Raw genomic sequence first — 144,179 nt, 5'->3', positions numbered from 1 at the left:
CATGCCCCAGTCACAGTATCATCCATCAGATGTCAAAGAAAAACACCACTGAAACATATAACCACAAAATAAAATAAAATAGCAACTAGCACTTAAAGAGCACTGACACTTAATACCTGTAACTGCATTCCAAACAATACACTCTAAGCAGCCAGACATTCACAGGACACTTGATCATAAAGAGCAGAGAAGCAGTGTCAAAAAAGATGAAGCCTTCCAGCTTCTTTGTAAGCAAGCCTGATGAAGGATGCCTGTCTGATAGCTATGTGAAGGATTTAAGCCACAAATCTGTTCCAGCAATGCACAGTCTGGAAGCTCCACTCTTCCCTAGATGGTAGGAAGCAGAAACTACAGTTGCTGAAAGGACTATGCACACTTGAAACTAATAGATATGTATGTATATATATATATATAGACATGCATATATACACACACACACATATACATAATACGCATATATATGTATATATATATATATACATATCTATCTATACCTCCCTATAGCTATCTATATCTATCTCTAGATCATATATCTTTATCTGCACATGTAAAAATCACCATTATCACGTGGAGCTACTCTCAGCTCTGCTCACAAAAAGGGAAACATAGAGCTACCTGGCCCTCTCTTTATACATAAACTTTGCCACTGGAGAACTACAGCATTAGGAAGAATCACCAAAGTGTCCTCCTGGAGAAAAGTATCTATAAGGAGACATCACCAAGAAGCAGCTACAATCCTAAGAAGCATATTTCTTTTTTTATTTTATAGGAGAAATATATTCTTAGCAGTCACAGTAGTACTTTCTCAAAGACAGGTTATATAAAGTAATAAAACACACACACAAGCACGCAAAAATAAAATATAAATGACTCACTGCACTTATGCAAACTAAGTTGCATAAGGCTGTTTTTCTCAACTCTTAAAAAACCCTGAAACAGCACATACACAACACTACAAAATGAGTTGAAATGCTCAGTTATGAAAGCAAAAATTGTTGAATAAAAGCAGAACTCCCTCAGCTTCTCAGGGTCCTTCACACCCACATCTGGTATAGTGTTTACTAAAGGATAAAAATAGAAAGTTGAAACTTAACAGACCCTGACATTTATCACAGTATTTAAGAATCAAAACACAAAACATCAAAGAAGTGGCATTCACTTCTCAGGCAAAAGAAACCTAAAGAGGGAAAGATCAACAGCTGCATTTTGAAAGGGATCCAGTTAACTCTCATTGAAATACTACCCTCTAGGTACTTAGCAAGGACAAACTAGAAAGAAAATAATCAACTGTACTTCTTCATTTCAACAGGCAGGTAATCTTAACACAACCTGAAAAGAATTCAATCTTTTTAAAAAAATGTTGCAGAACTTCCTCTAAACCATTACATTCAACCCATTGTTAGCAGATGACATCACAAGACTTGATTTCTTCAGACATGTACAAAATGCATTCTCGCAAAAGAGCAGGTTATTTTCCTATCTGCTAGAACCAGCAGACGACAGCATGAATGGCAGAGGTGGGACATGATTACATGGGTCACTGTTCAGGAGTTCAAAAACCATTATCTGTCCCATGCACAAGTGTTGGGGGTTGGTTCTTTCCCTTTTCCCTCTGTGGAATTTTCCCCATTGTCATACTAAGATACCTGCTCATTAGGCCCTGGTGGCAGGGGGTAGGGGAGGGAAGAGGGAAACCCGTCGATATCCAAACATCCAGAAGAGCAGAAGGAAGGCTCTGGCTCACCCCATTTCCCCCGCGGAGTTCGGACAAGAAGGACGATCGCCGCCTCAGTCCCATCCCTGCCATCCCAGCACCGGGAGCCATCCTCACTGCTGTGGGACCCTGCCCTGCTCCCTTCTCGCTGTAACCTGCCACCATCCAGCACTCTGCTGAGCACTGGGACCCACACCGTGAGCAGAGGGCTCTCTCTCCATCTCTCTCTCCCCCTGGGACAGCGCTGCCATCACCCCCAGCCCTCCTGCGGCTCTGCGGGACCTGCCCGCCCCCAGCACCGGGAACTGCAGCTCAGGGAAAAGGTGCCTGCAGCCAGAAAGGGACTGGGACTGAGTTACTGTTCTGTTTGTGGGTAATTTCATAGCTGTTGTTGTTCTTGTTTGTCTTGTTAGATATACTAGTAAAGAACTGTTATTCCTACCCCCATATCTTTGCCTGAGAGCTCCCTTAATTTCAAAATCATAATAATCTGTAAGAAAGAAAAATCACATTTTTCAGTTCAAAGAGAGGCTTCTGCTTTCCTTAACAAACACCTGTCTTTCAAACTAAAACAGGTTCCTATGAGCACCTGAATGTCATAGAATCACAGAATGGTTTGGGTTGGAAAGGCCCTTAAAGAACATTCCAACCTCTCTGACATGAGCAGGGATGCCTCTTATTAGACCAGGTTGCTAAGAGTCTTGTCCAACCTGGTTGTGGGCACTTCCAGGAATGGGGCATCCACAGCTTCTCTGGACAACCTTCTAGAGTCTCACCACCCTCACAATAAGGAATTTCTTCCTAGTATCTAATCGATACCCTTCATCTTCCAGTTAGAAGCCACTCCCCCTTGTCCTGTTACTACAGTTACTGAAGAAGGATCCCTCTTTGGCTTCACTGTAAGCCCCCTTCAGATACTGGAATGTTGCTATGAGGTGTCCATGCAGCCTTCTCCTCTTCAAGGTGAATAGCCCAAACTTCCTAAGCCTGTCTTCACAGGAAAGGTGCAATTATCATCTTTGTGGCTTCCCCTAGACTTCCTCCAGTGGTTCCATGTCCTTCTTATCTTGGTGGCACCAGAACTGCATATAGTGTTCCAGGTGAGGTTTCACAGAGTAGATAGGAAGAATCACCTCCCTTGACCTGCTGGTCACACCTCTTGATACAGTCCAGGATGTAGCTGGTTTCATCAATCAACACCCTCAAGTCCTTTTCCTCCAGGCTTCTCTCAATCACTTCATTCAACCTGTAGGTGTGTCTGGGACTGCCACAACCCAGGCACAGGACCTTGCACTTTGCTTTGTTAAACCTCATGAGGTTCAGCCAGGCCCAGCTCTGAAGCATATCGAGGTCCCTGTGGATGACATCCCTTCCCTCCTATGTAACCACATCACACAACTTCGTGTCAAACTGGCAAACCTGCTGAGGGAGCACTCAAAGCCAAGTCTGTGTGACTGCTCAGAGGCTGAAGCACTGCTCAGAAAAAGGGCAGATGGCCTTCCTGAGCGTACCAGTATCTGTGCCAACACTGAGCAGGGCTGTAGTGCCAGGACAGGCAGACCAGGAGGACCTGGACATGATGGCAGAGAATGCTGCACTGGTAAAGGACAGCAAAGAAAGGAACAGAGAAGTGAGACTGCAGGATGGCTCAGGAGGAACCTGAAGAGGACAATAAGAAATTTTAAAGGTGAGGCTTCACAGAGGATACTGAGCAGGCACTAAAACAGTACATATTATATGTAGGAGAAAAACTCTCAGCACATCTTGTGTTAGAAGTTGCAGCTCTATCTCAGGACTCCAGCACCTCCATTCCAGCTCTGACTGCAGAAAAAGCCCCTGATGGCATCCTAACTTCAAAAATGAAAGAGCTGCCTGTTTTGTTTTACATGATACATGGGACATAAGTCCTGGTTCTGTGCCTACTGCCTGTTACTTATTCAACATGACAGACACATAGAAAACAGAACAGAGTATATTTAGAGGAAATAAAAGCCTAGACTTTAAGGCCACAAGCCACAGCTCAAGAGTTTTGCAAGATATCTTTAGAAAAGTACCATTTTCTGTGTTGCAATAAATTAGAGAGTTTCTATTTGAAGAAAATATTGATTTTTTTTTGAACTACAGAGTTGGCAATAAAAAAAAAAAATCTTGCTCTCTGTCACAAGAGCAATCAAAGCAACCCTGATTTTCAGAGGGCTCATGGATGACCAGACTTCAGTTTTAAACTACTGCCAGTACATCAGCTTTGAAGTACAGGTTTCCAGCACACTGGTGGAAAAATCTGTATGCACTACTGCCTCAGCCACAGAGACTGACAGCATTCAGGAACCAGTTCTGTCTGCTCTGAAAGACAGCCTAAGGCAGAATCAGCAGTTCCCCTGCCTTCAAGTTAATTTCACTTAACACTAGGAAGGCAAAGCACAACTACATTCAGGGACTCCGCCGTTTCCAAGATGCTTCTGCTGCTAGAGTAAAATGTCTGAAAACTGAAAACTAGCCTAGGTTTTGTTTCAGAAAAGACTCTCAGGTATCACACAGTGTCAGCTGCTGCATGGCTCTGCCTTCCACTTGAAGACACTTTGGGTCACTGCAGGGTCAGGCTGAGCCACAAGCAGCACATCATGCCAGGCAGCAGAAACACCAAGACAGTGTCTTGCTAAAGATCTATCAGTAAAACCGTGATGAACCATATTTTAATAATGAAACCACTGCAAAATATTCCATTCTGGGGAATCAGGTGAAGGCCAGTTTGTACTGCTGACTGCTCTAACATACTTTAAGCAAGTTGTTATGGGTATCAGAAACTTCTAGCACTGAAACACAGAGTTTTGCATGGGTCATTTATGATACACTGTGCCACAGAGACCGGGTCCAAAAATTATGTAATCTCAGCTACAACAAACAAAAGAAATCTTTCTATTAATGGAACTTAATTGCACAATCACAGACAAATCCAGATTGACTGATAAGAACAGTACTGTGGTTGAGAAAGACAAAAGGAGCAGCTGAAAGAATTAAAGTAACACAAATCTAAGACCTATCCTCTAATCTTAACTCTATCCATTTTGTCCTGTCAGAAGTCATATATATTGACTTGCAGATCTCAAAATGCTTTTTGATTCTGGGGAATAAAACAAATCAGAAGAAAATTCCAGTCCTACCAAGGGGGTGGTTAACTTTATTTCCATAGTTTGTCAAGTCACATAAAGTCAAATAATATATAAGTTTTTGCATAATGCAAATTTTTCGGGGTTAGCTTTTTCAGAGAAGGAAACTGTTGCGGGTTGGTTCTTTCCCTTTTCCCTCTGTGGAATTTTCCCCATTGTCATGCTAAGATACCTGTTGACTGGGCCCTGGTGACAAGTGGGAGGGGAGAAAAGAGGAGGGAAACCCCTCAATATCCAAACATCCAGGAGAGCAGAAGGAAGGCTCTGGCTTGGCCCATTTCCCCCGCGGAGTTCGGACGAGAAGGACGATCGCCGCCTCAGCCCCATCCCTGCCATCCCAGCGTCGGGAACCATCCTCACTGCTGTGGGACCCTGCCCTGCTCCCTTCTCGCTGTAACCTGCCACCATCCAGCACTCTGCTGAGCACCAGGACCCACACCGTGAGCAGAGGGCTCTCTCCATCTCTCTCTCCCCCTGGGACAGCTCTGCCATCACCCCCAGCCCTCCTGCAGCTCTGCGGGACCCGCCCGCCCCCAGCACCGGGAACTGCAGCTCAGGGAAAAGGTGCCTGCAGCCAAAAAACACTGGGACTGAGTTACTGTTCTGTTTGTGGGTAATTTCATAGCTGTTGTTGTTCTTGTTTGTCTTGTTAGATATACTAGTAAAGAACTGTTATTCCTACCCCCATATCTTTGCCTGAGAGCTCCCTTAATTTCAAAATCATAATAAGGAAGGATCACATTTTTCAGTCCAAAGGGAAGCTTCTGCTTTCCTTAGCAAACGCCTGTCTTTCAAACCAGGACAGAAACATTTTGAATAAGTAACACAAGTCAGAATACTGTGCATGTAAAATTAATACTATTTCAGCATGTTTGGATTTTCATCAAACTTCTGTCTTTCAATAGTGTCACAGATAACCAAACCAGTTTATTTCCTGTAATGTGTCTTTCAAACAACATCATAGAGGACAAAGACAAAATGCTCTGTCAGACAGGGCAAATTTCAGTTTTACAAGAATCTATTTTACTGAAATCTGCTAAAAATATCCACTTGGGTTTCAAAACTTCATCCTGACCAATGACAAGGAGTTCTGAATTCCACTGGAGATGGAGAAGATTACATGCTGGTATTCCATAGTACTTACACTGATAAATTAACTTTATTTTTAGGAAGTACAGACTCTATTTTCAGAAATACCACCACCACTACACTCAGGTCCTATTTTTAGGGACAGGCAAGAATCTACAAATTCAAACCAGATAGTTATGCCACTGATTCAAGTCTCAGGTAGGGATTTTTTCCCTGTGTTCTTCACCAGTTTTTCCCAACTTCCTGATCTTCCTTTCTTCTGAGCATGAGGATAAACAACAGGAGTACCATTTTATTCATTGTGAGACTACATGAGTGCAATGAAGGAATGATGACTGAGAAAGGAGACTGACAACAACTCAGAAATTTTGTATTCCATATTTACCATGGACAAAAGGATGCCTTCTCTAAAAATGACAGTCCAGCTTCCAGATTATGCATGGGGTTTTGCTGTGGCTGTAATTTGAGTCAAAATGAGCTGACATCACAATTACAAATGCCAAATGATTGGCCCACATCAGATAATAGACACCTTATCCCTAGGAAATATCAGTCTAAGTGAAGCCCGATGGCTGGAACTTAGTAACTCACACACACGAGGTCTCTGCTGCTCCAATCCAGCCAAATCAGGTAAATCAGTTCCTGACTGAAAAGCATCACTGCTGGGCACCCTTCTCAAGCAGACAAGCCCAAAAGGATAATGATGGAAATTAAACTGCTCTTCCAGCCACAGAGGCAGGGCTGTGCCACACTGGCAGAGCTGCTCTTAAAAGCTAGAATGACTCTGGTATTACCAGCCTTGGTGTTGATGGAAGATGTTCGGCTCAGCAATTACACTAGACATGTCACACATTATGTACAAATTCACTTTGTGGTCCTAATGTGACAGTGGAAAAGTCTGATACAGAGGTCTGATACAGAGGCTGTCTTCTTTTCATAAAAAAAAACATTTAAAGTATGCTCCACACATGAGGGTATGATAAGTACACAGGTATATATGGTATTAAATAGGTATTAACTACATTAATTACATATTAATATCTATATGGAATAGAGACATTTTAAACATACATAAATGTAGTAGTTTTTGCACATGTATTTCACAGAATTACACATCATTCCTTTTTGTAATCATCACTTCAGTATAGACTCAGTGTTCACCTGAAGAATGCTTGTGTCTGTTCTTTAGAAAATTTTAGTCCTAAATTTAAGGTATACTTGATTTTTAATGTTAATTAAGCCATTCCAGATATTAAAGCCACTGATGTCTGGTAAAACTATCAAACACTATGTCCCACAGAGTATTTTTACTGTTTAAACAGACCCTTTATCTAAGGGGAAGAGGTATAATTGAGACCCATGTATCCAAGTACCAAGTGCACTGCACAGGATACTCTTCTTCAGAGCACTGTGTGGTATTAAGCAATGCCACACAGCCTAGAGCTGCTTGTGGCATTGGTGACCTGCACAGAGAGGCTGCAAATGAGGAACAATGACAACAGAGAACCCAGCTACAGCTTAATAAAAATTTTCTGTGAAACAGTGTTTTCTTAGCACATAAGCCCAGATGGGTCTATTTTTTGCTGTGCTATCCTCAACCAGTAACAGAAGCCTAGTAACATACAGCTACAAAGTGACACAAGAACTATTTTCACCCTTTTTATAATCTGGGGAGTAAACTTTAGCTGTGAGTTCATCATCATTCCAATATAAAAGGCCTTGGATAACAAAAGAACAGCAACAGTTTGTGCAAATTCTGACTTTACAGCTATTAAATAGACACAGGCATATACACATTGCCCCGCAGACAGCTGGTATATTATGTGAAATTTTTTAATATACACACCTGTTATAGTCTCATTTTCAAGTATGAAAACTCTGATAACATAAACAATTGTACAAAAAGGTGTCATCTATTTGGTCATTGAAACAATTGACAAGTGCAACCTTGTAAGTCAGTTCAAAGAATACTGCAAGGGAAGTCTACTCAGAGGAATGGTAATGAAGTGGGTATGTGCTGGCACATCATATGTGCTATATAAGCAAGACCCCTCTCAGCTCCCGCATCTCTAGCTCCCTTCAAATAGTCACAAATTAGGTCCAGCTGACTACCAGCTGCAGCTCCAATGGTAAATTCTTTATAAAGACTTCACTGTTAGTAGCTCTGGGTAATTTGACCAATCCTGGAGCTTTCTCTTCTCTCCTATCTGCAGAGGCATGCTTGTGTTTAGGGTAAGGAAAGAAAGAAAGATGTGATACAACAGGTTTGAAAGGCAAACAGGTCAGACATGGTACACCATGACTCACTTCTACAAAATGAAAGTATGTCCTGTATGGTCAGACAGATGGAAGCCCCCTGTTTTCTGAGCAGTCAAATTTTGTCTTGCAGGTTGCTCAGATGTGGGGTCACCTGGAAGGAGGTTTGGGAGGAAGGGTATATGAGGACTCACAAAGTAGAAATGGCTGTAGGATATAGATCAGAGGTGTGGGAAACATTTGGATGGTGCTAGCTGCCACAAAATCATGCAGAACTTTTAATTGTGCACTTCTATAGTAATATCTTAGGTGTTTCATAAGAAGCCTGTGTTATGTGGAAACAGGTAAATGAGCACAAGCACAAACTATTTCCCAGTACAGCCCTGCTAAAGCAGCATTTACTACTTTTCTTTGAATCAGAAAGCCTCAAGATGCCATACAGGAATTAAGTCCTGTCATACTGGGATGAAGCATTAGTCTTTTTTGCATAAGCAATGCAACAGCAAGCTCAAAACATTTTGTGTGTTCTGACTGCTAGTGCCACTCATTAAGCTCTAGGCTGAATCTACATATCATAAAGACGCCTTTCTCAACAGACAGCTGGAGGAGAGGATGGCAGCAGAGCACACATTTGCTCCCAAGTTGTCTTATGACACCTGACGAAGAAGGGACTTCCTGACCTGTGAGGGGAATTCCTCTGACTAACAGTGAAGTTTCCATTCCATCAAGCTAACTCCCCCATTCCAGCTCAGCAGGTGAGAATTTAAGGCAGTGGAACCATGAAAAGGAGACTGAGGACAGCGTCCTCTCAGCTGTCATCCAGAGCCTGGTTTGCACTTTGAGAACACACCCTCATGCTGGTGTTCCATGAAAGGGATAGAAGATCCCAAGAATGGCAGAAGATAGAGGGTCTCAAGAAAGACAGAAGGATAGAAGATCTCAAGTATCACTTGAATGGGTTCTTTGTTGGTTTGTTTTTTGTTTGGGTTTATTTTTTTTAGTTTCATTGTATTAATGTAGAATTCTGGAGAGAAGAATAAAAAGCCCTAAAAAGCACTTCAAAAAATTATTTTTCAGACCAGATGCATGTTTCAACTTAAAAATCTTTAGGGTCCATTGCCACAGTGTGCTACATCTCCCACCAGTACACCAGCCATCACTGTCATCTTCTTGCAGAGCTCCTTGCACTTTGTAGATAGTCTTTTGTATCTGGTATTTCACCCCATTAGGATCATAGAATCACAAAATATGCTGAGTTGGAAGGGATCCATCAGGATCATCAAGTCCAACTCCTATCCCTGTGTAGGACACCCCAAGAATAAATAGCAACACGTGCCTGAAAACATTGTCCCAAAACTTTTCAAACTCAGATTCTTGATGCTGTCACCATCTCTCTGGGGAATCAGGATATTGAGAAATAAGCCCTATTCTATAAATTAATTAAGCCTAAATGTGTATAAAATCCAGTATTTTGCAAATCCTGTTTGTTCAAGCAAATTCTGACTCTCAGAGACCACAAAAGAATGATGTATCCATGTTACAATCCTCAGAATTAAAAAATCCAACATGCTCAGCCCTAGTCTATCCATGAAAACACCTGAACCCTGACAGGATTGTGTTGGATTCTGCACTCCAGAATAACTTAAAACTGTCTCAAGCTCATCAGACATGTCATTTATGCCCAAACCCTCATGTTATGTTCTAAAACATAGAAACCAGGTGTTCCTCCTATCAACCCCTCAAGAGGTCGAGTCCAACACGTCAGCATACATCTACACTACTCCTTGGCTTAGGCTGATGTAAAAAAATAACAGCCACCACTTTCTTCACTTTCTTTTTCAGCACAGCTGCAAGTGATATGCATTTTAGGCTGGATATGGGAAAATCATAAGTCACTGCCTCTATTCCTGAAGTGCTATATAGGTCTTTATTTCACAGGAAAACATTCTGAGTGTTGCCTCAACCTAGAGGGCCAAATTTTCAAACTCACTGAAATTGCACTAGTGACCAGCAAATCACTAGTGTGGGTGTGGGACATTCATGAACATGTGGAAAAAAAAGAGCCTACATGGGTAGGAAAACTGAGACACCCACCTGAGGGTGGCGAGTTCTCCATTTTAGTCACTAAATGAAGTATGGAAGCAATCATATGAGCAGGAAAAAGAACTACTCACCAGTCATGGAAAAAATAACCACCAAAATTTTATACACTGAAAAAATTGCCAATGAGGAAAGGCATAGGCAGCAGCCAACTAATTGTAATATTGCCTTACAGCAAGAAACAAATATGGATTTGAACAGAGGAGACAGGCAACTGAATTAATTTGTATCAGAAGCCAGAAATCCACTGGTAGTCTAGAGCAGTCTAGAGATTGGTTTAACACCAGTGTCTGGATTCCATTTGGAGACCCAAATATCTGCTCTTCACCAAAGTCCTCTGACCATATCTATGAAAACCTTTCACACAGCTGCTTTCTCTCCAAAAGAGCTGCTTTCCCCTTGTCTTAAGTGATCAGCATCAGCCCAATAAGCTCTTTATAATCAACTGTGCTGGTACTTCCTGCATAGCCTCTGACATTTCTTGTCTGTTGAAACTGTTGAAACTCCTTTGACCTTGGGGCTGTATCCCATGGACCCTGCTTCAATCCACCCCTATGTTTGTCCATAATAAGGTTCATATACCCCCACAGAACAAATACAAGCACACATACAGAAAATGCTTTAAATAATTAGTAGTTTTCCCTTAAGGGTAAAAATGTTCTGTAATAGTATTTCTCTTTGTTATGAAATAATGTAAACGCTCTTGGTGTGGTAATATTTTGTAATATGTCTGTGTTATGCAATTAAGGCTGTAGGATTCAGATGACTTACATGCACCTGGAGATACCGATAGATAGTGGAGACTTGGAGCTGTTGAAAAGCACTTACATATCCTTGTGCTTACATAGATACACACAGATAAACACACAAAATGACATACCCATCACCAGTCTACATCCTTTGACAAAAAAATACTAGGTACAATAAGGTCCGTGTAGTTTAGTTTCTGCTCATTTCCCATTCTCTTCCAATGAAGACCCCTTTGTAAACCTTAAAACCCAGTATTTGTGCTTCTTTTTTAGGGAGGTAGATCTCCTGCCTTCTTTTCTGCTAAGACTTGCAAATCTTGTTGACTTCAGCTAGGCCAGGGCAACTCAATATCCCCAACTTTGATTTTGATTCTTTTCCTCAGCTTTTAAATCAGCTTGAAGAGAAAAATGTAGAAACTTACCAAATGTTCATATTTGCAAAGCAAATCCTACTGCCAAGAACATAATAGTTTGTTTGTTTAGTGACTTCCCTTCTTCTAAGATCATAATCAGGTTAAGGTGATCTGAATGACAATATTTGCATGAAAAGCAGTTGCTTTTCCTCATTTCTTTAATTCCAGCAGATAGTGGCTGACTGCATACCCAAAAGTTTATCTCAGAATCATCACAGACCATGTGGTTGTGCCTTGCGAAGTTAACCCTCAGTGGAGTTAAGCACCAGTCTGCTTGTTGCCTCAGCACAAGCATCACAGTTAATCACATGCCTGTTGTGGCAGCATCAGGCAGTTTTTCGCACTTTCCATCATCCCACGGATTCTCTCATCTCAGGATTGTGGGACAGCAAATCTGTGTAGGAAAGGTAGGCTTTTAACACTCACCAAAGAGTTGGTGTGAGAAAGGAATTAATTTGTTACTGCATGGAAGGAAAACAGAAACATCGGTGTTTGGAGGATAAAGAAGATAGTAAGAAGGTTCAGGAAGGTAATACTGAGACAATGATAATTGTGGTCAGAAAGTGTCAAGCCTGTGAAAGATTAAAAGGTAGAGAAGGGCCTTCTTAGAACAAAATTTTACTAGTTCACCATTCTAAAAAGAAATTAGACTGCTTCCATGTGGTTTCCATTTTCCCCCCTAACTCACAGTCTTTGTCACCCAGTCCTAGGATTCTGCGGAAGGCCAGATCTAGGTCAGGCCACAATGTGATTCCACAACATAAGCAAACAAACAGATGTGTATGGCATCAATTACTGTAGTTATAAATCTGAAACACAGAGCAACAAACTGACAGCAGAGTATCTCTATGTGTACACCTTACCAGATATGACCATTCCTTGAAATGGTCTGTAATCTATAGCACTTCCATGACCCTAGCAAACTTTGCTGATATCATGCACGTACAATCTACCTGTCCTTGTAGCAAGCAGCATCAGGCTCCTGTGGGTAGAATCTCATTCCAGGGTACACTCAGTGCTGGGCAGTGTGACATGGATGTGAAAGCTGAAGCCATAGGTCAGGGCAGAGCTCAGGGTCTCCAGCACAGCACCTACACAGGAGGTAGGTGTACTCTTCAGTGCAGCTACAACAGAATGTGTATCAGGGGCTCTTCTCCCACCTTTCTTTTACATGACAGCCTGCATGCTCTAGAGCTTCTCTCCAGAAGTACTTCAGTCATTTTGGTTTCCAGCCCAATGGATTCCACATTGCAGTGCCATGCCTGCCAAAACTACTGATAATATACCTACAGAGAGAACTTTCCCAGCTGAACACTGCACGTGAAGTTCAGAGGCCTTGAAGAAAGGTCTGCTATGAAGCATATGCTGAACTCTGACAAGAAGGGACACACTACTTGTTGTAAGCATGTAACTTATGTGGGAGGACCAAACTACGGAGACCCGTCAGTAGTCAAGGGAAAGGAGTTGATGCTGTCAATGGGAATGATGCACAATTACTTCTCTCTGAGCTCCTCCAGATTGGAAGTGAGCATTCACAGCACTTAATTGGTAAGATGAAGTATTGATCTATGGAATTATTGATATTGTCAATCTTCAAAAGATAATAAGAATTCTTAATACTTCACAGGATTTGACTCTAAGGAGCCGTACCTCAGATACAAATGCTGCCAGTCAAAATATTTTGCACTGAGATCACTACAATTAATTACCTACCTTAGAGAGCTGGTTTTGGTTTTCTGCATCCTTCCTTTTAGAATACGTTCATGTGATAGATACCACATTCTTTTACCTGAACCTTTATATTCCATCCTTATGCCAAGAGTTATGCCAAAATCATATAATACTGAAAATACTTCTGGAAATATTGTACTGTCAGTCTCTTGTTATGTCAATCACCTATAGATGCACAGGGAATTCAAAAGTCTTATTCTTTTCCCATTCAGGAACTTCATCAAACCACACTTTTAATACAAGAAATGTATTAAATGATAAGGCAAACATACGAGCCCAATTAAACTCAGATGCATTACCAGTGTTGTTTTTTTTCTCTGCATGAATAACTGTCATTCCCATTTTCATTTTGGTAATTACAGAAAATAGGCTGATTTTTAATGCCTGTTCCAGCAGAGCTGAAGCTGTTGATTTCAGACTGATTCAGACTTTAAAGTCTAATTCATGCAGTTGATCCACAACATTAACTGGAGTCTAGGTTTCAACAGTTTGGTAGAGTGTCTTCAATAACAACAGACAGTATTTTTTTGATATGTAAAGCATTAAATGGACTCTGTTACAAAACCACTTTAAACGGTTTCTTTAAAAAAAAAAAAAACAACACCATCCAACTAAATCAAAATCCACCAGAAAACTACAAAAATTTCTCCCCCCATAGTGCTCAGATACTTTAACCCAAAGAAACTGCTGACAGATTTGTTTTCAGCACAGCAGAGTAAAGAGCTGACGTGGTTTTTTTCGCTGGATATGGTAACTTAGGTCTATTTTTAGAGTTCTTTTCTTTTTTTAAAGTACACCAAAATAGCAATGAGCTTAAAAATCACCATCTGCTTCTAGAAATTAAATAATTATATGAAGAATAGATAATAGGCATAAAAAGCCTACTCCCAACTCTCAGATCTTTCACAGCAAGATTGAAAGTCACATGTTACTTGTAAACATTATTTATTTCATCAAACAATACTGCGGGGTCACAACACCCCTGTAAGCGTTCAATATACCTATTTATCAGTTATCACCAGCATAAACTGTGTGCATTCTAGTCATGAATGACTGACTACAAGCATTATTGCTATTGCTTTTATGACTTAGAATAAAGCTGCTGCTATTTACAGCACAATAAAGACTCTCCCCATTTCTTTCTTTAACTTTGATTTAGTTAAGGTGGGAAAGATTCTTATTTGTAGGGACTTTTTTTAATGCCCATTAGAGCGATTAGCATGTTATCATTATTTGCAAATGTGTGTAAAGAAATCTGAGCTTGTTTGCATCCAGATAGTTTGGATCCTGCTAACAATGAATCACTATGTCAGCTCAAGATGGATCAGGACCTGGACACTTGCTCACTGGCTGAAGCCTGTCAGCAGTTTCCCCATCCTCAGCATTTGTGTCTCTGACACCTCAGATGACTGCTTGACAAAATCTGGCTCCTGTTTCCTATGCTCTACCCATGCATCAGTAGCCTCAGAATATAACATGGTACCACTGCAATCAGTCAGTCGTTATCAGTCAGCCCTCACCCTTGTATCTTTTGAACCTTACACAATGTAAACTGAGCTTGAAAAAGGTGGGAAAGGAGGAACCATTACTTTTCCATGAAAAGTAGTTTGATGAAAGGAAAAAGGCTCACACTAAAGCCCCTATCCAACTTCCTTTCTGAATTAAAACACCGGCAACTTGGTCATCACATTTTCTGTGAGGGCTCCAGACACAAACAGCACATACCCAAGGTTAGATGGCATGTATTGCCTCTACTCAGCAGGGAATATTTGCGAAGTGGGAGCTGGGATTGTAAGAAAGAATGGTCAGAAGGTGGCAAAGGCCAAAAAGGAGGAGAAAACCAGTTTCACTAGTATGTGTGCGGGTGGGATGGTGTTCCCTAGTTCTGTGATTTCAGTAAAGATGACAAATTTTCAATTGCAATAATTTCAGTTTAAAACATTTCCATGTTTTGAACCACAGAAGAGCATTTATCCTTTTAGTACAGTTTTAAAGAAAGGTAGTTTGGTTTGGGTTTTTTTCCCCATGATATGCAATTAAAAAAACAATGTCTTTTTCAGAGCATAAGATAAATCTTCTAAAATAGAAAATGAGATAAGACACTGCAAGATCCTTTAAATGACACACAGGATGAGTAACAAACAAACAAGTTTACAAAATGAAGACATTTTGAAAGCAGTAGTATTTAACAAGTACCATTTCTAAACAGGCTTGTCTTATTGTAGTTATTTAAAAATCAAAGTTCACAACAGCAACAGTTCAAAAAAGATGTCCATTATTCATATTTATACTTGGTGGATTAGAATTTTTGTGAAATGAGTTGTCTAACATTTAAAAGGCCTGCAAGTGATCACTGCAGCAACAGAATTTAGGCTAACATTTTGTTGAAAAGAGAGCAGAAAAATCATGGAGAAACATATGCTTTGTTGGTATATCCTGCTTTGACAGGAATTCTTCTAAATAATGTGCAAGAATCATCTCTTTCTAGTAAACAATTGAGAAATACTTTATTTGTGAGGGAAATTAGTTCTTATTTTTTTCTGAGTCAGTAGTCAGTAACTAAAGAAAGGAACCTTTCCAAGAAAGGGAAGCAAAAAGTAATTAAAGCAAGCAGCAAGTTTGAAAACTTTAGTGTTCCTTGGATATTTTCAAAGTGGACCTTCTTTACTGATGAACAGTTGCAGAAAAAAAAAAAAATAAAGAACAGATTATGAATAGCCAAGATTCCTAGTGATCTCACTGGGAATTACACATTTATTTGGAAAGCATTAAAGGAATAAGATTACAGAAGAAAGACCTGATCCAAATTCCATTATGTAAATGGAAAAATAAAATTTTGTTGTCTTAAAAGGAAATTGAATTGAGCCTTTAGTTCCTAGTTAATGAGATACTAGTAAATGTTGAGAATTGCAGGGGAAGTGATAAAGGAGAGATGCTATTTTGGGTTGGGTTAGGTTTTTTCATATTAAATACTTACTTAGGTTGTGATTTACTCAAGATTTATCATCATAAGACTCTTCCTCCTACTGACTACTATCTAAAGTGCCATTCAGATACAATGGAAATGGGGCATATCACAGATTCTAAATGTTTCATTAGAGTCTATGGGTGAGCAAAGAAAGCTATTTAACCCACATAGGATCCATTGCTTATTCCACACAATTTATTCCTTTCTTCAATAGCACACAGTTATTGCTGGTTCTAACGGCATTACCTGGTTTGAAATGAACACTTCATAGATTCCTCTTTCTTTTACAGTTGGGGCACTTCTGTGATTTGTTTGATTCCACTGAAGTTGCTTTTGTTAGTACATGGAGTCACCTAAATGCATGCCAAGGCTGAAAGATGATCTCACAAACAGGTTCTCCCACCACTACTAAGTAACACTTAGGCCAACAGGACTCGTACTCTGCACACATGTCCTAGAATCCGAACCCAACTCCAAGATAAAGGAATAACCTTTTGTGCTGCAAGGTTCTCAAAACTCTTGGCTTTTGCTGGACCCAGAATAAGTTCAAGGCATTCAGCAACCTGGTCTTCAGAGCAGGACTGTTCTAGCAGCATATCACAGGCATAAGACTTCTTGTTTCTTCTCTGAAGTTATAGGTACACACAAGGGACTACAAATAATGTGAATTTCAAGAGAGAAACAGGCCCATTTTGATCTATTTTTCTTTAAAATTAATAAATTCAGGCCGTGTATAAACTATCCAGTCATATCCTGTAAAAGTTTAAACAGTGAAACCACAAGGGAAAATAAACTAACATCTCTTCCCTTTTTATCTTAAAAGTGTCTGAAATGAATTGGTTGCTAAAGAAACCTGATATAATTGTGACAGAGTGTTTTGAAACCCTTAGTGGAGTTCATCTGAAACCTCAGCATAACAAGTGGCCTCTTATCTGCGTACTATTCCAGGAAGAAATGCATGGCATTTCGTCATCACAGCTGAAAGAGTAGCTGGCTCTGCACGTAGGCTAGGCGAGAATAAGAGCCCTCAGCTATAATGAGGGCACGCTGGTAGCTAATGCTTAGTCAGAGGCCATTTCCTTTTGCCTTTGCTACTGCTTGCAGGAGTTGGAATGCAGGAAAAGGCAAAAGCTAAAGTGAACATACTGAAGGTCAATGTTTACCTTCTGTACTTTTTCTCAATGAAGATTAATTCTGAAGACATGGCACATATGCATTAATGTGGTGACATCCTAAACCACCCCCCCTATTACAAGAACTTTAAGTAGCTTTATTTAATGTGGCAGTTCATGAGCAGAATTACTTAAAGGAGAGAGAATCATAAAAAAGCAGATGTCTCTTTTTTTTTAGTCTGACATTTAAAGGCAAATTAGTAAGTGGGAGTTTAATATAGATATTTCCTTGTGAACACTGATCTTGAATTTCCAAGCAGGCAAACCGACTTTCTCCTTAATAAAGCTGTTGAAACAGATAACTTGTAGGAATTACTTCAAAACCAGAGATGAATCTTCATATGTGAGGGAATATGCTAAGGAACATTTCTTTTTATAGGCTTTTCCTCTTCTGTACATCCTGATGATCATAGAATGACTGATGTACTGTCATTATGCTTTTTAACATAAGAATCCGCGTAATTTGAACATGGAATGATTAATCAATAGAGTATGGAAATGTTAAATATGAATGTGTAGCAATGTTCAGGCTGTAAGTTTGCAAGACACTTCATTCAGGACTACATTTTGCTTTCTTACTCTGCCTGCAGAAACGTTGGCAATTATTGTGAATTTAATGAGCTATCACTATGCTGATTTAAGCATACAACTATATGCACTGTACTACTGAGCACAATGGACTGAGTCATTTTACATACATGCAGTTGCTGGTCTAAATAAGGGCTAGATTTGACTTGTTCTATTTAACTCACTGGCTGAACTGAAAATAGTTGGCACAGATTTTTCTCAGGAAATTCAAACTTACACAAGCAGAGGAAAACATTGCAAATGAGATGCTGCTGTGTTCAAAAATTCATCTTGGGTAAAACTTTAAACCCTAGAAATAAATCTTGTTTTCAATTCTCACAAATAGGCTTTTCTATTCAACTCTGAAGGTTTAAAGCAGTTGTTAATCAAATACTGTACACAGCACTAAGCAGGAAAGTGTTCAGTTATTTCTGAAACATGTTATTTTGAGGCTGTGTTTGAATCTTCCATATTTATGTGATGAGAGTTATGTCACAAAGTTAATCATTCCCAGGATGCTAGCATTTGGGGTAATGAAAAACTTCTTGTGCAAGCAGTCATTAATCAGTGAGTCTAACATTGCATAATGCTTTCTGAAGCATGTGTTATGTGATCAGAGTACAAGGCTGCATAATACAGCAAAGTGTTTATGCCATATGCTGACCTTTTCTAAAGCAGAAATGGAGCCATGTGATGTGCTGCTCCTGCCAGCATTTGCTTATTGCCAATAATTAAGTTTGATGATATGAAGAAACACAAACTTGTATTGCTTTAGAGTTCTAAAAGGAAGAAGCTTTGAAGTTTTTGGCACTGTAAAGCAAAAAGATAGCCAACTTGGCTTGGATACACTACCGTTGTCCATTATAGGCACCGCCCATCAAAACTGGAATCAAGTGCCCTGCTCAAGTGGTTACTGGCATTTGTGTAAAGGAAAACATGTGCATTGTAACAGGACTGCTGTATTAACCAGAAGAGCATAAAGGTCACAGGAGCAAAGCAGCCAAAAGCATGCATGGTACCTCAAATCTCAGAACAGCATTATTACATTTGATGTTCTTGTGCAATAGTGCTAGTAAGCAGCTATTACTTAATCTCCTACCAGTATTACACAAAACTATACTTGCGAAATACTTCAGATAAATATGCTGTAATTATACGAAATATAAAAACATGTATAGGGCAAAATGTTTTTGTAACTCTAAACACACATACCTGTGGGGATGTGGTTAGAGTGAACTATTTTAAAAATTGAATCAATGCTTTAAAAGCTTCTATGAATAACTTTAAAACTATGTGGTGGAAGAAGAGTGGACATATGACATATATTTTATATACTATGCATACACACATACACACACATACTAGAGTGTGATCAAAAGCTCTGTCCTGTATACAGCTAGTTTGTGTCTGTTGGCAGAGTAAGGCTACTGAGCTGGAATAACCAGCTTCATACAACTTTTTTAGCACAGCCAGCTGTACTTACGCCACTGTTGCTCCAACACCACTTCTCCCCTCACTTGCCAGTGTTTCCTTCTCTCTCACTTATGACTGTCTTTCCTACTTTGGAGAGCTAGTACAGACTAGCTCAAGTGGGGTTGCCACTATATTGTATTATCTATCACCTGTTAATAGCATCTCACTTCTATCATGTGAACTATGATATGGTACCAATGTCTGAAAAGTGATTTCTGATATCCCTTGCTTACAGAGAGGAAGTATTTTCAAGCTTAACTAAGAATCCAAAAGAGTAAAGCACACTAGAAACACAATCACAAAACCAAAATGTCTGTATACAGAGACACACATGTCCTAGTCTAAAATTTAGATTCTCAAAATTCCTGCTGAGATTCTGCATCAGGAAGCGATGATATTAGGCAACTACACTTAGAAAATGCTGTATCCAAGGCCTTTTGGGATTAATGAATTAAACCTTCCACATCTAAGAAGTCTGACTTATTAAGGATATTCACGTTTAGCAGACAGGAGTCTGTACAAAGAAGATGCTGGGGACAAGAGGAAAGTGAGCAGGTATCCCATCCTTGTTACAGTATCTGTTATAAAATCAGTGTGATACTTGCTGCAGGTGGGAACTCCAAGACAGGCCTTACCTCTATAAAGTATTAGGTGGAGGTCATTATCTCTACATCCCAATAAATTAACTAGTATAATAAGCAATATAAGTAGAGAAATTTCATCATGCGTAACTTCAAAGAATCCAGTGAACAGGTCACTACTGTAGGAAAGTTTGGCTGAGGTCAATTAAGTGAAAAAAGAGAGCAGAATCTGAGTTGCTTTGTGTTTCATGAGTCCTCAAACTACTGAGAAGTTATATAGATGGAAGTGCCATAGCATATCCTCTTTATTTGTTCAAAAAAGGACTGAAGTCATATACGATATGTAAAATCCAAAATGGAGAAAGGAATTGCATTCCACTCAAAGTGGAAAACACCCATGTCCATGTGTTCATTTATGAACTTGTAACTTAGACAGAATCCTTGTTATGTTGTTTTTATGGCTTCTGCCGCCTTTCATATGTTATACAGACACTCTAGGAATCACATTTGGACATTACAATCTCTACTAGTCTTTTGGGTACAGAAGTCAGGTGCTGTAACTAACCAATAGAGAAACACCTACTTTGGGGAGCTGCTCATGAAGATACTAGAAATGACTGTGTTGAAATTAACTGAGATCTTAGAATGCAGCCTGAACTCACCCTACAAAATCTCTTTCATATACACTCTTCCAAGACACACTGCTTCTTGGAAGCATGCTCCCTTATCTCTCTTTCACCTCTACTCAGATGGAGTGGCCAAAAGATGGTAACTACAGGACAACACGTAACTAGCTGGGGGTACTCACATGCATTTACAAAAATTCCTTCCATTTTGAAGACAGTAGTCCCAGCAGTAAAGACTTATTACACAAAAGATGGAGAGTCAAACCCTTTTAACACAACCCTATAGATGTATTATTAACATTTATATGTCATGAAAAAACAACCTCCACAACTCTATCCTCACAATTATATTTTTTAACTTTGTCCTTCTAAGCACAGAAGAGACACATTCTAAAAAAATTTGTACAACTGGCATCAGAATTTTTAACATACTAAAAAGAATTGAGCCAAAGATGATATCACAAAGTCCCTTATGCTTAAGGGAAAATGTTAAATCAATTAGCAGTTGCCAGAATACAGAAGCAACAATTTGCTGTATAAGTTCCTTATAAAATAACAAACTTTCCATGTTCTTCTGAAAGTTGTTATATTATGCAACAAGAAAACTTCACCATACTCTCAGCAACAAAAGCTTTATTAGCATACGCCTCAGAAATTATAATCAAAGGACAGTACTCACTAGCAAGAACTTTGAAGAGTTTATAAACATACATATACTGACTATGCCTTAGAGGGTTAATGTACTATTTTGAACTCAAGTATTGCAAATAGGAGTTAGCTTTGACACAGAATGTTCACACCCTCTGTAACAAATTCTTTTAACATACTTCATATTTCTTCCCATGTGGATGAGTGTCCTTGGAAGAATTATCTCCTAGATAAAAGCTGAAGATGAAATCTAAGTCTAGACTTATTTAAAGAGGGTAGACACTGATCTTATAATCTGTGACAGTGGCTGATTAATGAGCTGCTCATGATTGCTGCAGGCCTCTCCAAACTGCAGGAGCAAATGATATTACAGGACTGGGAGGAATGTGCTATCTGGATGCCACACCTTTGTTGAAACTTAAGAACTCACTTTGACTCCTGCTACATTTATTCTAGCCTTGAACTACCATATGTACACAACCAGATACACGGTAACACATGCATACCCTCACTACTGGCCTGCTGCTTCTGCAGCAGAATTTCTGTGCTACAGAACACATGGTAAGTAAGCCCACTTGTAGCAGTCATGGTACGTGCTCTGTGGGGTCCTCTGTTCTGCTGGCTGTTGTCTTGCACAAACAAACTCAAAACATCCTGAAGCAGAATAGCAGTATCACATCCTGAGGGATTGATTTGGTCTGACAGTCTGGATAATCTTATTTACATGTACACAGATACATATGCACATACACATACACATGCATGCATATGACATGCCAGTATACACACACATAAATTATAAAGCATAATGAACACATTGTGCAAACACAGCACATTCTGCATAACTACAGAAACTCCTATTCAACTCTGTTCCAAGGTTGAAACAGAGCATGATTTAAATCGATAACAAAGGTATATTACCTAATCTTTAGTGATAAAACAGTAGTTTCTGATTACATATTTCAAACCGCTTTCAGGAAAATTTTTTAAACTCTACTAATTTTGCTTATAAAATACGAATATTCTTAAAATGAAAACAACCTATACCAATTTTTAAAACTGGTCCCTGCATATTCATGTCTGAGACGTACGGGAAAGAAAAGCTAACAGGGAAAAAAAAGGCACAAACAGAAAAAATGTCATTGTAATCCCACAAAATAAACATGAGAAATTTTATTACCTTTAGCTGAAAACAACTCTTCTTTTGGTTTATCTGCTTGCCATTTTTCGTTTTCTCATGTTTGGAGATAGTTCTCTTTCTAAATGTGTGCAGAAAAAGAACATCTTAACCACATCATAATGAACTTTATCACACCCGGAGTACACAAACTGTTTCAGCCTCAGTAGACAATGAAATCCTATAGCTTTTCAGCAGTGTCATTAGGTTCAAGAACAAGGCTAAAATTCCACAAATGAGACATGAAAGCACATCCTGTTCAATCCACACCACTCAAATGAACAATGATTTTATTAAAAATTGTAAATAAAACCCCTCTCTAATCTCAGCAGACATCTTTTCAGAGATTTTCTTGCATGAAAAAAAATGTGTAAGTAAAGACTATGTAGTGCCAAATTAAGATTTTAACCACTCTTTTCATTCTACATCTCTGAGTTCGGTTTAGTATGTGAAGTGCCAGAATACTTTACCAAGCATGATATTCTGTCCTCTCCTGTGGTGATCTCTCCAACAAATGTGATTATGATTAAATGCATTAAAAAGCAACGAGTAAAATATGAGACTGAGTAAAATATGTAGCAGTTGAGAATGATCCTGATGTTTACTCTTCTAAATGCAGCTGGTTAAAAGCAGCTGTAGAAAAGCATTGACATGAACCTCAATGCAGGACTATGACTAATTTCACATAGACTGACAGAATTTCAACAATAACTGGGCACCAATGACTACAAATGTCATGCAAAGGTTCCATATAAAACATCTCCAAAAGTACTTAACTGTATCATTACATAATCTTAGAATAAATAAAACACACATTTTTTCATTACAGATGAGCTACTCAAAAGCCTTGGACTACAGTCATGCAGACAATCATGAAAACTTTATCCAGAAATTTAGTAAAACTATTAAGAATGTGAGTTACTTCAGTGATGTTGAAAATATAAACAGTTTTCTATATTAAAGGCTAAAATTATATGTGTTCTATAAAGTCACACATTAATTTCTGCATGAAACTGAGAATTTCTAGGCAATTCAGTAAGCTGAACTTTAAAAAGCTGAGAAGTTATCAGCTGATAACTAATAATGGATAATGGACCTACCTGTGTTACTCAGTGAAGTGTAGAAGAACTCACTACCATTTGAGCTCAGCAGAAACAGGAGATAAAGCTGCTTATGTCTAGGGACCTTTCAGAAAACCAGTGGAGACCAGGGCTCATTCATCCATGAGGTATTGAGGAGAAAAGCATGGCTTTACCAGGAACTGAAGGTTTTGAGCCTAAGTGCTTGAAGGAGGATTTGCCAGATCACACCTTTCATAAGGAACAGTCAGCCTTTATATGAGCATTTTTGTTACAAATAACCAACCTTCTCATGGAAGTAGAGTTCTAATACTACTATTAATTATGAGTACTACAGCCATCATAACACGTCACGTAATAAATGAGGCAGTAAGTGATTAACACATCTTTTGCTAAAATATTGTTCCTCCAGAACTACTTCAACATCACTCCAAAGCATCTTTAAAAACTGTCCTACTAATACTCACTTTGTGCTAAAATTCAAACTGTTGACTTCAAAGAAGGAACTCAAATTGCTATGATATGACACAACACTATCATCTCCTGAGAAAATGAATGCAGAGACCCCTGTGACAGTAAAAATATTTTGAGATCAAAACTACTAGTTAAAGGTATGAATCCAAACAGTCATATGCCATGGTATTTAAGTTATTAGATGTTTTTAAATAGACATTAGCAGAAGCTACTTAATCAGTGCTTGGTAGAAACAGAGGCAGCTCAATAACCAGACTGTATATCAAAGTTATGAAACAGAAACACATCAGCGTGCGCTTAATATTTTTTTCCTATTAACATAATTATTTTGTAGTCAGTAAAAATGAAAATGACATGTTAGCATTTCAAAAACATGAGAAAATGACCCTCTAGGCTTTATATAACTATCAAAACAAGTACCAGTACTTTATTTGTAAATTATTGTGCAAGAAATGATCAACTCAGCAAGTTTACCAGTCAACAAAGTGTGCGCTCTACCAGTTATAATCAATTTGCATGTAATGATATGTCTAAATATGAATTTAAATGAGTTCTTGTCATTTCATGTTGATGAGCTGCTTTATCATCATAGATATGGACAGTGACCATACCTAATGTTGCAGAAAAAGCAAAGCATGCACAAGTTTCATGAGCCAATGGTAACCCAGAACGAATAAATTTCTTTTTCATACAAAAAGACAGCCTTGGACTGCTAAGCCATATTTATTTTCCAGTTAAATTAACAAAAATACTTTCTACAAGGTTATTTCCAGACATTTGCTGTATATGCTGCATCCACTGCAAATACACAGTATGAATCACAAGTTTTCTTACCTTGAAACCCACTGCATTTTTCTTGCAATGTATGAAAAAAACTCTGAGGCCACCACAAAATAAAGAACCTTTCAATATCACCCCTGTTCTATATAAATATACATTCATAAAACTTGCAAAAGGAATATTCTGGAGATTAAGATAATTCTAGGTTCTATTACAGCACATTGGTCATATCCCTGCCCAACCATCTTTAATACAATCATCAAAAATTTAAAATAACTGGGTCAAGTGAAATAAAGTTCCATTACAGTCCTGATCAGATGATATGTTGGAAAAATGCAAGACAAAGACAGGTTTAACAGACAAGAATGTATAATTAAAGGCTGGCCTCAAAATTGTCTTAATTTAATACAATTAAATTAATATAATGGCAACAACTTTATCAAAAGGACACCATTAAGTGCTAAAGTGAATTTCATTTTGCTTTGGATAGAGAAAGTAAGATAAACAAAGCATAACATTTTCTAAATGATAATCCTTTTCATTTCCCTTACTTCTACTAATAATATACATATTCTGATAGAATATTCAAATATATTTTTTTTACTGATATACAGAATCATTTAAATGCATATTTGGTACAATTTCTTATTTTTGGTGTTCAGTAGTTGCTTTGTTTTGATAAAATGATACAGCAGATTTATGCTTAACATCACAGATACATTTTGTCTATGTAAAGAATTACAGAGCTTTTTCAATTGTGGAATGGTATGTTTCATACATGTGAAATTTTAAAAATGCTGCATGAACCTGTGACTTTGCCAATACATAGATCAACCATCAGAAACTGTAATGAGCATGAGCTGACACACATTTCTATCCTGACTTCGTACAAGTATGGACACATTCAAAATGTTGTAACATCTGTATGATTTGTTGTTACTTTGGTGACTGTGATATTCCAGGTGCAGATGCAAAGTGCACCTTAATGGTCCTCATAGAAGTGCTTTTATCCCCCTGTATTTTAAAGGCATCAGATTCTTTTATTCTCCCTTGTAGCGAGGAGGTCTCTTCTCCTTAAATGCAAGAAGGCCTTCCATTCTATCTTTTGTTGGGATAGTCTGCAATGAGCAGATTAACAATTCATTATTGACACCAAAAACACTACCAAAAAAAAATTTTCATACAAATCTTAGTTCTTGAATGCATCCAAGATGTATCAGAAAAATTACAATAGAACAGAAAAACTAAAACTATCTAGTCAGATACAGGAATGTATTAGACACTTCAAGGACACGACAAAAGATTGACAAACAATTTGGGTTTCTCCAAAAGATGAGTTTAAAAAAGTCTCCAGGGTTTGTGTGAGTTTTTTTGGTTGGTTGGTTGTTTTTTTGTTTTTGTTTTGTTTTGGGTTTGTTTTGGGGGGTAGGGGAAAGCAAGTTTTGGGTTTCTTGGTTGGGTACATTTTGGGTTTTTGGGATGGGGAAGAAGGTAATTAATCTGATTAACCCATCTTAAATAAGCATATAATGCAGATGCTTCTATTTCCATCATAAAATACTCGTCTCAAAGTCCAAGAACATATAATCTCAAACACATCATACCCATGTTTCACTGGCAAAGAGGTTTGTCTCAAATTTTTATTGGTTAGCACATACGCCATTAGTGGCACATGTTAGTGAAGTGTCCTTTGTATTATTTCATGTTAAACCAAAACAAAGCAAAAGCAAGGCTGTCCTTCGACTGGCATGATAGTGTATGACTGGCTAGGTGTATGGCTGGTACTGCTTCACCATCTTCACCCTGAAAGACCCTGAAAGTACTGGTATGGATGTGTTATTGCCCTGACCTACACCTCCTCCCTTAAATTCCTTACCAAATCAGACCAAATAGATGGGAGTTTAAATAAAATGCCAAAAAGTTTGCAGAATAAATCACAGAGCAATTTGTAGTTGAATTTCTGCATGCTTCATAACAGGCATCAACAAAGTTTGTTTTCTGTGGATTTTTAATGTAATCATATTTACATACCTGAGCATAACAAGCTTCTTCAATTGCTAAACCTGTTACTAAGTCGACCTGAAAAATAGAACACAATGGTTTTTAAAAGATTTTTAAAAATTTATTATATACTATTTCCTAACACCTAACATAAACATTGTGGTTTTTATATGCTATGTACTAAAATACTTCTGCGAAGCTCTTCTACACTACTTTGACATAGAAATTCTACACTGACGTGGTAAGAGTGGTTAGTATTTCTGTAACAGACTCCTGATTTGGCAATACAACTAGCATGCAATACACTAAAAAAATATCTGCTCTCTACTAGTATTCATCTGGTTAGGTAAAAACCATTCAGTACCTGCATATTTATAATAATTTAATTTTCTACAGGGGAAAAGATGCATTGCATGATTATTTAAATTTTTTTCTGAAACCATTTATCTTCAAAATGTCATATAAAAACAGGATAGTACACCACAGAATAAACACATATTCAAGTTCAAAAGGATTTAAAACAGAAAAATAGAGGCCCATGTCTGTCTGTTCTGCATCATCATCATCATCATAATCTATTTTTAATATATTTATTTTCTTTCTGAGCTGTCCAGAACATCTGAAAAGGCTGAATTTTGGTCTCACTATTTCTCCATCTGTCTTAAGCAGCAAATCCTGCAAAATTCACTATCTCTCCACTTGATCACTGAATGGACTATGGCTATGCACCACAGGCAGTTTTCAAGTGGAGGTAAGTTATAGGACAAGTTATCAAAGGAAGCCATGAAATGTGTGCCATGGCAGTTTTTTAACAACAGCTTGGACAACCACTTGGCTTGATTGGTTTTGATACAGTAGATCCTGTCTTGGGCCTCAAGACTGAACTAGAGATGGTCATTCTGAGTCCATCTAACCCTATCAACCCTAATTCTATAAAGACCATTATTTTGACCTTTCAATCCACTGTATCTGGTAGTCAGATAACTTGTAGCATTTTGAACCTTGGGTGTTGAAATAAATCTCAAATTCCACCATTACTTGCTGTGGAAACCTAACATAGTCTTTGTGCAATGGCATCTGAGTTTAGTTCTCAGGCCACCATTTACTCATGTTATGCTTTGCTGAACTCACTGATTGCTTTTGTGACTTTTAAGGAAAAAGGACAAATTCATCTTCTTGGATTTAGATACTGCATGTGGTATGATCCTCTTTCCCTTGTACCAGACTGAGCTAAAAAGTGTCCTGGTGCAGAGCCTAACTTTAAATATGAACAGACCTACTGAACTCAGCATTAGGGTACATACACCTAAAGTAAAACACATTTCCAGATAGCATGGCAATGGAGTGGCAATCAGAATTGAACATGAAAGCAGGGTCCAGGTACAATTTTAACACTAACCGCTACTAAGCTGTTAAAAATAAGTAACGTCTCCTTAGCCTTTAACTTCACCAGTTACTAAACTGAGAGCCTGACAGACTTGACACGGCATGACTTTGATCATTTTTCCACCTGAGATTTGAAACACAATTTGTTCATAGTAGTTTATGTATACTTTCTTCTATTAATAATTAGGAGAGTACACTACTCTTGAGGTTACTAAGCCTAGTTACAGAAATCAGCATCTCAGGAGTCTGAGATATAAAAAAATTACATTTTGTTCTTTAGAAAGTTTTTGACCAAAGAGAATGAGAATGAGAAAATAAAAACACCTCTTGAAAAAGAATTTCACCACAGTACAACTGTTGCCAGCCTTCTTCCGGCCTACTGTCATGGAAAGTACAGATCCTTACCTCCATTCCCTGATTGATAGCCAGTTTTGCAACTCTCATTGCTACTGGTCCCTAAAATGAAAGAAAAAGTTTATTTACATCAAAAACTGCAAGATTTGTAACTAAAGAGTCGCACATCAATATTCTTTTATTAGGATAATCTAGACTTTGGAGTTGCATTACATTTATAGTACATAAGTAATATATCCTAGATTTTATCAATATAGTAGACATTTGCTTCTAAAGTGGTAGTTTGAATATTGAGAAAAAGTTAAAGTATACTATTTTTAAAAGAACTTAATTATTGTGCTTGATTTATGCTTCAAAGGTGTTGAGTGTGTCCTTTATCAAGGCTCAGATACATCATTATAGGTCTTTGCAAGGTCAGACCTCTGTCCCTACTATCACACAATGGAGGCATGTGAAAATATGTAATAATGAAATAAAATTAATTGATGCAAGCTTCAAACCTACAGTATGCTATTGCAAAGCCTGCTCTTGTCAAGACAACTCTCTCAAGAGTCTCTGAGATCCCCAGAGAGCAGAGGGATTTCCACATTTGCCTCCAATGTCCTGCAGAACTGCAAGATGTCCTTGGGAATCATCTCAGCCTTGAGCCTATCCATCAGCATCAGCTTCTGGATGTTCAGGCCTGCTGATTTGGGAAAAGCCAAATGCTTTTGAGGCAGTGACTTTCCAGAACCACTGTAGGTTAAATTTTTTACTGTACTTTTAATTTTTGTCTTTCTGTCAAAGTGTTCAAGACACAAATAACTATCATTAAAAGCCAAACCTAAGCTATAACATTTTACATTTCCAGTAAAAGTTTTAGCTGTTATACTCGTGATCCAATAAAGTGGTTCACTAATTATTTTCTTTTTCGTCCTCCTATGAATTTTCTACCTAGGACCTTTTGCCTCTTTTCTGAGGAGTTCAACAACAACAAAGTAATCTATTAAAATAATTGTTATACTGAAAAATAAAACCTGTATAATATTTTTGTTCTTTTTAAAAGTTGAAAGCCAGAACACATGAAGACACAGACCAGATCATGGAAAGATGAGGACTGACAGAGGTTTTTTCTTCATGACGAAATAGTTTCAAAATAACACCATTCAACACAAGAAAGAAAACTTCTTATCACTTGTCACATAACTAGCACAGCTTTTTGATGCATAATTTTGTGACAGTTCTCTTTAATAAAACTGTTTCTTTTTCAGTCTTATTATTTGGTAAAAACTAAAAACCAAAATAAAAATAATTTGTTATACCTGAGGTAAGAATTCTCTTGCCAGAGCTAATGCTCTTCTGTATGCAGCATCCCCTGCTTCATTCTGTTCTACCACATGGCTAATCAATCCTATTGATTTTGCTTCCTCACCATCTACAGTGCGTGCAGAGAAGATAAGTTCTTTTGCCAATGACACTCCAATTGTGCGAGGTAATCTTTGTGTCCCACCTAGTTTGTAAAAACAGAAAATGCAACTATTAGTTTTCCATGTATCATATCACAAATGTAGATGCCTTGTTAATTTTAAGTATTTTCATTTCAAATTTCATAAGCATTTACATAAACATATAGAAATTCAATTAGTGTGAAGGCATTATTAAGTACCTTCTGCATTTTTTCAGACTACATCTACATTGAAATCAATTACCCTGTTTCTTAGAAAGACATGTAAATAACTGAAAAGAGGTACGATTAATAGAAATTCTGTTCTATTACAGACAAGTTACCTTACTCATATCAGTCAAAAGCTGAACAAAAACTACTTGACAGTAATTAACATAGCCAAACCCTCTGTTTCTTTTTAACACTACATATTTTTATGATACAGATCACCACTTCCAAAGAACTATAGTAAACAAACCTTAACAAGCCCATTCTAAAATTTCCACCTTAGGGACAATATTTACATGTAAACTAAACTAAAACCACTACTAGGCAATGTCTCTAAGAAGCCATGGTTTTGCCTTGTTTTACTTCCCTATTATTGTTGCAACCTTAAAGTGTGATTACAAAAACTAGAGAAGAACAATGACAAGGTGCAGATCAGTGGAGAAAGGTATCTAACTTTATAACAGTTAGCTGTTCTTAGCACATTATAAACTTATTTGACTATCAGAATTTTCAGAAGGTAAATAAGCAGTAACTACATTAACCAGACATGAAGATTGCTTAGCTGGAGTAACAACTAACTTTTGAGAACAAACAAGCAATGAGAATGTGGGAATAATAGTTATCAAAATGGAAGATGTGGATTCAAATCACTGAAGCACATGTTTGTGAATTAAAATAGTGGAAATGGCCTCTATCCAGGAGAAAAGATTTTGAAAATCACAAGGTCTACCATTTTGCATCTCAAGGTCTACCAACATGCATCTGAAACAAATACTCAATTTATACAGAGTTGGTAAGCAAAAATTTCTTACCAAATAGTTATTTCTGCAAGAGCATGCAAATATATTCAAATGTAGATATAAGTATATATTCAAGAGGAATATTTATAGGAGTTGTTCAAAGCAAGGTGGAGTAACACTGTGCAAATATGTGTTCAGTTAGCAAAATATATTGATTTCTACTACATAATGTTCACTATGCCACCAGTATTTTTTTCAAGCTATTCAGCTCTCTTACTGATGTTTCCTGAAAATACTTTCAATAGCTTCTGAGATAAATAGACTGGAAACAAACTAAAAGTTTTTGTGATTTAATGGTTCAGCTTTCCACTACTATTTTTTTGGAACCACAAGCTTCACTACTACTGTATTCCTTTATATACAATCAGATCTTCCTTTGAAAAATAGAATAGAATAGAATAGAATAGAATAGAATAGAATAGAATAGAATAGAATAGAATAGAATAGAATAGAATAGAATAGAATAGATATTATATAATACAAAATTATAGACTGTTTGGAGCATTTCTGCCTCATGCCTTTCTAGAATATTGGAAGATGATGCCTACAACAAAAACTGAGATACATTATCCAGGCAAAAATTAGGGGTATGAAAAGAATTATTACAACAATTGAAATAAAATTTGTAGAACAAAAGCATTACTAAATACAAATAATATGACATTCACTATGATCCTGCAGTGTTTCAGAGGATTTTAGCAAGTCTGTCCTAATGGTCAAGGGCAACAGCAATTCCATAAATTCTGCTAATTCTGCTAATTTCTAAAACTAACTCAGTGACAGTGCTAGGGGGAAAATTTTATTAACAGCTCAAGGGATGCACATACTCTAAAGTAACCCCCAATGGATCCCAAAAAGCACTACAAATCCTGAAGATTAAGCCATCCCTTCAGCCTTGGCTTCCCTCACTGATGACATTCATGGAGAATGACTAAAGCTGTATCTATCAGACTTATACTGGACCTACATGCCAGAAAAATGTGAGCTGTGTTTTCAAGAAACTCACTGCTTCTGATACGGAGTTGTATCACCACCACCAGCCGCACCCCCACCAAACATTTATTGTTTTTTTTATTTAAATATTGAACATCTTTTAATTTCTCACCCAAATAAGCTGTCACACTTATCAACATCTATTCTTATACACATTTTAAGCACACAGTGGAACATAGCAGATGTCTACCTTATTCTCCTTAAAAATATTTTAGTCACAAATTATTCCTTTTACTGCAGCCATGGAATCTAGAAAAAGGATCTAGTTTGGCTTTTCATCAAAGAAAACTATTTGTCCAAATCATAAGACCTGAAACCATATGAGGCTAAATTTACTGAGTCTGCATCTTCTGCTTCTTTCTTGCATGTATTCCTAATATTTTTCTTTACTTAATTATCTGCCCCTTCCTTTACTGTTTTATCTCTTCTATTACTACTTTACCAGGAAATGCTGAAAACAGTTTCATTGAGCAACAATATTTCATAACTTTGACCAAACAATGGATATGTTGAAGCATGAAATAGTGTTTATAGATTAAAAAAAAAACTGTTCTTGCCAGTGTCTTACACAATAATGATTAAAGAGCAAAAAGAAAGCAGACTATAGTTGTTTGGCTGCCTCCTACACTGAAAAGCCATTAAGCAGAGGAGCATACTTTTTGATAAATATTTACAGAACAGAAGCCAACAGTTCACTGCATCAATTATATATATTCAGTAGTAGGGGTAAGAAACACAAAAGCTGTAAGACCAAATTAATCAAATGCAAACAACACACTAAAATACATCCAATACACCAAAGTTGCATCCATTTACAAAGAAAAAAAGGAGTACACCACAGATAGTTGTTCTGTTTTGGTAATACACAAAGAACACATAATATCTGCCAACTATAATCAGAGCTAAGGGAAGTAACACCCAGTCTTCAAAGAAGTTACTTAACCAAGGCATTTCATCTAAATGTAGTGCAGAATTTGATGGGAGAATAGTTGTTTCATCTTCACAAATTTAATGACATGTTATTTCAAGGACTAGTGATCTGGTATTACTCACTGTGATGATAAAAGTATTTAACATACAGTTGCAATGTAAATGGGTTCTTACCTGAAATGGTATAGAGTAAATGTTGTAATAACTGTAAATAGCATTTTTAGGTACACTAATTCATACTGAAAGTTTGTTTATTATGAAAAGACACAGTAAAAAGAAGACTACTAATTTCTGGTACAAAAACTGTTAAACAGTATTTTTTTAAAATTTAACAAATAGTTGATTTTGTATGAATATTTATTTACTGTGAGTAATTCATCAATTACAAAATATGTACACAACTGGTTTGAATTAAGGGAATTACGTGATAAATGCCCAAGAGTATATCCAACAAGATGAAGCAATCAGCTTACTGGAAATAGATTCATCATTCTGGCAAAGAATATCTACAGTCAGTAGTTTCTCATAGCTGATGGCACTGTCAAAACACATTGGAAAAAATTGTGTTCTGACAAAAAAAAAGTCCAAAATTTAATTCAGTAATAATACTGTTTATTAAATCAAGTAAAAACCAGTCTTCCCATCCCATCCCATCCCATCCCATCCCATCCCATCCCATCCCATCCCATCCCATCCCATCCCATCCCATCCCATCCCATCCCATCCCATCCCATCCCATCCCAGCCTAGCCTATCCTAGCCTTTGTTTGATTCACAGCAGATTAATTTAACTGACAGGTTTCTAGCTTTCTTCTTTCAAGAGTACTTTGCACATCTTACATCTTATTAATAATCAGTGGTGAAACCAAAGCCAGTCATACACAAACCTTCTAATTAGAAGTAAAATGTATCCTCGTGATTTTTTTGCGGAAAACTCTAAGTAGATTTTTCACTCTTCCATTAAAACTCATAAAAATATGGAATGCAGAATGCTGCTGTTTATAATAATGAATCTTCAACAATGTAAGTCCATAAAAAACTGAATACGGATAGAATTATTATTTTAGTATAACATTTTCAGTCATGTTATGTCCTATTTTAAAGGACTTGTAACACACATAGCTTCTGCTTTTAAAGTACCTGCCATCTGTTGCTAAGTTAAGCAATTTTCAAAATATGAAACATGTCAAAGGTCTAAACACTGTACCTAGATAACATTTAACACCAATTTTTCAACAGATTATTTCCAAGATTAGGTCTTAATTCTGAGAAGTTGTATATGTTTTAGTTAACTTAAATTCAGATAAAAATCTTTATTGGCTCAGGCATCCCCTATTTTGTCTTAGGAGAAAACATGAAGAGCCCTTCCCCAGCACAAACCAGAGAACCAACTAACCAAAACGAGCTTGGACTGGGAAAGACACCCATAAAGATGCAAAAAGATGACAGAGTGAAAATGTGATGGAGAAGAAAATAAACAAATCCCTATTTTCTGTAAGAGGAAAAAAAGCACTGAAATGGCAAAGACTGGTGGTCAGCAAGACCACTCTTATATACAGCCACGTAAGTAATTGCTTGGAAAAAAACTGGATATCTGAGGAAAGACTGAGACAGTGGCCTGAGGCTGAATCAGAGGTTGCTCCAGAGACTGTAATGACTGAGAAAATAAGTGTTTTGAGCAAAATTTCATAGTAGTTTGCCCAATGGGCTAACAGAAGTGTGGCGGGTCAGTCAAGACAAAGCAAGCCCCACAGGCAGGCCAGACACAATCTCCCTAGCTGAGTCCAAGAGGCAGGACAACTTGCTATCTATGCCAGTCTGGCTGTGGCAAACCCCATCTCCATAACAGCCCACTTAATTTGCAAATCAGTCCTTAACTTTCACAATCCGTTCTATTCATCTGCATCTGTGGATCGGTTTATTTAAAAACCTATCTGAAAAATGCCTACACCAAACCGCCATGCGTGGGTGGCTTGAAGATGACAGCTTGAATCAGAAGAATGCAGTACTTGGCTTGAAAATATACGAATGCTTAAGATGCATGAGAGGAAGTGTAAATACACTTTAAGAATTCACTAGCAGTTAAATAATTACAGCTTTTGTACTGAAAGATGAAATGGTCATGTAATTTAGAAAAACTAATTTATTTTCAAAATAAGTAATTGTCTTGTATATTGAGAAAATAGCAGATAGCTTCCTAGCAGATGGCTGTGTGCATGAAATGGATGGAACCAAAGAAATGCATCTGGAATCCAAAGTTTATAAAATGGACTCCACTTTGAAAGGGATTCTGCACCTGGCGTAAGGAGCTCACTCCACATTTCATGCACAGACATGGTACAAACAATTCCACTGTCAGACAAAACACTGTTTGAGAAGCACAGATAGGTGTTACTACTCATGGACTCCCAGGACTTGACACTCCCAGTATTGTGAATGCACATGCTGACATATCTTACTTGGTTTTAAACTGAAATTCTTTGAGAAGAAAAACCCCAAACAAACAGAAATGCCACTGTTCATCTACTTCATCTCCCTTTTACTTAAGTGTACACAAGTGCAACAAGCATGGGCACACAGAGATAATCAGTAAGACCATGTGCCTTCCTGTTACTCCATATAGGAGCTTGGTATTTTGTTTGAGGATGCAGTGAGTCACCATAAACGAAATTCAGAAGTAGATACACATTAAAACATAAGTCTTCTTGATGCAGATAGATATTAATGCCCCACAAGAAGGCATTTTCCAGTTTCAAAATTACACCCACACATTTATGAAGTCATTACTCAGCTGTAACAACAGGTAGGAGGTTTAGACCAGTGCTGCACTGTATCATCATACTTCATAAGTCATGTGGGATTTATGCGTACTATTAAGTAAGAACTTTTATTTAACTTGTATTTTAAACAAATAATTTTACTAGTCCACATTTGTGCACTTTTCAATTGACTATAACAACTAAACTTAATTTGATGTGAAAAATAAAGACAAGAAAAAAACAGACATGAGAAAAAACCTGTCACTACCTAGGGCAAGTGAAAAATTAATTACCAGGATAGTATCCTATTTTAATCCTATTTTAACTTATATTTTTAATCAGATCACAGTCTGAAATTGGGTCAATTTCTATAGTTTTCAGTGGATGGAACTGTACTGAAATGAATAAACAACATGCAAAGCAAAAAACAGACTAATAAATCTGAAATCTTCACTGCTCAAAAGCAAGTGACTTGAATGTTTTCCTCACTTCAGTGCTCTTACAGAAATCTACCATTTTATTCTTCCATACAGCAAAGAAATCTGCTAAAACCCCCAAACCAATTCCTATTCCTTAACCCTATTCTTTCTCCCATTCTGACTACTATCAAATTAATCTGCTTTCAACTCTTTCAGAGTAATGGGTTTTTAAGAATTTATGTCTGAAATTATTCATCCCTGAAATTCTGTGACTTGAGCAGCACTAAAGACAGGAGAATTGGTGGCTAATATTATGGAAGCTCAGGGAAAACAGCAAAGTCAATGGGACAGCAGGAAAACACAGTCTCATCTGGTTCAGCTATCAAATCCCAAGAAAGCACAGCACTCTCTCTCCTGATAATTATATGCAAAATGAGCTTGTACATATGAAGCACATTTTTCATATTAAGTAAAATGTCCTCCCAGCAGAGGAAGCACACACTACAGCTACACTGCAGCTAATCTAGTAGTTAGGCTGTAACAATGTCTACAACAACTTGGGGGTGGCTTTGAAAACAGAGATTCTAAAAAAAACCTGGCCAAATCCTTCAATACTGGCATGCATTAATATAGCAATATGCAATGCAAAAAGGAAATTCTTCCATAAACTGGAACTTGAGATACATTACTATCAACATTTCAGTTTAAAGCCAGTTCCTGTGCAACACTACAGAAATGAAGTACATTAAGAAAACACCTTTTATGTTTCTCTCGCCTGCTGCTGTGACATAGCAATACAGGACAGAAGTCACTGTTTTTAGCATGCAATGCAACGTGGCTGTATGCAAAAGCAAGTCTTTCCCCATTGATTAAGAAACTAGTGCTAATCGTATTTTTCTGTCACCTCAACAAACACACGAGTTGGATTTCATGACCTCTACAGTTTAAAGGATTAAAGAAATTAGACATTAATTTTGTTTTGCTTATATCCTACATCCAAATTCAAGGAAGAAAGACATTAGGGGCTCTACATAGGCATGAGGTAATGAAGAAATTAACCCATATCAACAGCAAGAGCTAGAATAGCTGCCCTGCATCTGTAGGGTCCTGCACTGCACTTACTAAAAAACTTAAAAATGTATTTTAATTAACATAAGTCACCAAAAATAGTTTGTATAACAAACACTAAGGTTCAACAAGATAGGGAGCACCACTCACTTCAGACTAGCTGACAGTCATCCTGCTCTTCAGGCACGACTATTCTGGAAGTGAGCAGAGCCCATCAGTGAACACTTTGTGCTTCTACTTGTGGCTACAGCCCTGCTGCTGCTCCTAGTTTCTGGATCTTAGGGAACTCCTACATGCAGATCCTTTGACCCTTCTCTGGCAGCAGTCCATCTGCTTGACAAAAGATTCAGTGCTAGAGCTCTCTCTAACCCTCAGCAGGTTAGGAACATTTTACTGGAGCCTGGAGACATCAAAAGTTTTACTATTGCCTACATGCATTTGAGCAAGCAATTAAAAAACAAAACAAAACAAAACAAAACAATTTTCTCTTGAAATTTGAAGAGAATCATGGAATCTTTAAGGAAAAAAGGTGAACTGACAAGTCTTGCAAGGATCCATTAGCCTGCAAGACCAGAAATTTGATGAGCAAGCATGAACCCACATCACCTTCTTCGCCTCAGTCTTTCTCAGATAAAATTGTATCTTTAGACTTACATTTAGACTTACTACTTCTGTTTCATTTTAAGCCTGAGATGTGCTTCACCCTAGTTCCTGCCAGCCTTCTTCCCTATCCAGACTCAGTTGTAACATTTATTCTTGGAAGTAGACCACTGAAAGGGCTCAGAAATTGAAAGCATTTATCACACCTCCATTTTTAATCCTAGTCAAACATGGTTGTATCTTACCATGCACATGTAATTACACAGAGAGATGTAGGTGTTCTGTGGAGCTCTCTGGTGGAATACCAAAAGCAAGATAAGCTTGCAATGTGCTAGCATGGTCCTTATGCCTTTTTATGTTACAAAACATAAATATTATTTGAGACAGTCTACTTTTCTATCTCAGTCTCTCTTATCTATTTCCTTACCATAAATATCTATTTCTTTAGGTGTTTCTAAGATTCTAAAACTACATTTCTGGTGAAGCAAAAGAAAAATTAATCCAAAACACAACATTATAGTTTTACAACTTGTTCTTGGTTGATAATCAGGTGCAGCCATTGAACTGAATCTTCAGAATTTTAATAATCCTACTTACACCTGAAAAAAGACTTATTAAAGCAAATTTATCCCTCCCTTCTAGCCTGTTGCTTGTACTCAAGCCACATATTAATTCTTACCAGTGAGAACTTGTGTGAAAGAAAACCCTCATTGTTTGAACAGACGAAAAAAAAAAAAGCAATAAAAATGAGACCATTAATATGACAGTGATCTTACATGGTACTTACACTAAATGTGTGGAGTATCCTTGAACAGAAGGACTTCTGATTGTTTTGCATGGATAATTCTGCAGCCCTGGTAATATGCACATCCTCTCCTTATTGGTTCATAACAGAACAGAGGGCTAGGTGCAGCTGTGAGCTCAGGCCTCTAGGCTTGAATCTGACAATCTCACCTTCCTTCTTTGACTAAACACATTCATGATCCCCCACAATACTCTCGCTTATGTCCCTAAATATGAGAGCAGTGGTGTCTTCTTGCAAACGTGCTGAATGGAAAAGAAACAACTACTTCCCCCTCAAAAATTAAGAAACATTTTCTGCAAATATAAACTACATGCAGCTGATGCTCAAGGCACATGGAAAGGAAGGCAGGGTATGAGGAGAAAGACATTTTGAAAGAAAAAACACTGGGAAATTGAGGGCAGGGAGTAAGCCTGAAATTGCACAGAGTTAGAACAGGTGACTGTAATTGGAAGTAAAGTTTCCAGTGACCCTGTGAAAAGCTTCTAAATGTCTCCTTTTTGTGCAAGATCATCACTCTATTTCCGAGAAACTGGGCAAATAAGGGCTTCCTTTAGCTGGGTTGTTTTCTAGAAATGTCTAGAAAAAAAATCTTAGGACCATATACAAATTTTCTCTGGCCAATAAACATGTTTCATCATTCTGCACAATTAAGGAAGCCAAGAAGCTATGAGGACCATCTGAGGCCCAAGATAAGATGAGAATTTCACTCTATTCATAATGAACTAAGAAAATCCTTTTGTGGAACTCTTCATATTAGCATATTGAACTAAAAGGTCAAAATTAAACTAACTTTCTTCATCCTTTTTGTTTGGATAAATCAAGTTTCAACATAGTTATTCATATTTCTTGATGCCCAGTGCAAAATAATGTCAAAATATGCATCAGGGTAGGCTTCTGAGTGACTGAATTCTTAAAACACTCATATTTATGTCAAGTGCAATGCACTATGTTCCAGTTTTCTTTACAGTTTCATAAAACTGCCAGAGCAAGAATTATCTTAGAATTACTCAAGAGAAAACTTAGATTAACTCAGTCATCTGATTAACACTGTCTTCCCAGATCTCAATTTCTTATTAAAATATAAAGAAAATTAATACAGAATTGTTAGCATAAAGTTACAAAGGATTAACAGCTTTTGTTTTCTTGATGAAAAATGGAGGCAAAGAAGGAAGGACAGGAATCTACTATTTCGGGAATTCAGAGATTTGCAATAGTTGGCTCAAACAAATCTCCAGAGACAGAAAGGTTCTGTGAAATAATTAAGGAAAGAGTACTCCATAAATAATTTTGTTCAGCTTTTTTTGTGGTGAACTAACTTGTGCAGCTGTTCGTCTGAGGTAGACTACACAATTGCCATTTCATTTGTTGAATTTTCTGGATGCTGAAGAAAAATTCCAGACATACAGTGAATTCATTAGGAGTTTTGAAACTATTTTTCTTTCTCATATAACACAGTCATAAATGAAGATGAAATGGAAATAATTAAATTCTGTACTCCTATTCAGTAATGACAGATCTCCAAATAAATAAACTACTCAATTAAAACAGAACCACACTATTCATACTGATATAAAAGATATATTTTGAATTTCCTTCAGATTTAACATTAACCATAAGTAGACCAAATTTAGTGTTTTGTCTTACGTTGGCCTGACACATTGATGAGACTTACTTCACAGTCATCAACCTGGTGGCAGCTGAAAATGAGGCCAAAACAAACTAGAAAACTGTGCTTCAGTATCAGAGATATCAGATGCTTCATTATATCTCTACATTATCCTAGCTGAGAGATCAGGAGATGGCTTAGTTGTGTTTTCCAAGTACCCTTCAGTGTTCCATAATGCCATGACGGCAACGATACTTCAAATACTTTTGAACAATTGCATTTTATCTGTTACAGGATAAATGATGCATAACTGTATTTTGTATGAATATCCTAAATTCAGTTACTGTACTCTGAAACAAATAAGTTTGATTATCTTTTAAACTTAATCAGGTGGTTTTGTTTATCCTTTTAAATGAAAGTAAAAGATTATAATTTCTGATTTTCTGCTCCTCAAAACCCTTAAGTTCTTTATAATGTAGTAAAAAACAAAATTTTAGCCTAATATTTTCTAATATGCATCTTCTACGCCTCAAAACTCTTTAGTAGTAATGCTTTTTAAACACAGACAATGTCCACCTGTCATAAATGAGTAGCTGGGAGGGTTGCTATTTTAATGTATTTTTTGACACAAAAGAGTGCTAAAACTTGTATGCACTAACAAAAGCTTTTTTCCTCCCTGTTTTCTCCCCCTTAGTAACAGCTCATACTCTTACAGCTCCCTACATGCAAAGTCATGGATTTCTTTTGATTGAACACTAAATTTTTCAAATTCAGATCAAGTGATCTAGCAGTACAAAATCAATTTAATACTTTCAGTTTGCTCTAATACATTATATGCATATCTATGAGACAAGGAAAGTGAGAATCTGTTTTGCAGCCTCGGTGGTCATTACTAATCCAAGTCTGGTAATCACTGTGTAACAGGCTGAATTGGCTTTCTGAAAGAAGAGGGGTGGAACCTAAGACGACATGTTGCAGCCAGTGTGGAAGTTTCAAGTTTACAAATTTGATTACACCTGTTAAAATTTACAAACAACATAGGAAAATACCTCAGTGTGAGTTTGTTTAGAAAAAAACAGAGATTAATATTTTTGTCGCCCACTCAATGTTTAGTCTAAAAAGTCAGGACAATTAGAAGATGAAGGAAGCTGTTGTTTGCTTGATTTTCACCCTGTTAACAAAACAGAGCTGTTTATACTCCTTCACTCCACAGAAGTTTTGGAAAAGGAAACTTCTTATCATCACCACAACACAGTTTCCTTGTAGATACTGCTGAAATCTTTTCCATAACATTCCTGTAAGATGAAGCATTATCACCTTCATGCATTTTTATAATGCAAAATGAATAACTGTGTTTCCAGAACTAGGCTAAAAAATGTAAAGGAAAGATGGAATGATGTTAATTTTGCAGAAGATGAAAACACAGTATAGGAAATATTGAGTGTTAGATGACAAAGGAGAACCATCTATTTTATGAAGGAGGAAATCAGTGAAAAGAAGTATCATGCTTCATAATGCTTATGCACAAAGTTAATTTCAATCAAAAGGCATTATAGTGACAGCTGAACCTGTTACAGCTTCTCTGACAATCATTAGAAAATGTGAATTCACCAAGAAGTGGAGTATTCAGACATACTTTTCCATGAGCAGAACACAGGCAGGTTTCCTGTCAAAGCAGCGCTGCTTCCTATCGGTAAGTGTGTGCAACTCATTCAAGTTTGCCAGACTCTTCACTCTGAGGAAACTTAGCCAAGATGACTGTCCATTCCCACACTGAAGGACTGGCAAAATTATAGCTCTGCCGTGGACTAACCATGATAAATATGCTAGGTTTAAGACAAAAAGAAGTACTAGGCTAACTGGACAGTTGGCTACAGTACACCAAGCTCTGGCCAAAGTGAATGCCCAAGGTCATTAACCAAAGGAGAAAGCTGGCCAAGAAGCCTGGCAGCTCTTCAAGGTTCTCCCAGTTGAGGCCCCAGGATCAATGGCTGCTACATCAGCAGCTTCAAGGCCCCATTTAAGATAATTCTCAGGCTTTAGAAATGGCATAGAAAATCTATGTGTGAGATAGAAAGGTTGCATAAACCACGAGCCAAAAGACTAGAAACCCACAGACTTCATACAATTAATTTCTTACCTTTTTATTTCATTTGCTTCTTACTAACTCCTACCTTAGCTTTATGTGTCAAAAAATTTCCTACTTCCTTCTGTCATACCACCTATCACTCTTAGCCTCTTCAGTTGTCTTTTTCACTACAAAACAAAATGGGTTCAGTGCATTATACACAGCTTAGTTTCCCTCCTGGAATTATTGTCCTTCTTGTCTCACCAATCTGATCTCATTATGAGATTAAGTTTGCCTTGTAAGTTTAGTAGGTTAAAGTTGAAGGTTAATAACTTTCCTGAGTTCTACTGATTTGTAAGAAATAGGCTGAAGCAGCATTTCACACCCTACTGCTCAAGCTCTGGAAGTGAATAAGAAACCTGTATATGGGGATCAAGTAACAGTAAGAGAGTCTGCAAAAGAGTGGATGTTAATTATCTATGGCAGGAGGAGAAATAGCTAAATGCTACTTGGTTCAATTTTCTAGTACCCCCTGCAGGTTAATACAAAGGAGTAGCATTTGGCTTCAAAGTGAATGGCATATATATCCTGCCTAATTAAAATGAAAATAAGACCAAAGGTCTTTTATGTTGTTATTAATATTTAATAAAATATTTCTAGGCTTCTGTGTGAAGAGAATACCAAAGGGAGTTCTTACTGCATTTCACCCATCTCCTCAATTTCAGGAAAAGATAGTATCTTTTGCACAGTACCATACAACCTACTATAATTGTTGGGATTATACTTAATAGTCCTCCTTGTTTTCAGTTTCCTCACATACATATTAAGTTATCCAGACTACTCGCACTCCTCTGGTTGAAGAGATAACACTGATGGTTCATTTAATTTAGATACTTCAAGTGCAAACTAATCTAAGATAAAACTAACAATCAAACTAATCTAAGATAAATTCAGGATTAAAAAATAAGTATGGAATTTTGTGAATTATAATTTATATATAGTTCATATAATTTTTCATTTCTTATGGCTTTGTTTAACAATCTTGCACTTTCTACTATTGTGCAGTTTACATTTCACACACATATTAATTTCCTTTGTATGAAACAATATGATAAGCAGATTATTATAATGTCATTTTTCTTAAATCAAGTTGTAAAAAAGTGAAAATCCATCTAAAAGTTGACACTTAATATAAAGAATCTTAGCGATATGATGCATTTATATTTCTGTTTCAGGCAGTGCTGTTAGTAAAACCTTTATTATTAACATACAAGGTTTACCAATACAAACTGTAATTTTTATTTGAGCATAACCTCTCAAGTTTTTTAAAAGCCCTTCCCTTTATAAGTATTATAAACAGCCCAGCAATCATATTAAGTTCATATTGCTAGACTGGTCACAGGTTACTGTTTTCCTAATTCAGCAAAAATGTTTAACTGCACCTAAGAATGAAACTCATAGGAAAATGTGACTTGCTCAAAAAAGAGAGGAAAGAAAAGGAAAGGGAAAAAAGAAGGGAGGGGAAGAGAAGGGAGCAAAAAGAAAGGCTTGTTTTGAGGCACTCTAACATTTCTACACTGGAATACAGAGTTAAATTTGGCTTGACTTTGGTAGCACTGTCATTTGCAATCGACACAACATATTTGGGGAACTTAAAGTATTAAAAAAATTCTCATTATGAACTGCACCGGTATATAGGCCCATGAAATGAAGGAATATACAGAATAAAGCATGAAGAGCTGGCTTAAAACTTTACAAGCTATATTGTACAGTTTTGTGCAAATTGCATCTAAGTAGCTAAGTTTTGGAGCTTCAATATTCAATCAGTCTTTGCCAAACTACATTTTACATATGTCTCTATAATCGTCAAGGCGTTGCCCATTTCTGTTTCTTCAGGATCTGTAATCATGTAAGGTAGACTTTCTGAGGAACCATATAAGGCATATTATCTTCAGCTGCAAGGTCCTCGATTTCTCTGCTGCTAAAAGAGAACAGTAAAATTTTCCTACAGCAACACTGAATGCCATGTAAAGCACAGTACAATACTGCAGTTGGGACTGTTGATGACAGAAGATATAACTTGCAGGATGACTGTATGGGAGCATTCAAAAATGTCAGAATGATTTATACTGAAGTAAGGAAATTCAAAATTAATTAAATTAATCAAGTTGAGTCTAACAGATAATCATTTGTGTCCACTACACACAGTTTAAGTAATACTTAAAACAAATAAATTTAGAAGTTAATTCCCTCTTAAAGCATATATGTCTTCAAAAAACATTACCTCCATTCCTAGCTCCATTAGGGACTGTGTTTTAGTAAGCACCATCATCTCTGGTATGTTCCCATCCAAATGGTTTTGATGTACAGTCTGTCCATCTGGACACTCTGTGCCCTGCCTTTTTTCCCATTTGCTTGCTGAGTTATAAGCCCCAGTCCCCTCCTCAGTATTACACTCTTTAACAGACTTTTCTCTCCCTCAGCTACTAGTTCCTTAAACCTTGTCCTTTAAGTTCCAGGATCATCTACCAATTTTCTCCACCGAAAAAAGCTAATATAACTCCTCCCAAAACCCTGTTTCTTCTCCAATTTTGCTTCCTGTTGAAGTACAGTTTCCTGTTTAAAAAGTCCTGAGCTGCATCTTTCTTCCATACAGTCCCTATGAGCTGTGAATATCCCCTCGGGTGCTCTGCATCCATCCATACATAATATGGTGGGTGTTGCAAAAGGGTAACAAAGAGCACAGGAAAAAGATTTCTGCCCTGGCACCTGACTTCAGCCTCTCAATACAAGGAGAAGAATGACGAGGCCTAGACAGAAACAAATAAATGTCTTTGGGAAGCGGCAGACAAATAAACAGTATGTGAAGATTCAACTTTTTTGTTTCAGTCTTCAGTGGCAGCCTCTCTGCCACACCTATGAAGTGGACAGACGAGACAGGGACTGGGGGACCAAAGCTCCTCCACTGTAAGAGATCAGGTTCATGAACATCTGAGGAATCTGAACATACATATAAATCTGTGGGACCTTATTATTATCGTGTATTATCCTGTGGCAATTATTATTACCCTGTATTATCCTGTGGCAATTGGCTGATGAGACCCTGAGATGAGATCAGTTCGTCAGAGCCTGGTGCTAGTAACACCAAGACTGTGGGTTCAGTCTTCATATGGGCCATTCATTTAATAGTTGATCTCGATGATCCTACTCAGAGTATTCTGTAATTATCCAATTCTGAAGTTGTCAAACTACTCTCCATGATATTTGAAAAGTCACGTCATTCAGGTGAAGTCCCAGGTGGATGGGAAAAGGGAAACTATACCTATCTGGGAATTACTGACCCAACAGCCTCACTTCTATGCTTGGGAATGTCATGGAACGGATCCTTCTAAAAGTTCTGAAGCACATGTGGGACAGGGAGATGATTCGAGACAGCCAGTACAGCTTCATCAAAGGCAAGTCCTGCTTGACCAGGTGGCCTTGAATGATTGAACTACCCTACCAGTGAACAAAGAAAGCTATAATGTATCTGTACTTCTGTAAAGAATTTTACACACTCCCCTTTAACATCCTTCTCTCTAAACTGAAGAGATAGATTTGGTGGGTGGACTGTTAGGTGGATGAGGAATTGCTTGGACAGCCATAACCTGAGGAAGCTGGGTAACAGTTCACTGTCCAGGTAGACATCAGTGACAAGGGATATCCCTCAGAAGGTCTATATTGGGACCAGCACAGATTATTTGGGGAGACCCAGAGACCTGCCCCTAGGGCCACAACACCTCAATTAAGGAAAGGCAGAAACAGGTGAGGAGAAACACACCTCTGAGATCATGGTGAGAAGTGCCTTCCTCTCACACGTTTTTGCAGATGCATGGTGATGTCTGGAGTTTGATTGGTCTACACACCTGTTCACCTTATTTGTATCTGTCCTAGAATGTTTTCCCCTCTCCTAATTCCCAATGGTTATGTTTTGCTGCAGTGTTCCATCCCTGTCACACCATTGGCTCCCCTGGTTGGTTGTCCCTCCTCTGCACCACTTTTTCCTGTTCCCATTGGACCTTGATCCTCAGACCCACCTCTTCTGTCCCATATTTAACCCTCTGCCCTCAACCCAGCTTTGTCTTTGCCCTGGCCTCTCTATGAGACTCAGTGAACCTTCCTTTGGATTTCCACACAAAGACTCATCCTTTGCCTCTTTCATCAGCCAGTTTTCTTTTTAGCAAGCATGCTCCAGGCTCCAAAAGTGCACATCACTCAGAGAGACCCACTGAAGTCCACTGGTTCAGTTTATTATCTTCAGCAATGATGCAGACATAAGGATCGAGTGCACCCTCAGCAAATATGCAGATGACACAAGCTGAGTGGTGCAGTTGACCAACCTGAAGGATGGGATGCCATCCAGAGGGACCTGGACCCATGGGAATCTCATGAGGTTTAACAAGACCAAGTGCAAGGTGCTGCAACTGGGCTATGGAGACCCATGGTATGTGGCTGTGGGATGAACAGATGGAGAGCAGCCCTGTGAAAAAGACTTGGGGGTGCTGGTGGGTGAGAGGCTGGACATGACCCAGCCATGGGCACTCCCAGCCCAGAAAGCCAAACGTGTCCTGGGCTGCATCCAAAGCAGCGTGGGCAGCAGGGGAGGGAGGGGATTCTGTCCCTCTGCTCTGCTCTGCTCTGGTGAGACCCCAGCTGGAACCCTGCATCCAGCTCTGGGGTCCAGCACAGGAAGGACATGGAACTGTTGGAATGATCCAACAGCTGGAGTATTCCTCTTCTGAAGAAAGGCTGAGAGAGTTGTGGTTGGAAGGCTCCAGGGTGATTGTATTGTGGCCTTTATATATTTCAAGGGGGCTAGTAAGAAACAGCAGTTTAGTAGGGCCTGTTGCAATAGAACAAGAATGAATAGCTTTAAACAAAAAGAGGAGATTTATACTAGATAAAGATTTTTTTTTTTTTTTTTTTTTTTTTTTTTTTTTTTTACAGTGAGAATGGTGTGGTACTGGAACAGGTTGCCCAGGGAAGCTGGCAATACCCTACCTCTGAAAGTGTCCAAAGCCAGGCTGGATGAAGCTTTGAGCTCCCTGTTTTAATGGAAGGTGTCCTTGCAAGCTTTCCAAGGACTCTCAGGTCCTCCTCTGAGTATCTTAAAGCACTTACAGAGAGGTAACATCCACTCAACCTATTCTTTGTGCTTTTTCTTCCCTACAAAGTAGTTCTCTATCACATATCCAGTGTTGTTGCATGCAATAATTTGACTTCTTCAGAGAAGAAACTGAACCACACAGCACTGCACACAACACTTCATCACACACAGCACTGCAACCAGAATCAGTGTCACAGACATTCTGTCAAACAACTCAACTCATATATAGTTACTTCATCATACCATTTTAATTGTTTCAGATTGAAGAATTTAAAACAGAGTGAATAATAACTATCTTTAATTTATTAAATTTAAATAGATTTTCAAAATCAATTTGGGAACACCAGTGTCATTGAAACATTAGAAAATCTATTTTGTTTTCTAACTGCATGTGTCTGTCTTTCCAAATTTAGAAAATCACAGCTGCAAGAAATATATATACACATTATGTATATACACATACTTGAGGCACTTTGACATAGCATTACCGATTAGGTTTATATAGAGGTCCTTCTGGCTTTCTGAAACTCTTTGTGCCAAGAAGAAATTATAATTTTAATTGACATTCATTCAAACAAACAATGGCTTATGTTTAAAGCAAATTAGTGAGCACAACACAGAGAAATGTAAAATCACGTTTGCACTTGTTAAGAGCTAATATGTTCTGCATTTGCAAAGTACATCAGTGTTTGACATGAGATGTTGGAGATACATAGATCTACATCTCCAGGAAATCAGTTGGTACCTTATATTCAAAACAATCACTTGCCTTAGCAATTTGTCGAATTGAAGCTTTACAACTTTTCACCCTCAACAGCACCACATTGAAACTGATTAACGGCTTCAAAATGTAAACTTTTTAGACCACAAAAAACCATAAAAGTTCTCAAATGCAAAATGAGGAAATTTCAACTGGAAAACTAAAAATATGGCAACAAATCCTGAATAAAATGAGCAATTCCTTTTCCCTCCTGAGTAGTCCCTCAGAGAGTTTCCTCAAAAAGTTAAGAAAGGTTCACTCTTCACCACATAAGAGTTGTGTCCATCGAAGTGTTTCACTTTCATTTCTGAAGCTGAGATACAGCAACATGCTTCAAAGTTTTGATCTCTCAGTCAAGACAAAAATAACATATGCTAACGTCATACTTAAATATATCATGTCCCTAGTACAATCTTGACATATATTTATGTAAAAAACCCATGTACCTACTGGTATGATAACCTTTCATGCTTGCATTCTGGATGTGTCACAGAATTTGTCAGCACTGGGGGCTTTCCAGTTATTATTAAAGTAAATGGAAACGGAAACTTAAAAGGGCAAGCTCAACATAACTTGTGGGCATAGTGATGCATACGTTAACAGGAGATACTAAATATCTTCCAGAACAAGCTATACAAAGTGCATTTTCCTATTCAGTACAATCTCCAGCAACACAGTTTGATGATAAAATGTCATCCATCTGTATGATTCTCTAAATGCTCCAATACCCTCCAGCATGCCAAACACCTTCTTTTCAAACTTTTAGCTTCTGTTGACACTTCATTAGCAAACATTTTGAAAATCCCCTGGATTTAAAATATATGCATTTTGAAACACAGAGTCTCTGGAAGGGTTTTAGCAATTCTCTCTTGGTTTTGGATATGAAGTTTATCTTGCATCTTTAAACTCTAGTTTCTGTACACTCAAGTAACACAAAATCTCTAAAATGGCAATTCAGTGAGTGCTGGGAGCCTTCCCAGTCTCCTAAAAATTCATATAATGATGACAGGGCAGAACTAAGGACTCTTAAGGTCTCCAAAATCCATGCCTCTGCAAAGCCTTGTTATACAATTTTTAGGCTGAGACATCAAATTCATTCAAACTCCCATTCAAACAGCAGAGCTAAGAAATCTTACAGACTCTACTATGAATTCAAAAAGCATGTAGACTTTAGAAAGAAAAGATCTTAGTTCAAGCAGTAAGGACACCTAAACATATAATGGTGGGCATTAGCTCTCACTAGGAAAAAAAAAAAAGAAAGAAAAAAAAAACTTTAAAAATAAATTTTAAAAACTGTATTAAAAAACCCTGTGAACCAGCCTTCTTTGATGGTCTGCTAGATTGCAGTCCAATTCGGCTTAGGATTTCATTATTTTCACTCGTATCAGCCCTGCATGTCATTTCTCATCTCAGAGCTTAGTGAAATTGTACACGAGTGCTCCCCTAGCAGTACAGTGTAGGTCTAGATGCTCACACTGCACAGCTGAGACCCTGTCTGTGCTGATGTTCAGGATAGGAATTGTGAGAATCCAGAACTGAAAAGAGTCTAAAATTTTGATGCATCTGGTCCTGTACCAGTTTTCAACTCTCTGTTAATCTTGCTGCAGTTTTTTCCAATGCCACAAATAATTTCTGAAATTCTAATTTTCATTCTAACACATCATTACTTTCCCCACAATCATTTAAGATTTTTAAGAAATACACTGCACATATTCATCTACTGCTTATATAAAAGCAGTTCCTACAGAAAATCAACAACTGAAAGGATATTTTAGATAGCTGTATAGTGTTTGCATTTTCTATCTGTCCAAGATTTTTCTTCTGGTCATTAACTATGTTTGCTGTAGTGTATTCTATATGTCTGAATATAAAACTATATATAAACTTCATATACATATATATATATGTATATATATACATATAAAACTATTCCTGTAACTCACAGATTAAACTGAAATGACAAAGGATAGCTTTTCAATAGTGACAAGACTGACACTGTAAAAGTATACAAACACCAACTGGAATTCCATAGCAGCACATGTCAGTATTTTATCATTCATTTACCTCCTAATTCAGAAGTCCAGGTGACTGAACAGTAATATTTTGGTGACCAGTTTATTTCTTATTTAATCTCTAAAATTAACTTTCTAAAAAGAGAAATTTTGTGGTGCTTAAAAAAAAAAACTAGAAGAGGTTTTTGACCTGCAAACAAATGATTACATCTTAGGTTCAACCAGAAGCTGAAGAATGAAACTCTTCCTTTGCTCTTTTTTCATGTCAAGTGCAATTTTCTACAGTAGTTATACTGTCACTGTATTTTGTTTCTTTATCACTGAAAGAAAATCAGGAAGGGGTTTTGATAATTAGTCTATCACACCTGTGCTTTAAGTAGATTACTGAAAGAACATGTAATTTAAAAGCTTTGAAATATATATCTGCTTCTTTATTAAAGAAAATAGAATATTTTTTAATTTGGGCTGATTATGAGGGTAAGGTTAACTGTTAAAACATTAATTACTTGAACTGTGAAAACAGTACAAAAGTTGTTTCATTTATTTCACTTATTTCTACAGAATTCCCAACATGTAAATCTGAACCACAAGTGAGTCATGATACACATTCCATCCCTGAGGATCAAAGCTAAAATTTTACTTTGTTCAACATGAAGTCATCAGAGTTTAAAATTCATTTTAATTCACCACATAAAGCTTGAAACTGTCACTGAACATCCTACATGTCTGTAAACTATTAAATCAAACCATTTGAAAACAACGTGCCTTCTAAACTGCTTTACACCAACAGAGAAATTTGCCTTTTCAGATAAGTCATCATGTCATAAGACAGTTTTAGGGAAAGTGCTCTTTTTAGGAAGGCATAATAAAATGGCTTTGGATACACTTAAACTTCTAATTTAAAAACCACTGGAGTTTCCCAATTTAAGACACTGACAAAAAAAAGCTCTGTACTTTTTCATACATCATACAAAATGTAAATACACAATTACTGTACATGATAAGTGCTGCAAACACAATAACATTATGAGAAAATTGAGATCAGCCCATTAAACTGGTTAGTGAGCCCTGAACTGTGTTAAACACATATCCATTACATCTACAGATTGCAGTAATTAGGCTTTCTGTATTTTATTGCCATAACTCTTCATGAACAACATTTTATAAATTTCTTTCACTGAAATAACATTAAATATATGTATGCTAACAAAGCTATTACAATAAGGATTTTAATAGCTATCTTTCTAATTCTCTGAATTATTGTTAAAAATAAATTTGCTCATCACAGAATGATTGATTCTTTACAAAAAAAAAGCTATTCAGGTAGCTAAACAGGTATTCAGAGCTACTTTTTCATTAAATGTCTCAAATACTGAAAAATTAAAAGAGAAGGAAAACTGCTTAAACACACACTTGAAACACCTGAATGCCACTCCTAAGGTTTGAACAAGATGACTAACCTTACAATTGCCTTTGTCCATTTTATGAACAGACTAAACAGAAACAACCACTCTAAAAATCAGAAGAATACTAATCTGATTTTACTATACATTCTTCTATATAAATTGATAATTTTTATATGGTTTTGGACTGCACCCCAGGTCTCATATTTCAGAGCATACTTCTAGTATCACATACCCACACGAGTTAGCAGGAGCTACAATTCATTTATGAACACAGTCAATTACTCCTGAGAAGAGACTTCAGGTTACTGAATTATTTGTTCAAAGATAAGTATTTCTCCAACTGAAAGCAAAGGAATTTCAGCAGCAGTCATCAAGTAAAAAAACTGGGCATGCTAAAAGCCTCATGATAAATTTCCTCAGCAAATATAAATGCAGCAAATACAACATCTCAAGGGAAAATGAGGAAAAAACCCAGAATGCCGGAAAGTGTATGTAAAGTGGAAGTGGGAACAGTCCACTTAAGAACAATACAGAAACACCAACCACATGAGCACAAGTGGAAGTAAGATCTGGATTGGAGGGGAACAAAAAACCTCAGTAAGCATGTTAGCACCTTAAAAACATTTAACAAAGTAAATGCGTAGTTTTCTGGTGAATAAGGCATGAGACCAAGCCACAAATGACAGGGAAAGGGTATGGCAAAGGTCACAGAAAGGCTTCAATATTATTCAGTGTTTTCTTTGCCTTGTTTTTCATTGATCTGCTCCCTAGCCCATCAGAGCCCACCTGAGCATCACGGTGGTGTCCGTGGGACTGAAGTACTTCACTCAGTAGCAGATGACTTGTCCAGGGACCAGATGAGCAGAACTGCACATTTCAGACCTCCAGGGACAAGATAGGATGCATCCAAGGGTGCTAAGGAAGTTGACTAATGTCACTGTGACACAAGTCTCTTTTTCCGAAGGTCACAGCAGTCAAGTAAAGTATCCTGGAAGTCATTTGTATTCACAGGAAAGTAAGTGCCTGACCAACCTGACAGTGAGAGAGTTGATTCAAAAGACGAGGAGAGAGCAAAGACTGCAATTTACCACAAATTTAGGAAGTTCTTGGCAACCTACAACAGTGCCCTTGTTATCTGCAACTAACTAAATGACAGCTATAGAAAAAACACAGACCAATTCATCTCAGAGATGCACAGCAAGAGCCTCAGATGGAAAAAGCACAAAGTGCAGCAAATTAAATTCTAATAAAATAGAAGGAAAAAGGTCTTCACAAGGAGGGGAATCAAACCATAGAACTGGTTGGTCAGAGAGGCTGAGAAATTACCAATTGTTATGATATACCAAATGGCAACACAAGGTCCTGATTAACTTCATCTGACTTCAACAGGGAACTAAGTATACGTCCTCAAAAGTGCCTGCCCAATCTAAGTTACTCAGTCATTCTAGAGTACATAAGAGAAGTTCATCTTACATGGCATCTGACAGGTCCAGCTGTTCCAATAAAAGACGTTACTGCTTCTCTAAATGCCCATGAGGTTGCTTCTACAACTGATCCCTGGACTCAGAATCAGATTCTCCAAGTCTGCTGTAGTCAAAATTAGCCTGGACATCTTAAATTGTAGCTCTTTTGTAGACCTTCTTTTTTCTGTAATAAAGAAGAATTTGAACAGGCTGTTCTGCAAGTAGATCTGAATGGGTGATGACTTCTGGCAGGAGAGCAAGACATGCAGCTGAGGGTATGATAGTAAGCAGTAAGCTCTTGACACAGCTGCTTGAAATATGCTGACACCCTTCCATGTAACTACTTAAATTGTTTAACCAACCATATCAGGAAACAGTGCATCATGACTAGGTCACCCGAGCTAGCATTCAACAAAGCAACTGTTCTTTGTCAGGTAACACAGAGACTCAAATAAGCTAGTGTGAGTGAGGTAAGGTGCAAGGACCAAGAGAGCAGAAAATAAAAAAAATGCATGAGTTTTGTCAGCACTTCCCTTACTGCTCAGAGAATCCACAGTTGCAGGCACTGGGAATGATGTAATGGTCATTAAAAAAAAAAAAAAAAGGTACTTAGATCATTCAATCACTTAGCTATCAGGTCACTGTTACATTAGAATCTACAGATCCCTCTGTGCAAAATCAGCTCAGTGGTACAAGTTCTGAAAAAAGCTTGTAACAAAGCAAGGGCTTAAGGGGAGGAAAGATCAGACAAATTCATGGAAGCAAAATCCCATAAGCGTTATTAAAAATATATAAAACTCATCCAGCTCAGAAAACCCTGAACCAAAAAAACAGAGACTGGGAAAGTAATATAGTGAAGTTTCATTTATAGAGCTTGGACTGTGGGAGACAAGACATGAAACTAGTCAGATCTTTGGGGCATGCAATACAAGCTCCTTGGTTCTAAAGTCTCACTTGCTCAAATAAGCCCCATTTGTAAGGTGGAAAATCATATGTGGAAAACTACACCTTCTATTCATCCTTGTACTTGAAAGTTTATATCTGAGCTTAAAGATTTCAACCAATTCTCAAACTTCTCTGTGGACCAATCAACTTTTGAAGAATGTTAGACTGTGTGTACATCAGGAGACTAATTAACTCAAAAACATTTAGTCTACTGAAATTTCATTAGCAATGCATTTTAAATTTTATTTGATTTTAAATTTTATTCTTGTTTCAATATAAAGAAAACACAGGAAGTGTACAAAATTGTAAATTTGTGTCAGAAACAAAAAGTTCTAGTAACATCTTCATTTATGCCCTAAGGGATCATACAGAAAAAGACATGAAATTATGCACAATCACCTCAACCAGTGGAGATTCATAGCTCAAGCTGTATTTACTACATCAAATGTACTCTGACTTCCTTTAGTAGTTTCCTACAAGTCCTTTGCCAGTTCAAAACCTTTTTCCCATACTTACACTGAGCTTCATTTGCAGCATCAAAAATTATTCTTCAGGTCAAAGAGGTTTGTCATAAAGATCATAAGTAATTTATGAGAGAGTGTTGAAAACAGTTTATTTTTAATCCACCTAGAATATCTTGGGAGTGTCAGGGGCATTCTCTCCTAGTCTGCTGAAAAAAACAATGATATACAGATTACAGTATATACAATTACCTTTAACACCTCTGCTGATCAGTGTATTAAGATGAAACTTCAGCAAATTCTTCATGCTCTAAATGTCAAAGACAGTGTCTCTGCTCTGTTTCTGGTCCTGACATTCCTCTCTTTGCATTTCTTCTTGACACTACACTGCTTCTATTCAGTAAAAAATATCAGCAAAATGCTTTTAAGTTTTTGTTTTTTCTGTCCACAAATCCATCTATCATTCTGTACTGTGAGATTTAATCTGCTCTTTGAGCTATAGGAAAAATTCCAGCCTCCCCCATTCAGTTTTCATGTTGTGAAACCAGCATCATTGTCCCTTCTTCCTTCACATACCTCATGCTGGAGAGTAGTCTTGTGGACAGAGTAACTACCCTCTTCAACTCAGGCTTTAAATTTTCTTTACTCTGATGCCTAAAGAAAACTGAATAGACTCAAAACATTACATATCACACCTATTACAGTCTCATGGTTTCCTTACATTTTGAAACAATGTCTTTTCTACATTTATACTAACACTTATGTTTGTAAATATTTTATATCAGAAGCAATCACCTTCCTCCAATTTGCACCTTGCCTTAAAATACATGCTTCTCATCTTTAACCAGGGTCTTATTGTGCTACAATAGTAATTCTAAAATTATTCTTTGATATTACAGATTTTAGAAAATATTCAAAAGTACTTAGTGTGTTAGATTTATAGTTACAGTAAGAAAACTGGTATTTATTTTATACATAAAACCAACTGAAAAGTTCATTTAAATCACTCACCTAAATACCACAGAGATAAAGTAGGACATGCGAATGATTTGGGTTTGGGTAGGACTGACATTACAAAAAAAAATCATATTCAAAATTGAAATGACTGCATGAACTTTAAAGTAAATGGCAAATTAACAGACTGCTGCCATTACATCATTGCAGAACAATTGTCCAGGTACAAATACGTAATATTTTTCCAACATGTAACACAACAGCCTAATTCTACTGCACTTGCTTCATGGTATGAATATTATAATATCCAAACACTGATTCATACGACTATAAAACAAGAAGCTGCTGTGGATCACAGTTCAATGAGCTTTTATTCCACTGAGACAAAGTGATTCATATAATAGACATTTTCTAAACTTCTGAGAAACTATGCCACATTAACTCTTCCATAAAAGAAGGATTAAACCATGATACAAAGCCTTAACTGTCCAGAAGGCTTGATATACAGACGTTTTCTAGGGTCAAAGAAGTGGTCTGACACAAAAGGTATATCCAATTACTTTATCACTTCTCATTCTGCCAGTCATAAAAAGGCCTTTTTATTGTTTTTTTAATGTGAAGATATCAAGAAACTGGGGTTGTAGTAAGAGCTATTTGTGTTACACAGTCACATTCGCTATGTTTTACTGATGGCCACATCACTGACAATGTTTCGCTTTTCACAAGTTCTACAGAAGTTTTTCAGCTCCTCCATTTCAATATATAAGGTTTCATCTCTAAGGTCCTCTGAAATATGAGAAAACATTTTCTGTTGTTTATGAGGTTACTATAAACCCCTTTGAGCTTCTTTCTTGATGGTCTTCAAAAATTCGTATTTTATCTTTTGAGTGTGATAACTCTTGAAAGGTAACTGGTGCTGCCTGTTGAGACCAGGCAATTGTTCCCCCCTCATATCATCAAACACTGAATAAAATGTCTCAAAGCCGAAGCTATTGCAAAAACGTAACGTAACTAGCTTGGGGTGATCAGTAGCATGAACATGTATGAAATGAATCAAATGAAAATAAACAAGCTGCACATTATAATAGTAGAAATACCACTACTAACATCTGGCATGCAATTAAAGCAAATACTTCTACTATGATTAGTAACCTAAAAAGGTAGAAAAAAAAGAAAAAGAACAATGTTCAATGAACACTAGTATCACTTTTGCAGCTATTTTAGGTTTGAAATTTTCACAGTTAAATACTTAAAGAAATACAAATATCACACAGCATTAGTCAAAAGCTTAGATACTTTGCTAATCTTTTTGAATGTTTAATTGTCAATAATTGAGCAGTCTTTATTTTTACTTCTTCAATATCAACAGAAGCTGGTAACAGTCACTACAAGCCTCTGTTGCCTAAATCTATTTTCTCTCCTAGCAAACAGATACTTTGGTAGCTTACTCTTTTCCAAAGCCCTTAATAAGAATTTTGGAGTCATTGTCATTTGGATTTTTCAACATAGTTCCACAAACTTTTCTAAAACAAAAAATTCAGGCCGAATTATGTTAAATTTATCTATAAAAATAAAAGTTCAGGGGGAAAAAAAAGAAAATTGTAGCTAGTGAATTAACTAGCTACTTTCACCTAAAAGCATGAGTGTGTGGATGCATACATGGGTATAGAACACTCTGCACAAGGTGAAAACAGAAGTTATTTTTAAGTGTTAATTCCTACATTTACAATAATTAAAATATTTTGGGTATAATACTAATCCCTTCAACACCATCCTTTTTTCACATTTAGAATATTACTTGAGCTGTTGCACAATACTAATTGCAAGGGAGTAGCAAGACAACTTTATTCAGACACATTACAAATTCAAACTTCCATATATGGAAGAAAAATTTTACACACTCTGTCCTTCAATAAATCACAATTTATTACACTTTCTTTTCTGCCCATATCACTTTCATATGTCTTTACTACAATAAATCAGTCAAGTAAATAACCACTAGACTTGATCTTAAAAATCTTTTCCTACCAAAAGGATTCTGTATTCCAGCATCCACTAAGCATTCACTGAACTATTCACTAGGTGAATTCACTATTCACCTATTCACTAGGTAAATTTTCATCACCTCTACTTAAAGTAATTCAAAAGAGCAAGTACAATAAGCAGTAGTCTGTAAAAGGAACAAGGCATCCTATAGCATGACCCTAAGTCAGGGAACACTTGAAGTTAAGAGTAAATGTAAGTATCCAACAACAAAAATTACTTAGATACAGTGTAACATTATGTATATATCATCTTCACTGAGTTATCTTGTAAATACATATTTGCATGAAAATACAATAACCATGGTATCAGCTTCTATAAGTTTAACCTAGGTTAAATAGTTCATTAGACGGCAATTCCAGGTAAATGAGAGTCCTTAAGTTGTGTGAAATTCCATTCAAATTATTTGGAATCATTCATATTTGCCTAGTGTCACAAGGCAAGGTCAGTGACACACAGTATAAATAAACAGTATGGACTTCATAGTAGAGATTTATAATCTTTTTCTTACCTGCAAGGTTTTACTGACAAGTTTTAATGAAGCTTCAGTTGTCTGGTTTCTAGGCAGACTGGAAGTAGAAGACCAAAAGTACACTGAAGACTAAAAATATATATTTAATGATGTAAACATAAACTGGAGCTAGCATAATTAAATAAGTAGATGACTTCTAGCAAGCTTCTCCATTTTCTGCAAGTAGGCTTTTCAAACTGATGAACTTTTTCAATGGTTACCTTCTGCTTCTGCACTATTAAAGTACAGGTATGATGGCAAAGCACTTTGAAATAGCCTTTGCAACAACAAAATATTAACTACTCTATGAAGCCAGACTCCGCCTAGTTTCATATTCAATATCATATTTCCTCCCCAGAAAGGTAAAAAAGGAGTGTGGCACATTACTGAATCAATGTGAATTTTCCTTAATCATATATGGTAAAAGATTTACTTAAGTAGAGAGGTTTGTAATGTTTTCTAAGTATTTGGAAGTCTACATTACCACAAATCAGTAATTTAAAAAAAAATCTTCCTAACATCTTAAGAAATTTTTTGTAGAAGTAAGTACCTTGCTTAATTCTGATTGTGTTTAGAAATGGTAGATTTTAAGATTTTACTTAATCAGACACATACTTGATTGTGAGACTAAAAAATGTGTAAATCAGCCCTTTTCACCAACCATTAAGAGAACTTAGTAAATCACAGTGAAACATGACAGAGAAAACTAGCAGAGTGACCATGGAAATAACAAACAAAGAAGTGCTGAAAATATTTGATTCATCATATGATGCAATGAAAATCAGAATAAGGCTTTTTTTTGTTTTGTTTTTTTTGGTGTAGAGAAACAAAACTTGGCTGGCCAATGTTCAAGAGACGGAATCAAAAGAAATTTCTCAAGAAGAATGTCAATTATTACTAAAAATGAAAATATCAGTCATATGGTGATGTGTTCTATTTAGATGAAATGATACTCAAATGCAGTTAATTTTTGGGAAAAAATTTCCTCCTACTCAGATTCTTAAAGCTGAATTTTTCATTGTGGAATTGATTACTCCTATTACATCCCTTCAATATTTCTACAGTGCCATCTCAGTGATTGATGTAATTTACTTTAATCAGACATTCAAAAATCAATGAGTTACACCATGAATAGCACGTGTTCCAATATCCCACTTCTGTGGCAGTGAAGGTTAGTCTGGAGTTATTTTACATTTCCAAGAATAGGCATAAAAATTCCTACTCATGCTTTACTTCACACAAATCTGAAGATCAAAAATGAATCAGTAACATTTTTTATGCCAAAAAAGTCAAGTTATTTAAAAATACTCACAATAACATTTTTCATTAGCTTAGGTTATTTAAAACAAAATGTCATTACACTTTGTTAAAGCTGACCTTAAATTCTTCAGAGATATTATGTTCACCTGCTTAAATCTCTATACAGAAGGGAAATACCAGGAAGAACAATCAACATCACCTCAACTTTTCCCCAGAAATTACTTTCATTTCAGTGGGCATCACTATTTTGTAGAGGAAAGGGACAGTAAAGACCACGTATATGGCTGCAGAAACTGCTGGACATGTCTTAGTAAATGTCAAAAGTCATGTTAGGTCATGTAGAGTCAGGCAACCAAACTCCACACTTGGTCTGTGCTTATGATCGTATTATCTAGTCTACTAAAAATGTATCTTCAATGTAACCTTACCATCTATTCAGCTGTACACTGAAGATTCACTGTAAAGTATTATCTACATTCAACCTTTCAGAAACCTGTGATCTGATAATAATCTTACAAGAATAACAAAAATATTCATTATATTATTAAGCATTTCTCTCTGTGACAAAAAAATCTACATCATCACACAGAGAAATGATGGATCTATGATTTTGAAAATGCACTTCCCCTAGGCTAAGTGCTTATTGATCTGTTTATGTAAATGCCTAACAGTAACACTGTCCCTGACAGAATTAAGACTATGTACATATAAATAAGAGATCATTTCTTTAAGAAAAGAAAATTTGACAGTTGCACTAGTTGTGGGTTTTTTCCTATCTGTTTACTTTGGCATTCTTGATGGATTTTTGTCACAATTCTTCAGGCAATGCAGAACCTTGCCTCTATCAATGGCTGCTTCAGAGAATGATGAAAACTGCAACAGCTAAACTACATCCTTGGTAAGAATAAACAAATAATTTTAAAAAAATCTAATTTTTCTCCTGAATATCAAAGCAAAGCAATTATCACAATATTATTTTCAAAAGATAACCTTTTAGTTAACATCATTCCATATATTCTTTACATCTGCAGAGGCATGAGACATATACTGAAAGAAAGATTCCTACTTGTTGTTTGGTCCTACTTACAAACAAATCCTAGAACAACCAAGCCAACATGACCCAGTAAAACCTAGAACAAACACCCAAGGCAACTCAGTCAGTAATGTCAGACATACTGAAATATAGTAATGTTAAGTTCAGATGAACACTTCTTCAGCCATATAAAAGACCTATTACTCTAGAAATTCACCACCAATCTCAGAGTTCTTAGCAGTCTCTCTACAGTCCGATGATACACTTTGAAATTAACTACTACAATTTCATCCTTACATCTATGTCCTCATACACACTCAGATCAGAATTCGATAAGGTGCTGTACTAGGTTGTCTCCCCATTCCTTTTTATATCTTCTGTCCTGCCATCCTCTGGATAGGGAATCACTGGACTTTGGATCTCTTGTTCCTTAAATGTGAGTCTTCACAATAATGAAATTTTCAGCAAGATAAAGACACATTTAAGATAATCTCAGAACATATTTTACTTTTAGAGCAGGAAAAGATCTTCAACTAAACAGCCAAATTCATCCCAATCTTAACTGTAGTAGTACTATCACTTCACTACTCTGCATTTATTTATTAGGTTAACTTTTTCCTTCCTGTTACTCAAGCTGGCTTCCTGATGTGACAGCTTAAAACAAACTCTGTTTGGCAGCAACTCAGTAACTACATCTTACACACCTTATCCTTGGTTATGCAGGAATACACTAAAGATCTGCAGCACGCCTATTACAATCAATAGAAGAACATGACAGTGAGTTTACTATCCACACCACGCAGAGTAAGAAGAAAGAAGGTAGAAATCACAAGACATCCTTGTTTAAAAGACTAAAACTCCTTTCTTTTAAAGACTAAAGTATGAATACTACATGTAATGAAACCTTTGGAGTAGGGTTTTTTTCAGAAGTGATAGTATGAAGTTCTATTACATCAGGAAACAAGAGAATTTTAAAAAAAATAAATCATATAAAATAGCATATAAAATAGCATGAGACTGCAATAATATTTAGTTCTTTGAATGATGCTTTCAGGAAATTCAAAGATTTTTCCATTGACACATCATACTTCACCACTGTGAAGCAGTACTTCCCTTTTCTATGCAAGCTGCAGGGAAAAGGAAAAAACAAAACAGATTTAGACTCACATACACGTATAAGATGTTTCTTTATGTTGTGCTGATAAGTAAAGATGTTGATTCTGAGAAATAAAAAATCAAAACCCGAAAGAACATGCTTTTTACTGTCTTTTGATACTTCATTGAACTGCTAAATTCACAGAATCACTGAATTCTAGATTGGAAGGAACCTCTGGTGATTGCCTTGTCCAGTATCCCTGAAAGGTCACCTAGAAAACGTTCAGGACCATGTCCAGATAAATGAATTCTGAAGACCTAATTTTTCTAATGCAGTAGCTACCTCCTGTTGACAGGACAATATAATAGACATCTACACGAGTCTGCTAAAATATACAGCACCTGAAAAACCTGAAACATATACTAGTCTAACAATTATTTTATTTGGCACATCATAATAAGAAATGCAAAACATAACTTTCACTGATTTTTTTGTCCTTGTTTTTTCAATAAACACTTATTTTCCTGGAGGAATAAATACTGGAGGCTTGGGGGGCTTTTTTTCAGAAGAGTTGGGGTGGGTTTTTTTAAAAGGAAACAGTAGAAACATTTTGTCACTATAACTGGTTCCATTATGTATAATCTCCTTGTGTCCAGGAATAGAAAAGCAAGCGTCTTTGCAGTCATTCAACCATACCACACTAAATTCAGGTAAAAAAAGGTATTATAAAGAAAAAGAATTTAGTAAAGGTTAAAGTAGAGTAGACCTCTCTGACATGGAAAAAAGGTCTTGTCTAGAGATATTACATATGTATTGCAGGGAAGTCTACCATATCACAAAATCTGTAGCTACAACACAGTCTGTAGTTACATTCCTTACTCTAATTTAGGACATCTCTTTCACAGAACATGAAAATAATTTATTTGGGGTTTAACCCATTTTAAAATGGAGAAGCATCAGAACTGACAACATATCAGCTTTTTCACTATTTGAACCTCTGACATTTCCAAGACTACCTTAAATCCTTCTTAATTCACAGAGGCTTATTTTTTTCATATGAACAATGAGTAAGGACAACAATAGCTGCTTCCTATGCTGCATGTACTATTATTTTTGCACTCCCAGTGTTTCTTTCTTCCTCTGTATTTCTCACTTCAAGACGGAAGAAAAGAAAGCTTTTTAATGGCAACAGTGTTATGCTCTGGGTGACCTCCTATCCAGTTGAAGAGATAAGTATCAAGAAATCTGGCACTTCTAAAGTGTTCAGCATGAAGACTTTTGATCATCTGTAGCAGTTATAAAGCTGGCTAGGCATTGCATCCTTTTGAGTAACTTAACTATCAAAATTCAGACGCTCATTTCTGCATCTAATCTTAGAGAACCAGTAAAAAATCTTTCACTGCTATGGGTTCGGTCCTGTAGAAAGTGACAGTCCAATACAACTGGGTTAAAACTGTCTATTTCAGGTGAAAGAACTTTAAAGTACATTATATATATTGCCTCACTCAAACTCATGGCAATTAGTACACAAATCTAGCATCAAACTTTGGAATTTCAATAAAAGATCAAAGCTACCAGCTAATTTTCAGGCAAATTATTATAGCAGAGAGCATTTGGTCATCAAATGATCCCATTTCTCTTCCATATTGGAAGCAATATGTGGAATATATGGAAGTCAATTCCGTATCAACTCTTTTCTTTCTGACCTTTTTTAAATTTTATGTAAAATGAAGACTGAAATGAAAAACAAAATAATAAAAATAGGAACATTTACTCTATTTTTATGACTTACTACTTACAAAAGAGTTGCCACAATCTTTTATATAACAAAATTCAAAGGAAATTACTGGCTAGGGCCATGAAACATACACTTAACTATTTATCCTGAAGCACACTTTTTTTGTCTCAGATTTTATTTGGTTTATGTACAATGGCTATGTGCAGACCTATGGTATACCTCTGTACCTGCATGAATTTGTTATCAGAGTATATCATATGCACATAATTGTATATTGCCAGTCCCTTTTGAGTACTAGAAAGAAAGAAATTTAAAAAAAATAAATTTAAAAAAAAAAATCCAAACCCAGACATATCCATTTGAAACAATTTGCTCTTATGTTCTGTATTTAACAAGAAATTCCCCTTAAAGCATTCTGTGCTTGAAGCCTTGTAACACTGAGATTATGCATGGGATTCAACTTAATAGAACTAAGTTTGAAAAGTGCTTTTAGATGTCACAGTATCTGTCACAGCTCCTGCACTGACAACAAGACCACAGAAGTAAAGCCCCAACCAGACACTCCAAGGCATAAGGACACCGTGTTTAGGGAACTGAGTTCCACATGCTGTCTTCTTTTGGCAAGAACAGCCTTCTAGGAACTACCTGAAGGAAAAGGTTGGCTTCTACTTCCAGACATGAAAATTCAGAAACACTTAGGTCCTTCTGATACTCTGTGCCTTTGTTCTGACAATTAAGATTAATCTACCTACTGGATGTCTGAATTGAGAATTGTCCAACCAGGTAGCAGGGTACAGAGAGATAAACTTTAACTTTGGCTTGCCTATGTTTGACTCTAGGTGTGGTAGCACTCTTAAGATTCATCCAGAAAGAAGAAATGTATACAGAAAATATCAGATTTCCAATCAAAGTAGCTTCCCTTAGTTGATCTTTTCTAAGAGGATAACTTCTCCCATGTTTATTGCTACACTGAGACAGACTACCACTACAGAAAAATGCCGGGGAAGTCTGTGATCTAAGATGAATTTGCCAGCATTTTTCTTCTTCTAATTCTGCTATCTGCCCAGCATCTCACTCATTCATAACAGCTAGAAGTGACTTTGGAGACGTTTTGATTTTTCCTTCTGTTTAGAAGTCATGAATTCACTGAAATTTTAAATGTAATTGAGATTATGCACCTGAGAATGGCTTGATAGTTTTGAAAGCAGAGTTACAACAATAACATCTTATGATATACAGTGAAAATTCAACACATAAAATGTTCAAACCTATGAACACTTCCAATATTTTTAATTGGTTCCAATTCATCTGCTTCCCGCAAGACCTACTTTTACTCCAGCTCTGTTGGGAGAAGTATCACCTGCTGACTCTACAATAAAGCAGAGTTATGAGAGATGTTTTCCAAAGAACTTTCTCCAGTAAAAACAGATGAAAAAAGTGACCTCATGACAGAAGAGGAAAACTGCACTTAGCTTATGTCATTGGTAAATGTAAACATTTGGCAAAAGCTTCATAGAAACACATCTGAAAGAGTCAGTATAGCAGATGCTAAGCTCAGCAAAATGAACTCTGTCACAGCAATGACAAAAAAACCCTAGCAAACCCTTAGCATATTGATATTTTCAATAACAACACTGATACATATGTTTAGGTGATTAAACTGCTCCATTTTATGTATCTTACAATATAGGTGAACTAGTGATTCAAAAAGAGAGATTTTCCATACATGCCAGTTTCAACCTGCCAAAACAACTGCGAGTTTAGAAAGTCACCAAACATTAACATATTTCTCTATCTTTTGCTGAAACATATAAATAAACAAGCCAACCCCCCAAAAAACATAATGTGAATCATCACCACACTATGTATTAATAATGTACTAAGTATAAGAACACTATAAACTACCAAAAGAATTATGCTAAAAGTAATTTAAAAACTAATACAACCAAAAAGATTTCAATAGTATATTGTTAAGAAAAATGCCGATCTCAAACACAGGGATATGTATCCAAATCATTTTCATTTGATCTATCTAGCATGAAAAATCAAGTAAGTATGTCCTGCATCTATGTGATTTACTAGATCAAAATGTTCTTTTGCATTGTTCAGTTCCAGTTTCTGTTTCATGCTTTATCACATTAGAAAATGAATCACTCATCATTTACTTTGTTTTTACTCTTTTTTATTACAAAGATTTTTGGGAGCAATCAGCAGATGGAGAGAATAGAGGGCAGCTTAATTTACTGTCACTTGAAAGAATCTGAAAACAAAGGAGACATCAAAAGATGCCTTGGACCAAGTCATCAAAATTTGCTAGAATTCCATACACTAAAGGACTGGTTATTATGCAAAGTAGCCAGACCTTGCTTTGTTCCATGAAGGGAAATCACACACTTAGCAGTCTGATAAGATAAATATCACAAAACAGAGGACTATGCAGTAGCTACTGCCCTTTATAAAAGTCGCCATTGAAAATACTGGTGTTAGCAAGAGTCAATGAGAAAAAGTTGCTATTTTAAGTCCCATTTTGCCATTTTTTAAATTAAAAAAGACATATTTCCTATAAAATTCCAGAAAAACAAGTACCCTTCAAATTTGATTTCATAAACTCCCTTCAGCATTACAGAAGTGTAGGATAATATTTCAATGGATATAACAAGATGTTTGGCCCCTCTAAAGACCTCAGGTACACTGCATAACATGGAATTTTCACAGATACTCCACTGTAACATGAAAGTTACTGTTATAAAAGACCTCTAGTGTTTTTCCATCCTCAAATGTCATCAAGACATTTAAGCATTTCAGAGAAAATCAGATTAGACATGAAAATAGCTATTCACTTACACCACCTTTCCAAGGCACTATGAAGAAGGGACATGTTTTCAACTATCATTGCTCAGCCATGTAAATTCAGGCCATGAGTTTCATCTAAAAGCAAAACTCAAAAACAAAACCCACTACTGATTATGAAACCTGAGACCAAAAAATTGGCAACTCTTTCTGTGCTTGCCATGGCAGTGATAGCAGACCAGCACTATGCTGTCCTGTAAGTTCCATCATAAATTTAATATCTCAAATACTACAAGAAGTACCCGAACTTAGAAGCTCCTCAGCTTTATTAAATTACATCTCAAAATCCCTCAAAAATCCTAACCCTTCCATAACAAAAACAAACCAAAGAAACAAAAAATCAACAAAATATCAGAAAAAACTTTTTCATTATTAAGAATTAATCTGTGCCTAAAGATCACGTTTTTTACAAGTCTAGAAAAGCCTGTCCCCATATATACCCAAGAGTAGCGTTTACTACTTGGAGTGATGATGCCTGATACTTTAATCAGAGCCATCTTACTGCTACAGGCAAAATTTAATTTTTCAAGACGGTGGATTAAGGGCCATGATGCTGTGCAGCCTGTACCATGGGGAATGGTAAATGAGGAACAGGAGAAATACTCAGATCTAAAATAAGGTAAAAGGCTCAGAGCTAGGATGCACACAGAGCTTGGGGAGGATCCCTGTAGAGCTAGGTTTGATGCTTCTCTACAGCAGAAACAGAAAATTTGAAGATAGCAGCAGCATTGCTCGGAATTGCTAGCCAGCTGTGTCACTGTGCAGTAATTTTCTGACCATTGAATACTCCCTCAATGGCAGCATCAAGCTTGTGTCTCCAGGGCTCTGGCTCATATGAGGTAGAAAAGGGCTAACAGCTATTTTGCTCTGCAGAGTAACCCACTGCCACAATATAACAACTGCCTGCTCTGCCTGTAGCAAAAGACAATCCTGATTTCAACAAAAACATTATAGAGTTGGGGATGAGAACAAACCTGAAACACCAGCAAATTCAAATTACTAAGCTTCTTTTTATTTGACAACACTAATATAATGTATTAATAATTCCAAAGAATTATTTATCTACAGATGCTGAATTTCTGTACTTTTTGAAAGGTAACCAGAATGTTCTCAGATACACTGCAGTTTATTGTGGGATAAAACCACCACTTCAGTCTCTCTCCTGTATTTACCAATTACATATATTTTCCTTTTGATTAAGTTGCTGGTTTGTTTTCATTAACAGTCAGACTCTTCTGCATGATCAAAACCAAAAAATGTTACATTGAACAGCAGTCCTGTAACTGATCACCTGGTAGGGTGACCATGACTATTTCCAGACACTTCCTCAGCCTCTGTTAAGCCAGTGACAGATTGCAGTTATTAACAGGTCAGTGAATAAATTAATTCCAGGGCACTGAAAATAATGTTCATGAAATGAAAAGTGGCCTTGCTGACATTGCATCACTATTTCTAGACAGTGTGCCTGAACACCAAATAAATCTCACAACTTGGCTGAATGCCAAAAACTAGTGACCTAGTTTCATTAGTGTGGGAAAAGACCAGCAATTGGTCCTAAGAGAGCAGATTACCAAAATAACTTCACACAAAAACATTCCATAAAGAATTTTCTTTAAATCAGACATTTTCCAATCTAACAAGTCACTGAAAATCCTCTCTCCCTTGAAATGTCAGTCTGAGATCCATTAAATTCTAAAGTAAAAATGCATTTATATTACTCATGCTGACATTCCTATACAACATTTTGATTAAACAGAATAAATATTACCTTCTTTCCATCTCATTATCTCTTTCCATCTCATTCATAATAATTTAATACTGTTTTAAATCAAAACAGCTTTTGCATTTTCAGTGAAAAATGTAACACTTCAGGCTTAAACAAAAAGTTTTACTAATAAAAGTAAGTCTATTTTTAAGCACACAGTAATCTGCTCAGTAATCTTCCTTGATTAAAAATTCCTTGGCTTCTCTTCAAAAAACACACTGAGCATAGATGAGCTCAACAGCTGTCAACATAATTTTTAGGAACTTACCAAGTATTGTTGCATCTATACTAGCCCCCATTTATACACTCCAGCTGGTCCACCAGAGCCCCACTCCCAATCCTTCGCCTCCAGTAACATCTATATTGAGATGAAGACATTTCGAAAAGGGGAATCTTAATAACAACACAAAGTAAAAAGATACTTCATCTTCTTTTCACCTTTCCAAAGCCTGTTGCTTTCTGCAAATTGCTTTCCATTCACAAATCCAGCGAGTGAAGAAGGTAAACTGAAATACTGTAAGAAAACTATTACATCACTGGTAAAAATCCCAGAACATTATTTCCTAAGTCAGACTTGAGCGTGACATAAGTAATGCAATGCAATTAATTTCACCCAGAAATCCCTGTTTACAAGTCCTACTAACACATGCCCATGACAAAACCGCAACTGTGTTCTCTGCATGCTATGAGCAGTGAGGATCACTTGCACAATGACTTACACAAGAGGTCTAGAATTTAAAAGGCTGAAAAAATCCCTGATCATTTAATCTCCTCAAAATGTTGGGTTTTCTTTTATCCTCCAGATTCCCTCTGGATTCATGGCTACTGAAAAAATCCTAAAGGATCATCACAGCTTTTGCAAGCTTAACTGCAGCAAACACTCATGTCAATGGAAATTTTGAGCAAATAATGCCATGAAGACTGGTGACTACATTTTGGAAGGACATGCCCATCACTTAAATTTCAAAAATGCTGTGGGAGTATCTGGGGAAAAGATAAACAGAATAAAACCTCATAATAATTCTTTTCTTCTTAATAAACCATTTATGTAAGAGTATCAATAGAAAAGTTTTAGCATCTTATTTCTTTCTCCTCAGTTCTTAAATTTTTTCAAAGTCCTCATGTTTGTATCTCCAATCCATTTAGTTTATCTTTCAGTAACCTTCTGATCAGTGAGCATATATTTTTACTCCTTTTTCTCTCCTACACCTTCTCCCTCTGTGTCTATGCACAACGTCATTGTAGACTACCATCCCAGCTACACACACAGGCTGTGGCAGTATCATAACTAGGTGTTGTCAACTGTCAAGATTTAAAAATAATAAAGGGCAGGCATGGGGACAAGGGGATGCACCACAGAAGGTGAGTCACCTTAAAGCATTTAGAAGTAGCTTATGAGCTGTTTGATTCCAAGTTATCAAGGTTGCTTATTTCAGCCATGAAAATCATGCAAGTCTTCTACACATACTTTTTATCTCACAATAAAATGCACATTTGACCACCACTTACACAGGACTATTGAAAATGGCCAAGTAATATGATCAGCTATGTGGGTTTACATCCAATGTCCCATCTTCACCATTTTGTACTAAATTGTGTCTATTGTGGTGCAATTTAACAAGCTTCTTAACACTACAAGTATTTTCATCATCCATTTTACACATCTCATTTAGTGACAAACCAAGAACTAAAATAAGGATTCTATGTTTCCAGGGCTGTCAATGCAGAGACAGGATAGGCACTAAGTCTTCCAAAATTACCTAGATGAATAATCTTCTTTACTTCTTTTATTTTGTTGTATTTCACTGCCCTGGTACATTTCTCATGTATATATACTGGTAATTTGGTAATAATATATTTCTGCTTGAATCTATACTAAAAGATAAAATTAGATTTTTCCCTCACCACCTCAAGGTTTTAGAAAATAAATTCCCAATCCAGACTGAGTTGCTTATGCATTTTCATCTTCATTGATTCTTTAAGGTTAATAATTTTCCGTACTTCACCTGCCCATTTTTTCTCTGTCTTAAAACTCCTAAGGAGTTCATTCTCCTGACCACTTTTGCTACCGTTGAGATAGGAAGAATAGAGAAAAAGCTGCTTTAATTTGTCAAATAAAGTGAGTAAGTGAAGCTGCAGGAAGAAAGGACACTATTGAGACAATATTTATTCTCTGACAATGGGCTGAAGTAGCAATGAGGCTCTTTATAGAGGAACTTGGAATGGCAGTCAGAAAAGGCAGAGAACCTTAACATTCAGAAATGCTGACTATGGAAGAGGCTGAGCCTAGAAATCTATGCTATTTTGCTTTAGCCTCTAGGCCACCAGAAGGAGCCAAGTCCTTCATTTTTCCAATATCTACCTCCAAAATGCAATTTTTTTAAAATTTAAAATGAGATCAAAACAACCAAACCACCAATTTTTAATAGAAAATTTCATGCAATTCTGTTTTCCATATCCAGCAAGTTTTTATTTTTCTCTTGCCCCATTTTCGCCCAGAAACACCAGTTATTATTACTTGGTCTTCATCTAAGTTTTGCATAAGCTTAGAAATAATAAAGAAACTTCACATGAAAATGTGCCATTTTTCTATTATAATTTTCAGTGGACAAGAAAGCTTGAGATAGACAGTAGGTTCTGTTTTTATGACATGCTTGTGGAACAAAAGGGTGATCTTTTACAAAGTAAAAAAGGGTGGTCTTGTACAAAGGCTTTCTACAACTTCTAAAATTAAGTCCAAACTTTACATGAGGGGAAAATTATTTCATCAAGAGCATTCATGAACTCTGATGGATCTGTATGAGTCAACAGAAAACTCATTTAACTGATTATGTGCAAGTCTGTACACAGGTAATTTTTAAATTTTAACTGGCTTTGAAAAAAATATAAAGCTCCTTACCTAGCAGCATCTTAGATCATTCTTTTCTCTATATACTTTATTCTTTCTATGTCCTCTTCACTTGAGCACCCCAAGTGAATATTATCTACTTTGTACCTATGTTATGAAACCTACTGTGAATTCCATTCATATTGTTACAGTTGGCCTAGACCATAATTTCTATTCAGTGCCATACTATTCTAAACATGCAGTGAGAAAAACCAAGATGCAAGAGCAAAGTTTGGGTTTGCTTTCTTTCCAAAGCTTCCCTATGTAGTTCCCTGCAGTGCAGAGATGGTATGGAAATGATACAAATGTGATAGTACAATCCATGCTCAGTGAAAGAGTACTTGAATGGAGCTTAAGTCTACATTACTTAAGGAGGATGGAAGAAAACAAATAACTCATTGCATTTTTTTCCCTTTCTGGCTGTCATTCAAAAATGAGCAGCCCATGAATCTCAAAATAATTTTACAACTCATGAAAGCTTTCTTATACACCCCTGATAATTAGGAAGGTAATTGATAAAATTGCTCAAGGTGTAAGAATGAATTTTAGTAAAAACAGTACTCCAAAATTCAATCTGGATATAAAGAACAATGCTTTTATTCTCCCAAGACATGACAAAATTCTAAGGAACATTCAGTCACTGTTTGCTGGTAAAATTTGATTTCACCAGTGATACATCATACTGATCTCAGAACTTCTATTCTCTGCTTTCCAAGATAAAGAAAATTCCTTTTCTCTGTTCTAGTAGTTCCTCTAATGCTCAGCTTGGCTTCTGGGGCTTTCTTTAGTTCTTGTTTTACTTCCTTCTCCCTCTGCAGCATCAGGGGACAAACCTTAACACAGTATGTTGCATATGCAGTCCTGCTACTTAAGATACTGCAATTTCTCAAACACCTGACTGTTAATTCTGCTTTCTACACAAGATGTCTCCAAATTCAGGTCAGCAAGAAATGTTCTGCAATCTCTACTAGCAAAACAAACCAGAATGTTGAAAGTGGTCAATTTCTTACACTGAATTTGACATTTCAAATAGTATTCTATATAACTTGCAGTCATCTGAGATACACATGATAGCCTTGGATACCTCCTCTTTCTGTAAGAAGTACTTCTTGAGTTTTTAGTATGGATTTGGAAAGTGTTCTCTGGTTAGCAGACAAGGGGGAAGGTTGCTCTGAGGATCCCTCTGCAAAGCTGAGTATTGGAGATACCTGCTTCATGAAGGTACAGGGGACAGTTTGGATGACACAGATTTCTATCATCTATTTTGCTGTACATTGCTACTACTTGGGAAGTATTCTATTTAAAAAAACAAAGAAATTTGTATATATAATTTGCAAAACATTGGTTTTATGTGTGGAGCTTTTGCAGTGTTAGTATTGCAAGACATTTTGCAGTTTTGCCTCAACATCACCATTACAACTGGTCAAAAAGCCAGTGAGAAAATGATTCAGTTGATGACAATCAGCTTACTTTTATTTAAGAAAAGGAAACTGTAAGAAACACAATTCTTTTTAACTTACAGAAGCAGAACAAATTTACCCCCCTCTAGAAACATTCTATATACTGTGTTCAATTACTCTGAGGAAAACATGGATGTTAAGACGCCTCTTTTCTATGCTACTGGCAGCTCTGCAGCTCCTTATTTCAGGCCATTTGTTAAATGCATCTCATGAGACACACATTAAAAATATTAAAATATAACTTGAGTTATTGAGATTTCCGATGACTGAAGAAAAGTAGATAAACATTATTAGAGTAATTAATTTAGGGTTTTTACTGTATCACATCATAATAGAATTGTTAAATGCTCAACAGTCACTAATAATCCACAGTAAAAAAAAAGAAGTTTTTAATTGTAAGTCAAGAAGAAGAAAATTAATTTTCTTGGTTGATCCACAGTAAATAAAATTTTAACCACAGTATTGATAAAATGCTGAAGATGTGGATTCAGGAGCTTATTTTAGACTGTCTTCTACTAGCATTAAATTTGTGTACATTGTAGTATTAAAACTCTGACACAGGACAGAGGTAAAGAAAAAGGAGAAGTAATAGATGTCACAAAATACATTATAGACTAACGGAAAAAAAAAAACCCAGACTCAGAGCTAACTTTTCACTTTGAGTTTTTCTGCCCACTCAGTCAGTCGATTGTCTCAGGACTAAGACCTGAACTTTGAAAATTTAAAATACTCTTATAAAACTTATGTAATGAAAAAAAAGTTCATGTAAAAACTTGGGAGACTATATGAAATAATTAAAGGAGAAGAAAAGAATAGGCTAGTGAGGGTAGGAATAAAGATGGACAAGAATGGTACAGTATTGCCCAGGTAAGAGGTAAAAAAGTTATACAAAACAAGCAGATTTTTCATTCTAAAATCTGTGATGATGTACTATCAAGAAGCACCTACATGCAGAAAAACTACACTAAATGTGCAGAAGTTTTCAAATCCTACCTCAGACACTATCAAAAATAGTAACACTTTAATTTTTTCAGCACTTATCAAATGCTATTCCTATTACCAATGAAACTGAAATATAAAAATCTAAATAATATCCTAGCAGTCCATTGTAATGTGCATTGGATTTCAACTTGAAATGTGTGACATTCAATTTAACCTTTACACTTGGCTGAATTGGACAACTACTGAACTACTGCTGTTAGCAAGAACATATTTTGTGTGAGTTTTTCAGGTGCGGAAATTCCCTTGACATCTTTCTCATCCCAAATAGAAAAAAAAATTGTAGCTTTAAAGTAAGTACTGCAACAGAGACCATAAGGATGTTTTTAAAAGCAAAGAATTAATACTTTCATAGATTAGGAAAATACATTTTAAAGTCTGGAAGAACAATCAAAACAATACTGTTACCAAAGTAAAGGGAGAACAATGAAATGCTGTGACTTAATCTCTTTCTTGTTCTATATTTTAAAGACAAAACCAGTCCAGTCTCCAACAGGAGACTTTGGTTTCACCTTTGGAAAATAGGGTTCAAAGCAACTTTTAGATGTAGAAAGAATATATAGCTTATTTCAAAGACTTTCTTAGAGAATTAAAAGAGTTTCTTTTTATTTCCTTCTTTTTTTTTTTTTTTTAAGTCTTCCTCATAAAATATGCTTTTAGCAGAATGCTCTCAAGGAAAGCACAATCCCAGGACTATGCACTTGTTTTTTATTTTAATATTGAACAGTGGAAGACAGCTTGCTAATGAAATAGTGGAACTTCTGGGAGGAGCATGGAAGAATAAAGGCAAAATGATGATGAAATTAACAAAGACTTGTTAATTAAAATGCCTTTATAAACATAACAAACAACAAAAAACAAAGGGTGACAGCTGTTAAGTATGCAGACCAATAGCCAGATTTTATCTAGCAAGGTCAAATTACCTTACACAAGGATACTAATTTCAATGAAGGTACTTTCTCTCTCTCTCTCTCTTTTTTTTTTTTTTTTTTTTTTTTTTTTTTTTGGTGGAAACATGATTGTAGTTCCCTGCAGTGCAGAGATGGTCTGGAAAATATAGTACAAGCCATGCTCAGTGACAGAGCACCTGAATGGGGCTACCCCTTGAAATGGCCATGGAATACCAATACCTAGCTTACTCCTAAATCTTTTGTGGAAATAAATTGCATAAAGAAAATGCAAATTATTTTTATATATATGCCTGTCTTTTCTACTTCTTGCTATCACAGAATCCTCCTTGTGAAACTAATATATCTCATTCTATTAACAGAGTAGGAAGTTTATGTATGTTCTTTACAAACGCTTTTATGTTCTCATAACAGATCTAATACTGAGTGGTATATAAATAAAATACTAATAGGTAAAAGCAAATCTGCCAGAAAGGCATCATCTATCAATTGCAAGCTTCGTATGACATCCACTGTGAGAATCTAGAGATAAAAACCAGATTACATCACTAATTGAGACAGTGTTAAAAAGTTATGAAGCAGAGAAAAAAAAAAGGTACTTCAACAAAAAATGCTCCAAAGCACAATTTTTGGCTGAGGAGAAAGTTGTCACTGAAAAACACTTCCTTTGCAAGTTGAGAGACATCAAAAACTACATTCAATTAATGACAGATACTTGCACTTTTTAAAATGTCAGTTTGGGAAACAAAACAAAGAGAATGAGCACTTGTCTTGTGTAAAAAGCCTGCCCACACTATTTTGAGTTCTGTACAGATACAGGATTACACAGAAAATAAGTTGTTTTAACAGTTTTTTAACTAAGAGATCAAAAAATAGGGACTCCTTTAAGCAGTGAATAGCTTTGAAAAAAGTCATTCTGACTGATAACAAGTATCTCCTTAAACTGCAAAGCTAATAAAGCCTGGTTTTTCATGAAATACTGTCTCATACAAACTCACTGCTGTCCACTGTGTTAAGTACTATGACTGAAACATTATGCACAGCTAAGACATACACAACTTTTTCCCAAGCTCTTTCTTTCATGCCTAAGAACAGGTTAGTCTTTGCTGAAACCTTTTCATCTGAGGCCAATAAAACTTTCCCTTTGTCTGGCTACCTACTTTTAATAAAATTCTAGGGACTGTTTGTTTTTGCAACCTCTACCCTGTAAACCACAAATTATAGCACAATAGGCCAACAGACAAAGAGTTCACAGTGAAGGAATCTGAGGAAGAGAGGGGATGAACAGACCCATACACACTCTGAAATACAATATAGAGGAAATAAGTCTAAGAGATTCCTGGACTATGGGAAGACAATTTCCTGACAGAGGTGGTGAGTGAGCAAAGAGGCCAAGTGCCATCCTGCTATTTACAAACAGAGAAGGATAATGTGCTGCTCAGAGGCCATCTAGGGCACAGACAACCATGAAATGAGAGTTTTCAGTTCTCAGAGCTGTAAGGAAGGGGCTTAGCAGAATTGCTACCTCAGACTTCCAGAAGACAGACTTTTGCTTGTTTGGGAGGCTAGCTGACAGAGTCCCTTGGGAGGCAGTCCAGAAGGGCTAAGGCTTTCAGGAAGGCTGGACATTCTTCAAGAAGAAAATCCTAAAGACAGAGGAGCAGACCATCCCTATGTGGCAAAAGAAGAGTCAATGGGAAAGAAGACCAGCTTGACTGAACAGAAAGTTTTGCTGGAACTCCATAAAGAAAGAAAAGACACTTGGGAGACAACCCCTTGCAATGCTTCAGGCTTGAGGCAGAGTGGCTGGAAAGCTGCCTGACAGAAAAGGACTTGGGCTGCTGGATGACAGCAGCTGAATGTCAGCCAGTTGTGCCCTGGTGGCCAAGGCCAGTGGCCTGGCCTGTATCAGCAATAGTGTGCCCAGCAGGACCAGGGCAGCAACTGTCCCCCTGAACTTGGCAGTGGCGAGGCCATACCTTGAATAATGTGTCCAGTTCTGGATCCCTACAGAAAAAACATTAAGGTGCTGGAGCATATAAGAGAAGGGCAATAGAGCCAGTGAAGGGAGCACAGATCTCATGAGGAACTGCTGAGGAGTTAAGCCTGGAGAAAATGAAGCTCAAGGGAGACCTTATCAATCTCTACAACTACCTGACAGGAGGCTGGGGTCAATCTCTTTTACCAAGTAACAAATGCTTCAAGTTTTATCAAGGGAGGTTTACATTGGATATCAGGAAAAATTTCTTCACTGAAGGGTTGTCAAGCACTGGAACAGGCTGTCCAGGGAAGTGGTTGAGTCACTCGAGTGGTGTAGATGTGGCACTTAGCAACATGGTTTAGTGGTGAACTTGGCAGCGCTTATTTGACAGTTGGACTTAATGAGCTTAAAGGTCTTTTCCAACCTAAATGATTCTATGACACATTTTTTGTGTTGGCATAAGACTACTTGTGCAATGATGATTGGCAGACTCTCCTTGGAAAACAAAAATCATCAATATTCATTCTCAGATAACTTTCCCATCGCCAAATTACCAAGCTTTTCTCTCTGCCACACATTTCCACTAGTCCTCTGAATCCTGCCTTCCTTACTAGAAAGTGGGATGTACTCAAGAGGAAAAACATAAAGTTTTACTGCTTTTCCTGGTTCACATTCTGGCAGTTTAAGCTTTTCCCATACTGCGGTATACTGGGTTTAGATTTCCAAATGCAGAATTATAATCCTGCTCCCTCACAACGTGAACAGCAGGTCTGTGAACATAGCTATTGTATAAAAGGAGGCACTGCTGTCATCCGACTTGGTCTTGGTATGCTGTCTGCCATGGATGAATTTTCTGAGGAGATTCAACCTGCTACAAAACAGCACAATCTATAAATGCATACTTGGTCAAGACACTCAGCAGACTTAGAAGGAACAATTTATTTTTGGTTAGCTCAACTAACTGCTGCTCAAATTTAGCCTTTAGAAAGTTGTAGTACATCTGTGCATTCCCAAAAGAAGAATGTCTTGCACCTAGGAAATCTGTGTTAAAATTAGTTGGTCAATAGACAGCACCTCACTCTGTCTTTTGATAATCACATTTCATTAAGAACGGAGTACACCATAATAAACAACAAGGTCCAAAAAAACATAACAGCTGATATACCCTGGATCTATATTTTAACACCATTAAATTCTAGTAACCATCCTCTAACAGAACTCTTTGATTATAAATTTCTGGTCTTTTAAAACAGCAAACCCTCACAATATAAATATGTTTCCACACAGCCTCAAACACCCATTAAGTATCACCTGAGTTAAAATTTTACATCTATCATATATTCCCATCAGCTGACAGAGCAGAATAAAGAGTAGCTTACCATGGTACAGGAACCTAGTTCAAAGAAGCAGCTCAGTTTGCAAGCAGATTTCAGGTGTACTAGATGGCAGCAGAAATCTATGTAGGCCTCTTAAAATCTACAGCTCACTTTTCAGCTCTACTTCTCAGTTCTCTTTTGGCTCAGAGCAGCTTGAAATAAACACTGTCAGAAAATATTCCATTAACCCATGAAGCCTATGGTTCAAGTGTGTATACCTGGCTTCTCTACCTAAATGACATCTGCAAAATTCCTTCACTCACCCTTCACTTTCTGATGACAAAAGGCATAATCAGTTACTATTTGGATGACAAGCAGCAAAAAATGGCTGAAACAATGCCATTGCTTAACAGGACTGGTGTGAGCACAGGCTAATCAGGAAAAAGTTGTGATTGGTTCAAATATATTCAACAAAAATAGTTGTTAGAAAGGCTGATAGGAATAGGGAAAAAAAATCATCACTGAACATACCCCAAAATGTTGGGGTAAGATGAAAAATCAATGTAAGAAGTTTAAATCTGTCACATTTCCAAGGAGCTGAAGACATACGCCTGACTCATTATTTTAGGATGAGAAAAAAACAAAGCAAAACAAACAAACGAATGAAAAACCCCCAACTTTTCAAACCTCAGTCTTTGAATAGCAGCAATATATTCTGAATGAAACTTATAACAAGTCAGTTAACTAGCATTTTAAGATAGGAGCACAGAAGTTTGAAACATCTATAAAGAACTGAAGACAAGGAAATGAGACAACCTAAAAAAACATAGTTGAAAAGTTGAATACAGAGAATATACGGAGAATTTGCACTGAATTTCTTGAACTGGAGAGTATGTTTCCAACACTGTCCTACAGAATTACTTAGGAAAGGAGGGAGTGGGAGGACAAAGAGCAAAAACTGACAACAAATGTAAACATAAATTTCTGTCTTTTTCTTCAGTGGAAGTTATTGCCAAGGCATATTATTTCACAACAACACCACTACCAGTAAATACATCTTTATTATCTTTGTCCACCACTAAAAAGAAACCAGACATCAATCATAACTATTTTCATTATGTAAAATGTAGCTCTGACCACAGAAAGCATTGATTGAAATCACATCTCAACAACAACCAAAATTATATAGCAATTGAAATTGTACAATAATTGTACAGATTAGTCATAGGATGGGACAGTTTTAAACACAAAGTTCATACTACTACTCCCATTATGGTTGTTTTTACTGTTTGCTTTTTTTTATGTGACTTGCAATGATATCCATTTGAACTGGATATGGTGTTTTCAGAATAGGTTCCACCCATTAGATAGAAAACAGGAGCAAAAGAACAGTATAAAGTTCTCAAGAACTCCCAGAAATTAAGACAAAAAATCACAGGGATGTACTTTTTTCCCAGTTATTGCCCTTTTCCCACAGCAGCAAATATCTTAATTTAAGTAGCAATGATTTATATATAAAATAAAAACAAAAGGTTTCGTAACAATTCCTTGAAAATTACTTATTATGTAACTTTCATTCACCTTGAGTATATGAAAAGCAGGTCAACTGGCCTTCCAAATACAAAAGTTCTTGACTCAAAAAGTCTTGGCAAGGTAACAGATTTATCCACTGCTACACTTTCAGTTCTTAAACTCATTACAACCAATATACAAGCAGCTTGAAAACAGTACTTGAACCCTAAAGTACCAAATGTTATGTAAAAGTAGATCTTAATTCAAATAATTGCTCTTTTACACTGACAAGCAATCCTTCTTCCTTGGTTGACCCTCAGGAAAATTATTTAGTCTTCAGATCAAGACATTAAATGTTATTTACAGAATCACTCAATGTTGACTTAGTTAGTGAAGACTTTATTTAAAAACATAATATACAGGTGACTGTCCCTGGAAATAAGAAACACACTTTTTAATAATTTTGGTAAATAATACAAGCAATAAGCTGTAACACATACTAAAATACTGAATAGAAATATAAAAATAAGCAGAATTCCATAAACAATTCAAAATCTGATACTAAGTACATGTTATTTAGTTATCTGTGGTAGCAAAAACAAAACATTCATACCTGCACCTGGAATGATCGCCAACTTTGTTTCAACTAGGCCCATTTTAGCAGAAGATGCTAAAAAACAGAATATAAACAAAATCTTATTATAATGTAGAGGGAAAAAAATCTATGGAAAACACATAATGATGACCTATAAGTTTGCTAATATATTAAATTTTCTTCAAAAAGAACAATAAATCACTTTTAAAAGAATTTGTTTGTTAAAAAGACTTCAAATAGATTCAACTGATCTGCTTTTAGTGAAAGATCCAACTACTTCCATCAAGGTAAATTCAGTACTTTATTAATTTTTACATAGCAAGTAAGAAATTACAGTGAGTAACAGACTTGCTTCCAAATGGAAAGTAATAAAAAGAAATAGCTGTTATTGCTTAACAACTTAGAATGGGTTAGAATTATGTATTATTTGAATTCTTTAGGTGACAGAATATTTATTCTCTAAGGTCAAACAACTTTATAAATCCTAAGTTACTGGCAATTGCTCAGGACCAAACATCCATTTACTTTCCATCAACAGGCTTTACAGTTCTGACAGCTTATTAGCTCAAGGTTCCTCTTTTAAACTAGAGTTGTCACTTTTATAATTTAATTTCTTATGTAATAATACACTCACTAGGAACTTTTGTTCTTTCCCGGCACCCAGTTTAGATAAAATCAGAGTACTTCAAAGGCACAAGAATAAAAAAAAAAAATTAATAATTACTTGACCCTTCTGCAAAACTGATAAAATTAGGGTCAGAAGAACCAAATAAATGTTTAACAAAACAATCCAGCTAACAGGGTTGTTTTAAATGAAACACTAGCAAGTACTTAGGCTTCTGCTAAAGTCCTTTAAAATAATGGGTTATAAACAATGTCAAATACAAAGTAAGTTTTATAAGACTGTTGCCAACAGAAGGATTAGTCAAGCCAGCTCTAACACTAATAACCCTATATTCCATAGCAGTGTTCAGACCTACCTGCCACCCGTATATCACAGGCTAATGCAAGTTCTAGGCCACCACCTAAGGCAGTTCCATCTATTGCAGCAATAGTAGGCACAGGCAGATTAGCTGAAAAAGAAAGTACCAATTAACACCAACGTCATTAAGAACACCTCTGGAATGTGATTTCTTTATATTTTGCTCATTCTACAGTCACAGTATGGGAAAAAATGTTTCATAAAAATACACTCTGACTAAACATTGATCAGCAACACCTTGGCAAAAAAAAAAAAATTACTCTCCCTATCCCTCTGTGGCTGGATAGGTTTGTAATTCTTTCTCTGGCTTCTGCTCACTTTTGACAAAAATCTGAAAAGTAAACTTCAAGAACCAGACAGCAGAGCTAGACAAAGCAGTTATACAAACAGACCCAGATGAAATAGAGGTGTATGCATGTATCACATGCCTGTGATGCTTTCTGTATCTTTACATTCCCAGACCACCACTGGCAATAGTGGCCATTACTATTGCCCCTTTTCTCCTGTAAAACAGTAGCTAACAGCTTAATAGAGGTAGGAGAGTCTTCAGTTTGACGAAGAGATGCACATACTGCCAGCACACATGACAGGTAGCAGGGGTCCAGAGGCCTGTGTGACCACGGTATGGTTTGTATGTAATTTATCATCAGTGCTCTGACACACAAAGTCATTTAAACAATCAGCTTTAAGTACTGCTTTTCACTTTCTCTTCATCCCTCTTTACCACAAACTCAAAGTTTGATGAAAAATGCATTCTCATTTGAGAAATCAACTTCTATATTACAGCTTTAATTATATTTAATGTAAGAGTTACCACAAGCTATCCATTTTAAAATATACTCAAACAGTAGTCCAGCAGTACACTGATGCTACTAAAGTTTCAAAGATAGTCAAAAGCAATTCATTAGCTGGACACTTGGGTGTACAGCTTGTTGAAATGTTAAACCAGCTCTTGGCAGCAACAACTTTTTCTGCAGATGTTAAAAAAATATTTTCTTTGTTTTAATGTTTCAACTAATTGAATTACTAGTTCATTCAGTGTTCACTGGAAATAGAGGAGAAAAAACTATTCTGTCAACATATAAATGAAAATTATTTTAAAACACTTATTTCCTTTTAAAATATAGAAGGGTTATATGACAAGAATTATTAATTTAATGTATTAATTAGAACTTTTCCTAGTGAACTACCTAGTTCTAAATTAGAAATTGTGCTACCTAGCTTACCTTTTTCCTGTCTGACAGATAAAGTTTGGATAAATTCATTTAACAAAAGAATCAAATAAATATTGGTATACATCAGCATGACAATTATTACATAAGCCTGTAGTCTCTTACTGAGTAACAAACAAAATACATAATTAAACAAATGTTATTTTAGCTGCAAATTGACCTACTTTCATGATTAACAACTAAAGAAAATCCAATTGTCTTTAAAAAAGAGTAAAAACTTAGCAATGCTTTTCAAGATTCTAACAGATGCTATAAAACAAAGTGCCTGGGTTGCTGGTTTAAATCATGATTTATAGCAATTATCTGAATCAATTTCAGTGCCAAAAGAGGCTACCGATTACTGTTTGCAAGAACTCTTTCAGTGACTTAAAAGAGCTCAAGGTATCCATTATACCTGCCATCTGCCACAGAAGGCATAGGAGATAGAGGAATAGTAGAAAAATCTCCTCTTTCTCTGTTTACTTTTTCTTAGTTATATGGAAAGGCAACTCTCATTTCCAGCAAGGCCAGGATGCTGACAGAAACTTATAACCCTGTCAACACAACCAATTTGCCAAACAGTCTTGCAATTTTGCTAGCTGACACAGCTTGCCTTTCTCTTAAAGAAATATGCCATTTCCATGGGTAAATAAAAAATAGTTTGTCTGAATATGAAGGCAGGGTCATTGTTAACTACAGTTTCCAGCAGTTACTGCCTGTATGATTGTTCCATTTATCAGAGACTAGCAAACAGGACCTTGAGCACTATTTGCAGGGCTTTTGCAGTACTCCAAGACAGAATACTTTCCTAAGATAAGCAACATCCAGAATTAGCTATGGTGCAATTCAAGTAGACTATTGCACATGGAAATGGAAGTTAGAGAATGAGTATTATAAAACAGCTTGGTCTCAAGAATTATAGACAGCATTCCTATAATGAAATAATAAAAAATCATAATTCAAGGGATAAAAAAGCAGTTTGATAATGTATGTTAGAATCATCACTTTCCAAGGATATTAATTTCAAAGGATCACCTGATAAAAGAGTTGACAATGAATAAAAGGCAGAATACAAATTCCATGTAATAGTCTATTAAATGAATTTAAGACATTAATCCTTTTAACATCTTCTTGTGAAGCATCAGAAAAACTAGCTGGGAAAAATGTTAATAATCACTTGGGATTGTAAACTAGTTTCTAGGCTACTAGAATTTGCTAACAGGGGTAAAGCTTCTTGGAGTATTAGTATTTTGTAGCGTAAGAGACACCTGATCACATTTATCTGCATGATTTTAATATACAACTGCCAAAACTTTTGAGGCCATAACAAAAACAGAGATGATGTTTGACAAATAATGCCCTGCAGGCTTAATTGAGTTGTATGCACTTACATTTTAGGAACAATAAATTACACATATAGACAGGTCAATCTCCATAATGACTCTACATGAGAAGGCTCATTTGCTGTGAGTGATAAAAAAAATATTTAAAGCTTTGCCAAGAGGTCTAGTGATTTTATACTTTAATATTCCACATTTTTGTCATGGTTCAAATAACAAGCTATAAATTTCAGGCAATTTTTGTACTACTACTTGTTAGTGCAAAATTCTAGATATGATACAGGTTTTTCAGGGTGCAATCGTGAGCTGCATAGTGAAATAAAAAAGGAGTTTAAGACATAAAAAAAGAAACAGATGAGTTTAACTAAATGAGAGAGTACAACGCAGAGACATGAGAACACCACACATATATAAAGACTAACGTTGTTAGAAGTAGTTAAAAAGACTAAGTAATGAGCAGCATTAAACTTTAGTTAGAGAATTTCACTAAGTTACCATAGTACATCAAAGTGTGGAATATAAAGGACACTAGGACACATAAGGTAGTTCACACAATTAATTCAGAAAGAATTATTTCACACATCTATTCTAATGTAAAACTTGCTGCTTATTCTATAAACTGTAACTAACAGTTCTATTCTGAACATAAAACACATCCCAAGCAAATGCCAATAGTCACATCCTAATGTAACATTAATGCTTAATTGTATTTCAGAAAAGTAAGGTTCTAATTATAATAAAGAAAGAGTCCAATTCAGTTATGTCAGCAACAGAACTAGACATAAGAACACATCCCTACACCCGAGACCACAGGAGCAGAGACTTCTAGCTGAAGGGAAGACAAATGTGAACAAGCAGATCGAAATAAATTTTATGTAATAAGTTGTTTGAGGAATAATCTCTTAGCACAGAAGCTGACAAAACCTGTAAAAAAGGATGTTTATTGGTCATTCAAGACATAATACCGGTAGAGTGACCAACAGATAAACTGAAGTACTTCAATAAGAGAAAACAAACTTAGTAAAATTATACAGCTAAACTAAACTCATAAACAGTTCAAACAAAATAGAAAATATGACATACACCAATATAAAGAAATGGATCTGCTTCCTAGTCTGCAATAACTGTGAACCTTCAGCTCAACTTCAGGAATACATCCCTGGTAAACAGATATGTCACATGTAGTTTTACATTAGGCGGACCAGCACCATCTTGAAGTCTTGGGATACCACCTGCTCTCCTGTGACTCTTTATTACTGAAAGATGCAGAATTGAGTAAGTAAACTGTTCCACAGTTATGCCATGAGTACAGAATGTCACAGGGGGAGCACTTTGCAATTAAGCATATAAAAACACATGTAATGTGTTGGAAGTAATTTCAAAGAATCACAATTGTTCTGAGGAAGGTAATGGTTATTTCATCTTCAAGTGACTTTCCATATGATGTCTAACTGGTGACTAACAAGGGATTTCCTTTCTGCTTAGAGGCCATGATATGACCAACAACAGGCCAGCACATGAATACAAGGCACCTGGTCTGGAGGACTTGACCACTAGTTTCTCAGATGTGTGCCATAACGCCCACACAGCTGATTCATACTATTGCAGATACTAACATTCCCCAAATAGAAAGCAGAAGCTGCCTGGATTCTACTGATCTGAATCATAAATGGCTATTTAGTCTTCTGACTAATTTATTAAGAAAGTTCTTATAAAATTACAGATATGTGAGATAATAGCTGGGAGGTAATTCAATTACATGTGATGCTTTCTTAGTAACTCTTAAGCAGCCATTTCTCATTCCTGCACAACCTCAACTCCTCAGCTTCTCATTATTGACAAAAAATAAATGGCCTGATCAACAAGAAAAACCTACTTTCCACAGTTAGCAAGGAAGATGGAAGTATGAAGAATGAATACATATAGCAAAACCAAAATGGCAACAATTTACATATGGAAGTAGTCTTGTTTTTACGAAACATCATATATAGTAGATTTCACATAACAGGCAAAATATCACTTTCTTTAGCTGGCGTCCAGTTACTCAAAGGAAGACCTATTACTAATGCTGATCCCTTACTGTGTGTTCCTGAAACAGGCAGAGGAAGAATAATACGGTTATCCAGAATTCCAGACTTTATGATTTGTGTTCCTGGTCAACCTGCACAAACTTGTCCAAAACCTCCTTGGAGTGTCCTCCTTGCTTGCTAAACAAATTTATACATGTAATATTTTCTGTAAGCAACTGTACCACATACTCATATAAATGGGAAAAAAAGATTCCTGAGCTAGACACAAGATTTTGAGAATTAGACTATTGAAGTGCCAATGAAGTGTATGAGAATCACCCATTTGTAGCTTGGCAGCTGTTACAATACAACCTGAAGAATACCTGCAGTACTCCCTTCCTTTAGCTAAGAAGTAGGAGCCATCATAAAGAACTGAAATCCAATAGACATAGAATTCAGTTTCCCTAAAAGTAAAAGGTCTGCACTGTTATTGAGGTAACACATCATGATTTCCATGAATCAGAAAATTCAATGAAAGCCACTCAAGCCCGAACAGTTGAAAAATTCTATACAGTCCCTCAGATATAATAACCTATTTTTGAAGTACTTTTTACAGATTAGGGCAAGTATTTTCAATTCAACTAATTACAGCAGTCAGAATTTGGTATCCACAAACATTCAAATGAAGCCCCAGTTTAAAGCCTGCCTTTTTATGCATTTGATACAAAACATTAAAATGAAAGATAGTTACCTTAACTTTGCTTACTATTTCTGTGTTAGCCTATCCCATAGGATACCTATATCCTATATAACATTGATTAATGTTCAGAAAAGGTACTTATTGCTCCTTTCTCATATTAATTCAGTGATCTCTAGCAACCAACCTTCAATAAGAACAGCTATTCAGATATAAACCAGAAGCTCGTCGCTATCTCTAGTACCTACTGAACCAGATTCAAAACCCTTATTTGTCTTTAATTATGAACAGAAGAATTCTTGTTTTCCAGAATTTAACTGAAAAGAAAGTAGTGAGCATACACTACTTACCTCAAAAACTGTGAGCATCCATCTAAGAGAGAAGTAGCTACAGAATTCAATTCTAAATAACAACACAACTGAATTGCCACAGAACAAAGAAATAGATTGTCCAAGCTATTTATTCCACATGTGCATTTCTGATTATTTGACAAAAAAGGTTGATTACTGAACAGCTTACTACAACAAGCAACTTCAGGGAGCATTTCCAGCATTTTTCTCCTGAATAATGGATTTTATAAAACATAAAGCCAGGAGGATGAATTGTATAAAAAAAAAATATCCTGCATACTGTCAGTATTATGTGGATCACAAGAGGAAAGTATGCTATAAATTGAGGAAGAGATTAACAGTTCCACAAGCAGTTTTTAACTCAAGCAAATTAAGGAAGTGTAGCAAATATCTGCCTACATATGTCTGCAACACATGGGACACCCTTAAATCACAGAATGGTGCGGGCTGAAAGAGACCTTTGGAGCTCACCTTGTCCAGCCTGTCTGCTCAACCAGTATCACCTTGAACACGTTGCTCAAGTTCATGTCCAGGAGTCTTTTGAAGACCTCTAAAGAGGGAGACCCCACAACCTCCCGGGTAGCTGGTATCAATGCTCAGTTCCCTTCACAGTGAATAAGGACTTCCTGATGTTCAGGGAGAATCTCTTCTGTTCCAGTTTGTGCCTAGTGCCTCTGGTCCTGTCACTAGACACCACCACAGTCAGCCTAGCTTCATCTTACAATACCATAATATACACCTGCTGAGCTTCTCTTCTCTAGTCCTAGTTTGCTCAACCTTTTCTCACCAAAGAGATGTTCTGGAGCATTCATCACCTTCAGGGGCTTTCACTGGACTTTCCAGTAGCTCTGTCTTTTATTGAAGAGCCTAGAACCAGCCATAGTACTCCAGCAGTGGCCTTGTCTGTGCTGATGAGAGTGAAAGATCACCTCCCTAAACTCCTGGCAACACTCATCCTAATGCAGTCCGGGATACCACTTCCTTGCGTCCTTCCTTGCCAGAAGAGCACAGTGCTATCTCACATTCAACTTGGTGTCCCACAAAGATCTGCAGGGCTTTTTTGTGCTGCTTTTCATATCATTACCAGGTGCATGAAGTTGCTTGCATTTTCCTTTATAGAAACTATTGATAGGTTCCTGTTAGCCCATTTCTCCAGCCTGCTGAGTTCCATCTGAATGGTAGCACAACCCATTCCTTATGATACTTTATCAGCAAACTTGCTGAGGTTACTCTATCACATCATCCAATCAAAGATGTTGAACAGGATTGAACCCAGTGCTGCCCCTGGGATATACACTGCCTGGGGGCCTCCAAGCAGACTTCATGCTAAATGGTGCACAGTCTGCACCTGTTCATTTAACCAATTTTCGATCCATTTCACTGCCTTTTTATCCAGTCCATACTCACCAGTTACTCTACAAAAAATTCTACTTGATAGTGATACTATCAAAATCCTTACTGAAGTCAAGGTAGACAATATCCACTGCCTGTTTCTCATCTAACAAATTACTCATTTCCTCACAGGTTGTCAGACTGGTTAAGCAACATTTCCCTCCTCTGACTCCACCTTATGCTACACGTTATGCTTTTCTTGTTGCTCCTGTGCCCAGTAGTTTAGTTTCCACTTTTAATTGTTCCAGAACCTCTCCAAGGACAAATTTTAATCTACAGATAAGAAAACTCCCTCCCCATTTCTCAGTACATTTATTTAAATACAGTAACAATGGAGACTTCAAATGAATGAAAAGAATAGTCACATGCCCCCAAAATATTTAAATACCACTAAGTGCATATTTGTAGATAGATTCCATAATTGAAGACCAACCATTAGGAAAGCAAGATAGAAGAAAAAAGAGTCATATATTAAGAGTGAGAATGTTAAATAAAGAATTACAAATTTTAGACTTGCTATTACAAAGCAAAGCACTTATTTAAATGCCATTTATTTTTAGTGTGTATTTCAACTGAAAGTAGCTTAAACCAATATAATACTCCAAATCTATGGGCTGATTCCTACACCTGCATTGAGATGTTTGAGATCTTCTACTTTATGGAGTTTCTTTATGAATCAAAAATCTCCAAATTGTCTGGTTACAAGTTATAAAAGAATTTTCAAAACATCACAGACATAAATATGAATTTTGAAGCAGCAGTAACGATTTTTGAAACTATGTCCTAGCCTGCATAGTAACTGGGAATGGATTTTTATTTTGTTTTTAAAATAATAAAGTTTATACCTAAATACTCTTATTTTGTAACTCAGAATGTTTCTCTTCCACCTCTTCACTACCCCAATTCTTGATGTCTCTTGGTGATGTGGCTCTTTATTATAAAACATAAGGTCTTTGAACTTAAAAAAAAGGGCAGGGGCATAAATGTCATAACCTATGCTACTTGAGTGGCAAGTAGAGGCAGTCCATATACAATTCTGGTAACTGGGATATTCTTTATACTGGGAAGATTAAGATCAAAAATTACGTTTCATATATTAAATAATTTATGACACAGGAAATCAGAAAAATAATTAGAACACAGCAATATATCTTGAGTTCATTTTTGAGGACCTTTTCCTGAAGAACAACATTGTGATGACATATAACCTTTGCAATGAGTTTTGTTTCAGGCAGTTACCTTGCTTTGCAAAATCTATTATCAAGTCACTGATTACAAGTTTGCTTTCATTTTCAGTTGCAAGCACTCAAAAAAAGATTGGGGAAAAAAGCTAACAGAAACAAAATACTTCAAGAAATACTTTCATCCATTCTGTAACACTATGAAAATCAACCAGCGCATGCAGCAACATTTCAAAGTGGCAGAGAGAGATTGCCAAATTTTCCTACATGAACTTCAGGGTAAAGAAGACTGGTCAAACCATTTTTGCACACAGCAAGTAATTAAATGTTACAAACCTTTACCTCTCATAAATGCAAAAATAATGACAAAGTGATTATTCCATTTATTTATATATCTTCATATGTTTCAAAATATATGCATCTGCAAAAAACAACCACACTTTAAAGTCCAAATACAGAATTCTGTGCCATACATTTGCTAGATACAACTGTGAAAGGATTTTGGGTACCCTCTAATTCCTGTGCTTTAGATAAGAAGCTTAATAGACTACAGTTGTTGATAGACTTGAACATTACTGTCTTTGCTTTAATACCTTCAAAATTCAGGCAGTCAATCAATAACAGTAAAGAGCTGCACTAAAAGAACCCATATATTTAAGTATTTGTAAAGAAATCTTGCTTTTTAATGAAAATGGTTACTGCACATTACATCTGATTATTAAGCAAAAGGTATTAACAAAGTTTTTCTTCCATTTGTTTTGACAGAGGCTACAGCACCTCACTCAAGCCTATTCATTTCTCAGTTTCCTTCATTAATCATTCACTCATATATGACATAGAAACAATGTATTTTTGAATTGAAAAAAAAGTTCCAACTTTAATAGAAGAATATTATATTCTTTACTTTAAAATTTTCAATTTGTTATTTTATTATGAACAAGTAAGAGAGAAAGTGTGTTATACATTCTTGATAATAGAAACAGAAACTAGGAAACTAATGGGAATGAAAGAGGTGGTTTAATTAAACCCTTCAGCTACTGTTTGTTCTCTGTAACCAACTCTTTCATGACTTTATTGTACTGTAGAAAATCGTTTGGATATTTCAATCAGATATCTCAGTCAGATAAACAGATTCTTCAGTTTCTTCACATATACATAATTTTTCATCTTGTAGTCTCATTCTGCCCTCAGTAAGACAATAATGAAATAAAACCTAGATGATAGAATCCACCTTCTGTGCAAATGAATGAAAGCTTTGGATAGAAGAAAAATAAAAATTATTTCCTGTATTTTTTACTGTATTTTTTACTTTTACTAAGTATATTTAAGAACTTATTCACACAAAAACAGCACAGCACATAATTTATGAAACACAAAGGAGTTAATTCGGTTACATTTTTTACATTCTATGTAAGCTTTTTTTTCTTTCTTAAAGAGCACACAAAATAAAACTGAAACTATAGTCTATATAATATACACACACACCTATAGTTCTCAAATATAATCTCTGGTTGTTATGAGAATCAAATCAGGTACAATTTTCTTTTTTTGTTGTTGTCTACCTATCTGATTTACAGTATGAAGATAACACATACTATTATTACTATCACTCTTGTTTGACACAATAAATTCCCCAGTCTAGTGCTAAAATATTTTATTTCTAAATAAGCATAATTTACTAAGTAATAGTTTCAAGACAGTTCATTCGCAGAACACTACAGAAGAAACACTCCCTAACATTTCACAGTAACCATATTTTTTTTTTACAAGGTAGATTAGTAGTATCATCAAGCCACTGCCTACCTAGGCAAAAGGTGTATTCGCTACAAGACCTGACAATTCTGAAGTCAAAGCCTAGTACTTGGCCCAAACAGTGAGCTCAGTATTTCTTTGATAGAAGAGCAAGATTATGCTTTCATCATTCTAAGTCTGTCAGGAGATGCTACCCTTTGAATACCAATTTGTTGAAGGAACAGAGCCACAGACCAAGACAGGCAAAGCAAAGAGCCAGCCAAGTACTCTTTCTCATTCAGAGATTGAAACATGCAATTTCAAACCTGAACAGGGTGAGGAAAGGATAGTGTTATGAACACATCAAACATGCACATCGTGGCTCCCCTGAGAGGGAATAGAAGCCCTGGACAGCTAGTGATACTGGAGGCCTCTTTTAACACAGTGCAAACTGGCTATGCTGCTCTCAATAAACCATGAGAGAGTAGCATCCTACTTTTGGTACAGTTACCTTTGTGGAAGGAAACTTAAAGAGCCAAGTCCACAGCATAGCCTCTTGTCCTCCACAACAACATTAGGAATTACCACCAGAAGAAAAACCGTATGTTGATTTTTGTCATGGCTGTACAGCCGCACCAGGATCAGACAACACTTAGTCAAAGGCAATCTTAATTTAATTCAATATCAACAGAAGAAATAAATCCACCATTGGAAAACAACCAAGAGCCTAGCAACATACACTGAATGCTGGCATTCAAGGACTGTACACTTTAGCAAACAAGCAACATTATAACACAGCAAGTGAAATACTGTGCTAAAATCTACATTTCACAGTGTCGGCAAGACAGAAAGACCATGATGTCTGAGGCTGGTTGTTAAGCATGGCTCTGCTAGCTGTGAATTGCCCTTTTTCAAATTTGATAGCTATGTGAAATTTCATTCAGCTTCCCAGTAAACATAACTCATAGCCTGTATCTCTCTTCCCTAAGACAGAAATCCACAGTTCTTATCAAAGGATTTCCAAAATAGAGTACTACATCTTTGATGGCCAGATCTACTTCCAGCAATGAATTTCTACTTCCACAGATGGATTTTAACACTCACAGATCTTGAGTGTTCACTACTAAACAAGGATTTAAAATGCTAACCAAAGCTTCACAGAAGCCTCAGAGATTCAAATAGTAAAACAAGGCATAGCACTGACCTAATTAATTATATTTCTTGTTTATTTTTAAGCCTTTACAATGGAAGGTGAGGTAGCAGTCAGCAGACCAGCAATCAAGTTAAATTTTTTATAATCTTGATATCATTCTTGGGACCTCTGAAACCAATTCTTGACAGCTTGCATCCAAAACCAAACTAGAGCATATAACGTGGCATCAAAAAATTCATGCATGTAGTCTTTACTAATCAAACTAGGAACTTGTTTGAAAAGAAGATGTTTGTCTGAAGGATGAACTGGTGCACTCTTTAAGGTAAATTAATAGTTTAATGATGACTGAAAGCCAGAAGGACAGAAAAAATTCTAAAGATGGAAAAAAAAATCTTTAAATATAGAACTGCATCTGCTCTGAACAAAATAAAAAGCACACAATAAAAAAAACACAAATGCAAACAACTGACCACAAGGTGCTTTCATTCTGGATGATCTCATTCAAAGTGGAGTATGTTAAAACTAACCATATCTGATAGAACTATGTATAAACAAAGTTACTAAACATCAACAATAATGCAACAAGACCAATAGAAAAAAAGTAAACTTAGTATTTTTTAAAAAATTCATTCTTAACTTTGCTCAAATCTAGGTTGCATCAGGCCATGAGTAAGGTGTTTAGTCCCCAAACATGAAATGAAAAAAAAGGCTTGACCACATGCTAATTTTAAGAAGTAACCAATAAAGTCAGTCTCCAATTTTTATTCCCTCTTTATGCAATATGGCCACTTACACCTAAATTCTTCGGAAAAGCTTTGCTAATCAATGGTGTTTCTCACTTAATAAAGGTTGGAGCCAAATGTCAAACTGAGTAATTATGTGTACTTGCTGAATTGAAATTCTTTCTACAGCTTCAGTTTTTATGTTTATTAAATATGGTGTTTCTGTTGAGGAGTGTGGTTATTGCATCCAGCTCCATACATAGTTTGCTTTGCAACTGAAATCCCAAAAGATAACATATACACACTATCACAGCCCTGACCCCACACCATGGATTTAATAGAAGGCATACTGTAAAACATATACTGAAGATCTGACACACAATTATGGGGATTTTTCCCCCACCAAAGCCTCAAAAACAAGGGTTCTGGAAATCATTGTCATTTGACTTAATTTAGCTAGGGTTGTCTTTTTGTACATAGTTACAAGAGATGTATTAAGGCTTTTCTCTCCCAATTTCTTGAGGGTAAAGACAGCCTTACATCGGTAATGAAGTGCTTCAAGGCAGAATATAGTAATGAACAAGTAGACCTATAATTCTTACTATTAAAAAAAATAAGAAAATAAAAAAGTACAAAAAACCCCAGACACATACACACAAACCCACACCCCAAACAAACCTCCACAATTCTGGTATAATTTTAGCAAAAATTTAGCAAAAGCAACCACTGCTAAAAATAGGGGCTGTTTTCATTTTCCCCTCCCCAGCTTAAAGCTCTAAGTGCCACAACCAATGGCTCCATTCAATTTTTTTAGCTCTTTTTCAATGCATTTATTTATAAACAAAGTCATATTTACTGCAATCTTACTTCTTCAAATTTAGCAAGAAGTTATAAATTATTCCTATATAAATAAGCAAAGTATGCTTTTAATTTCCAGAGAATTCCCTTCTGCAGCTGCATTCCAAAATGATACTACAGCTTTTTACAAAATTAGCATAAGGATTTTAAATATAATGACATTGACAGAAACTAAAGAAAGCCAAAGGATGTCAATTCTAAAAGGTTAAGTTTATCTAGTTGTTCAAGACATAATTTACCTTTGTTGTATTTCATCCATAAAGGTAACTTAATTGTCTTCTTTCTGAAAATATAGCTAAAAAGACTTAACTCCTTATTAGGTCACACATCTGAATACAAATGCAATTATCAAAACATGACCTAGTTCTGAAAAGCAAGAAGTAGAACACATTTTAAATGAGATTACAGTTTTAAACTCAGATAGAAAAAAGAACAAAATAGGAGATTGGAAATATTGTTCCCTAGTTATGTAATATTCTGCAAAGGTAAATATTAATTTGAAAATTGTTTTCTCTCTTTAAGTACCTCACAGCATTCTAGCTGTTGCTGGGCAAGTAAAATACCATTATTATTTTCAGTTTACAGATTAATTGCAGTGACCAAATGTAAATACAATGTCCATATACTTCTACAAAATTACATTTTGTAATGAACTGATCACTTCTTCAGAAGAATAAAATAAAAGAACTAAGAACCTTTGACTTGCTGTAAAGCTAATAGTCACTTCTTTCCATCAGAGCATCACACAATGGACATCTTATGCACCCAACTAATCTAACCTCTTATACATACTTTTTTTTATATGGTCTACCATTTCCTGATGCAGAGAATAGCATAATGAGACCCTGAGGTAATACATTCAACTCGGGGGTCCTCATCACAGGATGGACATTGACCTGTTGGTGTGAGGGTACTCTGGAGTGAGCCCAGAGAAGGGACACCAAGTCGATCAGAGGGATGGAGCACCTCTCCAATGAGGAAAGGCTGAGACAGAGATGGGATTGTTCAGCCTGAAGGAGAGAAGGCTTTGGAATGAATAATTGCAGCCTTACGGTACCTCAAGGGAGCCTGGTAGAAAGATGGAGAGAGACTTTTTACAAGAGTTTGTAGCAACAGGATAAGATGAATGGATTCAGACTAGAAGAGACTAGGTTTTAGGAAGAAATTCTTTACTGTGAGGGTGGTGAGGCAATGGAACAGGGTGCCCAGAGAAACTGTGGATCCCCTGTGTCTGGAAGCACTCAAGGCCAGGCTGGATGGGGCTCTGAGAATGGTCTAGTGAAACTGACTCGGACAAATAATTCACTGTATACCTTTCAGATAACACTGAAAATTTGCTACATATTCAGTAGTTAAATACTCTCACAGGAACCCTAATGAAGATTAAAACAATCAAAACATTTTTCTCAAAGTATTTTCAATCCTGAGGCAAAACAAACCATCAAATAATTGTGAATATGTTCCAGTCATTCAGCAAAGAATGACAAATTCAAATATTTCTTCAGACTTTAGAAATTTTCTCCCTTAAAAAATTGAAAATAATTGATTCAAAAAATATACATTTACTAATTATAGGAAAATCTTGAAACCAGTTGCTCATATTTAAACACTAATAGCACCTTAAGGTATTTCCAGTAGCTTCAAGCCTTCAAGGAAGGCTGAAAAAACATTAATTAATGGTAAGAAAGGCTCCCAAAATTCTTACAAAATGAATTAATCAAACAACTTGTTACCATTTGCTTGGCCTTCCGAGAAGAGGACAAGTACTAGCATGACATACAGTATCTGCTGCAGGAAATTAATGATCTATTCACTTCTAGGTATTTTACAGATTTTGCTTATTTAAACAGCCTTGAGTGTCTACTTCACTGCAAGACATGACAGTCATTTCAGGACGTAAGTATCTCCATGAATTACCTAATCAAAGTTTCATTCTTCAGCAGGTCGTCCTTAACCTAGAATAAAAACCTGCTATCCATTCATAATATTCTGCCAAACCAAAATGTGACAGAGTGTTCTTAAGGAAATGCATCTAAATAAATTTTCCAAGTAATTATTTATTCCTCAGAGTTGTGTGCCAAATTTCAAGTGAGAGAATATGTTTTATATAGAACTTAAATGTAGAAAATTAATTCTTTTAAATATGGAACACTACACTTCTCTTTTCAACTGATCATATTGTCAATAACCTCTTGAAAAGGAATTATATTTAAACTGATCAGCAGAGATGTAGAAATATAATTACTTGATGGTAAATTCCTAAAGTAAAACATACAGAAAAATTACTATCCTTAAAAACTGGTACAAGTTGATTAAAATGCAAAATTATTAACAGATTTTACTACACCAAAATATATTAAACAAAATTTGGAAAAACCTCAGTAGCTAAATTTCTATTAGAAGCTGATGTTTAACATGTGTCTAAAATGAATTAGACTGTACTAATTATACAAACCACAAGAATGCAATAGTAAAAACTGAATTCTAAAGCACTTTGATGTCACTGAACAATCCATCCTTTACAAAAACAGCAGGGCAAATCATCTCTATTTCAGTTGAGATTTAGCTTTGCAAGCATTCTTTTAAAAAAAGTCCAACTTAGCTTGGAAGCTTATTTTAAAAGAACAAATGCACCATGAATCATATTTATCAATATACTCAATAATCCCAATGGGTTCTTTGCAAGTCAAGACCTTGCAGAGATGTGACAATACACAGTTAGGGATACTCTACTACCTGCCAAGAATTAACTATGCATGTTTATGTCATTCCTCTGATCCAACATTCTCAGGTCAAAGTTGCAATAACATTTTTCACGGGAGAGGCTACTTACCCAATTCATTAATAGTTGCTCTTGCTCTGGAGACAAAAGAACTAACTTCACTTGAGTGCATTTTTGCCCTTTCCTTAAGGTCAGCACCTGTAAGTGACATTTCATATGTATGTCAGCAAACTCTAAATAGTACTGTAGATACATTTTCAAAAGTAAAATATTTCTTTACTTATAAGAATTTTAAGTCTAATTCCAAAGAAGAAGCTTATTGGTCATATAAATTTTCCACAGATTTCAAGGAAAACATGAACTATTTGTCAAATAAAGACATAAACAAAACCAAATCCCACCCCCCCCAAAAAAAAAAACCAAAAAAGAAAATATCCATAACCAGATTTTCACTAAGTACATTCTTCCCAGTGATGTTTCTTTTTGTCTTATTAAAATAATTTATAAACAGCAGCATTTATGCTTATAGTTCATCTGTCATATTATTCTATTTTCCCAACTGTGTCACAAAGTCTGGTAAATATGTATTTTTCATACTGTACTCTTGTTATTCTCTTATTGGTAGATCATAAAGTACATATATTGCATGGTTTTACATTAACAGACTATATATATATATATATTTTTATCTAAATAAAAATGCTAGAGTGGACCAATTTTCAGCTCACTTTCCACTCATTTACTTAAATTTATTTTCGAATAAGTTACCTACCTTTTTGTTTTGTTACAAAAGAAGCCATATCTTGAAAATTTTTACCTATTTCTTCATGATTATATAAAAATTAAGTTTATTTAATATCCATACTACAGCTAGACGTGGACGGACACATTTGTGTTTCTGAAAACCCAGTTATAGGAAAAAGCTGACATCTTCTCTCATGAGTGTGTAAAAAAAAAGAAAACTAACAGTAATAATAATAATAATAATAATAATAATAATAATAATAATAATAGTAGTAGTAGCTAAATATAAAAGCCTATCTTTCTTATAGATGAACTTACTTAAGAATACTTAAAAAAGGCAAAACCTCCATAGACACATTTATTCTCCAAAGAAGCAAAACAGTCACAAGGCAATTTAGTGTGTATTTGGTTCTCTTTGGTGAAAATTAACCTATTGAGACAGCATCTTTTCATGGCTGAAAGGCTAAACAAGACAAAAAAAGAAAAATTAAGAAAAAAAAAAACTACTTATGTTTTTCTGCCCTGAGAATACCATTCATTCAGGAAAATGCACTGAACCCAGATTAAGTGAAGACTGGAGCTCAGATTTTAAAATTATGCAGTCATAGGTTTCATTTCATCTTTTAACTTTCTGGACTTAACTCATGGTAGGTGATCCTGACCCTCTTAATCAAACAGTTTTAAACATACTTTTGTTGACAGCATTAGTGTAATGCTAAACAAACTCTAGGCTAGCTCTGTGAAAATCAGTATCTCAATCTGATGTTTTCTGATGGAAATCCAGTTGTTGCTTTAAAGTACCATGCCTAATAATGCAGCTCTACATCTTTCCTTCTACTCCTGTCATAGAAGCTCCTCATTTAAATGTGACTTCTGTTCTGCTATGCATGTCAATATAAAAACAATGAAGCATCAGTCCTGGCTGCATTTGCATAGTTCCTGCTAAGTAATGTTAAGCCTAATTTACACTATCAGGCACTTTGCCAAAAACTTCCAAACAACCTTCCAGAGTAGGACAGGCCAGTTGACCAGACAGCATAAAACAGGAATTACTACAGTCAAGCTTGCACTGCAGAAAAATTGCAACTGCTACCTTAGTAATTTACAATCAATGCATAAAGAAATCTTGCCAGGAACCCAAAAAGCAAACAAAATTTGCATCCGTAAATCTGGATAGAACTCCAAATATACAAAACTGCAAACAATTTTCACAAATCTATTTACATATAGAGTTCTGGAGCTAAAAGGAGCTTTTGAAATGTCATGTTTAAGAAGCTAAATGGTAAATTGATTTAGAAGTCACATCAGCAAGGATTTGAAAGAAAAAATATAATTTACTTGATATCAGTTAAAAGTCTGGATCTTCCTTCTTCAACTCTGTTCATACCACTGCCTGTGTAAGAAACAGTATGCTTTATGAACAAAATCCTCTCTGGCTGTGCAATCTGACTCAAAACTTCCACACACTGAAATTCTGCTCACTGGGCATCCCCTTGAAAAGCATTATAATGAGAACATCTAGCATTACTGCAAAGAAAATCTTCTGTCAATATAAGATTAAAGCAATTTTTGGGTTTGATTTATTCAGACTAGAATATATGCATAGAAAAATGGACTCAACCAAAAGAAACCTCAACTCTTCTAAAACAAAAAATACCCTGTAGACTTCTTCCTTCAGTCAGAATACACATGTCCTTGAAGACATTTACATAAAATTAATTAAATATTTCACAAAAAACTTGTTTAGGAATGGATTAAAATATAGCTACTAATTTTAAATTAACAATATTAACTACTGTAAAGAAATTTCAAGTACATCGCTGATCTTAGTGCCTTAAACCAGTTTTTGTAAACCAGCATTTCCCTTTTTTAAGTGTTTCTCCCTCATAAATGTCAAGGAAATGGAAAGAGCCCTTTTGGTAGCCCTTTTTCTATTTTAGCTCTCTAAAGAACAATAATAGTAACTGAAGCTTTCTCAGAGGGAAGAATTTTAGTCAGAAGCCATTCACTGAACTCCAGAAGAACATATGCCTTGGCATCCTCTGGGTCACAGGAGATGGAACTGCCACCAACTTAACACCTTTGTTCCTGTTATAAGATTTGACTACTGGTCAAAGAATTATTGATGAGTTTTGACTCACATAGCAAAGAACTGTTCACATATTTCTTCAAAAACTGTTTGTAAGTCAGAAATGGAAAAGGTTACATTTCTGAAGCTACTCATGAAGGAAAACGCAGGTTGAACCAAGAAGTTCTGCTTTCTCAGCTACTAAAACCAAAGAACCCTTCTCCCACCCCAGGTTTTCTACTTCAAAGTAGCTGAAAAGAGTATTTGCTTAACAGCTCAGAGCAACAAAGCAGTTAAGGTTTTCAAACCACAAGAGGTCTGACACAACAAAACTCTGCAATTTTTCTATGAGCCACAGCTAAAATCTGTGGACAGTCTGATCTATCTGCTCCCCCACATCCACTCCCAACACCCTCCAGGGGCTCTGCTGTGGGTCCAATCCTTCCCACCACACAGAACACAGAACTCTCGAAGACCTCCTACCCGAGAAGGAAAAGAGCAAACCCAAGTACCAGGGAGCTGAGTCAAATGAACTGTTGCAGTTTTGATGGTACACTGTAATTATGTCCCCACATCCATCCGGTTTGTACTGGAGCATGAATTGTTGTTTTCTCCACATTAAGCTTCCTGGCGTCTCAATGCTTTGTCCAACTAATTGATTTTCATTCACTCAGAACAATAACAGAAGCTGTGATTTTAGGAGTTATGCTCCCTAATTCTCACCTCCACTGCTCCCAGCATTTTATGAACTACATTTTAAAAACTGTGAAATGCCATTTTCAAATTACTAGCTGCTACCACAGGACAAAAGAAAAGTGCCACAGTGAAAGACTACACTGACAGTACCATCAACCACTTTCCCCTACAGCTATATTAGCATTTGGTCAGGTACTCTCCACTTCTGATTAAACTCTCCTTGAATCAACTTAATTCACAGGAGTATCACTTCAAAATTTACACAGCAAACTGGTAGGAGAGAACTTCCCTGATGATTTCCAATGAAAAGATATGTTTGAAAAATACCAGTATAAACAGTAGTCTTTTAGCGGTTAGCTGCGATCTGGTCTTTTCCAAATCAATTCTTGAAACCAACACATGCTGTTTTAAATACTTCCTACACTTGCACTGAGGTTGGTCAATCCTAAAGAAAAAAAATCTGTTTGATTTTGATCCATCACTTTCTCATTTCCCTCCTCCCACATTGGAAGAAAATAGGAAGGTTAGTTTGTTTTTTACCTTACTTCCCCTAAATATGAAAACTCAGTCATAATAACTCTCTTTTGCATGGTTTAAAATATTGGTTGGTTGTAGCATACTGTCAGTTGAGAGAATTATTGCAGCACGTGCCTGACTTCCATTTCACAATGATGCCAGAGAAAATGTTTATTTGAGAAAGCCAGTACAACAAGATAGGGATTTATTTGAGAAAGGGCAGTCCAACAAGATAGGGATATTGCTGCTATTCACCAGAATCTTTCCACCTAAACATACGTATGACAAAGACGGCTTTTAACTCAGAGAACACACAAAAGGAAACCAACTTTTACAGTGATTACTCTGACCCCATGCCTTCTGCCTTATTTTGGTATCTTGCTAATCAGGATTTATATACTGTTGAAAAGCTATACGTTGTGTTTGTAAAGTGCGTTCCAACTATAAGCCTCACTTTCCAAATAATATAAATGCCTAGAAATCTTCTTGTATAGAGTGTTCTATGTGACATCGAGAACACACCCCAAAATCTCTAAACAAAAAAGGCATAAAATGTAATGCTTTATATATGATACTTAAAAATTTAACTTTATTCAATAAATACTTTGCATTAAAAAGTAGGTCTTTTAGAAAGCTGGCACACCCAAATTAAACAGTGAAGTCATTCTATCAAGTGTCTAAAGGTGCTTGAATTGTCTTTTGTCTGAGAAGAGGAAAGGAAGTGACACATGCACAGGCATTTGAGGTAGAATAAAGTATTAATTCTTAGTGCCGCAGTGTTATTGTGAGCTTGCCTTTTGATCTTACCAAATACAGATCAACCACTTCTGTCAACACACCAAAATTTCAATAAGGAGGTGTTAGTGGGGAGTATCAGAAGATACTGTCTTGCAACACTATATCCAATTCTTCTGGATATTGTCAGAAAGAACTAAGAATACTGCAAATAGCAAAACACAAAGGCAACACTAATCCACTCAAACAGGTTAAAGAGTTTATGAAGGAAACTTACAATGCTTTCAACTAGAAGTACAAAACATGCACTACCTCACCAATTAAAATGCTAAGAATTCCTATGAACCCACATCTTATTCCCATACCATGCATTTGAAGCAGACTATGAATTAATATTCATCTTTCTCCTCACATACTGAACCAAATAAAATATTGAGGGCAAGGGGCCAACTTTGACATACATTTTAGATAAACTTATAATCACCAAAAAAAAATCCATTAAGGTACATGGAAATATCTTTATTTAAGAGCAGATGTGTGCAACTTCTAGAAAAGCCATTTCAAGAAATCCAAGAAATCATTAGCAGAACACCAGTAAACTTCTACAAGGTTAAGAATACCCCAAGAGGAAGCTGCACATATATATGTGAGGACAACACTATAGTCAACTTACATTCAAAACCAGAAAGATTTGTCCACATTTCTTTTTCTCCAAATTTCAAAGAACTTCAGAAATAAAGCTTTTACATCTTGGACTCTGCTTAGGACAACTTAGCTCCCAATTTTAAAACTACAATACCTCATGAAGCAAATATATTTATTTAAAGATAGTGTCAAGTCTAACACAACTAGAACCTCATTAATGAGGTAAGTAATGACTATTATTCTGTTGATATGTACTTCCAATTTATATCTTTAAAATCCTTTTCCAGCCACCTAGGCCTACAATGACCTTTCAAATAAGATAGATGGTGGACCAATTCAGATGCATCCCACCAAATCCTGTTCATGTGTATGTGTCCAACTGCTGCAGCTGGATCCTAACTCAGTCCTACTCCACTAGTGCTTTGTTAAGTTTGTTGTTGCTTCTTGGAATGGAAGAGACTTGGGAGCTGACCTTTCCCATGCAGACCAAGGCAAAGAGAAAATGGAATACTTCTATCTTTACTGTGTTATCCATAATTAAGCTGTCAGACCTATGCAGTGGCAGACCTACATTTTCGTTGACCTTATGTTTGGTACTGAAGTACCTACAGGAGTTTTTCTTGTTACTCTTGACACCTGTCAGTTCAAACTCCAGCTGAGCTTCTTCCATCCTAAACATATTTCTGCATAACAGTGCTTTGGAAGTCCATCCCATTTTCCAAGAGTGAATAAACAAGTCTTCCAAAAATATAAAAAGAATATTCAAGAGATTAAAAGACAGGATTTTTTTTCCTCGAATAAAAATGAATACTCAAATCTAATGTTTAAAAGGTAAAGAATACACAAAATAAACTCAGAGCATACTGAATGTGCTTGCTATAGAGTATTCCTAAATATTTTCAAGATTTTAGGTTCAAACTGACTACCAATTCTTCTAAGTCAGTTATTAACTCAGAATATTAAGAAATGAAATGTCACTTCAGAGAGAGATATGAAAGTTAAGGACAAAAACTGAAAAAACATACCAAAATATCTACTAAACAAAGAACTGCTAGCAACTTGCTTCTGAGGATCAGCTTCATTTAGGAGTACTGCTGAAAAAGAAGACCTTACAAAGCAGTACAACCTACTCCACACTTTCTGTGCTCTGAGATTTTGTATTTAGATTTGAAATCAAATGTGCATGTAAGAGGTAAAATTTATATCAAAATATCATTTCCTCAAAGAATAATCTGTAAAATAATTTATCGATTTTAAAACATGGCTTTGCGTAACTTTTTGTTTGTTTGTGTAAGTATACCACACAGCCACTTACTCACTGCACTTCCTTTGCCAGTGAGATGGGAATGAGAATTAGGAAGAGAGTCAAGATAAGGACAATTTAATAATGAAAGTAAAATAAGAATAGTTGCCTTCATAATGACAATAGCAACTGATATAACAAAAAAGAGAGAGAAATGAAGGTCAAGGAGAAAAAAAACATGATGTACAATGGCTCACCAATCGCCCCAACAGCAATCAGCAGCTCTCAGCCAACTGCCCCCAGTTTATAAACTGGGCTTGATTTTCCATGGTAGGAAATATCCCTTTGGCCAGTTTGGGTCAGCTGTCCTGGCTGTGATCCCTCTCAGCTTCTTGTGCACCTGCAAAGCCTTTGGCTTAGGGTAAGCACTACTTAGCAACAACCAAAACATCAGTGTGTTGTCCACATTGTTCTCATACTGAATCCAAACAACAGCACTGCAACAGCTACGAGGAAGAAAATTAACTTTGTTCCACCCGAAACAAAAACCATGTAATGATTTCAACAAAGGTAGGAAACAAAAAACACAGTGGTAAAAAACTCAGTAATATACCACAAAATACTAAGAAAGTGCTTAAAATCTTTTCATATAAAATGGAATGGAAAACTTCAAAAGTTATATAAAAGTACTCAGAACTCAATTTTCCAGATGCACAAAATTCTTAGAAAGTCAGCAGCTGCAAAGATCCAAAATTATATGAAACTAATATAAGTAAGGGCACATATGTTCATGGGCATTAGGAAGATATTTGAGTATGTAACACATAAGGAACCAAAAAAGTAAAACCAGAGCACTATCACGAGATTCAGCTTTAACAGTGAATTAATATACTAAGATCAGGCTCTGAAGTGCCAAAGAGCTATAAACAGTCACTGCCTGAAAGCACAGACCTTGGCCCTTTGCCTATCTAACTGGGTTATCTCTCAGCCTTTGGTACTTTTACACAAACATACAAAGGAGATTATGACATATTTTTTTATAACTGCCTTTAAAACTACACTATGTCTAAGAAATTAGTTCACAATATATGGTTAAAGTATCTTTCATAACTTAGGAGAAAGCACCTTTCATAACTAAAGAGTAACCATCTACTTTCAGTTGTAGCCATTTGCTTTACTGAAGAGCAATCATCAATCCTTGCACACCTCTACAGACACATATCTTTGCAAACACCACTTGAACTGCGTACAAAGGAAAATGCATTTACTTATAACAATAACAAAAAGTAAGCAGTATTCTAAATTTCAAAACAAAATTAGAAAAATGCTCACTGAAGTCATTTTAGTTGATGGAAAAAAGTTTGGCATGAAGGCTGCCATGTACATTTCCTACATAAGAAAGTAATTTAAATTAATAAAAGCAATTTTTCACATATACTGTATATTACTGAAGTTGTCTAAATGCAGATATATGATTTTTGAGCCAAAATGGATATTGATATTCTTCCATGTAATGTTGGATATCATAATTTACTAGCATGACTTGGTATCTGCAGTTTTTGCATATATGCCCTCTGTGTCACAGAAACATTCCTGAAAACCATCCAACTGTGACAAACAAACAAAATGTCTGTAATTCCTATATATTTAAGCCTGTGGCAAGATGCCAGTCCTAAACATTCCATGTGGAAAAAAAGGCAGCATTATAGCTCCACTGTAAATTATCTTAGGTATCTTGCAATAATTTACATGAAGATTAGCATATTTAAAGCACTATCTGCTATATCAGTTCTCCTAAATAGGATATTTCAGAAGATGCAACTTCAGGGATAGAGGGGTGTTGACTATTTTTTTTCCCTTTAAGCTTTTGAGACTTTCTGAAAGGTCCACAGATTTCACACTGATTTCCACCTGAAATAAAGGAATCCTGAATATAAACAACTAACTTCATATTTAAAGGATCTACAGTGTTCTTCCAATGTCTATACAAATTCAGACCAGCTATAGATTAAAGTCAGCTGGCTCTTTTTCCATCCTGTGTGTCCAGCTCTAAATTTAGACACACACAACAATATTCCCCCTGCTAACCTCCTAGGCATAAAAAAAAAAAAAAAGACAGTTTACACCTCACACATGTTTCCTGAATTTACCTTCACTTGCAGAAGCAGGGGGAAAATAGAATTGTTATAAAGATATAAATCTAATCTCTTATAAATAAAGTAATTTTTTTTCCCCTACGCAAACCAGCTTTCTTTGTGAAACTTCCATCATCCAGTCACTTCCCCAGTCCCTATTCTCTTACAGCTCCCATTACAACAGGACTTCCCGAAGTTTCCTCCATGAAACATGAAATAGACCAGTTGTGCTGGCTTTGGCTGGGGTAAAGCTAATTTTTGTTTCTTTTCATTTGGAATGGGGCTGTGTTTTGGATTTGTGCTGAGCAGAGAGCGCATAATACAGAGATGTTCTTGCTGTTGCTGAGTAGGGCACACACAGAGCCAAGGCCTTTTATGCTTTCTGTATAGCCATGCTGGTGAGGAGACTGGGGGTGCATCGGAGACTGGGGCGTCTCCATACAGGACAGGTAACTAAAACTGACCAAGGGGTTATTCCACACCACGTGACATCACGCTCAGGATTATACAGCATGCTGGAAGAAGGAGGAAAGGAACGACATTTGGAGTGATGCCATTTTTCTTTCCAAGTCACCATCACACTTCATGTGGCCCTGCTCTCCTATTGAAGGCTGAATACCTGCCTGTCCATAGAAGTGGTCAATGAATGCCTTGTTTTACTTTTCTTGTATCCACAACTTTAGATTCCCCACTTAAACTGTCTTTATCTCAGTCCATAAGTTTTCTGCCTTTTACTCTTCCAATTCACTCTCTAATTCCACTGGTGAGGGCATGCACAAGCAGTTGTGTGTGCTGAGTTCCCAGCTGGGGTTAAACCACAACACCAGTACTGGTGGAAAAATATGAGGATAGTACACTCACATGTTTCCAAATAGAAAATTAAGACACTATTTTTGATTCTGTGCTATGTCTCAGTTCTACTGATTTCTGTCAGGCTATCAAATCAGGACCACCAGTAGACCAGCACAAAGGCTGCATATCTTTGACTCTCACACGGATACAGAATCAAAGATGATCCAGAAAGAGATAATGGTGGTAGAAGTAGTGAAGATAGCTGGTAAGTTGCTAGGACCCACAACCATGGGCCTTTAAAAAAATCAAATCATGACAAACCTGTGTGCTCCAAACTTAGAGTAGTATCTTATAAAATATCCCAGATACAGGACAAGATCATGAGTTTACAACTCAAATCATGGTAAAGATAAATATCAGCTTTTAATAAAAAACAATGAATGTTGCAATAATTATTCAACACAAAGCTTTTTCTTTAAAAAAAAAAAAGAAAAAAGTAAAGGTTTCTCTTATAACATTTGTATTTCTACATTATTTCCACAACAAGCATTACAGAAGTACTTAGTACTTCTTTAGTCATTGTGGTAGTCTGAAAACTCAACTTCAACTTCCCCAAACAACTTATCATTTTCAAACTCAACCTTAACCAGGAGAACTTCTACATTAAACATAACTGAATTATTATACAGAATAGCCAAGTTCAAGTTGGGCAACCACAACAGCTGTATTTTTACCCTTAAAAAATATAAGGATATTTTTAAAAAATAAAAAAAGTAACATCTAATTTTTTACTATTTAGCTGCAAACTAATGGTGCAATTATTACTTGTGATTTCTATTAATTCTACATCTTCCCAAACAAAATCCTCTGAAGAGATCAGCACCAAAGTTATTTTTTAAACACAAAATTAAAACTAATTTACTTAATAGAATAATCATATATGGCTATTATAGCAACACTACCACTGTAAGAAATAGCATTAATGTAGTACCATATCTCATTTGTATCAAATCCCTGTAACAACTGACACACAGTTTTCTATCTTGTGATTCACAAGAAAGCATTCCCAAAACTTGCTAGTGGTGAGACTCTTCATCTTTCTTCTCAAATCTTAAATGAATACTCAGACCAAATATTCTTAGTAAATACTACTAAGCCTATCAACTCAAAAAATATGAGCACACCCAAAATTCTCAGCAACCTGTTTGCCCCACTTTGATTTCTAGTAAATTCAGTGATCAAAAAAGGACATTTCATAGCACTATCACATGACTGACTCAAATATTTTGCATTACTGTACATCTGAGCATGGCAGATACGGGGTTTTAATATAAAAATGAATCAATACTGATGGGTTTATCTTTTTCTGATTAACAGTAAGTACAAAAATATTTTATTATTAGCACACCCAGTTTTATGAGATGTAAACAGAAAAGGAGGAAGTGTGCTGTGTGGTAAAGGAGAAAGTCAGACTTTCTCCTAAAGAAGTCTTGAAGTCAGTATTCTACCATAAATGCTAGTTAAGAAACGAGGAGTTTCTCCTGAGAAAAAACATAGTTTGAACTACTAGATCACTGGAACGCAGACAAAGACATGAGTGAAATTCTTTTTCTTGTTTTTCACTACTTTTCATTCTTTCCCTTGATTTTGCAGGTATCACCTTTTTTTTCCAATGATTAGTCATGATGATATACTAGCTGTGAACTTCCCACAGATCATGATTCAATGACACTGAATTCTGTGCTGCTACACAGCAATGATATTTTTAGTGGAATATTTAAAGAAAGTGGTAAATAATACTTACAGCATATGAAAATACAAACACCTTGTAAAGAATATCTGCAACAATAATCACATTCTGTTGCCCCCCAAATTACAAAATTACTATTCTCTGCCTACATCAGACTGCAAACAAACTTGAAGACTTAAAGTAATGGCCTTAGAAAGACTGTATGAAGTGAAAACTAAGTTTGACTAGAAACCTTTTCAAGCTACACTATGTAAGAAGAACACAGATTTTTGTGGGAAAACCCAAGCAGGAGAAGAAGCACCTTCTGGGTTAAAAACACAGATCTCCTCGGCTTTGGCCACTCTACAGCTATTCAGAAAACTTAAATCTTGGACTTCAAAGAATAAAGAAATTAAAATGGCTGTCATTCCTGCACAAACATTTCTGGCTCAAATTAATACTGGGGCAGCACTCAAGGGCAAGGTCTTCCTATTCTACACAGTAGAAGGTGTTCTTCTGAGTGAAACTAAGAACATGTAAGTATTTGACCCATGAACAGGAACATCTCTTAATTATCCTGTGTTCACACAAAACTCAGATATGAAAACAGCAGCTGCAATTCTATTGGTCAGTAGACCAAGTTAAGCAGTTCACAAGCAGTACTTCCCCTCACTCCCAGTGTCCCTAAAGGCTTCAAACTGACTCAGAAAAATATATCAAAGAGCTTGCAAATAGCAAAATTTCCCATCCACTGAAGATATTTTCAGCACCAATATTGCAAACTGAATTCTATTTTCTAAGGACTTGTTATTTTTAAATACGTCACAGATATTTGATCCCTTCTACTTTTAAAAGACCATCCAATAGACTTGTCAGCAAATTACTTTGGAGAAAGAAAGGAATGGAAAAGGAGATCCAACACAGGAGTATTACCTGCCATCTGGAGGGGCTTAACAAATTATACAGATTCATGATATTTGCACCCAGAGCACACTTGAATGAATCACTTAAATACCAGGTCCATCCACATGCATTCAGTAAGTTCCAGCTGGTAACAAGAACCCAACAAAGAAACCTTAAAATATAAAGAAAATATTACCTTAGATCTAAATTTCTCATACCCCACAAAACCCTGATGCTTCACTATGAATATGAACTACATATATTAGATTGGAAGATGCTATGGGAAATTGTAAACAACGGATTATCTACCTGCTGACAGACAACAGAGAAAAGAAATTTTCAGTTCCTTGAAGTTGTAAAATAAAGCTCGAATTTTAATTAAGAAATCAGATAAAAGAATGCAAAAGTAGACATACAGGATGTTAAACTAGTACCTGGAACCAGTGGATAAACAGATAAGGAGGAACATAAGTGGTTTTTGTGGCAAAGTTATGTAACAGAAAACAACAGCGCATGACCTAAGGGAAGTTCAAGGCAGTCATTACAACACTGGGGGGACCCAGTGCATATGACTGAGCAGAGATCCCCATGGATGAGCCTCTAGGATCATAAAAAGACTTCCAGTAGGAGGCAGATGCATGCAAATTAGTTCTAGGAAAGGTGATGTTTATGTATTACCTAGGAAGTATGCTGTAATGAATATGTATGATCATGATGGAATAAATACCCTGTTGTGAAGTTTCATGACACACATTCAATTAGAGGAAAAAGTCTCTGAATGTGTCCAGACCTGCAATAAAGAATGCCTGCTTTCTAATACCTCAAATTGTGTTAGAAGTTCATTCTTAGCCAACTTCAGTATCAATGCAGCTTTGTATCATAAATATGTTGGGGGGAACTGCATTTTGTTACCACAGGCAGGATCTGACTAGAAGTCACAGTATTTCTTTTACCTATAAATTTTGTGCAAGACAACAAAAGAGTTGCCTGATGCGTAAAAACAGAAACACCCACATATTTCAATTTATTAAATCACACACATGGAATCAGTGCTTAACTAGGAAAAAAAGTAAAAATTTTACAATGAGAAAATCCAAATACAAATTTCAGAATTTGTTCATTTTCACAGCTTGTAGCAATGGGGAACAAAGTGGCATGAACACCCTTATACATTCAAACAAGATCACTTTATTGCAGAAATTGCCACCTTTTTATAGCTTTAATCTCCACTGGACATAACTAAAACTCAACAGAAGTGCACCCATTGGCTGCTCAGCTGCAGTGCTGCTGTCCACACATCCTATCACACAATCAGCTTCCCATTCATATGCTATCCAAGTGTCCAGCCAGCAGCTGTGCCTTTCCCACAGGGCCTTCTGGTGAGCATGAGCCTTAACAACTCTAAAAAATAAACCCCCATATTCCACACTTATCTATATTACTTTTACAAATCAAATTTTATTGTTTTAATAAATTTTTAAATGTTCAAAGCAAATGTCCACAGACTGTACTTTAAAAAAAATCAGCATACAAAATTCAAACCATTTTCACTATGGACAGGTCTCTAAATTTTCCTGTATCACTTCATGAACTTATTATAAAGGTGAGGTTACACATGCATGTCTATAAGCAACTCCATGCTACATTTATGTAAATTCTGTTACTTTTTTCTCCTTCAGCTTTCAAGAGTTGCACTTTTAATTTAGATGCTACAAAAAAAACCTTTTACTGCAGTAAATATTCAACAAAGGTATTCTTAAAGTAAACCCATGTCAGCTGAAGGTGAAGACAAGAAAAGAGAGTAAAATATTTTAATTATGAAGTTTTTCTTCATATTTGTGGCAATTAACACACATATATATAGCTCCATTATGTCCAATTCTACGCCATTTATAAAAGCAGATGTGAAACTGACTGTTGTAAACTGTCTTAATATGAAAAGGTTATAGATTCAGATATGTCTAAGTACCTCTGCTACATGCCACATTTATTCACTCTTTTCAGAAGCAAATGGGAAAGAATTCTTTACCATGTAATAACTATTTTTGCCATGTGTTGCGCACATGTATTCTATTTCCAGCACACTACCACCAAGCACACAAGATCAGATTATTTTTGCCAGCATGTTTTCTCTGCCAAGGATATAAACAGCTAAGCCGGCTCAGTTCCATCACCAATAAAGAAATCAGGTGCCACAGGCACTTAGTACTCCAGAGAAAAGTGTTACTTAACTCATACAGTGTACTGTGTGACAATCTGCCTCAGAAAACTGTGAAGAAAACTAGCATCCTTTCTTCACAAATCAACATGATAAATACCCAGAGATGTGAACTGAGCATTTCAAATGGAAGTGACTACTCAGTTTGACTTAATATTTATGGAAGAGATCTCAACCTTAGACATTGCGGTAGAAAGTCAAATGTTCAGAGGTACATAACAGAAACTAAGGAAAATTAAGTTCCTCATCTAAGAACAAATGCATTTACCAGGGCCTTGCCAAATTTATCTTATCAATTTAGTATGATCAGGGCTAATCAATAATCTGTAACTTCCTGGTTGATCTTCACATGGTTTTAGTCCCTTTAGAACCACTAAGTTTTAAACCATTTTTATATGGCTCATAGATGAGTGAGTTTAAGTTCTGAAAAAAAAAAATTGATCCATGAGCATGCTATTACTCTGTTTTAACTAAGATTTGAACAGTGAAAATTACATTAACTAAAATACCTAGCCTCTCCATAATCATGTCAAAATGGCTCTTGTGTCATGAAATCAGACCATTGTTTAGGCTGAAAAAGACCTTCAAGATCATCGAGTCAAATCACTTACCTTTCCCATGTCCCTGAGTGCTATATCTGCACATCTTTTATATACCTCCAGGGATCTTGCTGGACTCAATTTGCCCAACACTGCTACTAACCTGTTACAATCCCCAAACCAGAAAAAAACATGCTATTACAAAAAGACAGAATTCTACCTAATACCATCTTCTGTGTTTTCCGGGCAGTTATATAAAACTTTACTTCAAAATATGCAAAGTTGTCTTGGAAATCTAAAAATGTAATTATTACAGAGAGCGCAAGCAATTTAGAAAGATACGTTCCTGGATTGCCTTAATGCCAGTTTTGATACTAACCAAGCTCTCAAGAGACATGGAAAAAAAAAAAAAAAGGAAAAGGAAAAAAATTGAAAAATTAGATGTTTTCATTCTTAAATATAGACAACTTTTTCTCCATTCCAGGATTTAAAATTAAAGGTTTAAATTAAAACCACATTGGTAATGAAGGTCTATAAAGAAAGACAGTCAAAAAATATTTTGTAATTCAGGAATATATATCAAATTCACAATCTAATACCTAAAATTCTTAAGGTGCTGCAATTCCAGACTCCAAGAAAAAAATGCAACATGTGAAGTGGTGAGAATAACAATATCCATAAATCATCTCTCAGATTTTTGCTAACTGCTCACCATGAAGGGTTAGAAGTACAGAAATAATCTTTTTCTAAAACCTGTGTTTCTACCAGTAGAGTGCTAATAGTACTTCTGAATTAATAAAAGCTAAAGAGTATGCCCCTAAATACTAAGTTCTTAATTAGGAATTTATCACTGTATTCTGAAAATAGAATGGGGAGAAAAATAACCCTCTAGGGCTGCAACACCTGTCAGAACAGGCTTAAAGTGACTTCAAGAATCCCTGTAGCAAGGCTAAAAAGGAGTACAGTAGCATTATAGCAATGTTGGTATTCATTACCACACAGGACATTTTTGGAACTAATACAGCAAATGACTCCAGATTTCATTTTTCATGTCATACAAACCCATAGTTTTGTACCACTTGACTCTGGATAGTAGGTAAGCCCCCACCCAGTTGCTTCCTCACTGCACAGCAGGATGGAGAAATGAAAAGAACCACAGAAGCAGTAGGGAGTGAGAGGGGGACCCACCTTGCAGGTTGAGATAAAGGCAGTTTAGTAAGTACAAGGGGGAAAAAACAAGACAACAAAAGATGCAAAAGCAGTCATTCCCCACCGGCAGACCAATGTCTCTCCAGTAGTCCAGCAAGGCCTACTTTGGAAAAACAATTTCCCAATTCTATTGCTGAGTATGTCATCATATGTTACTGAATATTCTCCTGCTTAATTCACATCAGCTGTGCCCCATCCCAGCCTCTTTCTTACCCTCAGCTGACTGACTGGCACAGTGATTGGCACAGGGGTCCTTGATGTTGTGCAAGCATTATTCAGTGACAATCATGAAATTCTGGCATTTTTTCAACACTGTTCTGGTCACCAGTCTAAAACACAGCACCATATGGATTGCTACATGGGAAATGAACTCTAAGCCAGACATGCCCAGTACAAGCTTGAAAGATAAGACCACTGGTAAATTAATGCATTTATTAGTACACACATCAACCATAGAGGAAAAAACTCAAGATACTTCAAAACAGCTACAGAGAGGTACAGAAATCTGAAAGTTGACATATACAAGGATATCAGAGGACTCATCTGAACTGTCCTGTGACTTAAAAGAGCTTAAAGATACCAATGATGACTACACAATTATTCTTGCAGGTTTAGATATTAAGTCAACATTTATCTAGCTTTAATACACATGCAGGACACAGACTACAGCTTGCTTGAAGATGACAAATTATACCATACTAAGAATTTTTCTGAACAGGAGAATCTCAAGAAGACATTATTCACTTCCTTGGAAACAAAACTGCTCAGATACAGCATCCTGTACACTACAGTCTACCCTAGCAAACCAAAGACTTCAGCAGCACTGAATTCCACAGTCCTCTCACTGTGATCTACACACAAACATCAGAAGTGGTCTGGTGATAGTTATGCAGGTTTCCAGTTAAGTTTTTCTTTATGATAGTCAAGCTCATCTACACGCCTCTAACACGGAAGCAATTACAGCAATTTATTACATAGTGTCATGTATGCTAATAGTCTTCTAATTACATGCTTCAATGATACAAGATAAAAAAGGAGGGGGAAAAAAGTGTGATGCATGTGAGTACCTATATATGAAATTCAATGCAACTCCCAGGCAGTCCTAAGCAGTGCCACAAGCACTATATTCCAAAAGTCAAATAAAATGTAACAACTATATGAAATACAGAAATTCATCTACTCGTGCAACCTAGAAAATATGGGTTTGGATAAACCTGATACAAATAGCATAGAGCTGCTTTTAAAAATAAAAAAAAAAAAAAACTAAAGGCATTGCACTTGCAGCACATACATAGCCATTAAAGATACATTCCCAAGCAGCAAAAACTGCAACAAGCCAGTGACATTACTAAAGACGTCTGAGGAGAAAACCCTTGAAAAGCATTTTTAAAAAAAGACAAACAAATACAGAGGAAAACCGTTTCTGATTATTCTCTAAATATTTACATAAAATATTTTAAATAATTTATATCCAGAAAACACAGCCTCTTTATACAAGCAAATGGGAAAACAATTTGTCCAACTATCCAGGGATATTCACTGCAGAACACAGTTTTCCCAATATAAAATGTTCTGCATCATCTGGTGTCTTTTCCAGTTTAATTTAGTCTGTTTTGGTATATCCACTCTCAAAACGATTTCACTGTTTGAATACTCATCATAACATTTTAAGTAATGTGCGTATGTGTGTTTGTTCTAGGTAGTCAGGTGAGGTACCCAGTCAGCTACTTTCTATTGTTTCATAATCATCAAGATGTTACTTTTATTTAAATTTTGGGATATGCTGAAGTTGCATATCCCAGATATTTACCATTCCTACCTGTGTCAAGTTTGGACAACAAGTCACTGCAAATGTCTGCTCTGGAGACTTCTGTATCATGTCTGTAACAATCCAAAAGATCTAGAGCACTGCATCAATTTCAACCATCTGAAGAAACTAGAAGTTGTCCAGTTGTTCAGGATGGTACTTGATTTACTTATTTGTAAGTTATATGGTTATATTTATTTTCATCCATTAAACGACTTTCAGTCATTTTGTTATAAAAAATCTTAGCTCTAAAGTTAGACTCCAATCCTCTATTTACCATTGTAAAAAGCAAGCTGCACCTCCATAATTTTTATGCAACATAATATAAATAAGATGTAGGAAGGGAACTCAAAAATGGCCAACTGTTTCCTTCAGACATTTGTCTCCCTAGATTTTCTGTGCAGCTACTCAGAGGATACCCTGAGCATGACTCTGACTGCCACACACAGAATCGAAACAAATGAATTTCTCTTATCACCACTACATTTATTTTTAACTACTTCTCCAGACATAACAAACTATTTTATACCTAATATTTTAATTTAACAATTTTAGGCATTCAATTTGATCAATTTTTCCCATGCTTTTATAATTTAAATGGCTTTGGGAAAGTCATTCCCTTTCTTGTTATACTCCTCTAGATAAAGAACTAACCACATAATACTACCCCAGAAAAAAAATCTTTTATCTGGAATTTAATATTTTTAATATTTTAGGTGGCTTTCACTGGAAAAAATATTTCCAGTAAAATACCACATTAATTGTGTGCATTTGTTGTAATGGACTAAAAGCCTAAGGCTATTACTAAACTACTCTTAACAGAAAAAATGTTAACTACAAAACAGAACTAAACCACTAAAACAGAAAAAATTCTAAAAACATACTTTTTAATCAGCAGATAAAACCCTCCCTGTTCTCCAACAGTCAAAGATACATTTTAATCCTGATTGTGTACTTCCCAGAACACAGAAGCCAGCTCAGTGACACCAAATATAGAATAGCCTTCTGTTGCTCAAAATGAGTTCTAAAGACAGATACCCATCACATTTCCAGTAACTGAAGTAGGTGCAGTATTTCCACATAACTGCATTACAGAGTCCAGCCTCTGGTAAATATTTTACTAGTAAAGCTCTAGCTTGATCAATTAAATTCAGTAACTGTCTACAAAATGTTGATTCAGTTTGGCAAAGCTCACCACACAACTAGGGAACCAACTCAGACAGATTTGGATCTTTTTAGTCAATTTTAAGTAATAGCACAGATCCCAAGTTCAAGACGACTTCAATTCTATTGAGGAAGAAAAAAGAAGAATGCTTGTATCATTGGAATAAATAAATATTTACATTTTCATTTTTATAAGATGTCACAAGCTACACAAGAGAAGGAATGGTCAGATGTTCTGTTTCATCAGCTTGAAAAAGCAAATCTCAAAATTTCTTCAACCAAGGAAAAACACTGCTAAAAAGATACCTCTCTAACTGGAGCTCATAATTTATCTTTCACTAATGGCCTGATCTTAAATTTGTTTTTTGATTTTGTGTGCACAAATCACAGTAAGTTATGGTCTACAGCTCATTCAAGACCAAAAAAGGAAGAAAAATGGCATGGAAATATCCACAATTAGCATTACAGCTGAATACATTCAACTACCAGAAGCTTTTTTCTTTTAGTTTTATGCTACGGTAATATTAGTTATGAATTAAGTAGTCTCTACTTCCACTAGACCCTCAGAAATCTTTGACACAGGAGACAAGTACATGGTGGTTGAAAGTACTTTCAATTCAAACTCTCTGTATTCAGTGAAACAATGAATAAAATGAATCCCCCTTAGACAGAAATACATTTTTATAAATTGCTCCTGACACTAATTAAACTGAAGTTGTCATTGGAGAACTTCAAAACTAGAGAAGAACACACAATATTTCATACACAAGTCTTCAGAGCACACAATGCAGGAAGAGTGAGTCATCTAAACAGATGCCATGCACAAGCCTTAAGAAAAAAATCCTGCACCTCAAGTAAGGGATGGAAAAAAGAACCAAGTAATTATAGATTTAGTCTTCTCTGTTGAAGTTATTCCATTTTAACTTCTGTACCATACTTATTACACAGCTTTGGTCACTCTCACTCAACTGGAGAGAAATCTTCCTTACTACTTTTATTTTAGACTATTTTTTACACAAGTTCCTCTGAGGCTTTATATATCCAATCCACACTCAATTCATAGCTCTACAAGAATGAAGGTTTTGCCTCAATCTTACTTTGAAAAATCCATAATAACTGGATGTGGTAGGTTAACTTAGGCTCTCTGCCAGTTCCTCTCCTCAGTAAGATAGGGAAGAAAATACAATTAAAAGCTCATGGATCAAGATGAAGACAGGGAGATCACTCACTTGCTACCACCATGCACAAAACAGTCTGGACTTAGGAAAGACAAATTTAATTTATTGCCAATAAAAGCCAGTGATAAACAAAAACCAAAATAAATCCATCTTCCTCCCACCATTCCTTCTTCCTTTTTTCCTTGTCTAACTTTATTACTAACTCCCCCACCTCTCCCCACTGATGTGCAGAGCAAAAGGGAGGGGGAACAGGGCCTGCAATTCGACCGTAACACTTCATCTCTGCCACACTTTCCTCCTCACTCTTTTTCCCTGCTCCAGCATAGAATCCCTCCCACACAACAGTCATTCCCAGGACTTCCCACAGAAGTCACAGTTCTTCAAGAACTGCTTCAGCATGGTCCTTTCCACAGGGCACACTTCTTTAAAAACAGACTTCTCCACTATGAGTCCCCCATGGGCCACAACTGCCAGAACATGTGGTCATGTATAGGCTGCTCTCCACAGGTGACAATTCTGCCAGAAGCCTGCTCCTGACTGGGCTCTTCATGGGCTGCAGCCTCCATCACAGTGTGTCCACCTGCTTCAGCATGAGCTTCCTCATGACCTATAGTGTGGATATATGTTCCAGATTGGTCCTCCATAAGCTCCAGGGTGGCAATCTGCTTTTACATGGTCTTGTCTTTGGGCTGCAAGAGAATCTCTCCTTTGGCACTTTGAGCACCTCCTTCCCTACCTTGCTAGTGATCTGGGGGTCTGCAGGGCTGTTCCTCTTGTATTTTTTTCCTCACTCCTCTCTTATGGCTGCTCCACATGGTTCTTAACAATTTAAAATATATACGTGATCACAGAGGTGCCACCAGCATCTCTTAAAGACTCAGCATTGGACAGTCATGGCTCTGTTTTGGAACTGGCTGCTCTGTCGAGTATCAAGACAGCTCCTGGTCTCTTCTTAGAGAGGCCCGTGTGAATTAAGTATATTGGTTTAAAAGCTCTATTCCCAACTCAAGAATAACTTTCAGAAAACTGAACAAATGAAAACCAAATTCTATCATTTTCTCAAGGCATTGCACCCACCCAATTTCCTACCGCATTCCTTGTGCCAGTTTCCTTATCAGGAATGGATCAGTCTTTTGCAAATTAAAATAAAATTACCATAGTCAGATTTTCATATTCTTACTGAAAAACCTGCTGGAAAACTCATTTTTGCTCTTTTTTTGTTCTGAAAAATCCACTGTCATTCCAATTGCTTCTGAAATTTAGTATGTGTTGTCAGGGTAGGAGGCAGAGGAGCATTTGGAGTTAGATGACTAAGGTACTTCCAAAGGAAAAACATTTTTTTAACCAGTTTTTCTTACTGGGATTTTTTTCTCTATACAGACCAGAGAGGATCAAACCACAATCCTAACTGCACTCTTCATTGGCTCAGTTGTTCAACATGTGCTCTACAAAATCATGACAGTAATTAGTCATTCCAGAAAGACAACATCAAAATTAAGGCGCAAAATCATCTACTTCAGATAAATGCAGGTGGTAGAATCCAAACATAATACACATTCACAAGACAGAGCTGCCACATGGCTGACCAACCTAAAGCATTTCATGTCACTGATGTTGCTTTAGGGGAAATGCAACTGCCTTAAAATCCAATAGTCTACAAGCAGCTAACAGCACTTGGGAGTCTGAACACTCGTGAAAGCTTGGAATGAGAAAGAGGAAAGAAGATACAATCTACATCTTAAGGCATTTATATGGGGGAATTAATTAAAGGTACATACAGCAACAGAAATATTCAGAAGACACTAAAACATTTTCATGTGTGATCTGAATGCTCAAGAGGGAAGAGTGGAGTAATACACAAAATTTCTTCTCAGTTTCTGGTGCAGGAGCTGAAATCTGGAGAACCAAATATGGTCTGGGAAAGTATACACTCCTCCTTGCTTGCTTAACAGAGACTGCAAGAAAAAAAGGAGACTACACCCACAGTAATACCTCTCAACTACTTCTGCTTGGTCTATAAAAATAAGAGTAGGTCAAGCATTTGAGAGCTATTATGAAACTCCTCTACTCCTCCATATCAAAATCTCATAAACAAAGTCTTCAAGGATCTGCTCTACCAGCGTTGTCTGCTTCATAAACTTCTGTCAGAAAAACTGCACCAGCTGGAACTGGCAGCTGGGAATTGGACTCCATTTAGCCAATTCAACCCTGCTGCAAACGAAGTTGTGATGCAGATAAATTATGCCAACAGGAAAAGCATTTAGGTTGGCTTTACTCACACCACAGATTCAAATGGTCATTTTTTTCTGGCACAGAGTTTTCTTCTGCTTTTCCAAGATGCAACTTTATTGGCCAAGCTGCAGTAACTTTTAGGTAAAAGTGGTTTGAAGAGCTCAAATACCTGAATTTTTCAAACTGTCTTGAAAGCCTGTTACAACAACAGCAAAAAGTTAACTGTCTGTATTCTGATATGTCTCAAAGATTTTTGAAATAAGGTCTCCAAAGAACATTTTTTCAAATATGTCAAGTAAAAATTGTTCCAAAGCTTGCTCTCTTTGTATGCACACATATAAAAAGCAAATAGCCCATCAGCCTCACAACCTCTATTTCATATAATCCAGCTCACTTTGAAAAAACAATAGTGAAGAGAGACTGTTCTAAACACTTACACTCTAAACACAGTCACCACAAAAGCCTCAAAAAGTTACAACAGAAAGGTCTCCTAACTCTACCAGGAAAATCAAAATCCAGAAGTTGTGCATGCCTCTAGTCCTTTTTTCCTTTATGAGATAGTATTTTTTTCTGCTTATCAGCAGAGGATAGCTGCAGGGAAACTGACAACTCCTCACATGTGGATTTTTAAGAGAAATTATCTCTCACTGGACTTGGACAGTAGGAGTTAAGCAACTGTTCTGGTTGTTCAGGCACCAGAGGTACTATTCTGAATGGTAATACAGCAGGCAAGCAGTCTTATTTATTCATGAGCTGTAAACTGAACCAATGGACTATGGACCAGTAAGTTGCTACCTGAGACAAATACATGAAGAATATGGTTTTTTAATGCCTTCTTAACAGGACATGAAAAGAGGGCTGAAGAAACATGACAGTACCAAGAACAACAATAATACAAGGAACAGTACACAATGAGGTAGAAGGAAAAGAATATAACCAGAATCTGTTTATTTAATCACTATAATCATCAACACATAAAACTGTTTAAAAAGGAAAGATTTCAATTGCAAAATATAGCAAAATCATGTCATCAAACACACTGACAAGAGTGGGTGAGATGGAAAAAAACAGAAGAAAACAAGAGACCTAGAACAATGCAGCAGTCTTCAGTTTCAGGCAAAACATATCCAAAGGTAACATTCTATAATAACTAGAAGTCCTAAAAACATTATCTTAGCTTTTATTTAAAGCCTTAGAAAATTGAACAACAAAAGCTTTAAGGTGCAATATTAGCTTGTTCAATTCTTTGGACCAAAACCATTCTCAAATGCTCTCTGAAAACCACAAAAAAAGTAGTATTCTTAAACAATGTACTTTCTTTGTACCTTTTTTCAACCTCATGTAGTTAAAATCAGAAGGTCTAAGATTGACTCCAGAATTACCCTAATTCAGCAGTGAGGTTGGACGAGATGACCTCACTGAAGTCTCTTCCAAGCTTTCCCATTCTGCGAACACGCAAAATTAGATTTTGCAACAACTTGTTGATACTGCCTCCTCTCTTCCTCACAGTACCATATCACCCAACGCTATTACACATACTTCCTTCTTGAAATATTTTGAAAATTAAAAAAGCCTAAAAATCTGCTCACAAAAAGTACCTCAGCAATATCACTACTAGACATATGTTAAAATTATATTAATAATGAAAAATCAAGCTATTCAAACTGTCTATGTGAATGTAATTTGGCTCCTTGTGTGAACAAAGCACAGCTAATGATTACCTGATCACAGACATTGTACCCATGGGACACTTGCCTTATTCCATATGTAAGTCTATGCCTTCTTCAAGAATGGAACATTGCCAGGAAATTAAGACTTCTGTACAGACTCACCTGCTTTGCTTTGCATACCTGCAGAATGGTGCAAATACACAGTCTCAACTTAGATAGGCCAAGACTGGTTCACTCCAGAAAGGCCTATACTTACTTTTTTTCATATGTAGAAAGGAGCCAAGAAGTGACTCAGTGCCAGAGCACTTCTAACAGAAGTGCAAGAAGACCTCATAGACACAATTACTCATAGACATAGTCCATGCATAATCATAGATATCCTTCACTCCAGACATGCAAGGCTTTGACTTCTGGGTGTCCCTTTTGATCAGGGCTACAACATTAATGAGGAACCCTCTGCACTCACACATGTATCAACTATTAAAGAGGCAACACAAAGAAAAAGTAGGTAAATACTCAAAGTGAATTTTTATGCAGAAATGAAAGGATATGATTTCTGGTACACTCTTTTATACAATTCCATTTTTGTCCCACTCTGATTTCACCGCATGAAAATAGCATAATTTGAAATCATACTCAAATCTACATCAGCCATTGACAGAGTTCAAATATTTTAATCATCCACACTATTACTTTGAGAAAAATGGTTGGATGTCATGTTTTGTTGACTAAGCCTTAGAAGGAAAGAAGACACTTGGCTTGTGGCTTTCACAGATATTTGTTGATAGCTAAGGAATGGCAGGATTTAATGATCTTGGACTTCATTCCCCACATAAAAGGGAACTACATTCTAGGACAAAGTTTCCCAATATGCAGTCTGCAAAACATCAGATGGTGGTCCAAAAAAAGAATCATAAAAGTGTATTTTTAAAAACGTATACTGCCACACGTTAGCAAGAAAACATTATTGAGGAAATACAAAAAAATAAAAACATTCCAGGTTTAGCCTAACGAAATAGCACTATAAGGCATAAGAAAATGTGACATTTCATAAAATGATCCTTGCATTTTTTAAGGAAATTAAATGTTCTTGAAGCAACATATTCTTCTTTAACATTTAAGTTCAAAAACACTTTCTTCTGTTCTACTGAATTTCCTGAGTCTCCTCCAGAAACAGCCTTCTTACATCCAGTATGTTCCTCTCCTTATCTTACTTCCCTAAGATGTTAACCTATTTTTTCCAGATCTCACTATGCTTCTATTATTGTTCTCTTCAGAGACACCCATTAAAGTCACCTACCAATGAAGCAATCCATCCATCCATCCATCCATCCATCCATCCATCCATCCATCCATCCATCCATCCATCATGCAATTTTTGCCAATTTACATTAACAAACTCTGCCTCAGGTATTCTGTTTCACTCTAAATTTCAGTTACCACTGCTAGAACATCCTTTATTTCACTTTTTCAGCTAGAGGAATCTTCTGTCTTAGGACATTTGTTTCACTTTGTAAAAATTATAGACACCTAGTTCACACCCTATCTCCACTCCCTGAATTACAATCCAGATATAGATACCCAGCCCTTGTCTTTCACAGTCTTCTTTTCAGGATAAATTTTCCTTCCTAATGTCCTAGTATCTTCTCTATTGTTATGTGTTCATATATACTCTGAATTGCTTGGTCTTCTAAGTCAGAAAACAAGCAGCAGTGGCTATGTTAAATTTTTATACCAAAACAGTTCAGAAGACACAGCTAACAAATAATACTGGAAATGTATTTGGAGCTCGTAAGCACAATAATAGTAGCATACCTGGGATACACTCCCTCAAAATTAGTATTTCTGCTCTCCTATTTCCAATACACCACTACTACAAAATTCAAGAAAGTCAAATAAAAAAACATTGTTAAAAAACAGCCAACAGCAATTTTTTTATTTCAAGTACATAACATTTAACTTAGAACAAAATTTGCATGTGTTGCTCTGATGCTTCATTCTTCATCAATTTAAAAACTACAGGTTTTTTTTCTGAGACAACTGAAACTTAAAACTTCTTGATTTAAAACAAGATATAACCTTTAAATTAAATATGTTGATTAATACATACACATTTAACCTATTTATAGGTATTACCAAGTTCTGAATTGATTATTCCCTTTTTTCCAAGACAATTATTTTCACAAGTCATCTAAGTGAAAAACTGTTATCTCCATGAAAACAGGCTTACTAAAAGCAACAAAAAGAATTTTAAACTCAACTAAAAGTGCTTAGGTATGCTACATATTTTAAAAATTGGAAAAATTACTTGGCATTCAAAACTAATTATGTTATTTGGGGCTATCAAGAATAACAACTACGTAAATGATCAGAAAAGTAAAATTTCAGAAATTATCTCCTCTTTCTTGACAGTCCTATTAATGTATTAGAAAGAACAAACTGTTTTACTTCTGTTTTCCATTTCAAATGGACGTAAATTAAATTTGAATAAAGTAAGAACTGGCTGAAACATTATTAAATAAGATGACTATTCACTTGATATTCATAAAAGATACTGTTGAATGAACTGATCTTGACATGTCAGCAAATTCTGTTTCCCAGCATCTGGTAGTTGAGAGCTTTTGCTTTTCTGAGCACTTTGGCAAGATGCATGTACTGTTTGATATGTGGGCTGGGGTGTGTCCTTTTTGTTTTGATTTGTTTTTAATTTGAGAATAAATTCAGCCTGCAGTAACACACATATTAATAATGAAATTTTTAAGTTCACATATTTTTTTCATTAAAAGTTCAAGCTAATGCATTTAAAAGACAGGTTTGACACAGCTTTCTACAAAGCCTCTTTATATGGCCTCTAAAATTATTTGCACCTTATTCTGACATACTTGCAAGAGTTTCTAGGTCAATTAAATTATTTTTCACCATCATGGTTAAACTATTATATATTTTAAAAGACTTTATGACACAGAAAGAATAAACCAAATATTTGATTTGTCTTAGCAATTGAGGAAAATAATTTACAAATGTTTTGTTTGTTACTGAGATGAATATATGAAAAAGACATGTTTCCTTGGAATCTGGGCTGTTTTGCTTTGTTTTCTTTTAATGCAGTAAGAAAACACGGATTTCCAGCTTCTCAGGAAAATTAAGTTTGCATACCAGCACAGAATATCCCCGGGACTTCACTCCGTAATACAACAGTTCGTACTTTCTTATCAGATTTCAAAGCATCCACAGCTTTTGACATCTACAGAGAAAAGGAGGAAGTGGTATAACCAAACACTTTAAAGTGCTTCATTCCAATACTTCACTTTTATAGTAAAAACTATTATTTCCACTTACCATTTTTACAAGATTTTTGCTAAGTGCATTCTTGGCATGAGATCTGTTTAATCCAAGCACCACAATTCCTGGAGGGGAGGAAAGATGACATCATTGTTACAATGTAGTGAAATATGTATCACCTATGTAAATAATTATTATTTTGAAATTATAAAAAAGGCATTGAGGACGGGGGAAAAATGCTAGTGTAATCACTACTGAGATTCTGAAGGAAAATAAACTGATTTATTTTTTTAATACTCAACAGAAATTACACTTACTTTAAGAACAAAAATATGGCCATAGTATCTTAATGTGGAAACAGTACTGACAATAGCTGAATGCAGAATTCCACAACTGCATGCACACATTTCATCTCTGAGCATAAAGTGCTGACATGCAATCAGAAAAGATGCTTAATTGTAAAATATGTATTTTCATACTTAGAGACCCTATCTCCAGAGACTTCTTAAAGTATGAAGGGCTACCAGAGCAAAGACCAGCAACCCCGGTACAGGTAAAAGGCTCATAAACACAGAACGAATGCCACCAATGGAAAACTGTACTTTTGTTCAAAAAGGTACAAAATCAAACAAAAATTCTCCCCAGACACACTAAAATCAAGCTTAATGCTTGGTACATGGTTCCAAACACATATTCACAGCTCCCTTCGTCCAGTTAATAGATCAATTGTCTAACTGACTGATTACCTGTGCATTAGTTTTAATGCTGTGGCAGAAACAAAAATTGTCTTCATTTTGCCCCCTCACCTTAACAGGCACGATTATCAAAGAGGAAAATTCTGAAAAGTCTATTTTGGTAATGCCTAAGTTTACCACAACTGTAGCAATCCTTTAGACAAATACTGCCTGAACCGAACACAACTGCCTGAGTTCGAAACACCAGCACACAGTCCTTATCATGCCCTGCTAACATTTTATCAATCAGGACTTTTTATGCAGACAATGCAAGGATAAGGGGGAAAAAAGGACTAAAACAGGACCAGGAATGAAAGGCAGAAAGGGAGCTCTGTCTCAAACCAAAATGCTCACACTATTGCCATCAACCTACAATACGAAAAAAATGAAATTCCAAACACTCTGTGTTTGCCCAGGTGATTAGTACTTCACCAGTCAGCTTTGAATGTACAGTCTATGTGTCATCTTGCCCTTGTAGCCTTCCTTGTCATCTCAGTGCATACTGCTTCTTCTGTTTTTGGAAAACCTGTCCTCCCTTTAGACTGACCCATTATGTTTGAGCTCCCCTTTCTCTCCTTCCTCCTGAATGGATGTTGCACATATATGCACACAAGACAAGATTTAAAAGAGCTCCTGCTCCTTCTGAAGTCACCAATTTGAAGACAAAGTCTTTCATTTGCTAGCTACCACTTTCAAGATACAAATAAAAATAGTGTCCATGCCTTTCTTGCTTTTAAGGTACAGTCTACTGCTAAGCACAGATACCTCCTAAAAGGAGAGTAGAGCCTGGTCAACCCAAATGACCTTCATTCCCTTGTTCTACAAGCCTGAATTCCCATGTTTATCCCTAAGGCTGGAGATACTCACAAAGGACTGCCTGTAAAGGTTGCTACTCAGCACTTGGTGTTTGATCTGTTTATATTCTGTTAAGCAAAAAGTGGTAGTGTGTGGCACTTTTTTTCAGCTATTACAACTTCTTCTCCAGGAGGAGGATCACTCCAAATTCAAATACTCCATATGTTCAACGCAAGTACATTAGGCAAAAGTATCATGCCATGTTAAAGCATAAAAAAGACCCTTCACCCTGACTTCACTTTTGATTTTCTGGCACTACAAATTCCACGCTTTAATAAACTAAAGATGCTATTATCCCAAACCATACTTCAGTCAGGAAATAGAGTCCTTTTCAGAAGGATTCTATTATACTTAATGGCAATGACACTTAAGGATACTTGAATTTTTCTTCTCCCCACTGGAGCCGAAAGACTGCTACTCCACCACCAACAATAGTGTATTCAGAAGGAAGCTCCATTTAACATTAAAGCACTCGAAAGATGTTTTTTTCCTACAAATGAATGATCCTTGAAGATAAATCACAGAAGTCAATTTTTGCTTGGCAGGCTCAGATCAAGTCACAGAACTACCATTTCTGCTTCCTTCTACAGAAGTAAAAGACAAAGACGGCATCCACTCAATTGTTTACATTTAAGTATAAAAAATATGAAGCAAGAATGGCAAGAGGAAAAGTATAAAAGGTTTGCAAGTGATATCTACATATTGCAAATTTATATATATACAAAAGACTTAGAGTCACATTTTAATAATTTTTGTTCTGATATGCCATTACTACAAGACCTGAGCATCCTGAGGATGAACTTGAAGATCAACTAGTTCCAAGTCCCCTGCAGGGACACCTTGCACTAGACCAGATTGTCCAGAGGCCTGTCCAACCCTGGCCTTGAACACCTCCAGAAACAGGATATCCACAGCTTCTCTGGGCAATCAGTTTCAGACCCTAAGAGTAAAGAATTTCTCCCTAATATCTAAAATAACCTGCTATCTTTCAGTTTGAAGTCCCTCTCCATGTTTCTTACAGGTTCCCTTCAGAAAACAGAATGTCACAGTAGGCCACCCCAAAACCAAATCTTCAGGATGAAAAATCCCAATTCCCTCAGACTTTTTTCATAGGAAAGATACACCATCTCTCTAATCATATTCATGGTTCTTCTGGATTTCTTCCAGCAGCTCCATGTCCTTCCTGTGCTGGTACCCCAGAGCTGGATGCAGGGTTCCAGCTGGGGTCTCACCAGAGCAGAGCAGACCAGAGGGGCAGAATCCCCTCCCTCCCCTGCTGCCCACGCTGCTTTGGATGCAGCCCAGGACTCGTTTGGCTTTCTGGGCTGGGAGTGCCCATGGCTGGGTCATGTCCAGCCTCTCACCCACCAGCACCCACAAGTCCTTCTCCCCAAGGCTGCTCTGATCTGTTCATCCCCAGCCTGTGCTGATACCATGGGTTGCTTTGACCCAGTTGCAGCACGTACTTGGTCTTGTTAAACCTCATTAGATTTCCATGGGCTCACTTCCCAAGCTTCTCCAGATCCCTCTGGATGGCACCCCATCCTTCAAGGTGTGTCAACTGCAGCTTTCAGCTCAGTGTCATCTAAAAATTTCCTGAAGGTGAACTCAATCCCTTCATCTATGTCATCAATGCAGATACCTGTCACTGACATCCATTGGGCCCCTGAGCCATTGACCACTACACTGGATGCCACCATCCAACCAACTTCTCATCTGCTTAACAGTCTATTCATTAAATCCATCTCCCTCCACTTTAGAAAGAAGGATGTTATGGGGAACTCTGCAAAAGGCTTTCCAGAAATCCAGATAAATTATGTGTAGCCCTTCCTTTATCCGTTAACATGGTCACTCCATCATTCAAGGCCAGTGGGTTGGTCAGGCAGGACTTGCCCTCGATGAAGCCATGCTGGCTGTCTTGAATCACCTCCCTGCTCCCATGTGCCTAAGCACAGCTTCCAAGAGGATGTGTTCCATTACTCTTCCAGGCACAGAGATGAGGCTCAGGGGTCGCTAGTTCCCAGGCTCCAGCTTTCTGCCTCTTTTAAAGATGGGTACAATGTTTCTCCTTTTCCACTCAGGAGGGACTTTATCTGACTACTGTGACTTTTCAATAATAGCTGTTATATTGCCATCTGAAGCATTCAATCATGTTTCATTCTTCCTAAAGCACACACATATATATGTGCTTTCCAAAATCCTTTAAAATAAACTGTTTGAAAAACCTGCTTGTGAAAGAGAAGATATTAAAAAGTAATCATCAGTAAATGTAAGTAGAAATAAGTAGTAGTAATAGTAGTAGTAGTATTTGCTTTGTTCGTGTATCTGTGTGGTATCAAAAACATGACAAATCTACTAAAAAGGAATAAGCATTCACATAATGCTAAACCCAGTATTAATGTCATAGTTTTTCCTGGGAGTCATCCCCACATTATTTCTGGGACACACTTCAGCACATAATGTGCATCCATTAAAAAAACATCTGCATACTGAAAACTAACTTCATCTTAACTGGCTAGGCCCTCCAAGAGACAATGATTCCCAGCGTTGTCCAGTAAAGCAGCAATATTCCTGTATACTACCTTCCTAGCCAACCACTAGAGGCAAAGCATATGTAAATGTACAATATGTTCTCTACTTAGAAGTTGCCCCTGCCAAAGAGAAAGCTGCCTGTGGTATAATTCTAAGTGTTTAAGAGAAAAAAAAAAGATAAGAAAGTTATTTTATAAAAGTTATATGAGAAAAATGAAAGCTATATTGTAAAATAAAAGCACAGTAAAAGCAGTGTCTTCTAATGAAATAAGGATACATACATTTCTGGAAGACAGCTTCAAAATACCTGTAAATTCCCCGAAACATCCTGGTTTCATAGCACACACTAAATTTAATACTGGAATAAAGTGAAGATATTAGACACTGGTTTAACTACTGTTTGTATCAGCACACAGAAAATCTTACTTTTAATAACGGTCTTCATCTCTTTTATCTTGCACATTTTAGAGAATAAAACATTAATCCTCAATGTTTAGTAGAAACACATTTAAATGGTTACTTAAAAATTAATCTTGTCTTTAAACCAATATTAGTCAGTTTGTCAGAGTTCAAAAGATTCACTATATCTGCATATAAAGTACTTGCAGAATATTTAAAATTTATTTTATTATTTATTTGCATTAAATACACACACATGTCATTTTCCATAATTAAAAAATGTTTTAAAATGTCAGAATTGTGCTTTGAAAAATGGAAGAAGGATCAAACTAAGTTATTTCTAAGCTTGTTTCACTTAACTACTCAGATAAACCAAGGCAGACAAATGGACTTGGATGTTTATTACTCTAAAGTAGTTTCTTAAGCAAAACAGGAACATATGGTGAATATATGATGCACAATTCTGGTGGCTTTCATTAATCATCTTATCAAGAAGTATTTAAATGAAAAATCACACAGATTTGTAGTAACCACCACTTTTTAAAAGCACCAAAACACTCTTCAAAATCCCCTATCTGAGTTTCATCTCTAAATTCTGATTTAACTTTTTTCCACACTTTGTAAATTAGTAGATTTCACCTGCTTAGCCCTGCTTTAAACACAGTAAAGGAAAGGGAAGCTTTTCCAATTTATCAGCTAGCTATCAGCTTCCAACCTCTGAGCAAACAACTTTAACCAAGACTGATTTGTTTTTGCCCATTCCGTGCACATTAAAATTCTAACTGATGAAGACCAAAAGCTGTCTTACTCTAAACTGAACCAAAACTAGCTGGGAAATTTGACCATAAGGATCATTCTAGTGTAAAATCTAAATTTTATATAAATATTTTTATTGCATTCCAGCAAGTGACACTGCAACACTGGAGTCAACACTAAAAATATATTTCTCCCAATTGCACCTATAACTTAAAAATCCAAGGCACTAAGTTCATTTAAATTTGTAATGGGATCATAAATGCAATTTGACTAAGTTCTGAAATGTCAATAGCTGTAATACATTTCAGCTAGTGATGATCAAACAGAACAACAAAAGAAGGGAAACATATATACTTCATTTAAAAAATCTAACACACTGACAGTCATCTTTACTCACAGAAAATTGACACTAAGAGCTTCACAGGTTGCAACATGGGGAGAATATACAATTATGTTTCAATCACATTCTTCAACAATCTCACACCTTTTGTATTCTAGTTCAGGTGTCAAACGTGGAAGCTGGAAAGCCTTGAGTTAAAATTTCAATAACTAGTCTTTGCAAATATAGTCTCAAATATAGTCTCACACAACTATTTTTCAAACACATTCTTCAACAATCTCACACCTTTTGTATTCTAGTTCTGGTGTCAAATGTGGAAGCTGGAAAGCCTTGAGTTAAAATTTCAATAACTAGTCTTTGCAAATATAGTCTCATTTTAGTTCACGTTTAACAACTTCCCAAGACCTGGGGTATGCAAATCCCATGGAAATGATATGAAGCCAAACAGTTTGCTACTTTGCCTACATGCAAAGATTTGTCTAGTGCTACAAGACATGTGCCTATTTGTGAAGCAGTGCAGCCAGTTTTCCTTCCTCCCCAGTATTCACAACACATCCCTCTCTGAGCAACATGGAAACACTAGATAAGTGCAAGAGCATCAACAAGCATTTGTGTGCCACAAAAGGGACAGGGACAGGGAACAGAACAGAGAACAGGGTCTGACCCTGTTTAGAGTCAGAAACGATGTAATGAGATGGTGCGATGAGGCCACGGGGGCACCAAAGCAGCATGTGAGAAAGTCTAGAACATTAAATGCTAGATCAAGGAATGGCAGGGTAGAACACAGAAACAAAGACCACAGGGGTGCTTATAGACCTGGTGTTCTCATACAGCAGAGATATTACATGCTGTAAGCAGATACATATAGATGAACTTGGCATACAAGGTGAGGAGGAGGGCGTGTGATAGCACTATACGGAGGAAGCAGAGCCATGTTTCTTTTGCAGAAATGCTGCCTGCTCTTTGTGCTGCTGAAGAAGGGATATGAAGTTTATGTCTCTTTCTGGCCTATTTCTACATCCTTGTTCTTGTATTTTTGTAACAGTGTTTGCTTCTATGTCCTTCTGAAAGACAATACCAAAGAAAATTCCTTCTGCTTAGGAGAATTCATTTATTAAAAATACACTGATTGAACCCTTCCTTATGATAGTGACAGTTGCTTTAACATTACAAGTACTGTCTCCAAGTTTTGGGGCATTAGGCTACATATTCAGTAAGAAACACTTCCATTACATTACAAAAACCATGATTCCTAGCTGATTCAAGAGCTGGAACACACCGCCTAAATCTATGTTTGTTGCATAATATAAGTAAAAGTTGAGTGCTATGTAAGATTGTTATATTTTCTACTACTTCTTGGTAAAGCACAAAATAAATAAGGAAAAACACTTCTAATATTTTACAAACTCTTCTTTGCTCCTGTCTTGTCTCTTTCTTACCTTAAAATAATCCCAAAAAAATCTGAATAGGTGTTTTAAATTAATTTCGAGTTCCACAGTTGACTGGAAAAACAAGATTAAAGTACTACATTTTAAAGAAAGTGGAAAGAGTTGGGAACAAAGCTACAAGGCAGAAGAAAATGTCAGGATCAGATTACATCATCTTTACTATCAATCCTAAATAATGACAAAAACCTGCCCTCACATGAAAGCATAACATCAGGTTTCCCCTGAAAAAGAATAAGCTTCTAAGCCTCATACTAAAATTCAAAGCTTTAAAGTTATGTCTCTCTGTGTGTATACAAATCTAGGTACAGGCATACTCAACGCACGGGCATTTTCCTGAACCAGCAGCAGGTCTGAAATAACTGAGTTAATGCGCTCAAAGATGTAAACTAAACTGTGCAACACATGTCTGTCTCAACACATGGTGGTTCTAAGACATATTCTCCATACAAAGAGATTCATGTGCTGCAGATAATCAAAACCCTACACTACAGCCCTCTCCATAAAAGCAAGTAAAATATCACAGCTATAACAATAAACCCTCAGGAACAGAGTTTTCACTTACTTCTTCTCCACCATTCCTAGTGCTGCTGTATTCACAGGAGAAGGAAGTGACAAACACCAAAGGAAGTGGAACACCTCCAGAATCTGTTGAGCATCACATCAGAAGAAGTACAAAGTGTCTGTGCTGTCATGCACTGGCTGCAGGTCACTAATAGATTTTCTTTCTTTTTTTAACCAGGTGAGTTAAAATACTCAACTTGGTATAGTTGAGCAGAACAAGGTGAGCAGTAGCTGACAAGACTAAAAGCAAGGAGAGGGATGAGATGGTTATTAGGAAAGTGGCATGAGATAATACTGAAACCATACCTTCCAGCACAGAAAACACGGATATCAGTTCTATGCCCTTCTCTGCTCCCTGCCCACAAGCACAAAACTGATGTCCAAAGCAGAATGACCCTAAAATTTGCTGCTAAACTTTTATTTTCTCACAATTAAGAGTGGCAAACAAATGCCAGATCAGAGAGATATACCTCGCAAACACAGTACATATGCTGCAGTACTCTGGAAGAGTGATGCTGTTGACACACCGCAAGGACAGGATGCCATCCATAGCAACCTAGACAAGTTCATGAACTAAGCCCCTGGGAATGAGATTTAACAGGCCTAAGTGCAAGGTGCTGCAAGTGGGTACAAGCACAACCCCCGGTATTAACTGAGGCTGTGGGATGAACAGATGGAGAGCAGCCCTGATGAGAAGGACTTGTGGGTGCTGGTGGATGAGAGGCTGGACATGACCCAGCCATGGGCACTCCCAGCCCAGAAAGCCAAATGTGTCCTGGGCTACATCCAAAGCAGCGTGGGCAGCAGAGGAGGGAGGGGATTCTGCCCCTCTGGTCTGCTCTGCTCTGGTGAGACCCCAGCTGGAACCCTGCATCCAGCTCTGGGGTCCAGCACAGGAAGGACATGGAGCTGCTGGAGGGAGCTCAGAGGAGGGACACCAAGGTGACAAGAAGAACAGGACACCTCTCCTACAAAGATGACAGAATTGGAACTGTTCAGCATAGAAATGAGAAAGCTTTGAAGTGACCTAATTGTGGCCTTCCAGTACCTGAAGGGAACCTACATGAAAGACAAGGCAAGATTATTTACAAGGGCATGCAGCAACAGGACAAAGTGGAATGGGTTCAAATTGAAAGAGAATAGGTCTAGGTTAGATAACAGGAGGAAAGTCTTTACTGTGAGGGTGGTGAGGCATTGGAATAGGTTGCCCATAGAAGCTGTGGATGTCCCGTTCCTGGAGGTGTTCAAGGCCAGGTTGGACGGGGCTCTAAGCAAATCTGGTCTAGTACGAGACGTTCCTGCCCACTGCGGAGGAGTTAGAACCAGATGGTATTCAAGGCCCTCTCTAATCCAAACCGTTCGACGATGAAGTGAAGAGGCAAGAGGGACCAAGCCGACCCAGTTCTGTCACTGCCATGCCGACAGCTCCCAGCACCCCGCGACGCCACGCCGGCCGCGGTGACAAGGAGAAGGAGGAGCCACCGCTCTCTTCCCGCCCCTCGCCGCCAGGCAGCTCCCCCAGGGCCGCCCTCTCCCTGCCCCGCAGGGGTCACCCAGGCCGGGCCGGGAGAACGGGTGCGAAGACGCCTTCCCCTCGTTACCTTTGTGCTCATCATCCAGGTACCGGACGCGCAGCTCCTCCTCCTCCTTCGCCTGGGAGCCGTAGCTCCTCCCGGTCGAGGAGAGAGTGGCAGCGGCGACGCCTCCCCGCAGCGGGGGTGCACGGTGGCCGGTTCGGCCGAGGGCGGCGGAGGTCGCGGCGGTTGCGGCTGCGAGCCTGACCCGGGCGCGTAGGAGGCCGAGCCCGCCCAGCGCCGCCGCCACCGCCATCGCTGCTGCCGGCGCCTCCTCAGCCTCTCGCGGCCCCGGCCCCGGTCCCGCCGCCCACGTGACCGGCTGCGGCACGCACGGGCGCCCCTCCCCTCCCCGCGCCGCCGCCGCCGCTGCCGCCCGGGGCCGTGGAGAGGGGGCGGCTCGGCTCGGCTCGGCTCGGCTCGGCTCGGCTCGGCTCGGCTCGGCCCGGCCCGGCCCGGCTCCTGCGGCCGACGCATACCGGCTGGTGCTCGTAGCAGAAAAAAGGCTCGTCGGCCAGGGGAGATCTGAGACTTGACAGAAAACCAGCCCCGTCCTGGGCCGCGTCAGAAGCAGCGTGGACAGCAGGGCGAGGGAAGGGATTCTGCCCCTCTGATCCGCTCTGGTGAGGCCCCACCTGGAACCCTGCATCCAGCTCTGGGGTCCCCATCAGAAGACATGAAACTGCTGAAGGAAGTGTAGACGAGGAAGGTGATGAGGAGGCTGGAACACTTCCCCTACAAAGACAGGTGGAGGGAGCTGTGGCTGGTGAAGAGGAGGAGAAAAGAAGGTTGTGTGAAGACCCCATAGCAGCCTTCCGGTGTCTGAAGGGAAGTTCATCAGGATTTGTAATGATAGGACAAGCAGAATTAAGAGAGGAAATTTAGGTGAGATTTTGGGAAGAAATCCTTCACTGTGACAGTAGGTGAGATGGTTAGGTTGCCCAGAGAGGTTGTGGGTGCCCCAGCCCTCCTGCACTGAAGTTGAATAAGGCCTTGAGCAACATGGTCTAGTGGGAGATGTCTCTGCCTATGGCATGAGAAGGGGATTAGGACAGGATGATCTTTAAGGTCTGTTCCAACCTCTTGACCTTCTGTCATTCTGCAGTTCTCACAAGCTGCCTGCAATACGCAGGTGCATGGACATATTTCTCACCGGTAAAAAGCAGATGTTTAGTTTCTTCAGGGCATCATGATACTACTGGAAGTTGTGCAGCACATTTATTTCCAGTGAACTTGAGAACATCCCACCTTAAAGGCAATGTGCTGAGGCTCTGTTGTGCTGTGTGTGGTGACATCAGAATGAACACATGTGAACTCTGCATCACTTGCTTCTTCCCCCACATCAGCCATGGCCAGGCCTGGTCATGGCATCAGCACTGAACAAAGAAAGGGGCTATGGTCAATAACAGAAGCCAGGTAGCACATGGTTCTGTTTGCTGCAATAAAAGCCATCCTCCTGTTTTGGGGCTCTCAGAATTAACATTGTGTTGCAAAGCTAAGGATCAATTAATATGCCTTGGTGTTTAGAGTTGGGTTTAGGTCTCTAAGCAACACTGACATGGTGTCTGCTTGCCCTCCATGGACACCAACAGACATACCAGCATGAAACAAGTCAAACAATAAAAGTAGTAATAATAGAGGTAGGAGGTAATTGCTATGTTTTCTTGTAAATTCACGATTCAAGACTGCTATGGCCTGTTTCAAGATGGTTGAAATTTCAGCAATCCATGTGGCAGTACCATAACAATTTAGTTGAGCCAGAATGTGCATTAGATATAAAAGAAGTTGACTTGTTTCCTTACACAGGACCAGGCAATGGTTGTTGTAACTGCAGTTAATGCAGGTCAGTAATAAGGCTCTTAAAAGCTGTTAAGTTTGTCTTCTTCAAGTTTATTTCCTTCAAATTAGGCCTTGAGAACTGAAAACGTGCCTTTGAGCCACCCCCTGCCATTTTCATAATTCAGTGTTACTTAGTCAGAGGAGTAAAGCTGTAGTGCTTCTGAGCAGAGGCTCAGATGGAGCCATTTTGGTTGCTGTTTCAGAAAACTAGCTACTGCATTCCTTCATGCGGTTGCTCAGCAGCTCCTCCATGTCTTCCTTTTGGAGAAATGAAAAGTCTAAAAATAATGTCCTATTTGTTCTTGTAGAGCACCATGAAGGGCAAATGCACATGTGGGGGGTGGAACAGGCAGACTATCGCCTTGCATTTATTATGTTTTACTATTTAAACAGGGCAATAGCTTGTGATTCACAGCCCTTTCCAGTAGAGCCCGTAGTATGCCAAAGAGAAGAAAGAAATAAAGAAGTTTTGTTTGCAGTTGAAGAACATTCTAGTTTATGAGAAAGAATTTTGAAATGTCATATCCAATTACATCAATAGAAACAGAGAGACAGTACTATTCTAAAAGATGCAGAAGATAAAAAGGCATTAAAAGCAGAATGACATTCACTGCTGCATCGTAATGTTGCCTTGAAGCTGAAGGCAGACATTAAGTCATGTGCAGTGGTTCCCAGACTGAAAGACTAGTGAGCACATTTGTGGGCAGAGGTCAGTAAGTGCGGTCAAGCCAACAGATTCATCTCTGTTGTAGAAACACAGTCATTTTTAAACAAATTTTAGAAATTCAGTTTTCTTTTACATGCCATGGTGTGACTTCTTTCTTTGAGAAGTGAAAATTTCATTTCTAGTTATTTTTTCTCTATTAATGTGTAAAACTAGACAATAATATATGCATATATGCATGGTTTGTTGCAGTTATTTAATACTGTACAGCATTTTGCAATACTGTATTTTCAATTCCTCTCATTCCCTGGCATGCAAGCATAATTCAGGACTCAGGTAAAAGCAAAGTTTTCCATATTCTCTTGTTCCCTGCAGTAAACTGTAGTTTACTTCTAAAACACAGCTTTGGGGTCATAGTAGTACATGGAAAGGTAAAGTATGTTGACATGGAAAATTATTATTTAAAGATATATCCTAATTTTAAAAAATTTAGCAACTAGGAGACAGTTGTAACTTCCTAAATGACATATCACACTGCTTGGTAGCTGGATTGCTGCTACACTCAGAAATCCAAATATTGATACTTGGTGATGGGTAAAATAAACTGACTATAATAAATCTTGACTCAGCCTTCCTTATGTCCACAGAAGCAGTGTAGATGTAGACTAGCTTACCAAATTCTCTGTACTCAGATGGGATTTTCAGTACAATCCCTCAGTCACTGTCTAATCCAAGAGGAGAAACTTGAAGGTCCTTCATCATAATGTTACGTTTGGAGTTGCCTTGGAAAGCCCATTTACATCAGATTACAGGTTTCTCACGGTGTACAGGTGAAACTGACAGGTGAAATGTGCAGCCCCTTTTGTAGCTTGATTATGGCTTTTGTTTGATAATGTAATCTGAAGGGGGTCGGTTGGGGCTTGGGGACAGCACAGTGCAGAGGTGCAGAAATTGGGAGACTGTTTATGTGGTTTTTGGAAAGGTTTCTTCATAATACTGTTCTGCATGTGTTGGTGCAGGGCACCTGCCATGGTTCATTTTCTAGAGGAGCAATCTCAGTGCTAATTAGGCATAAGAGAAGCATGTGGTCTCTAAACTTTATATCCAAATTAAGTACCTAAAACCAAAGTGTGTGAAACTACTTGTGGATATTCAGTGAGGGATCTTGTGCTATTAAAAATGCTAATAAATAATTTGAAATGAGACAAATAATTGCATGCGTATTTATATAAGATGCAGTTTTACAGTGAACAATGAAAGGGTTCAGACAGAATGTACAATGAAGCAGGAATACAGGCAAGGAATCTCTCCTATTTCTAAGTTCCTTTAATTTTCTTACATTGATGCAGATGAGGTGTAACAAGTAGTTTCATTTTCTCTGGATGAACGTATCAGTGTCAATGGGTAAAGTGAAAAGGGAGCATGTTTTAGAGGAAAAATGTAGTGCCCAGTTTTGGCTTTTGAAGCTAAATACTTTGTCTGTCTTGCAAATTGAAAAGTAATTGTCTCCGTAAAGGGACTGTGATATTTGAGAGTGAGATCTGTCAGCTATCCATCCTCTAAAGTTGGTTTGCAAAGGTTGTTTCAATTTCACACCACCCACCAGAAGCATTTGTCTCTTCTAGTTTTCACAGTTCACTTTTTATCAACAGCAGGATTTTTCTGATTATTGTGTTATGCAGTTAGTACATTTGCCTTTCCTATCTTGATTTTTAACTTTTTGTAAAACCTTTTTGATCTTTTAAAACTGATAGTGATAAAGACACAATCCTTGTTATGTATTTATTATTAGTAAGCATATAGCACACACAGCATGTTCCTTTCTTGGCACTGAGCCTATTCAGTATGTTTTGCAGGCAGCTGTTTCCTTAGATTGTCTATTTTCTTTCTTCTCAGTGCAGCTTTAAGACTGTAATGCCAAGATATAGAATGTTTTTACAACTTACTTATTCTCTTCAGGAATTACTCTTACTAAACTTGGTCTACTTGGATATGCTTACTGGCTTGCTTACTTGCTTACTTGCATTTGTTACCTGGTTCCAGCACATGTTACTGAGAACTGTACCTATGTGTCACTCATGTCTTGGAGCACAGAGCAGATTTTGACTTTGAATTAATGTCAGCCCCATTTATTTGTGCATATACTCCTTCACCTTGAAAATGGAGAGAACTGCATTGGATTAATATAGTGGAAAAGTGCATGGCATATGTGAGCCAATTACAGGGACTTCTTAAAATCCCACTTCCCAAAATTGTCTGCCCATTCTCCTCAGATCACAAACAAGACATAATGCTAAAACAATTACAGGAATACAAACATGCTGAGCAAGGCCTCTTCCATGGGTGAATTGGCAGTAGCAGCCACAGGGCTACAGCTCTGTAATAGGGGAAGATCAGAACCTAGGGAGGCCTTTAGGTACTTAAAACTGGAATTGAGCAGATATTTATTAAACAAAATGTATAGAATATTTTTATTTTGTGGCAGGGTGCACAACTTATCCCTAAAGGACATGAAATAAAGATATTTATTTTTATGAAGTTAGATGTAAACACAGATACTGAAAACAAAGAATTTACACACAGTGAAGATTCTTAAAAATTGATAAATTTTGTATGTAGTTACAAATTCCAAATATGTGCATGCTGCTATGTCTCCTTTCACCAAAGTTTTTAAAAAGCTTTCTTGTGTTTTTAAAGTAGTTCAACACATCAGAAATTTACTGAGCCAGCTAGATAACTATGCATTCAGGCAAACTGCAAACCAACTCTAGCATCATACATTAATGCTTTTCTTACAGTGAAAGTACAGTGAGTGTTTTATTAAGATTGTTGAAATCATTAATTTTCATCATGATCTGGTAAACCTTTGTCTGAAGCAGTAATCCCCTTCCTTATCTGTATCCTCCTGAAAAGGAGCCAAGAGTGATGTTAACTGTGCCTGAGAGAATCTTTGCTTTGGCAACAAGAAGGGCATGCTCTCCTGTAGTATACTTGGGTCAGTGGAAGCTGCACAAGAAGCACAGAAACCAGGGAGAATGTGACTAATGTAATCAGCATTTGATTTAAGGTATTTGACATGAAATTCTAGTAGAAAATTGATTTTCCTAGTTTTATCAAGGTACTTTTATGTGTGGTGAAAGGCTATCAGGGCTGCTGCTAAGGAGGTAGTAAAACAATATTGTCAAATCTGTGATATCAAGAAGGATGGAATAGAACTAGGTATTAGCCAACAGAAGGAAGCAAATACTACCTTAATCAGAATAGTATCTAAATGCAGAGCATGCTTTTCAAGTATGCAAGCGTTTGGTGAAATAAAAGGGGAAGTTCATCTGAATAATATTTTGTTTAAAAATTTTTTAATTAAAGTAATAAAGGACATTTCAGTAGAACTCTCAATGAAGCAAGTTAAAAATTTGTCACCATTATAATCAGGGATTAAAAATATTTTAATAGTTCTGTTTTCATGTTATGTGATTTCTACTGAAAAGAAGTTACCAAGAACCTGTTGCTTCTACTCTGTTGTAAGGCAATACATTTGTCTTGAAAGCCAGCTCACTATGAGGAGCTAAGAGAAGCTTGGTCTTTTATGCTCAAGTAACGTAAAAAATGTAACCGAAAAATGAAAAACACAGCCTGTTTTTGTTAGTTGTAATTCTTTATTACTCTCCATGAGCAAGCCAAGCATTAACATGTATGTTACATTTCTGAATTGCATAATTACATTTCCTTTATGTTTAGCTAATTTTTTTTTTTTGGAGGGGGGTTGTCTAACAAAATTTAGCTTACATTCAGTGTACTATAGATAATACATGAAGTTTAAGGTATTCTTCACCTTTTTTGCTAAAAACCAGCATTTTTGAAGAAGGTAATTGCATAGTTACTGCTTGGAAAATATGATGCATTGTGCACAAATCACTCTAAAAAATGTAAGCTTACATTTTATGATATAAACTGCATTTATGTTCATTACCTTTCCCTTTTAGTCTTTTATGATTAGCAGTATGTTGTGCAGAGTTATACTGAATATATTGCATTCTTTCTAATAAACGCCTCACATCGATTTTCACACTGTATGGGGGAAAACATTGGAATCTTTTTTGGTCTTCTCAATTTCATTAGACTAGATTACCTTTTACATTCTAGCCTTAATATATTTTACTGCATTGTTTGTTCTTTACATACTGATGCAATTAAGATACTCTGACAAGTTGAATAAGCATTTTCAATGAAAGCCTATTCAGTCCTATATAGAATTCTTCCATGACCTTATGACCCAAATTTCCAGGACAGAGCAAAGATTACTGCATAAACTAAGGACTGTTTTGTCAAAATGGATTCATCATAACCTTAATTCTATTAAAGCACCCCAGTGTAAGTCACTTGTCTATGTAAGAAAGCCAGATCCTTAAGATCAAGAACTATGAGCCTAGCAATTGGTATTGGGGAAAAAAAGAAAAATAAGAAAAATGTGTACTAAGTGGCTAGCAGGCACTTATGTGCCTGGTCACAGACTCAATGCAGAGTTATTTGCCAATGCCAGTGAACAGCCACTTCCAGCACAGAATTTTTCCGACCTCTAATTCCTTAGCATTCTGTTGCATATAGGTAAAGCTTTCTAAAATAATGGCCTTGTTCTCTTCTAAAATCATGGCTCATGCTACTTAGGCTAAGTAGAAGGGAACTATGGGAGAGTGACTTAGCTGGAATAGGGGTTGAGAGACATGCAGCATGACTGCCACATGTCCACATCATGGTGTATGGTGGCTGGTTGACTTGGCCTTAAAATTATGTAAACTGGTAACAGCTAACTGCTTCAAAAGGGCTGTTTTTGCAATAAAGCAGCTCTCCTCTGTACCTGTCTGGGGGACCCTGTCACTGCTTGGTACAGCATTCCATAAGAAATTTGTTTTTGTAGATCTGTGAAAAATAGGATCTCGTCTAGGAATCAATTTTTGCAATTCTTTAAAATTAAATATCAATTAAAGAAAACATCTACAAAAAAACCTATTTGCAAAGTTCAAATTTTCTTTTTAGTTAGTATATATCATTTTGTGTCTGGAAGGTGAAGTTATAATCCCGTTCCCTTAGGCATCATGAAGTATGTTTTACCTGCTAAGCAGAACACAGTTTACCATGTCTAAGACTTAAAAAAAATGTAAACCAAATTTCCAAGGCTAGGCGAGTATGTTAAACTAATGTTGCCTACAGCCTTCTGCTTCAAAAATGGCCACTAATATTTAGAAACTTTGCAACATATGTGCTCTTTCAACAGTGTACCTGAAAAATAAGAGTTAAGAATATAGTTTTCCTGTTCACTGAAGTCTTTCAGACAGCCATTATCCTGTGGGAGATGCAGTCTACCAATAGGTGAAAGAAGTGAAAGGATGAGCAAGAATGAGACTTTTCCATGTTCTGAAAGAGTATTTTAAAACTACTTAGTGAAAAAGGTTCCCAAGATGTTCAGAAGAGCTAGTAAACTGTGAAAACTGGAATATGTATTTAATACAATTAGGTATATTGAGACAGTTCCACATATCATTCTTAATCTGTATATTAATCAGGCTCTAATTACGACTTGATATTTTTTTCAATGAAGGCATGGAGTATCTTTGGCATCTTTCTACTATCTCATATGGGCACCCTCTGCCAGTGAAGCTTACAAGGGGTACGTAATAATATTACTCTGAACTCATGCATCTTGAGCAGAGCAGGACTAGACAATCCTTCCAGTAGCCACTGCACAGAAACTTAGAATACCATAGCTTCACCACAGAAGAAAACTTAATGTAGTTTTCTTTGTAGTTTTGATATCACCAGAGCTTCTGGTTCCTCATTGTTACAGTGAACCTTGTAAGTATAGCTTCAATTGTATGCACTGTAGCATGAGGTTGGAACAAGATGAAGCCACTGAAGTCTGCTTTGACCCTGGAATGAGATTTTTAGTAAAATTTCTTATGCAACTTGTAGCTCTTTAGTCTGGAGAGCAAAGAATAGGAGTTTGACCCAATAGAAATCTACATCCATGTGTATATCTGCATTATACTCTTAAGGTGCTTTATATTAACAGAATTCAGCTACAGGGAGTACCATTTACAGACGACAGACTTTTTTATTTACATGTTAAACATGTAAAATTTCTTAACATAAACTTACTAAGACAAATTAAACTACAGCTGTTTCCAAACAGTTGCCTGTGCTCCAGTTTTTCAAAGTTAAACCTGAAATGTTCCCAGCATGATTTTTCAGAGGTGATGAGAGCCTACTACCCCTACTACGCAGCACTGCGACAAGTCATGAAAACTCACCACATTCTGAGTTAAGTACACACTAATGAATATGTCTGAAATTTTTGGCAATATGGGTTCCACAGAGGTTATATCAAATATCGTAAACATCTGAAATAAATAACCACAGTGCATGGACCATCACACAGAATTGTAATGCCAAAAAAGTGGAAGTGTATTCATCATTTTTATTCCTTTCTCCACTTTTTAACCAAACGTCACTGAGTCTAATGAAATCTTGCTTGCTCATGGTCTTGTTTCCCTTTTACTCAATCCTGTGTTGGATTCATCGTAATCCTGTCATATGGATGCGTCATTCTGTTGTCATGGAAGTGATTGATGTTACAAATTCAGTTAGAACTTCATGATACAGTCAAATATTTTTTAAAAAATTGGATTAGAGATGAAGAAAACCATTGTTCAAACAGCAAAGCTTAGATAAGCTAAAAGGAAAAAGTACACAGGGATATACAAAGATTAAGGTGTTTTATTACTGAAGTCTGTTGAAGGAAATTTCAAATACAGAGTGTTCTTTTTAGAGTTGTAGGTGAAATACATGTACAAGCGTATCATAAAACCAACCTTGAACTATTATATGTACCAAAACAGAAGTACACAGAATAGTGAACAAGAAGTGAAGATGATAGGTGTGGTTTTTTAATGTTAACGATTGGAAAATACAGCATTTTAACTAAGAGTTGGTACATACACTCTTTAGTCATTACTGGAAAAGTTAATTGAAGTATCATTTAAAGATTTATTCAAATTAATGTTGATATGTTCATGAAATGACATTTCTCTGAGATCAGAATTTGCATGCCTTTTAGTCATTTTTACTGTATCCAAGTCTTCAATTACATGTGTTGGCTGAAACTTTTAACTAGCTATATTATATGGTCTGTCAGACTTGTCAGATACAGTATGTCTTTGAGTGAAAATATGCTTACAAGATGCTCAGTGGCACCAAGTGAGCTATATTCCCATTCCCTCCATAGAATGTAACCAGCTGTTACACTTTTACTAGTAGAAAACTAGTAACAAAGGTAAGAAACAGATAATTGCAACAACTTGAAGGCAGCAATTTTGAAGGAAAAAAAATTCAGGAGTTGCTGCAGCCTTCTGAATATATTTGTTCAAATCCCAGTAAGTGGCAAAGCAATTTGTTTCTTCATAACAGGATTAAACAGCTTTGTGGATGGGATAAAGTATTTTAAATACATTTTTCCCTCAGTATTTCCCTATTGGCTAGCTTAGATCGTTTGCTGCTTACATTGGTTTTTTGGCTATCCCAGTCTTAAAATGTCTGCCTTTCCTCATAGAGGTTCCAAAAGCCTGTAGAGCCCAGCAGTGTGCCTAGGAGTCCTAAAATTGGGTTTTGAAATATTCTTTGTCATGATACCAGGCTCACTTTTAGAGAAACTTAGCCATAAAGGTCACTTTTTTGCATCTAAGATAACTGAGGAACATACTGTTTGTACAGAATACAAGCAGTAACAGAGGCCAAAATGCTTACATTAAAGATATGTCATGCAGGCAGGTCTCATAAAGGGTGTAGGTGGAGATGTAGAATGTAGACCCTTTTTGTTCTGTACCTTTTCTAAGAGAGGTATAAATGCCCAGATCTTGCTCCAGCTTGGAGCCAGGAGACAGCAGGAATGTGCAATTTGATCTGAATAGATGGAGAACTACCAGCTACATATGACCGGGGAGATCTAAGAAAAAGGGCTAGATATCCTCTTGTCTTCTGTTTTTCCTCCAGGTCAGATTTTTGTTCAAGATAGATTTATACTACTTCTTGCAGTCGTTTTGTGTGATATTTGAACACTTACCCTGTATTAGCAAGAGCTGCTCATCTACGACACCAATCCAAATCTCACTGGAATCAATGGAGGGCCCCACTGAAATAAAATATTTGCAGTGTTATAAGGTTGGAAGGTCAGAGGTTGCTGATAGCTAACATAATCCATCTTCACAATAATAAGAAGTTTATGCTGCCTAAGCTTATTAGTATTTAATTGGAAGCCAGGCATAAACTTCTTTCAGTGAGCACTTCATTAAATTTACAAGCATTCCCACACACACTTCTGTGTGGGATGCGGAGTAGATGAGAGACATTTGACTACTTGGAGGCTGACTTTGGCACACAGCTATTTATCCAGACACACTGTTTCTTTTCCATATTTGAACAGCAAAAGCAGAAAATTATTTCATGCTGTACACCAATGCTGCCTACATTTGTCCCCCTGTCCACGTTATAAAACAGTTTGCACTTGTAATAAATGTAGCCATTCAGACTAAGATTTGGCCTGGTAAATACCTGCCTCAGGTTTTGTCTAATTTAAAACTCAAATGGCCCAGTCATTTCTGACATTTTTGGAGGAAATGAATTGTGGTGAAAGATATGCCCTTTTATTATCTCCATGTCTCTTATAGAGTACTATACTTCGTCAGTGGAGTACCAAGGATGTGCCTTTTGCTGACTTTTCATCCTTCTGTCAAAAGTCATGCAAAGGACTAAGTTGCAGTATTTCATCTTGAAGGACCTAAAATTTAGAAATAAACCATATTAAGATACAAGTGTGTCTTAAAGAAAAGTGGTGCCATATGGTAATACTGAGTCAGTATAATAGAAGTAATTAAATCCATGCAAATATGCTAAATATGTTCGAAACCACTTTTAAAGCTACTTTTTCTATATATTGACTATAAGATCCAAAACAAGGCACGGTCTGTACACATTTTTGCTTTTTACCCCTTGGTGGAACAATGAACTTCTCAAAAGTAAGAAGTTATTCATTCAGGTTTATTCAATATTATCCAAAAATAATATTAATAACATTGTATGATCTATTAGCATCAGTTCAGGTCGTGTCCTCACATAGAAAGGTTAGACATAAAAGGGGAAAAAATCTTTGTGCTTCAAGGTGGCATAGCCACCTGTGTGAGAGACATCAAGGATGGAGGAAAAATAATTAATAAACTCGCTCAGACTCTCAATTTCTGTTGTCCAAACCCACCCATAAACGTTTTCAAGCA

At 36.6% G+C, this 144,179-nt stretch overlaps 1 protein-coding gene across 3 annotated transcripts; it reads right to left on the bottom strand.

Annotated features, from left to right (window-relative positions):
• Positions 1 to 25,804: 25,804 nt before the first annotated feature.
• AUH (AU RNA binding methylglutaconyl-CoA hydratase) lies at positions 25,805 to 132,617 on the bottom strand. Of its 3 annotated transcripts, XM_062513247.1 has the most exons (11): positions 132,384 to 132,617; positions 123,215 to 123,282; positions 123,032 to 123,119; positions 95,764 to 95,850; positions 80,285 to 80,377; positions 79,315 to 79,379; positions 71,275 to 71,336; positions 29,807 to 29,996; positions 28,557 to 28,607; positions 26,796 to 26,843; positions 25,805 to 25,882 (listed from the first exon to the last, which is right to left on the bottom strand). In XM_062513247.1, the coding sequence occupies exons 1-11, from the start codon at positions 132,610 to 132,612 to the stop codon at positions 25,805 to 25,807; spliced, it is 1,059 nt and encodes a 352-aa protein (XP_062369231.1). In that variant the 5' UTR covers positions 132,613 to 132,617. The 3 variants fall into 3 exon arrangements, with proteins under 3 accessions (XP_062369231.1, XP_062369232.1, XP_062369233.1); XM_062513248.1 differs by lacking the exon at positions 71,275 to 71,336 and having other exon boundaries at positions 29,807 to 29,994; positions 79,323 to 79,379; XM_062513249.1 differs by lacking the exons at positions 71,275 to 71,336; positions 95,764 to 95,850 and having other exon boundaries at positions 29,807 to 29,994; positions 79,323 to 79,379.
• Positions 132,618 to 144,179: the final 11,562 nt, after the last annotated feature.

This window comes from Cinclus cinclus, chromosome Z, assembly GCF_963662255.1.
Source record: "Cinclus cinclus chromosome Z, bCinCin1.1, whole genome shotgun sequence".
Classification (NCBI taxonomy): domain Eukaryota; kingdom Metazoa; phylum Chordata; class Aves; order Passeriformes; family Cinclidae; genus Cinclus; species Cinclus cinclus.
This window is presented reverse-complemented; position numbering and strand designations above follow the sequence as displayed.

Excerpts from the sequence above, each read along its gene's own strand:
- AUH (XM_062513247.1), bottom strand. The coding sequence starts at position 132,612 with ATGGCGGTGGCGGCGGCGCTGGGCGGGCTCGGCCTCCTACGCGCCCGG. Across the intron at positions 123,283-132,383 it reads CCTGGATGATGAGCACAAAG|GAATTGTGGTGCTTGGATTA; the intron begins GTAACGAGGGGA and ends CCTCCCCTCCAG. Across the intron at positions 80,378-95,763 it reads AGCAACTATTAATGAATTGG|CTAATCTGCCTGTGCCTACT; the intron begins GTAAGTAGCCTC and ends TTTCTTTTTCAG.